Genomic DNA, 144,179 nt, shown 5'->3' with positions numbered 1-144,179 from the left:
AAGTCTCCATTGACAGTTCTGAGCACTAACACAAAGAGAGCTTTTTCCCCCAGCACAAGGCTTTGTAAGACTTTGCTAGATTGAAAAGAAAAACAACACATGGTGACAACAACCTTTGGGCAAAGGAAGAGCCAAGGATGAAGCTGTTGCATCCATAAGGGTCAGAGATGGTGCAGGATGATGCTGTGGGAGCACCAATGGTGCTGTGAGCTGTGCAGCCACCTCTCACTTCTGCAGCACGGAGGACATAGATCAGCTCAGGCTTTTTGTCTCTAACCAAGCTGACACCAGCCACCAGCCCCCCAGGTTAGAGACCCAGGGCCATTTCAAACACTAAAGCATCTGGCCATTGTAAAACAGAAATTCTCCTTGGAAACACTCAAAGCAAAAACTTCACTCTTTCCAGTAACAGCCTACACTTATTTTGCCTTGTACCTCACCCTGTATTTAGATGTATAAAAATCATCTTATTCTATACCAGTCCAGTGCTGACTATAAATTATGCTGATGATGATTATGAATTCTTCGTGTTATTTTCAAAGTAGGAAAGATTCACAAGGTGGGAGAGTCCCTCCGATAATCCTTTTACTTTAATCAACCAAGCTTGTAAACTTATTATAAAGAAAACAATCAGAAAACCAGTATCAAATTTGTCTGACAAGGTTATCTTGCCCTCCTTTAATATTTTACTAGTTATGAAGTAGAATTTAAAATAAAGATGCCTTCAAGGTACCTTCACCCCTAGCAGATGGCAGAAGTCGCAAGGCAAAAGCCGTAATTGAAAAATCAATAGCAGTCTCATCATTTACTGCCTCCCACATCAGTGCTGAAAAGAAAAAGAGGAGTGTCCATTTGCTGGTGTCAAGGGTACCTGTTTTCCAGTTTGATGCTCCTTGCCCATGGCCTCTGCGGAAGATGCCCACATCCCACTGGAGTTGTTTTGGAAATCTCCAAGCTGCTCAGTTGTTTCCAGGAGCGAAGCCAGAGGAAGATATGTCACTTTCCCTGCTAATAAGTCCACAATCGCTTTTCTTTAATGCCTTTGGAGCTGATTCATGAAGAAGGGCACTTACGCTGGGACTGTGCCTTTTGCATCCCCCTGACAAGCGACCAGGCTCAGCCCAGAATTTCCGTAACACTGAGTACATGTAGAAAACCTGAGTTCCAAGAAATGCTCCACCTGTATATGGGTTAAACTAATTTTAATTACATGCTTTCACACTAATTTTCTCCCCCAGATTCCCAGATTCACGCAGGATCAGCAGGACATGCTGCAGGGCTGGTTCGTGATCCGCACATTTAGAAGCAGCTGTATTCATAAACCATAAGGATAAGGTCAGGCCTGCATCCTCCAGGCCTGCTTCCTAAAGTATTAAATCCTTAGCAGCAACATGGAAAGCTAAGGAATGGGTAGCATCTTGCCAAGCTTTTCAGCAAGGCCTGAGACCAGCTGGCCTGGCTCAAAAAAGATGCAAAATTACCCAAAGCACTGGCTGCCTTTGGCTGCAGCGTGGCCCCCAGCCACAGGCTCCTGCGTTTCTGCTTTTTGCAACCAAGTCCCACCCGCTGGCAGGTCTCTGGCACATTGCACAGCAAGCTGGAGGGGTGGGGAACCAGCTGCAGAAAAGGGGTACCAGCAAACAAAGAGGATCATGTGGAAGGTAACAGGGCAAATGGTGCCGGGGTACAGGCCGCGTTCACTCAGGAGCAATTCTGGAAACATCCTACAGAGTAGATAAATGCCAGGGAAGAGCATTTTCCTTTAATGGCCCCTTCATTTCTCTTTTATTGCATCTGAAGTATGCAATAAAAGGAGAAACATTTGAAGCCATAAACAGCCACAAAGACAAAGCCTGGCATCTCCTGAAATACTGTGCAGGCTTGGACCCATGCAATTTCAGGAGGGAGCAGGGTGTTGGTACAAAAGAATAGTATCGATGGGCCCATGCTGGGGGAAACCTCATCCTCCCCCAAGATGTCCATCTGAATGAAAATCCCACGCTGTCTACTCCTCATCACTTGTTCTGCTCCAGGACACTTGCTCACAGGCTCCATGGTCATCACTGGGGACCACGATGTTACCTGGGGAAGTGGAGCTGGTGCATAGACACAGGGGTGCCTGCAGTGGGACAGCCCCGCGGCAGCACCGTGTGTTGCAAGTCCCAGAGGTGTGCCAGGACAAGGTCTGTGCCACGGCACCACAGGATAAGGAATCAAAACAGCAAAATTCCACCCCCATGAACAGTAATAATACAGTAATGTCAGAGCATCCCTAACTGAACTGCACCTCAGTGGAAAAATCTTGGCCCTATATCTGAAATATCAAGGAAAATTGTTCTTTTTTTTTTTTTTTTTTAGAAACTAATAAGGTACCAAAAGCCCAGACTGTGTGGGATGCTACAGAGCCCATCTAGAGGGTTAGGATACCTGTTCCAAGCAAAACGTGGAGCAGAGCTGCAGGATGGGAGCACTCTGTGCTGCGGATACTACAGCACAGCATCACTAAGGCTCAGTGGGACCAGAAATCTCCAAAAGTGAAAGGTTTCAGATGAGACTCAGTTTCAGAAAGAGTCCATGCTGAGCTCACTAGCTACTCGCAGGAACCTCATTTATAGGAAAGACATGATAAGCAATGTCTCTGCCTATACACATGGGACACTGCTGCGTGTAAGGCATACCTGTTCTCTCCAGCTCAAGCAGATACACCTTCTGGACAGATCATACACACTGCAGAACTATGACAGGCTTTTGATTTGGGGAAATGAAAGCCTAGCTCTGCTGTGCTAATGAGCAGTCATTATTTGAAGATGCTAGTGTCAAAGTCAAGGGAGAGAGATCCTGGAACAGGATGAAAACAGAAAGGGGTGTCAGGGAGAAGCACGATTGCCTTCTCTTTGGAAGGAGGGTGCTCTCACCCACAGGCTGTGACGGTATATCCTGAAAAGCAGCCAAAGTGAAAGAAGTTACCAGAGAAAGTATGAGGAAGCGGCTGAGCTGGAGATGGAGCAGCTATGACCCAGTGTTTCCACTTCCCTGGCTCAGCTCTGTCTTGAGCATTGAGGATGCTCGCCAGCTCCAGGAAGGGGGAGCAGCTGCAGCTGACTTGACTGAGTACAACAATTTGATTGGGGTGGCCCTGGTGCTGTGAAGTTTGAGCTTCTCTCTCCTTTCAGCTGCACTGTCTCCTCATCTGGTCTGTGTAGGGTCTTGCTGCCACATTTTCCCCTTCCGGCAGCACTTTCAGCAACAGGAAGATATCTGTTACCCAAAACTCCTCCTCCCTCCTACCCTTTACACCAGGGGCTAGGGAAATCACAAGAAAATCAATCTGCAGCAAGCCAAAATGGAACTGAAATCCCTGGTGAGAGGTGGGGGCTCAGTGCCAGGTGCTCAGGTGGGATAGCCTCCAGCTCTTGCCCAAGCAAAGCAGGCAAGGAAGGGAAGGCATGAGCAGATCATCCCTGCCTGGGGGGGGCACAGGGGCAGCAGGAGGGGTGTAAGAGCATAGAGGGGGCTGAGGAAGAGGTGGGCACCTACACCAGGGGTGGCTGTGGAGAGAGCAGGTCACTCACTGGGGCTTTCTGGGAGAGCCCATCCAGCTGGACTATTCAGTCCTACAGATTTTTGTTGCTAAAAGAGCTTCATAAATCCAAGAATAAAGCAAACAACATAATTAGCAAGCAAATTACACATTGCAACATGATGAATCGTGAATAGGGGAGAGGTAACTCGTTGAGAACTATCTGCAAAAAAGTCTCCCATTGGAGCAGGCTACATAAACAATTTCTCAGAAACTTATTACATCTGCATGAGTCAGAACAGGCTTGAAAGCAGGAAAAAAGGTAAAAGTTCACCGAATCCTAATTAGCAACAAACATTTGATCAGCCTCAAAACTAGGATCATAACTACAGTGATATAAACAATGCTGGGTTTCCTATAAAGTGTGTAGAAAGATGTTAAGTAACATCTACTGCTGTTTTTAATTTAGCTGGATGCTGTAAAATAATGCCAAAGTAGAAAAAAAAAAAAAACAAACACAAAACCCAAACATCCCAGAAGACCAATTTCCAGTACCCAAGTGCCAGTAACCAAGGACTTGAAAGAGTTTAAAAATAATGTAGACATGCATTATGCTATTGGTTGTCCAGCCAGCAACACCTAATTGAACTAAAATTATTCACTCTGCATATCTAATTAGAAGGCACAATCTCAAGGCTGTGATACAATCAGTCACTCAATGTCAGGCTTTTCTATGACACACAGCTGATGACATTGACTTGTGCATGGCACGGAGGAAACGCCAGTGCTGGAATCGCAGCTTTCATTTCCAGCAGATATTACTGTTTATGATAGCCTTGATCTTTTTGTCATAAATTTAGAGATCCTACTGCTGTGCACAGATATCACACACTAAATCTATCAGAAAACATTACCCAGTATAACTCTTGGCAACACCAACTCCGCTATGTCGACCAGCCAAAACAGGGCTCTAAATGAGGAGAACAACTTGGATCATATGTTTTGCTAATTATGCACAAGAAGAAGACGTAAACAAGCTCCATTAAGATTATTATGCATGAGTTCATGTTTTTGCACAATTCACAAATTACCTATAACTGCTCTTCTCAGATAAATAATGTTGGAACAATAAAGCTGACATTTTGTGCCAAAGACTATGACTTCATTGTGGCTTTCAGAGAAATTATCCTTAGATTTACGGTCTTATTAACCCATGACCCTGAAAAATGTCTGATGAGACTTGTTTATCAACCTAGTCTGGTGGCTAAAAACAGTCCTTTTCTTGATCCAGATGACTCAGTGCAGAAGCAATATGGCTCTGAACTGAATCCTTAACAAAGTGGTCTGAAAAAAACAGCCCCAAGTGTGTACAAGCATGGATGTCCCTGTTTTGCCTAGGAGAAAAGCTGTCTCAGGAGGATGAACATGTAGGATATCTTTCCTTTTCTGATTAAAATCAATCTTATACACAATGGGAATGCTGAAAAAGACAAAACTTCTAGAAAGCATTTGTCTAACAGTATTTCCGGATCACACCAAGCTCGTGATGCTCCTGCAGAGCAATGCATGGAGAGTCTGTGGGTCAGGACAAAGACACAGGGCTCCTGCAAACAGCATCTTCACATCCTGGACAAACACAGCTCCAGATGCATAAAGCCATGGCCTCTCCCTGGGGCTTAGATCACAATAAGCATGCTGCTTTGCAATAGCTTTTCCTTTTTAAAGCCCTCCACCCTCAGCATTTCTGGCTTCACACATAAGTGCATGCTTCTTTGGGGGTTTCTGTTGAAAAATGTTGGGAAGCGACTGCACTCAATTTTTCAGTGACTTTGTATTTTTTAACAGTGCATAATCAGATCAGGGCAGACTTGTGACTTTTTTAATTAAACATATTATTATTTTGATACTATTTTCTTTTGGGTTGATAGAGAACAGGAATGCCTTTCTAAACACATTACTCTGCAAATTGCTTTAATTTGTACCTACTAAGCACTGTCCCACTGTTCGACACTAGAAAGAATAAATTTGATGTGAAGAGATTGCCTGTTTTGCTCCAGTATCTCCTGTCAGAGATAGAAGGAGGAAAGTATCTCCCTGAGATGAGAGTAACACAGGCAAGTGCACCATTTCAGCTGGCACTGCAGACAGCTTTGTTGGAGGAGAGCAGTTGTCAGCAGGCTTCTTCCCATGACCGGGCTTGTACACGTGCAGGAAGCCTTAACAAACATTTGTTAGATTTGTAAATCCCTAAATGACTTTCATGTGTCTCTAAAATAGTTTTGAAGCACTGCCAGGTTCACCAACCTTGCGTCATTTCCAAAATGATACTGAGAGCCTTTGCTTAAGTTGGTAGTGGGGTAAGAACACCTTGTCCCAGCTGCACTCATCACACCTGAAGGACTTTAAAAAGATAATGTGAGGATTTCTGCAGAAATCTCATCCATCTTCCAAACCCGACCATCACAAGGGACACAACTGCTGTAATACTGAGTGCCCAGTGGACTGGAAGGCAGAGCAAAAGTCCAGATGGACCCAAGAACACCTGGGTGTTAACCCAAAAATAACCCACCCCTCCATGAGCTGTCGCTACCATCAAGTCAGAACAAGCACGTGCTCTACGGATGTGTTCAGGCATTCAACTTTCAGATTCAGCTTGCTCAGGGGCTCCTGCTCTATGTAAAACTGCACCCAGACCCTGAACATAATGTTTTCTAGTGGCATCTGTGTTCTCCTTGACTATGACATTCATAGCATTTAACTACAGGTATTTTAGAAATATATTAAATGTCTCCTATATTATGTAAGGCAGATTAGAGTTCTGTTCCATTTAATCTTGCTCATCCATCATTTATTTAACTTTGCACATTGTCATTCAAAGCAAGTATTTTAAAATCAAGGCTCCATTAAACCTATTCAATTATCTGTTGTTCTGGGTAACTGTTATCACGGGGTGCAATAGCTTTTAATAACTGAAATAGAACACTATGAAAATAAAAATATGATTGTTAACCTTGGAGCATCCCCAGGTCCTCATTTTAAAGCAGCTCAGGCATTAATCCTACAGCTTATAAATAAATGATTATTAAAAAAAAGACTAGAAAAAGTTGTAGAAACAGACAACTAAGTGATGTCTTCCATCATTGATTTTGCTTTTTTAAGCAGGTAGGTCTTTTTTCCATGCAGCACACAGGATGGCTTTGATGTTTTATGTAATGCTGTCGCTCACTGAAAGGCAACTTGGAGTTCAGCATAAAATTCAGACTGCACGGAGAGTGCAGCTCCTGCACTCCTATTTATGAAATGTTTTATATTTAAAAGTATTAATATTGCTTGAAAACTATGATCAGAAGAGACACAATTGTGGTGACTCAGTCTTAATCACTTTGTAATTAGATGTGGGTTTGGTAACTTCAAAGTAAGGGGAAATATTGGTCTATTTCCATACTATTCTTACTGTACGTCATGCTTGTAAAAACTTCAAAGTGTTTGAAAAAACAGTCTGATTTCATACATAATTAGTTATGGAACCAATACTTCCAAACAGAAGCCTAAGACAATAGCAACCCACTTTCTAGCATTTGGCAAGGAACAAAACAAGGCAGAGACAACAGCAAGAATTAACTGATACCAGAAGTCACATCCCTGCTTTCCAGAGTGGGAAAGCTTGGGATCAGACAAACCACGTGGGCTGTGTGTCTTTAGACTTTTCGTTGCTCCAGGAAGTTAGCAAGGAAATTTTATGAACTGAAACATGTGAAATGGTCAGAGGTAGGTGGCTAGATCTAGAAACATGTTTGAAACATGGAGGTGCAGAAAAGTAACATGCTCTAAGGGAAGATGCTCTCAGTCCAGCTCTCCAGAGGCCAAGGGTACTTGGTACAGCATCACACAAACTAGCTAATAACAAGGCAAAATTGCAAGACTGACTGTGAAATTTCATGATGCTTAGAAACAGTCATTAGCTTTATCCGGGCAGAAGCATTAACCCAGGCCTTCTTGTTATCCTTCCTTTTCTTAACGCTGGCCAATCACCCAAATAGCCCAAACCACTCTTCCATGGACAGCAGGCTCGCACAGCACTGCCTACCATCACCCCAGCAGTTCTCTGGTGCAAGAGTCAATGCAAACTGCTATTAAAGCATATTTTTTCCTGTGGTTCCTCCATCACAGTGCAGAGAACCAAAATATTTGGAAAAACGTACATATGAGATTACATGAATTACAGGCAATATGAACAAGAGACATATGGAGTATTGACTAACCTTCTTGTTCAAAGTAATTATTGCAGGCTACAGCGAGGAAGCTGCAGTCTCCCAAATAAATGCAATGATATCTCACTGGCCTCCAGCCAGATCAGCCTGCAAGAATCTTTTCAATCACACGATCCTATAAAAACCAATTTTGTTTCATGATGGTGATAAATCTGTCCTCTGACTAACCTTATTTGCTTGCTTGTTTTGAGAAGGCCTAGATCAGACTGCTTCAGATTTATGCACATATTTTTGGTATTTTGTTAATCACTCTATTGCTTTATCGATGTTTCCACATTGGACAATTACCTCCATTTGAAGAACACTTGCTAATTGTCAATACTTGGGAGGCTGGGCATTTGTGATAAATCTAATTAGGGGGACAGCATTTCTGTTGTTCTATCAGAATATAATAATCAGCTGTAATATAACAGGATAAAAACAAGTAGAAAACAGAATAAAAAACACCATGTGTTTTCATCCATGGGAAATCATGCTAGACCAATAGCACATCATTCCTTGTAAGAAACTCACCTTGCTGGACTGGAGAAACAAACTTGTCCCCATCTATTCAGAGCATGGCAGTCAGTGAAATCTCCCTGTGTGAGTTACTGCTGGGTGGTGGAACCATTGGAATTAGCAGGATCCAGCCCTGTGGGGATTGCCAGTAGGCTGCGCTAAAATGTGACTTCTCAGAGCAAGGACATTATCAGTGTGACAATCCTGTTCATGGTGGCCGTTAAGGACCCTGGTCCATGAAGCAGCTGTAATGTTCAAGGGATATGCCAGGCTCACGTTCAAGGCAATAGCAGTCTTACAGAGGAAGAGGTAACACCAAACCCGTGTAAAACTACACTGTACTACCAGGCTTTTCTTTTCTTTTTTTTAAACCTTGAAACGGTCAGTCTGAGAGTCAGAGAAAAGGTCGTGATATCAGAGGGACTAATACAGCTAAAGAGCAGAATGCGCTGCAGAGAGACACGGCTCGCCTCTGCTCTGCATCGGGCTGGTAATTACTGCCCCAGGCCCCTGGGAAGGGAAGCAATAAGAAACATGTTTCATCTCCTGAAGAATCAAGATCTGAAAAAAAAAAAAAACCAACCCACGTAATCAACGGTGCAATTTGCTTCTAATCCAGAAACTTTCGAGGTCTGCTGCTGTGAAATAGCTTATAATGAAGCAATTTCTACCACCATGCTGAAGAGGAGAGACATATGGGCCAGGAACAAATCGAAAGCCACTCCACCCAGAATCATCCCTCTTGAAGAGCCATCAGTATTGCTACTGAAGTGTCTTCAGTGCATGTGACTGAGCATTTATTACCCACGCTGATGCTGTGCTAACCAGCCCTGCACAGGTTGGTATATCGCTGGCTCACCTCTCCTGTCTGTGCTGCGCTGAGCTGGGGGGTCCAGATGGCATTTGAGCTCCTCTGTGCAAGGAGATGGTGCAGGACACAGAGTATGAGATGCTCCCATCTGCCTCCCAGAAAGACTTTATGTCTAAATAATCAAGCAGTGGAGAAAATTAACGCTAGCTGCTGAAGCCTATGTCTTCAAGGCCTCTGCCCCATAGGGAGCTCCAGCAAATGGTCAGCTGGTGCAAAGGGTTTAGTCCACACAGGAGTGACAGCAACTCCTGCACCAAGCCAGGAGGCCTTGCAGTGACCTGCCTGTTGTCACCAAACCCTTGGAAGTTTGCTGGATTTCCTCAGCTCAGCTGGGACCGTCAGGGCACAGGGGCAAGCAGGAGCAGCAGCACAGCCAGCTGCCAGGATGGGCACCCGGGACTGAGGCTGCCAGTCCTGCCCCAGCACTGGGGAGGCTTGGCTGGGGCAGCTTCCTGACCACAGCATCCTGCTGAGGCAAGCTTAGTATTCACACTAATGAGCTACTAACTACATCAACAAACTGCATTAATTTTAATGCTCTCCCATTTATGCCAGAGTCATTATGCTTTCACACTCCATTTACCTGACAGCATCCGCTTATTATTAAAGCAGTAGCATCTCCGTACCCCCATGAGCCCTGGGTTGGAGGACCAAAGCTCAGGCAGGAGCTCACTAAGACCCAGTTGCAACACGGGGGATACAGTGGAGGCTGGACAGGCACCCTGCTCACTGCCAGATTTCCCCAGGGCAGGATCAGTGCTTGGCTGAGGGGAGGTGACATGTTTCCATCCAAAACCCTCCCAATCCCTCTGCAACTGCAAGGCGGCTGATGGACCTGAGCAGGATCCCAAGTGGCAGTGTGCTGAGGCTGGGCACAGAGGCAGCCCTGGGCTCTTCCATGGGCAGACACAGTCGCCCAGCCCCTCTCATCAAAGCACATGTCTGGTAGAGGTCATCTGCTCATCAAAAACTGCTGTTTTCACAGGAAAAAAAAAAAACAGGTGGCATTTTTCACTCTTTCCCATTGAATTTTTAAACTGAAAATACCACGATTTTCAAAGAAGACCAAAAAGAAAAAAAAATATTACAAGAAAGTGCATAAACAGAAATTAGTAGAAGTGTTTCCACAGGATTTTTAAGCATAAAAAAGCTTTTATAAATATCTATGGAAAAATTACTGCTATTTTGGATCAGCTGTAGAGTCAGCATCAAGCAACAGATTTTGCTGAGCATCCGCTCCTCTAGAAATACTTCCCAGGATAGAAAGCAAAAGTCCCGGACTTCTCAGCACACTCAATTTTCTAATTTGGTCAAGGAAATCTACCCACCAAACGAATCCCTTCATGTTTTAGAGGGAGCAGCCCCAAGGAAGGCCAGCAGGACTGCAGACACTTTGGTCATCAGTCAGCCCTTCCAGAGTCTGCACTACAGTGTACGTACAATACAGTGTACATGACCTGATCAGGGTCTGCCAGAGCCTTTCCCTTGCCAAATACACATTTTTAACCATTTTAATGCTGATCGTCGCTGCAGCCCCTAAGCGGTAATAAGGGGCTGAAACACCAGCAGAGCATAGAGGCAGTGATGAAGCTGTTCGCAAGGTGTTGGGGAGCACTGAACCCTCCCCAAGAGCCCTGGTGGGAATTGAGCTCCTCCTTGGAACAAGCAACAGGAGTCAAACAGAGTGGGAGAAGCTTGGCGAACTTCTTTCAGCTGCCCAGGGGTGTTCAGCATCACAGGCAGCTATGCTGAACTGCAGCTATCCTTAAAGAAAATCCAGCATAGAGCAGGGAGAACAAGACCCTTGAGAGAGGGTGGAACAAACTGTATGGCCACGGCTGTTGACTAATGAACAGTGGCTTGTTATCTAACTAATGATCAATTAGTGTTAAAGGACAAGGCCTGTCCCATTCCATGAGCCAGTGACAGCAGCATCTTCCTTCAGAACCTGCAACACCTGGGTGCACATGAAAAGGCCTTTCTTCACAGGATTTACTAGCAAAACCAGCAACCTCTCCTATGCAGACAGAATAATAATTTTAAATAGTGGAACTAACGTGATTTGACCACGTTTGGGTTTTTCCCCTCCCCTGGATAGAGCCCTTATATTATCTTCTATTTATTAACGTAAGCCCTTATTGTAACTGGGATTAACTTCCTGCTTTGCACTGCTGAGAACTGAACAGAGACAGGGGACATGAGTGCAGCACAGGGGACCCATCCGAAGGTACCCAGGGGTTTGTGCAAGCTGCAGGGACTGGAGGCATTACCAAAATGGCACTGCCAGTCACTGGGAGAAAAACTGCATCAGTAGTGTCCATGGATGTTGCTGGAGAGGTGCTGCCGGCTGCAGTTTTGGCCCCAGGTTGGTGCTGCGTCTTCTGGCAGAAGACAAGCGATGCTCCCCCAAGCGGGGCATGATGCACCGGGATCAGCTGGCATTTGTCCCAAGCAGATACTCCAGGCTCGTCATCGCCCACACATTCACCCATGTTTGCTGCCTGTACCACAGCTGAAAACAACTGCTGAACTGCTAAGAACCATCACCACATTGTCCACATGCAGATGTGAACACCAGGGAGAGAGCAGCTTCCCAAACCCCTGCAGATTTTGGGCATAAAAACATTCTTGGGGATAGACTACATCAGTATACAGAGACAAATCTCCCCATCTACTGATAAAGTTTCTTTCCTGACAACATGTAGTATGGCAGAGCAGCATTCACTCTTAGCAATTCCAGTTAAATCAATGGAAAAACCCAGAAGATAATTTAGTCCCAAGAGTTAGTTCATATTCAGCCAGACGGGATGAATGACAGTGTGGTTCCTCACTTGTTTGGTTGGTTTTAACAAATCTGGGCTTGTGTAATAGTCTACCACCTGGATTCTTACTAGAGTATTGATGCATTTTTGGTCCAACCCTAAACCTGCTCAAGACAGAAGGACCATTTTTACTGACTTGGGAAGGTGTTGGTCAGGGCTCACCTCCTGGAGGCTGTGCTGCCCCAGGCACAAGGTGCAGGGTAGGGGCTTTGGTGCTCGTCCGCACACCTGCCTGGACCAAAGCCAGCACCCACCAGTCCCAGGTATTGCTCTGCAGAGCAGGAGCTCCATTAAAAATAATCATTAATTAAGGATTACACAAGCATACTTATTTTTTTTGTGTTTGCCAAAATTAACTCTGTAAACTGTCAGTGTTGCAGCTGAGGTCTGCAAGGCAGGATATTTGTAAAGCTATTTTAAAGATTTTAAAAATTCTGAAAGTGAGTTAAAAGAAAATTTCCAGATGAAAACTTTAAAGCCAGTTCACCAGCTAAATAACGCAGGGAAAACAAACAATTAAAAATTAAGTTAGCAGGCCTTTAATACTACATTTATCAGACAAGCTAAATATAGCTGTTAAATATAGCAACATTTGACTAAACCACTGTTTTTAGCAGGCTTAAGTTTCAACAATTTGCTATTTAGCATCTACACAAACTCACTCAGTGCCTTGATTTTTTGAAACAAAGACAAATAGTAAATTTTTATCCATTTAAAGAAGCCCAAATCATGGTGGGCTAAACATAGAAAAGGAGAGCGATACTGGAGAACGATGTAAAACCTAATTAAAGACCTTTGGCTGCCGCAGAATTAAAAACCAATTAAAAACGTCTTTTTGCCTAGAAAAGTCCCAGAAGAAATTCCTAAATCTTAATTTGCTTCTGTCCTTATCTCCGTTGTGACAGGTCTCTAAAGCCTCCTCTGCCAAGTCAGGAAGATGAGAAAAGTGAGCAGCGGTGCACAGGGTCTGCCTCCCCCTCCGCAGGCAGAGCCGGCTGGACCACGATCTTTAATTATGGAGCACAATTGGATGCTCCATTAGAGAAAAAGCTTTTAAAACCCTATTTAAAATTTGATATGCAAGCCTCGATACCTTGCTGCTAAGTATAGCCCTCACAGACAATGAAGGATGATGTTCAGCCCAGGCCATGCCTCGAACCTACCTACTCCTGCCAGGAGTTTCAACTGCTCTCAGCTCAAGTAGTTCTGGGTACATCAAGGAGGGAAACTCATATTTTCAAGTTTATTCCAAAAAAATGACATAAGGATCAACGCACTTCTGTCCTGCTGCTTGGGAGTAGTGCCTCTGCACTTTGCCAGATACTTGATACCTTTTTGTTTTATTACTGCAGAGAATTATCAAGGCGGCAGGCTGGGAACACTCAGAAAGCCTTTTTACAGGTTTATATTTAATTTAAGAATTTAATTTAATTCCTTAGTAGCCTTTCCTTTTTGTTAAATTAGCACTTAATTCCTTTCTTGCTATTTGAATGAATTCATATCTGTGGTCAGCCAGAGAGGATGAAATTGGAAATTACAATTCTAGGGGTATCATGCTGCATATGAGTAATGAGAACTATGGGGTTTTTACATGGATTTTGACATTTATTAATTTTCTTTAATACCACTTTTTGTTCTGTATGACAATCTCATTACAACCTGGGGTTTGAGATTCACAACCATGGCAAGTGCAGAGACCAGAGGTAACCAGAGGGCTCAGCTCTGCTCCCAGTTCCACCACTGGGAAGATGCAGCCTGCCCACTCAGTGCCCGCTGTGCACAGCAGTTGTCCTCCTCAGCATCACCAACACAAGAATCAGAAATCCCAGCCCTTGAGATCCTCCAAAACATGATCTGGGAGCTGGTGCCATGCCAGAGCGGGAGCATCCAAGGGCACAGAGGGCACTGTGCCAGATGTGCCAGGGACCTGATGTGCCCTTGGAGTGATACAACAGCACCTTTTCTCCTGTGCATCCTCCCCTTTTGTTGAATGCTCCCTACTCCTGTTATTGCACTCCTTTCTCCTTCTCTTTTTCCGACTTCTAACATATTCTGTATTTTTCCTCCCACCAAAACAGACCCAGTCTTCCCTACCTCTGCTGGGCCAGGCAGCTGGGTCAGCTCTCCCCATGGCCTGCAGCTGGTGCCCCTGCTCACACCGTTGCTCTCATGAATGCTAGTCTCACCTGGAGAAGGGAAATAAAAATTTTCTTAGCAAAACCCTACAAGATGATGGATGACTGACCACTGCACTTTCCCCCTGGAGATCCCACAGGCATTGCTTGAGCTGGCAGCTTGATGGGATTTTCTTGTTTTAGTGTGTATCCATGAGCTTCCCACAGAGCAGACTGGGCAGTGCAGGTCCTTACATTATTTTTCCTGCTGAAGCCCCAGGCTCCATCCAAGTCACCAGCTGCAGAGAAGCAACCTGCACCTGTTCAGACACAAGGAAATATCACAGCGTTGGTATTTACCAGCAATTACATAAGGCAAGCTTTCACCTTGAGAACATATTGACATTATTTAAAACTTGTGCTCCCAGGGACTTTTCTCCCTTTGACCCCTTTGCTTGTGCACATCACGATGGCAGCTGCAGTGGGTTGTTGCCTGGCACATGCCATGACCATAGGGCTCCACTTTCTTCTCACTCCCAGCTCCAGAGCTCTGACTCCCCACGGACAGGGCTGGGAGCTCTCCCCTCCACCCTTTAGGACTGTAGCTTCCGAAATGACTTACGTATTTGGTCACTCAGCTCAAAACCCTCAAAAAGAGCTGCTTTCTCCCATATGGCTACAATCTGCCAGGCCACACTGCTGGAAACAGCCCCTTTTGCCCAGGTGCCTTCCTCACACCCAGGTTTCGCAGTGCAGGAAGGAGTCATCAGGGACTGCAACACCAGCACCTGCCAAAGCAATACCTGCACAGCCTCAGTGTGGAGTAAATGGCCCCCAGGTTTCCTGCAAACTGCCACCCAGAGAAGGGAAACCTCCCCCAGCAGAAGGGGACAGCTGCTGTAACATAGCAGGGTGCGGGGAAAATGAGCAGCAGTGCCCAAAGACCAGAAACACATGTATCCCATCTTGAGCAGCTAAAAATCTCTGCAGAGAACTGGGTACCGACCTGGGCTCTTCGCCTGCACGCAAGGAAGAGGTTTTTCTGCTCACGCAGATGTTCACAGTCCCTGTCATCGTCAGGGACACGCACAGAGGGCTCACTGTGCACAGGGACCTCACTGCACACGTGAGCTCAGCAACATGGAGCCACTGCTGGAGATGTTCACATGCCAGCAGGTGCAGGCTGGGGCCCCTCCACACACAGGCCAAGCAGCTGCAAATATTTACTGGGCAGGTGCTGCTGTCTCAGAGCCCAATTACTGAGTCAGAGGCAGTGATGTGTTGGCCATCAGCAACTCTCTTGCTCACTTATAGGTGATATACACCAAGATGAGTGAAGAGAGCTGGAAAACCTACCTGCCCCATGGGCCAGCTTTAATTGCACCATCTTACCCCAAGGACACAGGCCTCAGAGGGCAAAGATATTCCTTCACCCAAGACCAGCTGTGATCCTGAGCTCTCACCCTCTGGCATGCTGGGCAACATGTTCCAGGGCTTCGGTGGTCCTTTTGCTTCAGGTGGGTGCGCTTGGCATCACTTAGCATTTGCAACCAGACCTTGAGAATCATTTCCATGAACCAGGGCAATGAGTCATCTGATCAGTTTGTTTACCATGCCAGTGAGTTTTGCTGCTGCACTCCTTACATGAAAAAGGCAGCTTTAATTTGGGGAAGGCCGTTTTAATTCTGCTGGAGGAGAAAAGCCATCAGGAGTTCATTTAGTGCAGTTCAGCAGGAGCTCTGCATGTTGGCTCTCATGCCATCAGATGCTTAGTAAGAGGAAACTCCAATTGGGAATTGACCCATTTTGCAGTTACTGCTAAACCTCTGGGTTTAATTATTTTAAATAAGGTATTTTAATCCCCACTGCTGGTCTGTCCCAGAGATCTCAGCCTCAGAGCAGGTTCCTTTCTACAACAGCAACTTCGGGACCTTCTCTAAGGTAGGTTAGATCCAGAGTTCAAGGGACCCCAGGACATCAGACCCATCCAGGTATTCCAAGACCATCAGCCTCAAGGTCTCTTCTACACATAAAAATAGGCTTTGTTTTTTCCTCCCTCCATTGGTACAGCTAAACTTTATTTTCCTTTATGCCAAGCCTTTATTCCTGAACAGACTGCCCTGAGAGAAGGCTGGAGAGGGACTGTCTAGAGGTTTGTGTATTGTAAGGTCACAGCAGGCCCTCCCTGACGTAATTCACTAATAGCATGGCTAGACACACTAAATGACATAAAAGTCTAGAGTGGACAATTAAATATAATTTCAAAGTGATACTTATCCTACTTGGAAAAAGCACTGGATTTACAATGTCTAATCCTTCGCAAAATGTCTGTATATTAAATAGCAATATTTAATATGACCACGCATCCTCTTGGTGATCTTGTTAGTCTATCCCCTTGCTAAAAATACTCTTGGGAGTACTGGGAATACAGTAATTCCCATTAGCAAATCATGGTTAGTCTTATCTAATACAACAGCACAGACTAATATACATGGAGAATACATCAAAGAAACTAAATGATGGCTTTACGCCTTTCTGAGGGGTAAAAATAGTCAAAGCAATCAGTTATTTTCTTGTGAGGATATAACAGAAAAAACCTCAAACCACTACCTGCAAAAGCAAGCAATAATTTTGTGCATGTATAAATTAGACAATCACACCTCATTATGCTCAGGCCATGCATCGTACCCACAGCAATGTCCTTTCCTTCCCTTTATGGCACCTCTTGGAGGTCCTTGACACAAACAGTACCAGCCTCGCAGGGTTATGTGCCAGTTGGAAACACCACCTCACCAAAGTGCTCTACATCTACGCCAGGCTCATTTTGGTTTCTTATGTCATGGCTTTCCATCATCTCTTCATTACAAGAACTTGGCCTCTGAGTTACAGGCAGTTGCTTGTCGAATTTCTCCCAAGTGGGTGTTACTTTCCCATCATCCCTGCAGAAGTACTCCAGCCTGTGGGACGCAGCACGAGACCTGCGTTGCCCTTTCACACAAAGGCCTAATTTGAAAAAAGGGAAAAAAAAAAAAAAGGTAATTTTTACCGAAGCGTTAAAGCAAGAAAGTGGGAATTCTTAAGACTATACAAAGCACCTCCCACAAGTGTGCTTGGTCATGGGACTGGTTTGGGCTTAGATGTGGCACAAATCTGGATCTCCCTTTCTCCCTCCCTGCTCCTCAAAGTCAGTTCCCTTATTTATCAGCAACTAAGCTATTTGTTCAGATGACTTATAGACGAGAGAAAGCACCTAGTTACCTTACAAAATAGCATCAGAAAGACAAAAACAATCACACTAACATGTTTTATTTTTATTGTTGTAACAAATATTACCCATCAGTGAAGAGATGTAATGAAGCTTTTTGAAATACAGGACAACTCTCTGGGGGGGGTAAAAAAACACAAGTAATAATCCCAAAACCCCAGACTCACAGATTTTGTCTGGCAGTAGGACCCTCTTGGGATCTGGTTAGACAGCAAATACCACTGTGCATGCAAGAGCTTGTTTGCCTTCTTTGCTTCATTTAGCTTCTATATTGAGGATGTGAAGTGACCAAAATAATTCTCATGTTCTCCGGAAGGCATCCAGATTGGAGACCACCCACTCAAACAGCACGGCTGAGTGAGGAGCAGCCAGTAACAACAGAGGCAGCCCAAAACCGCTGGCAAGATGAGTGCTGAATCCAGCCCCTCTCACAAATGGAAACAGAGGCTGCGAGAGATGAGGATGTGCACCCCTGCAGCGAGCCTGGCTGCAGGCGAGATGCCACCTTGCCTGGAGGAAGCTGTGCCCCGGGAGGGTGTGGAAGCTCTTGGGTACCAGGCAGCCTTGCAAAAGGGCATACACAAGGCCTGACTGCTTCCCTGGCCTCCACCACCTTTAAGCTGCAAAACCCTAAGAACCTATCAAACAGGCTGGAAGGTAAGCAGTATTTTTACTAAAATTACTTTAAAAATCACTGTAGCTTTCATAAAACTCTCATTTTACCAGTAATTTTATCACATTTTGGTAAAAAAAAAGCTCCCTGACTGCTTGGTGACAGCTGTGAACAAAACTCATACCACCCTGTGCCTGGAGTAATGCAAGGAATATGCTCCAGGTTTTTTTTCTGAGCCTAAAATTACTTGAAATAGCTTTTCATCAAGACATGTAAATCTGATCTGTGACCCACACACAAACATCTCACCTTGTTTCACATCATTCAGCAGAGCTGGAAGGAAAATGGACCTTAAATGAACATAAAACATTGCATCTGATATTTAACACTGCATCTTTTTCAACTGAGGGAAACCAGTTCCCCTGTTACAGCCTTCCTGTTTATCACTTCATTCAGCTATGAACACACAATTATTGGTGATAGATATTCTAATAAGTAACCAAAATTACTATTAATTAGTAACCAAAGTTACTTTTACTGAGGAAGTAAACTGTAAAGCTTTCTTGTGTGCCTAAAGAATATACCTTCTCTTACATTGACTGCAATCATAATATCAGAGTCCTCCTATTATGCAAACCTGGTAAATGAAGCACAAAAATATCAGGCAATTTAAAAGGTCTGAATAGGACAAATGTTGCTGGCAAAATGGCTGGTAGGGCTCCACTGTTTCTAAGAACAAGTTGCCACTGTATTACTGCACCTCTTCCCAGTGTCTTAATGATGGAAAGCAAAGGTGGGAGCTTGTTGAGAAGTGGTAAAGCACTTCCTACAGGCAATGAGAAGGGATGAAACTGTCATATTTGCCACTGTAGTGTTCATTTTTACAACCAAATGTTGATATATAAACCATCATCCATCATCTATGATGGAACAAACACTAAAAATGGAAGAAAGAACATTTAGCTGCTATTTAGCTACTCAAGTTTTTTATTTAGTCATTCCCAGTTTTTTGCCTTTTTTTTAACAATTCATCCCACTCCACCTTGATAGCTTGTTTACAATTTGTTTCTAGCCACAGACAGCTGACAGATGTGATGTGATTAGCAAGACAAGACAGCCTAAATACAGAGCAGACAGCACAGCAGAAGACAGCAACAGGACTGCAAGATACTTTGCATGAATCCACATACCTGCCAGTCTTGAAGCTTTCACCTGAAAGTAGAGATGGGCATTAACCCCTGCAACTCCAGGCAAGGTTAGGTTTCAAAACTGACTGCATTTAGGAGCAGGCTCAGTTTCTATTGAATTATAGAGAAAAAGTAGGTGGCTTTCTGCAGCTCGACTCTTTCAGACAGGAACATTTTCAGCTCAGTTCCACTATTGTTGGCAGAGTTACTAAAATAATTATTGTAGTTCAGCTCATGCACTGGTGACCTTCTCCTTGATACCACCTCCACAGTACTATGGTAACAGGAGCCCGTGCAGCTGGCACTGTGGAGTGCCACAACTGCTCTGATCTGCAGGAGCAGAGGTGACTGTGGGGAAATACTCCCCTCCAATATTCTGAGCTGTCAGACATGAAGCCATCTGTGTGTTTTCCAAGCAAAGTGTTAGGGACCAGGAGGAAGAGGAAAAACAAAGAAATTGCTTAACAAACTCAAATGAGTATCTCTACTGTTAGTAAATTCAGATACCTGGGGTCTCCCTTGCTAGGACCTTGAAATCACATGCTTTGGCTTCTCAAAAAAAAAAAAAAAAACCAAACAAAAAAATCAACAAGTAACATGTCCAGAGAACAAGCCACTTTGCTCTCTTTTGACCAGGTGCTTCCAAAACATTACTCTCCAATTCTGAAAGGCACATGAGACTATGTGATATTCATACCTCAGCGTAATGCATCTGAGAACGTGCTGTCCGGGATCCACAGAGAACGAGGTCACAGGCCTGGTCGGCCTGCTTTACTTACTAGTCTGGTTGAGTATTTTTACTGAAGGCTGTCAAAACACATGAATAAAGTCCACAGTTAGCGAGTAGACACCAACAATTGAGCAAGGGGCATACCACCTTCTGCAAGAGCAGCACAGGTAGTTCAGTGGCTGATGGTTCACAGCACACAGCAGTGATGTGCAGCATTTTGGCAGAGGCATTAACCAACAGGGACGAGCATCACCTGGCTCAGAACGCAGCTGGTAGAGATGCCACCACACTTCGAGTGGTTACTCATCTGGAGGGTGGGGAAGCCCTCTCACCCCACATGTGGCAGTGCTATTTCAGCGTGGCAGAAGCTCAGCACCAGCCAAATGGGATACCTAGTCAGGCTGCAGCCACCTCCCACACTTGAGCAGGAATGGTTCAGAGTCAGGAGGGGCAGCCTGTACCATGTTAAACATTTAATCTGTACCACACCAGACTTCCAATCACTTACTCCTGCAACAAGCCCAGTTACTTGCAGCAATTCAAGAACTGTTTCCATAAAACAAACAGTGCTTCCGCAGAAGGTTCTCCTATGCCTTCCATGTGTGGTCAATACAGCTACTTAACAGCATAGTCTTTGCTGTTGACATCAGAAAAGTCTGAACCTGATGTTCAGGCAGATCACAAGATGTTAGGGCTTTTGAGAAAAGAAAATAGTATCAAGAAACAGTCGGAGAAAACAAGTCCTTCAAACCTTAAGATGATAACCAGCATCAGAAGAGTGTCATAAATTATTTGCTCCCATTTCATGCATAAGGGAACACAGGCTTTTCAGGTGGCTTTGAATAGAAACAGGAAAGAGAAAGGTCTTCCTTTAGCAAACAGAAGAATTGGGAAAATAAAGATGTATCACACCCTTCTACCACGACCCAGTCCCTGAACTCAGCTCATGGGCAGCCAGGGCCAAGGGTGCCCCTCCAAGACTCTGGCCCTGCTCTCCCCAGATCTCCATCCAGAACCTGCTTGCAGAACTCGGACAAACAGCAGCGCTCGTTACTGTGAAGCTGGAGAGCCCCACTGCTGGGAGGTCACGTATCACTGGAGGTTCATGATGCTCCTGATCTCAGGGCACTGGTTTTGCCCACCAGCTGCAACATTTGGGGCTTCCTCCAGCAGGTCCCTCCCTCACTCAGTGAACATTGTGCCAGTAAGGTTTAGCAATATAGAGGTTTCGCTTGCTTATTAGCTTTTGTATTTGCATCTTACACATCGAGCATTCCTCTGCTTAATTCTAACCCATTTCCAATGGCCAAGTAGCAAGATGAACACAGGGTTTAATGGCTTGAAACTGCAAAGTCAGCTCTGTGTGGGGCATGGGGAGAAGACTCAGAGCAGGGGCTTCTGTAAAAAGAAACTCCTGTAATCTTTAATTTGTTTGCCAATCAATAGGCTGATTTTATACTGCTCAAAATAGTAACTGCTATTTCCCTTTAGTCGGTGGACTCTTAATGAAGCTGGAATTTGTCCCAGCAACCATATGGCACACGTCATCTCTATCAAGTTATCTAAATTCCAGAAAGTCCACATTTATAAGTTTATAAATATGGAAGAGGAAGATGAAATGTGATTCCTTAAGTAGTACATTTTTTGGAGTAACCCTAAGCTGCAAGATGCAGCTGTTTACTGAATGGCATGGTTTCTCATGCCACATGGTGTTAACGGAAGACTAAAAAAAATTCATCTTAATTTAGAATAGACAGCAAAAATGAGAAGTGAGATGGAGAATGTAAGAGATCTTTTTAAGACTCCCAGATCTGATGCCTGGTCTAATGAAAATCTATGTTTACAAATAGGATGGGTTTTCTTTGGGGAGGAAGGAGGGGGAGAGCAAAGAGGGCTGCAGCTTTTTTCTCATCAGCATCCCTAAGTACAGGACATAGGCTTGGTGACACGAGGAGGTCTCAGTCATGTTCCTAACTACTTAGCCTCTGCATGCCCCAACCTGCCTGGAATCAGACACACAAAATGTTCAAGAAATATTTAAGGATTTTGCAGAAAATGGGGGAAAAACTCCTGACCCTTTCCAAAAATCAGTGTCTGAAAAGTGTTAAAACTGAGTGATCTCATCTAGACATGCTCTTACAGTGACCTCCACACGCAGTGATTGCAGCTCATTTGCCTTAAGATTTGGAGAGCCAAGATTCAAATTATGCCTCTGAACAATCAAGGATTAAAAAAACCCAAACAAACCAACTACAAACCTTCTTCCATTCTGTCAGATGAACAGATTTTCAGGGCTCTGCTGTCTGCACAGGAGCCACACTATGAGCCTTCTCATCCCTGCTGAGACAGGTACAGCCAGCTCCCTGCCTTCACAAACTCAGAGGGGCACAGCCAGCCCCTGTCTTCTTCACGAACTCCCTCCACTGACCTTCAGCTTCCCAGCACTGCGGGCTCCAGCACCAGGCGGGGCAGAGGCAGCTGCTCTCACTGTGGGGAACAGACCTGTCCCCCAGGCAGGTGCACAGAAATGGGATTTGAGGCTTGGGGCCTCGGTGCACATGGGCATGCATTGTTATTCCACGGCATATGACAAAAGTCACAGCCTGGGGAATAACGCAAAGATGTTTGATTTTTTCCTTTCCCAGCACTGTGTCACTGCAGGCCAAATGCAAACCTCCTGAGTTATTAAACAAGATAAATTTGGCAGGATTGTAAATCATAAAATTGTCCCAAATTGCAGAGGTGCTGACAGCATACACTATAATCTGCCTGGCATCTGATGTTTCCTTTTCTTTGCTGCTTCTCGCCACAGGACGAAACATCCCCTCCTTAAATCTCTACAGTGAAAAGCAGCAGCAGCAGCGCCAAAAAACCTGAATGATGAACCAAAACCTGGCATTTCATGTTGTGTCTGCCAGGTTCAAGTAAATGCAATATTGCTATAATAGTTAGATACAGAAAATTGCTTTAAAAATGGTTTTAAAATACCCCAAAAGCATATTCTCTAATATTCTATATAATTTTAAAACATTATTCAGAATCAACTGTAAAGAACACACCGTGACTCATGGGAACTAGGGCATCATTCATGGGATTACAGCAGAAAAGTGAGGCGTTTGTTACACATGAGCACTTGAGACATCCCATATATACACACAGTCAAATGTTAATAGTGTTGCATATCAACACAAGCAATCTGTCTCTGTTTCGGGGACAGACTGGGGGATTTACTTAATTGTCTTTATTTACAGAAAGAATCCATTCATTGTTAATACCCTGAACTCCAGACAAAACATGCCTATGGGACAGCAACTCTCCCTCCCCTTTCTAGAAACACAGGCTTTCAAATTGAGATGTTGACTTTTCTTTCTTAACTGCAATTAAGCTGCTGCTTTGATTTTCCATCCAAGTTCAGTTCTCCTGTCCCCGGTGCAGGTTCTTTAGTTACACAAGATTGTTCCTTTGAAGCTGGGAGAGCATCACTCCGAAGGAACCTTTGTGGGCAGAACTGGAGCCTTGCAGGCAGGCACTGAGGAAACCTCACAAGCCAGTGCTCTACCTACCTATTAGCAAGGAATACACACTCTCTGCAAAAGAGCTACATAGGTACTATTTGCAAAGCTATATCTGAAAGAATAAAATATTCAAAACTGAAGTTAACAAGCACAGGCCAAAATAATCTGCATTTAAATGTCAGATAAAGGTCAGGTCTTCAAAGCAAATTATTTTTTCAGATGTATCCTACTGTTAAGAAAAGGGGCAACGCCTCTTTCCCATACCTAGCGATGCAGCACAGGAGCCTGTGCCCATTAGCAGGAGTTATATGACTTTGTAATATTTAATGACAGCTGTCAAAGGTTTGGGTAAAAATATGGAAAGATACACTGTCAGGCACTGTGTAAGAAACATGGGGAGGGGACTTAGGTGATCAGTGGTGTGTTTATTTCAGTGCATAAAACACGTAAGGAAAATTATTTCCACACTTCTAAGAAAAGGTTACAAGCAATGAAAAACAAATGGAAAAGAAACCAAGCAATTTTTTTACAGTGATGTTGAACAAGAGAAATAAAGGCAAAACTGTTAATTCAACAGAGGCCAAGTATTTTGGAACAATCCTGGATATGGGGAACACATGTTAAAATGGACCAATTTTATTTTTTTGCTTCATTATTGATACTGTTCTGTGAGTTAATGGTTTAAAATCTGAAGCATTCCTACAGGTCTTTCTCCCACAGTGTTGTGCAGACAGATGAGAGTAAACAAGCTCGCTCTCTACTGGGATCTGGAAAGCATGACCAAACCCCGACCCCTCCTCCTGCAATTTCCATACGGGCACAGAAGGGCAGAATCAATGGCCAGGAAAGAAGTATTGCATGCCAAAGAGTTACTGTATTTGCCCCCTTCCAGAAGACTTGGCAGTCTGGTACACAACCCTCCTTGAAAAGAGGACAAAGGAGATTCTGGTGGTCTTTAGATGCCAGGGTAACTAAAATTTTAGGTCAGCCTTAATAGATTTCCCTCCTGCACATGGATTTTAGCTGGGTTTGGGAATATTTGCCTGCAGGGCAGCGAAGAGCTGGTGGGGAATTAGATGTCAAAGCCATGGTCCTCATTCCCCAGCTCCACATGATCTTTAGCAGGCCAGAGCCACAACATACTTTAGACAGAAGAATCAAAAGGTCAGATTTATTTTGGAACTCAATCAACAAGCAACGTGGAAACCAGGAGAGGTGCTTTCACACTTGTCCAGAGAAAACAGACTGCAGCCAACGCAGAATGTTGCGATCTAAGGGAGACACAGCGACAGGCCAGCCAAGAGTGCAAGCAGGTATGAACAACAGAGCCTGGGTTCACCTAAACCAACTACAAATTATTAAATAAGAATATATATATATATATCAGTCCAGACAGTCTGTGGGAGCTCAATGTCCAAATGAACCCCTGAACCATGCCAAACACTACAAAAATGCTTTTTTCTGCCTAGAACTGTAATTTTACTCAGCAAATTTACTAGCTTTGCATGTTTCCAGTCCCAAAGACATTTTCATCTGAGGTCTTTTCACACTGCAAACTGAATTAGTCTAAATGCTTAGGAAACAGCCCCAAATAGAAAACTTTTTAATGAATATGTGGATAGCCTGACAGCATGTAGCTAGCTTAGAAAGAACTGAACCTTTCACTCCCACTACAGACTCAGAGGGGCATTACTCATTACATGAATAAAAAGTGAAAAACCCAAATAGCAGCAATAAACATTCCCAAAGATGGGGGAAAAACCCCAGCATTCAAGATCCAAAATAATACACGGAGGAGGCAGTAATTCCCATTCCAGATCATCCCTTCTAGAATGTCAACCGTGCAGGGCTCCTGGTGTAGCACCACCCCCAGGTTATCTGGGCTGCATCTTCTACAAATCGCATGGTCACTAAATAAACTCTCAGAGGACTCCTGTGTATCACTAATGCTGGAATTCCTGACAAAAGCTAGCCATGTTGTTTTAGGGTCAGATATGTTGTGGAACAAATCCCACCACATTTTCCCCAGAATAGGTAATCAGAAGATCCAGCAGAGCTGGACATCAAAAGATAGAGCCTACGGACTGAGAAAAGTTCACTTAGTCGTCTGCAAAAGACTGTCAACAAGAACATGTGAACTGGTGCCAGTCAGTAAAGTCATCCTAATTCCCTAGCTTGTTTTCAAAATTGTGGTCACCTTTTCATAGTTGAATGGGTCCTGCAATACTCACGGGACCAAAACCTTTATCATTAAGCAAAGCATACATAACTCTGCATTTTAAGACTTTTTTTTTTATCACATCTGTATCAAAGAACTATCATTCACATTTCAACTAAAATAAAAAAGAAAAAAATACCTGATAAGCTACATACGCTGTGCAAGTAAAGAACACTTTCGCTGAGCATGGAAAGCATAAAGTGCTACATAAGAGAGCTTGACTCACCCTCCAGATCTCTGGGTAATCTATCACTACGCACAAACTAAAACACCATGTAAGGTGTAAGCCAAGAGGAAATGGGACACACATTACTCCTTCAACACACACACAATTTTTACTAGGTTAAAACTGCTTATATATTTCCAAATATGCACAAGCTGAATTATGATTACATTTCTCAAAGTATGTTACATACCAGAAATGGGCTATTTTCTCCCTTGACATGGGGACCATGCCACTAGAAAAGCTTCAGCTGTATCAATTCTGATTAGCAGAGCAGGTAACAAATAGGTCAGCTACAGAAGGAAGAATTAAAAAACTAGCAGCTGGCAGAGTCGGACACCAATGCAAAGATGAGGTAATTACCAGCTGGAGGATAATTTAAGAAGGAACAACAATTCTAGTAAGTAGAGTGAACTCTGCAAAAAAGTGCCCTGAACTTTCCAGATCAGGTAATCACCAAATCTTTGCCTATAAACTTCTCCAGACACTTGTACTGCACTTATTGCTGCAGCACCAAATTATCTTTGTATGTCCAATCAGCCCATCAGATTAAGACTGTAAGCCTTTGGGGACAATTTTATTTATTTGTATGCAAACTCCCCTAATCCAAGGTTTCCATTATTCTGCTAAATAATCAGGCTATTGGTTTGAGCTTTCTGACTAAAATATTACTCCTTGAAGATTCCCCCCCCTCAGAAACAGAATGGGCAATTTTAAAACAGCATTGGTATGAGAAAACAACTCATTGTTGTCCTGGGTTAAGACTCACAGTGATTCTTCAGCACAAGGGAACTCCAGAGCTGCAGGCCAGGCCATCAGCTGCCTTCTGCTGCTCCAGTTCTCACCCCTTCATGACAGCTCCATTATCCCAACAATGCCAAGACTACAAATGCCCCAAGATAGGTTGGGTCCTGCCATGAATCGCTTTCCCTGGGCCAAACTCTTAGACTTCATACAACTTTCTAAAGGAAGTGGAACCACAGAAAACTGGACATCTGCAAATGATCAGCTCTTACGTGAATAGGGCAAAAAAACTTCAAATAATTTGGGTTTTCCAAGGTTTTCTTCCCCATCATTCTTGTCCGGTTTCAAAACACAGCACAAGGGAAATGTCACCCCAGATGTCTTGAGTCAGAGTGCTGTGTTTCTTTGCAGGGATATCAGCCATGAAAAGTTCCACATAGAAGTGAGCACTTTTGGCATTTGCTGCTAATTGGGCACCAAAAAAAAAAAAGCAAAGTCCAAATGAATTCTGAGATTTCAGTGTGGGTCTGCCATCATTGGGAGAGGGCAGACAGCTGCCACATCTCTCCCTGATAGCACATTAATGTAGTCTTACATTCAGGTCAAATATCTACTAATTGCTTTTTATCCAGATGCTTTTCTAATTTAGATACAACTGCAAAAATGAAAGCATTCAAAATTTATGAAAAAAGAAGCGGCTGCTTATCAGGTGGACACTGCTGGCTCTAGATACTATGATGTGTTTACTCTTCATAAAAGCAGCCTTACTGAAAATGGAGATCGAGTATCTGCTGTATCTATATGTACAGCTGTGGATTCAGAGATGGAAAGGATTTGTTTTGCTATGGTTAAGAAAGATGTAACGAGCATCAAGTCATTTTACACTGCATTACAGAAGAAAACAGCTTGCAGGTTTTGGCAAATCTTTGATGTTTGCTTTTCAATCCTGGTGAGTAGATACTAACTGTCATTATGAACACTTTAATCCAGAGGGAGATACAAGAAAAAACCTCAAAGATTAATTTGATTGAAGCACTACATTTAATCCACTATGCTATGTCCAACACTGATGACAAAATGACATTCAAAAAGAATTCTTCCACTTTAAGCAGAATAGATAATGAGTCACTAAAAAAAAAATAAATACATTGTGGCCATACACCAACTCCTGGGCTATTCACAAGGCTCAGACACAAATCTTTGACATCCTAACTTACAACCATCTCACAAGGGTTAGAACCCACCCGAAGCTTCTTCTGAATGGAGAATACCAATGAAGATACCCACTTTTAAACAGAGCATCTCCTCATTCCCAGCATACAGACAGCAGCAGGATATTTACATTATCCAAAAGAAGTTGCAACTACTTCAACTACTTTTTAGTTTAATTAATGAAATAGAAATGTAATAACGGATTTCAGGGGATTTAAACTCAAGCAGGCTCTAAAATCTGGTCTTTGAGCTGGAAAAAAAGTTAGTAGCACGTGACACTTAAATGACTGACACATACTTAAATTACAGAGCAACATTCTCCTATCTGGTGCTTTGCACAGCATTAGAAATGTATTTTTAAGGTAATGAGTCAATTCATCTTGACTGGCTACTTTCCAAGAGTATCCACTGGTGCCACTATTAACACCTGTAACAACCTTGCACAGCTACACAGAATTAAGATTATTTTTTAAAGAGGAAGAATTGCTTTTGATTTTAACCAAAACAATTATAAAACCTAAAGCTTACACATACATTTTGGTAGTGATCATTACTAGTAAACTGCATAAAGAATAAATACCAGTACTTTCAAAATTGACACCATAGTAATACTGCTGCTTGATGCATCAAGCAGGGACAAAATACAAATAGCATACTCCCAAAAAAAGTCTATTAAGCTTTACATGGTTATTGGTAATAGGCAGCACAATAAAAGAAGCTAACTGATTTAAACAGTTTTCCCCAGATGATGCCCCTCTGACTGTTCATCAGCAAAACCACATGTAACATACGATGGGAAGTTCAGTACAAGCACGATGGTATCAGCCTTCTATAAGCACTCAGAGCTGCAATTTGTCAGCAGTGCACTGTACTTTGGAGCAGATAAAGATTTCTGTAAGTTTGCATGGCTGCACACATAAGCAGTAGTTCTCCAAGGGAAAAAAAAAATTAAGACAGTTTGTTCTTTCATCAGTCCTTAACAATAAAATGAACACGTCAGGCCAAAACAGTTTCTTAAAAGTAGGTCAAAAATACCCATTCATGATCACTTCTGCATTGGTTTCCTAGCAAATTAATCTACCTACACAGATATACATAATGTGTATCCTGGAAACAGTGAGGCAGAGGAAGAAAACCAAATACATTAATGAGGTAGCTTAGACTGAATAACTGCAGTTAAAAGTTTTATTGAACAAAAGAAGGTAAAATGTGGTAGTCCAAGTTCACTGAGCAAAAGCAGCTCTCTCGCTGAAGCTGCACTTTGTGCTAAATAACCTTATTAACTGAGACTATACAGAGGACACATTATGCAAGTTATCTCAACAGCAAAGGAGAAAAGGTAGATTAAATTTGATCTGATGGAATAATTTGGTCAAATTCAGTGGCTTAAGTTAATGTTTCTAGCCCTTATCTACCTATATTCAGTGCAGGCATATAACAGAATATACAACTGTACTGAATTCCCATGTGTTAATAGTGAGTGCTCCCATGCAAGCGGAAGCCAATTCCTGAAAAAACCCAAATTAAAAAATCCAAACGTTTAAATCTTTTGTTTGAAGCATCACTCAACCGACTCAGGAAAAACACTCAAAACACATTATAAAAAACTCCCGGCCTCTACAAGGTCCGCTTCCTGTATAGTGCTAGTATTTTAAAATTATTTTATTTCTCCCCTCTGCCTAAGAAACTTCATATGCTCTGAAAGCACCCACAAAGTCAGGTGGGTAAACAGATTTTTCAAAAATACTCTGTGAAAATAGGGAGGTAGCTCAGGCCCCTTGGCAACCTTCTGTCATAGTTCACATTGATGTAGTCTACCTCCCCTTGTAATTGACAGTCAAAAATGAAAGGAAAAAGGATTTCAACTATGAAATTTAGTGAAAGAATGTGTTCAATACAAAGTCTTCAAATTTGACTCATTGGGCTCCCAAATGTAAGCTATAAGGTACCTCACACCCAATACACAACAGTAATAACGTACCTAGTTCATACATTTTATAGACAATATCTTCTCATTTGTTAAACATTTGGCTCGGGTGAGTACATCTTTTTTTTGTTAACCACTTGACAAACATTCTAGGCCAAACAAACAGCACAAATAATGTCAAAGTCTTTTTTTTTTTTTTCCAGTAATTGTACGAAATGCTGTAGGCTAAGCCTAACAGAAACTACTGAAGAAAAATAATAGACTCCATGATGCAGTGCAAAGGTGTTACTACAACATCATAAGTCAAGGGATGTTTCTAAGGTGCTGAAAGAGGAGATTCTCTAGACGGCGACCCTGTATTGTCCTCCGGTGGGAAAACAGTAAGAGTGCAGGCTCGAATGCCACCAAGTGATTCTGGAAGGTCAAATACTTTATGCCACTCATCTTTTTCTGGATCATATTTCTGAACAATTTCCACCATACACCGATTATTCCAAGAATATCCTCCAACAACATAGATTTTATTTTCAAAGACAGCAACCCCAACATCACTTTGCCCACGTAACATGGCAGCAATTGGAGTCCACTGGTCTAGAGTTGGTGAATAATATTCACAGCTTAGGACATCATCATAATCACTCGTTCCTCTAAAGTGATTTCCACCAATAACATATAGCTTGTCTCCTACAGTACACATGCAATGCAGACCTCTGACTGTTGTCATCGGAGCTTTCTGAGTCCATTTGTCTGTGTCAGGGTCAAAACACATAAGTTCTTTTTGGAAAGTATCATGGGTAATTCCCCCTAGAGAAATAAAACACATGTTAGAGCAGTGCTCACCCTAATAAGAAATAAACAGCAGAAACATACATTTTCATGAATGAATTCAGCCTTTCCTAAAAACTTTTCACATTAGCATAGATTACTACCACGTATGTGCTCCACTTCAAATGACATTTTTTATGTACCTTGTTCCTTTAAATGTGAATATGGAAAGAAGCCAAGTCTCATACAGGACTTCATTACTTAAGATGATACTGGCAGATTAAAAGAACAAAAAATTGTTACCTATGCTTCATTTTGGCAAAATTATTTCTTTGCTTACATTTGTTCAGTTTGCTAGCTTTGTTTCTCACAATCAAGAAAACAGGAATCCCCTTCCCTTTCAAATTTTGATACTACGCTATTGTGTTTTAAGTGGTTCTATCACATAGCAGCATCTTCTTCAGAAAACTTTTTTAATCAACTTGAACTGAAGAAGGACAGAGAGAGAACACAGATTTCAAAGATTCTTCTGTTAATAGATGCCTGTGGTGTTCTCTATGTTTACATTCTCCACGGTTCCCTACAAAAGCAGTTGGAGAGGCTTCAGGGGAAATCACAGGATGATTTCCCATCAGTGGATGAATGTCCCACCTTTCTGCAAGGTCACTAGGCAGGTCAGAAAGCAGTCACACCAATTTCAGACACTGTAGGCTTAGTAGCTATAGTTTAAGATCATAACGCAACTATATTCGAGGTGCTAGAATACATGCGGAGAACACACTGCTACTAAACAACCTCCTGCTGAGCTAACCATTCAACACTGAATTGTCACGCTTGGCTTATTAGCAGACAGATGGCATGATGTTGACAGGAGTTATGCAAGAAAGTACTTAATTCTTCAGTTGGACAGTAAGAATTAAATACAGAAAAAACAGGAGGACTGTCCAGCCCTGACACTTAATGACAGCCATAGTAGTGGCAGTACTTGGGATTCTGTCAGAGAGAAGAGGCTTTAATGACAAAGGAACCAATCTTCACATTTTTCAACCACAAAAGCATCTAGACTCATGGGAGGAGGAAAAGAAGAATCTGTGTGGAAATACACAGCATCTGTATGAAAAAACACAGTAGGGAGCATATACATGTGCTGTCTGCAGTAAAACAAGCAAAATGGGCAAAAAAGTACAAATAGCAGCACAATGATCAGAAGCTAGCTTAATGGACTTGCTCATAGAAAAGTAAACTGTATTTTATGGTAAATTTTAAAACAAATCCCTCCTAGTCTACTCACACAGGCCTCCCCAATTCAAAATACCCTGAGGATCAATCTGCTCCAGTGCATTTCCCCACCAGTTCTTTACAGCTAAGCAACCTTGTCCCACCTCCCGCCCTGAAAGTCAGCTTAGTTCTTAGAGGATATCCCTTAAAATCACAGTAGAACATACACAGGTCTGTGATCTCTGTGGAGATCACTCACAGAAACTGAATCTTCTTTCGAAATTGAGCAGATACCAGATTTTCAGAAATCTTATTGCCCCCAGTTTGGAAAAAAATGGAACGAAACTATGACCTCGGTGACATATGGGACTGAGCGTATTACAAATGAAAGACCAGTGAAAGTACAGAAATAATTAATATATTGTGTTTAACATGAACACCGATCCCTTTCCACTAGCTTAATGAAGGCAGACATTCTTTAAAGTATTAAAGTTTCCAGTGCTTTCCAAAATGTATCAGAGGGGATGTGTTTAACAGTTATTGCTATATAAATGTTTATATGTGCTGTTGCCACCAAAAAAAAAAAATCTGTTCTGACAGTTAAAGTGAGTAACTGTTCTGGAGTTCAGAACTGTCTTTTATTATGTAAATTATTAATGTAAATTATATAAAATCATTTTCTCAGACTCTGCAGTATATATGCTATTTGAATGGCTTCATATGAATTTGTATCACTGCTTATACCTTGGCAAACCCATTGCAACCAGAGACTAATTTTTATTATCTCCCTCTGAAATAGGAAAAATTAGATAAGAAATTGTTTCATAGAGATATGATCAATGAATTATTTACCTGAAATATACATCAATCCCCCATACACAGTTCCAGCATGACCATAGTGGGGTTCATTCATCTTTGCGACATAGCTCCATTCATTCATTCTGGGATTGTAACATTCCACAGTGGCTGTTTAAAACAAATGAGAATATAAAAGTGTTGAAGCTAGCATGGCAGTCTGGTTTTGAGTACAGTCACAGTGGCAGTAATATATTCATAAACAGAGGAAGTATCAATGAGAAACATTGTTCAGCTGAGAAAGTGACAAGGGAATTATTGAGCATTATGTCTACAGACAATACAGAAAAACCTCAAGTGCCATCCCAGAGGAACAAAAAGGAAGAAAAAACCTTCCTGCATTCTTGCCTTCCACCTGTCTCATTCCCATTCCTGCTTGGCACACAACCTGCCCCAGCTCACGAACCCTGCCCAATGTACAGCTGTAGGACATCAGAGAAAATGACAAAAGCTGGATGAATTCAGCTTTTCTACCCTTTCCTCTTGTACAAGTACCTTCAGTGTCTGCTGTAGAGAGACAGGGTATAAACTTAAAACCTGTCTCAAAGATGATCAATGTATCTGGCTACCAAAACATTTTTCTCAGACCCATGTCCTCAGCAACGTCCCACCTATGCAGAAAACCAGGCTAGATTTTCTTGGTATTCTGCACTGAAATGGTCCTATGCCCTCAAAAAGGGGCAGCAATTGTTCACTAATTTTCTGTTATCTTGCAATCTTTTAAGTACTTGCACAGCAACATACAGCACAGCATATGCAAGTCACTAATTCAAACAGTTTACAAAAGCCAAGCTTTAAAAAAATACAAGATGAAACATCACTGAATCTCAAATGGAGAGAAGCAGCACCTGCGTCGATACACCGCTCCACTTGTGTACTTTTATTTGTGAATTCTAATGTTAAAATGATCAAAGGATTTATCAAATCAGAAATTGCAGAGGTTAGTACTAAGGTTAAAAAGAAACCCAGAGCCCAGATGTCCCTGCAGAAAACATTTCTGAAAAGGAATCCTCTCTTCGAAGTGGGATGGAAGAGACATGGGTTTGCAGGAAAAGGGGTACGCAGTAAGCACAGAGAATAAAAATAGAAAACAGATTTAATAATGGATCTGAGCAAGCTGTAGAGATTGGCAGCTTGAATAGTACGATATGACCAGAGGGGCAAGAGATCCTGAAAAACCTTGTAATATAGTGACCTTATGATGCACAAAGCAATTATCAATAACTGTGTTATCTTAAAGACAAATTAAATCTCATTTTAAGTAATTAAAGTTAAGAATCAGATTCTAATGCTTGTTATACAATGCTTTGTCTCTGAAGAGAGATGTTTATGAATGATGCGTACAAAATTAAACTGTTTTTGAAAGTGGTATTTTACTTGCTCTAGAACAAGCTTTTTATTCAATCCAGGGTAGAAAATCTGAGCCAACTCTATGGGATCAGCAATGGTGACACAGTTCATCATTACACATCAACTGAAAGTTAAAAATTTAGAAGTTGAGAAACTTGACATTTTAAAGACAGAAACTAGTTAGTGCTTGTATAAGCCTGCAGAACTAGCAGTACTGGCCAGGCTAGTAAAGTGTATCAATCACTAACTCTCATACAGTGATTATAAGGTACCTCACCCTAAACTCTAAATCTGTCTTTAAAAAGAAAAAAAAAAATCCTTCGGAGCATTTTGGAAGAGTAAGGTATATCTATGGTCTCAGACTACCTTCAAAAGATCCCTAGTGTCAAGCAAAAAATTAGCAAAGAGTGCATTACAGTGACCTTCTGAATTATCTTTTAGCTGCTGTAAAACACACAACCTCCTTATTGTTGCAAAACAGGATGGTATTTCATAATTCCATGCAATTAGTATCTCAAATAGACACACTCAAAATAGAAGCTTCCAGTGTCAGGAATACTGTTTGACCACCAGTTCAGCATCATGTAAGGTTAAAATAAAATAATAATTTATTAAAAAAAGAAAATCTATATTGCACATGAGAATCACTAAACTGTTAGAGCACACTGGATTATCTTTATCTTTTCCCTACCCAGGAGCTGAAACTTAAGTTTACAAAAAACAGAAAAAAGCTGGTCCAGAACATTCAGTTCAAGATATAAGGCAAAATCCACTAAATTCCTATTTCTTTCAAAACAAATTATACATGTTGATTCATAAATATGAAATTATTAATTTCACATTCTTGAAACTGTTTAAAAATAGTAATGACAGCCTGAAATGCTTCTGGCTTTGTAAGAGTGCCTTGCACACATACTCCCAGTTATGCCAGCCACCTCAAGGCTTTGCAAGATGGACAAAAAATAAAAAACTGCTGCAAAGTAACTACAGTTAAACATCTTTACACACCACTGTTAATATGCCAAATTTGTGATTTAAATAAACTACCCAATATGGGTAAGTTCCCAAGTTTATTCTAGGAGAACAATCCTTCACTAAACACTTTCCTACAATCCAGCCTTCTTGTTACTGCAATCTCCTCCCTCAGCCATTTAAAATGAGCCTCGAGCTGCCTTTCACATTACACACATGTACAGGTAGGTAAAAGCCCACATAAAGAAAAGTCTGAAAAGGCATTCAAGCATCCTTCTACAATGAAAATTTTGGTATTTCTTCTATCTGACATCCTGCAGACTTTGTATATCCATCAAGGACTTACACAGTCATAAAGCCAGTGAATGCTGGAGACAGCCTCTTGCCCAAATAAAGGTATAGGCACAAAGAACTGATTCCACAAATTACACCTAAAATTAAATCTATGAGTTGTATTTCTGTGTACTGTCATCTTGACACCATGTGCAGTATTTGTCTAATCCCCAAATAAACCTGTGCTCGCTCTTGTATAAATGTATTCATCCATTCCAATATTCTTTTCTAAAAAAGAAAGCTCCTTTCTACTCTGCTCTATTTAGCAATCAGAAGAAAACAAAGATGTGCAGAAATTTCAAGAACAGAGAAAAACAGATTTGACATGCGAGTAATTATAGCTGTCCCAGTTCTACCCTGACAGCAGACCCTTCCGACCTGCTGTTTACTGCTATGCTGCACGGAAATCATCATTCTACTTGCTTTCACAAAAACGAAGGCATCCTCTTCACCACAGTGCTTCCACTCCTTGCTAGGGAACTTAAATTTCTAATACACTATAAGGACAGGAAGAGCAGAGTATGTACAAAGCAATCGCAAAGCCAGCAGCAACCAGATTAAGATGACATTCAACACTGGACAACTGTTTACCTCACTCTGCACTACGGAGTACATTTAAGAGAGAAACCATAGCCAAAAGATCACTTTAGCAAGAGAAGATAAAACATCACTATCACACATTGTGAGGGCATTAGTTATCTGAGAAAGGATGATGTCAAGTCCAAGATCCCTCACCTTCTGATGTGGCTTCAAAATTCTCTCGAACATTACCAGTACTGTCTGACAGTATTTCAGAGAAACCATCCCAACTCAAACCTCAAATCTACCATGCTCTAAAACAAAGGTAATCACTTCCCCGCTGAAAAAACCCTACTGCTCTGTTTGGTTGTTCTGCATAACTGTTTTCCTGTTACCTTGCAAGATCATTCCATTTCTCTCTTTTCACAAGATCTCCCTCTGCACTGAAAAGGAAAAAATATTGAAAATTCCAGCTACTGAAAGTGTCCGTCAATATAAGAGAGGCATCAGGATGCCTCATTTGGAGATGATGCATCAACTCCAGACAGAGCACAGTTCACAAAACACTCAAAAGAATTGCTACTGTACTGAACCTAAGTATATATCCTATATAGCATGAGATTGATGGATTCATTCTCCCAACAGCATGAACAATTCAAATCAGGCGTTATTTATGTTTAACAGTGGAACTTGTGATCTGTTCATTACCATAATCCAGGGAAGACAGGCCTCATTTTAATAGAATTAAGCAATCTCAAAAAGACACAAAGCTTTGGCAGTCCCAAGGGATGCTCAGTCTGCACTCATTTTATAGTGCCATCTGTGATGCTATTTGAGGAGTATACAGATATTTACCACTTCTCTGTCAGTAGCTTCTAATGTGTCTTGAGGTTTATTACAGCAGCACTTGGCAACTGTGTGTGATGGATGTCCCAAAACATGGGATCTTAATTTTGTTATAGTATTTCTATAACACAGCTTGATTATGCACAACTCAAAACTGACTTGGTTAAATTAAACAGAGCCCTGAGTAATTCTGTCCCTAGCACAGCAAGGAGCCACTTCAAAGTAAGTTCCTATGCAAGAGGTCCTTTGGTTCACACTTTGGTTTGATATTCACAGTATTACACAGACAGCAAAGAGCCCAACTGGGTAATGATGCTTATTTTTCTTCTTATCCAAAATTCAAAATATATATATTATATAGACTAACAAGAGAAGTTTTTACATAAACAAGAAGTTGTTTGAATTGAGGGTTAAGCACAGAGAGGGCACCTGGAAAATAAATGCCTTCCTACTCATTGGGCAGGGGGCCAGAAGAATACTTAACTGTCCTGCCCTGGACTAGGAGTCTTCTCTTTCTGTCTTTATTGCAGCATGATGATGAAGGTGTCAATGAATCTGTGGTTTAGCTGCAACCCAACATCCCCTAAAGTGCTTAGGAAAAGCCCATATATAAAAATCTCAAACTCCACTCAAGCCTATCAACATCAGAGCTTGAAATATCTGGAAAGTACCTAAATGCACAAGCCTTCTAATACCTAAAGGCACAGCTTCTGCCATCAGCATCAAGCGCCACAACTGAACTTCTTTAAAAAGAGCTATAAAAAGCTAGTTGTCTGAGAAAACTCTGCACAACAGCACAGCTGGAGATTGCCGATGAACTCTGCTTCATGAGTATCTCTGAACTGCACCTGGTTTTCCCTTTGTCTCCTTTTCCAAAAAGTCTTGTCTTGTCTTTTGCACACCTGCCTTCTCCAGGCTGGTCTCCTCCTCATGCCAGAGTGCTGTTGCCTCTGCCTTCTGGGAATATCTTTGGCAGGTGCCTGCTTTGACATTTAAGAACCACCAACCAGAATTATGCACAATCCCTTCTAGGAGTGGTACATGGTTCTACACAAGCCTTGAATTGTCACAGGGTTGAAAAATCTGTATTCTAATTCCAAAGATACATTTACCACATACATGCAAATTCACTCGTCCATACCAATGAACCAAACTTTTCTCAGTGGCATGCACTGTTAAAACAGCAGCTGTTTATTACTGCTAAAAGCACATACTACTGAGGTAGAAAGTGGTATTTACAAAGATCTCAGATGATTAAACATTTGAAAACTGTTTTGGAAAGGCTTGATAGAGCACCTCAGAAGAGTATAATTTTTATTCCAGTGAATGTCAGGAGAAAAAAAATAAAAGAAGATAATTTTAATAACTTTAATCCTTTGGTCCTTTTCTCTAAGAGCTGGTCTTCTGGAAAGCTGAATTCAGGTTTGGGGAATTTTTCCTCTCCAACAACTGATTGAAATTAGTTTGAACCCAAAGGCAACTTCTTTAATACTTGTCCAACACACATTTGACCTGCTCTTCTATGAAAACCTTGAGAGTTTTTCTCATCTGAAGAGAATGGGAAGTTTAAGCAGGATTTCATCTTTCAGCTGTCAAGGTTTATGAAAGAAACATGAAAATGAAAAGTGACTTGCCTTGCAATTAACAAGAAACCAAACTGAAGCCCCAAATCAAAGCATTAGACAGCTACAATATTTCGCATTTATAGAGTGCTCTTTCCGCAGAATGATCCAATGACATTTTTCAGGTCCACGTGGAAATCATTGCAGCATTTTAATGATATCTTTACAGAGAATTTTAGACAGGTAATAGATTTTGTATTTTAATTAAGGCTGCAGAATTGTTGAGGTCAGTAGAATGATACTGCCTGCATCTAATTTAAGAAAAACACTGCACTTAAAAAGCCTGCTGTACACACAGGTTGCACTGGCTTAGTGACAGTATTATTACATATTGATTTTGTTAGACTTGCAACTTTTTCACTGACATTCTTATAACCCTACTCTGTTTAGATGGTACAGTACATAAGGACAGCAATCTGATTATCGGCTATTAATTCACACCATTAGGAAAGCTCAATGAAGGTCAGGTTTTCTGATACTCAAAGATCAATTCACATTAGTTCGTACAATCTGTCTTTTGCAGGGTATTAAGCTTGCTTAGTATGTATTGTCAGGTAGATAAAGTGACATGTAAGAAAAACTCTGAAAACCTCTGGATCTGCATCAGAAAATGGCTAAGGAAAACAAGTTATTGCAAAACAGTTTCCCCATGTTGTTTGGAAACAGGTGGCATTTTTAAATATCTCATGTCATGAAATACTAGAATGAATTTTAAACTTCTAGCAAAACCAGTCCAGATTTGTGCAGTGGAAGCAATGTGCCACGTTTCCTAAGAAAGTATATGTGAATGATGAAGATGCATTAATAAAGTGTCACAGATGCTGCAGCACAAATTACAAATTACTGTTTCAATTAAACATGTTTCTCACTGTACCTAAAGATATCAGTGCATCTCTAAAAAGCAAATCTTAGCAGCAAGAGCTACTGCCACAAAGACTTGACAAGACACCATTAAGTATTGGGCTGAAAGCAGCAAACAAAATAATGAAATATTATATCTAAACCAGATGCAACATTATGCTAAAATTCCAAGCATAACAACATTTCAATTTTAAAGCACAGACAAATTTACAATTGAGTGTACACTTCTAGATTCAACTGCAAATGCCAACCAATATGTCTTTGGAAAATGCAGTGGATTAATACAGGCTATCCTCTACAATCTTTTGTTGAATGAAAAGTTGCCATGTATTTGTTCTTTGTTTCCAACCATCTTATGTCCCTGAAATTGATTTTTTTTATTTCTTTTTGAAGTAAAATGAATCATCATTTGCAAGGGAGAAAAAAGGAGGCAGCAGCACAGAGTCATTCATATAAATAAGTTAACTGTGTAGTCACAAGATCACAGGCAAAATCTAACATTTTTAGTAATTCGAAAGACCAGAATATCGTAACATCTGGATCTCACTGATCTGTGAGGGAAACAAATCACTCAGTTATTAGACTACCGTTTAAGAAAAACTACTAGCATTTCAAAATGATTATTCCAGAAAATTTGCATCTTTTAAAATGCAACCTTCATTGAACAGGGAGTTTCAGTTAGAAAATCATGTATCCCTTAAGAGTGAAAAGAGTGGGTTTGGTTTCTCAGCTTAAGTAATGATTTTTTTTATATAGTTGTGTGATTTTTTTATATAGTTGTGTTTATATACATACACACAGTTACTTCATGTCTGATGATAAAGGTGAAGACATCAGATATTATGCATCAATACACAAGATCTATGTGTTTGGCAATTTTTTGTGGAAGCCTTTTAACTGCTAATACTATCCAGACAAATTTCTCTATGTATTTGCAGTACTTCCAGAAAGAAGCTGCATACCCACAACTCTAGCTTGTTTCCTCTCCACCCATTCACAGGGCGGCGCAATATTTCAAGGCCTAAAGAGCAAGGCAAGAAGCCACGCTTCAGGAGAAACACTCACCTAGCTCACCCGCTGCATTTCGACCACCGACTGCATACAAATGTCCTTTGAGGGCACTTAGGTGGAAGAAGGTGCGCTTCTCATTTAAAGATGCGACTTGCATCCACTTGTTGTAGCGAGGATCAAACCTAAAGACCGTGTCAACTGCCGTCTTTCCCTTCGTGTCGTAATTGCTCTGGCCCCCAACTACGTAAAGAAAGTTTCCAATCACGGCGATGCCGTGCTGGTACCTTGGTGCATCCATGGGAGCTAAGGATTTCCATTCATGAGCTTTTTCGTCATACATCCGTAACTCCTTGCTGACAACCAGCTGCTGCCTCAGCACTCCCCCCAACGTCACCAAGTGAGTACTGTCCGACCGAATGGCAGTTCTCTCCGACTGCATAACCGGCTGCATGTATGGCATCATTTGGTAATTGCTGGCTTCCAAAAGCAAGTTTACACAGGTATTGTCAGTTCTCATGAAGTCCACTGTTTGAACATAGTTAATAAGATCCTGGGGCGTCATCAGCGGAAACCTGATGTTCTTCATTAGCTTTGCAGCATACTCCATCCGAGGCTCCTCGTACCGTAGCCAGCGACAAGCCGCCTTGAAGAGTTCAAGTTCAGTGCAGTGCTTAAGGCTATTACTTGAAAGCACAAAGGCAAGACGTTCAAAGGGGAGTTTCACAAATTCACCAGTACTTAATAATGCAGGGAAGTTCTTCAGAATGAAATTATTAACATATTTATCCACTTCTGTGAGATTGTACGTGTTGGCAATTCGCCCAACCTCAACACAGTTTTCCAATGAAACCTATTAAGTAAACAGAAAGAGGAATCAACACACTTTCTTAATTTGGTGTTTACATAATGCAGAATTTAATGAATATTACAGAACCAGCAATATTTCATCATTTTACAAGGCTCAAGGTGATTTACGTGAGCAAATAAATATTCAAGGCGATGTATATATTCATGACTGCAAGGGGAGACCCAATGTATTCCTTATTTTGAAGAAATGAGACAAGTAACAAGCAGATGGCATATATTAATTATGTCAAAAACATTATAGAATGATGATACATAGCAATTATACAACACTTCATCTTTGAAAAGTTCTGCAAACATTTTTGTAAGAGACACGTGGAAAGTACAGTTAAGGAGAGGTGATCAGCCCAAGGTTACAGAGAATAATGTCAACGTAGGTCTCACCATTAGACATCTTCTAACATTATTAAAATTGTATTGTCATAATGCAGCCAAAGAGAATGGCACAGCTACCTCTCCACTGGCACAAATTAGACAATTTACAGTGTTCACTCCCATGAATACATTCCTTAGAAACAAACAAAATTGGATCTTTAGTAAATCAAGGTGGTGCGCTTACGGAATATGTTCAAAATTAAGTACATGTCAAAAATAAGACAAGGACAGTGTATTATGTAGTATATCGTTGTGTTTTTTTTTTTTTTTAAATAACGAACTAAGGAGGATTACCCCTAGAAATACCCAGCCCATTAAATGCTTCAGCAGCATGGTTCATACCTTAATTTAATTCAATACTTAAATGACCGTATCTTGGTAACCATCTCTTTTACACTGTTGCTGCATCTACCTTTCTTAAATCCTTGGCTCCTAAATTTCTGAGGTCACTTGGGATCCAAGGCAGAGAGAGGAAGAGCGATGGGAGGGACAGGACATAACTTAAAGTGGGTCTCCAGTGGACCCAGCCAATTCATTTCAGCAAGCTCTATGGTATATGCGCAAAACAAATCAGTTTTCAAACGCTTCTTGCTGAGAATTGCAGCCTTTTTGATTCCAATCATTATTCTAATCCAAGCTTCATTTACACATGATTTCTAGTTTCTATGCATGTCAGTCCCACTCAGTGTCAACAAATTCCACAACTTTGTGATTCTCATTACATTTGTAATGTCAAAAGAATTTAAGCTTCCAAATCTCATGGTTATTTTTAAAAAGATTATAAAGATTGAGGACTATGACCTGATTGCAGCCTAAGAATTCAAAAACCTTCAAATGACCTTCTGGTCATGAGAGAGATTAAAAGATTTTAATACTGTATAACTCAATCTGATCACTGCCCTTTAATACTAGACAACTCAAAAGTCTAAGGAGTATGGGAATAGGAGATTTTTTTAATTCACTATAAACTGATCTAACTTGCCCTAGAGTTAAGATCTGCAGTCATCAAAAGTCTTCATTCACACCTCCTGAAACACCTTGATACAGTCAAATGTTCCAAATCTTATTCTTCATCTCCAGGAACACTAATCCTCTAATGAGGTTCTATCTAGAAGATGAATGTGTGGCAAACTGTCAGAAGTTCTGGCATAAAAAAAATCCGTTAAATATACATGAAAATTAATTTTGTATTAGGAGTCAGACCACATAGTTCTATAGGTCTATTGCTAGCTGATGTGATTATATTTTGATACAAACCTTCTCTGATACTTAAGAAACATTTTTTCTTCTTTTGACTGTTGAGTCAGTATCAAACTAATTTCTGTACATTTCCTTTTAAGGATTTTAAATTTACACAAATGAACTGCATAATACAAGTAACAGCGTACCTTAAATTAAGTAAATGAAACAGGACATTCTTACTTCTAAAATTTCTTTCAAGCTGTATAATAAAAATAAAACAATGGAAAAATCACCCCTTAAACAGCTGGCAGTATACCACAAATCTTAACTCCTGCTATACAGTTACTGTATTTAAAACCTACTTTGGAATACATTTACTGGCATCAAACTACAGAGATGCAGCAATTTCTCCACATAAAGATAAGCAGACAGAAAGATATTATTGTGTACAGAAAAGGCATACTTAAAAGTCAAAAGATCAAAGTAAAAAATGTATAGATTACGTACCATTGGTACGTGGTGTTCAGTATTTAGTATTTAGACCTATTGCAGAATAATGCCAGTTATCAAGTACCCAGCATGCGTCCAGCTGATACATTGTCATAACTATGTTACACTGTAAATCTATGCAATTGAATATATTCTTGGAATACTTACATTTGAAAACTTTATTGACACTTTACACACTGTTAGTGACTGATGAATATGACATCAGAAGTTTCCAGTCACCCTCTAGTTCTCAGAAAATTTACCTTTTACTTCCTTAATTAATCTACTGGAATTGTACTGCACTCAGGATTTTTTTTTTATACTATGATTGTAAGTACTCCCCATTATTCTTATGAAATGGTGCACTTTGGCTCACTAACAAATTCCACCCCTCACCTCAAATCAGGGTACTATATTAAATGTTTTCTTAAAAGTTACTTTCCTTGGCAAAAGTACTATTACCCATTTTACTGTGCTCTAAGACAACAATCAAAGTACCAGGCTAAATTATATTGCAAAGATTTCACAGTCATAAAAATATATACTCTAGAGATTCTTAAGTCCTGAGACAAAAAGTAATCCTTCAACAGAATGAAATGCAATAGTCAACTCCACTTTAATATTAAAAATTAGACAGTGTTACAAGTACAATAATGCTATTTAAACACTTAAGCACTTAAGTTACTCAAGTGCTGACTTTCAAAAATAACAGTTTGACTTATGCTATGGTACTTATGAGAGTTGTGGAAACCGTTCTCTATGAAGTCAGTCCATCAGGAGTTCATCAACAGAAGGGACTGCTACATCTGGAAATCCCACTGAAGCTAATAGGAGGAATGGAAATATCAGACAAAAATGAGACTGGCTGTATGGTGAATCCAGTAACTAGTAGAGGTACACACAACCGGCTAAAAGCCATAACTGGTCAAGCAGCTAAGCAACTTCTTAAGAAGTCAAGAATTTTAAATAAACCCTATTTTACTTGGGCTTTGACTTCTGCACAGAGCTGCTCATTCACATTACTTATTGTAATTGCTCATTACAAAGCAAAGTTGTAGACAATACTAAAAAGCTTTTCAAAAATGGTCGGTCAAGCACAACACAGTATTATTACAACCTGAAAAACCAAATACAAAAGCCAAAGTACTTTCTCAAGAAAGCAGTTGACTTAATTCTTTGAACTTCTGAAGCAATCATTTCCCAAGTTCTGGTAAAAACTTAATTGACTATAAAATACTAGAAAACTGGACACAGAACAAAATGATTGCAAGTATGAGAATGCTGGAGAACAACTCAGGAGAAATAACATGCACAGAAAATCAAGTCCTCAAGCTCAATACCAGAAAATATTTAGGCACCTAACTTTCTTTTGCTTTAATGACTGTTATGACATGGAAGCACTTAACATGGTGTTTCAAAGAGTCTAAGTTTAAAAGAGCTTACGTTCCCCTGAAATCCTCAATTTTTCTGTGGGCTCCCATATATAGAAGTCCAGAAATAACAGCACAGAAATTTGACCAAGTCATAAAACAAAAATCAGTCATACCCGCACATTAGAAAAGGTGGATTTCTGGTGGCTGGCAGAGCTGGCCCCAGCGTTAGATCCCACACTCCCACAAAACGGAGACCCATCTTGCTCCATCCGCAGTTAACCAAGGTCTTGTGATGAGACAGACTTCCAAATATTGAGACCTCAATATTTGATAATTTGCTAGTTGTTATGAAAATGTAAAGTGCAATTATAGAAGGAATAAAATTTTCTTATGCAGCTATATGAAAGGTACAGCCAAGACATTAATTTTCAGTGTTTTGGAACGTTTTCTTTAATCACAGTATAACATCCTCTTCCCCATTACAGTGCGATTTTCCCAAGTGCTGTAATTTACTTGGATAGGTTTCTCATCTTTCTCAATTTTGTACACTGCTGCTACTTTTGCAAAACCAGCATTGGGTGTTCTCTAGCACTTGCTACTCTGAAAACATTTCCATGGCATTTTTATTAATTTTAATTACATTATGGCTCATTTAAATGTGAACCTGGGAGTAGACCTAGTGTATCACATAGCTATAAATATTTAAAACCAATACTAAAACTAAGACTAAAAATATCTCAGGAATTATTCCAGTGTTTCTCTGGGAGTCTGTTCAGCTGCAGAACAAAGATTATCAGAGTAATGGGCTACTTGACAGGAGGGGTGTAAATGCAAAACAAATAAAAGAACACTTACATGACAGCTACAACATACACCATTCTTTTAAGATCTCACTATTTTTTTTACACAAAATAAGCTGTTATCTCAAGCTTATGTTTTTTGTAAATATTTCCAATACCTTCTTATGAAGTAATACAATTACATTATGCTTTACATAAACTGACTTCCATAATCTCTTTAATAATGGACTCCCTAAACAATTCAAATACAATTAAGTATTTGTCTGGGAATGGTTACATCAGCTTTCAGATGCTGCTCTCAGCCAATTTCAACAGAAATAAGCTCAAGACTTGCTCAGAAAACTCATTTAAATTACAGAAATGCTCCTTCAATAATGGAGTGAAACTAGTATAATGGGGAGTAATCTTTGTAAGGCTAAGATATGGTAATTAAAGCAAAAAACCCAACCCATTTGCCCACCAACTTTTGTTCCTGCTCCAACAAATTCAGAAGTAAGGTCATTCAAAAATTCTTTATACAAGGATGTTGAGAACATAACTAGGCTAACAGCAAAACTTAATTTTGTACTTCCTCTACAGTTACACAATGAATGAGATTATGTTCCCTTAGACACCAGTATAAATGCAAGCATTTCAGAAAAGAGAATCAATAAAATTAAGAAAATTAATACATCTTCCTGATTCTTTCAAAAAGTAGTATCAAACAAGACGATTCTTGCTTGAACCAAAACAGTGACTGAGTCAACACTGTCAACGAAGGAACCTTCAGAAAACAAGAACTTAAGCATTTTAAACAATGAAAAAAATTCTTCCAAATAACACAATTTAAGATGAAAGAAGCTGTTTCCCAAAGAAAGCAAAATAAGCAAACAGCTGCCCTACCCAGAAAATAGAAAGGGCAACACCATGTCCCTGGGGCTCATCTCCCATCAGAGGGAGGCGGCCCCAAATCCCTGATTCAAAAGAACAACACCTTATTCCAAGTCGGTATTCATAGTAACATCAACCCCAGAGAGGCAGACTGCATCGTTTTGAAGGTAAAAACACCCCTGAGCAACATAAAATGGGTTGTGTAGGATTTAAGTGTGCTAAGATTAATGAAGCATTATCACAAGATTTTCAGAGAACTGGCCAATTAGAGAATATGCCAAAATTAAAAGCAGAACAGTAGCATTATAGAGCCTAAATGCATCTAACACTTTTCTTCTGAAACAGATTGCTGCTATTAGCAGCTCAGAGTCCTCTTGTTTGCATAAATCCCAGTACATGTCTTCACTGGGGAAGTCACATTTCTGAGCGTGTATTCTGAAGAGCAATGGGAATCCCTGCTTCTTTATTTCTCATTACAGACTATCAGAAAGCTGAATTCCAAATAATACTATAATTCATGTAGAACACACCAGTTTCCCTGTTACAGGCAAAGTGAGATTTCTAGTTTGGGATATAAGCAATTAACATTAACGTCAGAAAACCTCCAGGTAACTTCAAAATAATGCCAGTGTCTCTCTAGGTAGAACTGCTTTGACAGCACAGCTCTTATAGCTCTCCCGTTCGGCAGCCCCACAAAGTAGCTGCTCCTTGTTGTTGGCAAGACAAAGAATTATATTAATACAAGACAGCAGGGCAAGAACTAGGAAAAGTATTGATGCATCCTATGCTGGCATTGCTTATATACTGTGTTTAAGTTAGAAAACAGGTAACGGTACCCGTATTCTGAGATTGCACTGTTTTAACTATAGAAATAAAGTGAACATAACTGAAACATACAGTCTACTTACTGCATGCATTTTGTAACACTAGAATGAGTGCAGTCATACAATGAGACCCTGAAACCTCTGATATCTCAGATTTAAGCAAAGGATGTCCAAAAAATAAAATGCCTGAAACACACCCAAACTGATCAAATGTGTACGTGAGCTCTGCTTAATAAACAATAAGATTAAACAGAGGAGTATAAATTCAATGCTTTTAACAAGAGGTTGAAGCCAGATAAATGGGAGAGTTTTCATGTCACATCTCTTCCCTTACATGCCTTTTCCCACCCGTGAAGACAGAACCTAGCAAAAGGCTTACACAAGAAGCCAGTTACCATTTGACAAGCTGAATCTTTAACAGCTTTCCTGGTTTTGCAAAAAAACAAGTTTGTTTTTAATACAGAGAAAACTGCAAAACTGCTTGACATTCAACTTGAAGGGAGTGTGGCATTCGTCTCCAAAGCACAGCCTCAAAACAAAACAGGACACCAAGTCTGAAACAGGGAAGGAAAGGAGGAGAAAAAAAGGTTATCGCCAAAGTTCCCCCTTCCCCAAGAGCAGGCTCAGGACCTGAGATAAATAAAAATCAGCAGGGCAACCCTAGACGATAAATCAACTGTACTACATTGGAACTACAGTACACTGCCTTGCAGGGCAAACTTTTTTTTGGTTCCAAATGCACAAAAGCAACAGTGCTACATAAGTATTATTGTTTTAATTAACCATTATTGGTTAATTAACCATTATTGGTAGAAGAGGAGAGGGTTGCTACTGTGAGGGCTGTCCCCTCCTTACAAAAGCACTTATTTTGGTGATTGTGAAAAAACATTTCCTAGCAGGCATTCAAAGTCATTTTTAGTTGTGCAAACTATGGCAATCTACATAAAATCATTGTAGCTGCTCTTCTCATATAACCAACATTTCTGTAACACCCCTACTAGTAATCCCTTCAGAGAATGTATTATTCTGAAGGACTGTGACCAAGTTCACTGGTTTATAAAGACGTAATGGTCTCTGATGATCACTACAATTGTGGGCTTCATTCCTCAAAACAAAAAGGTTTTAGACAGTGACAGACAGCAACAGGAGCTCGCTCTTCTATTATTTTTTCAGTTTAACTCACCAAGTAGCTTTCTTATGGAAGGATACAGACCGTAAGGGCATGAACTAAGAAATCTAGTAAGGAATCTAGGAACTATGAATATCATTAGTGCTATCATCACTGCAATACACTTCAGAATTAGAAGAATTTTAATGTGGGATAACATTTATATCAAACTCACGCTGTACATAATACTCAGAAGAAAAAAGAAACCTACAAAGCAAACTTGTTCTCTGTGAATCTGAATTATAAATAATGACAAGTTTTAGAAGTAACTTTGACCATTACATAGTCATTGTTCTTATACCAAAAAAAAAAAAAATCATATCAAGGCCTTAATCATTGTAAATGTGAAACAAGTAGAAAGTCTTACCCCAGAGATAAGAAACACTTTACAGAAGTCCAAAACAGGTAAAATCTGCAAAAAACTGGCAGCTTCCAGAGTGTCCTGAAGGTTGTCCATGTTAAGGGAAAGTTTTGCAGTATAAATGAAATCAATGATCTTCTTTAGGCCTATTTTGTTCACACCATGAAGCTTAATGCACATTAAATCCTGTTCCTTCATTCCTCCTAAAAAAGACATGTAGGTAAGTTTATATGATCATTTTTACTGGGTTGAAATAATTTCATAAACTTATACAAAATTAAAATATAATTTTAAAGTCTAATTTAAAAACCCATATGCAACAGCAGAGAGAGTTGTTTGCAGTCCTGGGCTGATTCACACACAACACTGAACGTGTCTGAGCGTCCGAATGATGGCAATTTGGAGATAGCAGTATGCATTACTTTAACAAAAACACCACCTGTGAACATAGCCTTGAAGTAATCACTTGCAGAAGCCATCATTGCTCTGTGAACAGGAAACACTTCGTCACCATCTCCTGGAACAAGCGTCACATCACAAAGCAAACCTTCCACTCGCAGTTGGTCAAAACCCTGCAAGAAGAGCATAACGTGAAGCATCCATTTGATTTGGGAGTAGAGTAGGAATCTCTTTCATTTCCCTTATGTAAATACTTACTTTTATGTACATATGTACTGTAGTTCAAAAAAGTCACTAAGAAATAATTTGTCATCTTACAACCATTATCTCTAATATATTCAATGATAATTACTCATTGGAAAACAAGCAGAATAATTATTTTTGTCCAGAAACGGCTGAAGAACGCAAAGTACCCTGGACCTTAGAAAATAGCTTTATTCCACTAATTAAATTACTTTCAAGTAGGGACTGACACCTTTTTTTTTGGACCTACTCTTTCTGGATACATACATGTTCTAGATATATTTCTGTTCTGTACCAGTTTAAGTGCTTTGTAAGCTGAAAGGAAATCTGTCACCGGGTTCCATGATTATCAAATTTATTACCAAAGTTTACATGGCAAAAGCTCCAAAATAAGCTCACATTATGTATCTGATCTTTTCTGAATTACTTATAATGGCTAAATGTAATAAAAAAGAAAGTCATCTACAACAGCACCCTAGAGTAAGATTTTCCTCTAAAGGGATGCCTGGCTGGGGATACTGGAGGATGGGTGGAATACTCGCCTCCTTCACACACTGCAGAACAGAAGCTCAAACATAAAACCAGGCATGTCTGGCATTTTCTAGTACTAACAAGAACGTAAATATTTCTTTATAGATTTAACACTTAGAGAAGTCTTGGCATCAGCCAATATCATTTAAAATTTAAGATATCTTAAAGCAAGGCTGTATTTTTAGAACCGCAAAGGTAAGTAGAAATTAATATTCAAATGTGTCACTCAGAAAAGAACATAGTGCAAATTTAAAAATGAGCTATTAGCCCCAATAAATCAGAAGCCAACACACAGGATTATATAAAACTAATGTATTTCAATGACTCAACTTGCCTATAGTTCCTACAAATAAGGCTCTACAACTACCAGTTCTCCATTTGCTCAAATTTTGAAGAAAAAAATTGAATGCGGAAGAAATAAGCTGAACACTTTGCCTAGTGTTCAAACAAGGGAGAGCTATGCACAGGCACCCAAGCCTTAGAAACTAAAACAAAAGAATCACTAGCTTCTCTGAATTTAAAAAAAAAAAAAAAAAAACGACAAAAAAACCCCAACAAAAAAACACCCATCACATTTTTGTCCTGAAACTTAAGCAATTTATTTAGGCAGAAAATCAAAAAAATAAGTGGCAGTTCTCCAAGGAGTCATGTCATACAACAGTCATCTGCACTCCTGAGAAAGACTGCATTGGAAAACAGTAAGAGCTATGCAAGCTTGACTCTGTATGGCATGTAAAAGCTCCAGCAGAAACGAGAAGATAAAATGACTTTACTTTTAAATTCTTAAGGCTTCAGAGAGTATAACATTTTTATTCATTAGAGAAATGTTCTACCATATGGTAGTGCCATATAGTCAGACCCCAGCACAAGGCCTTACACCAAACCTGTCACGGTTCTGTCACCTTAGGGATGTGAAGGAGCATGGAGCTCCCCTCATCACAACCCTAAGGCAGCTTTCACACAGAGCTGGTACAAGTGTTTGCCTAACATAACTACATTATTATATTCAAGTGAGCTTCTTTGATACAGCTGTCACTTCACAGTTTAAGTGATATTACCTCTTAGAAATTGAGAGAGGACAGGGATACAACCTGAAGAAAAGGCCAGGGTTTTTTTCCAAGCTGTTGCTAAAAGCCAAACCTTTAACTTGCAGGAAAAGAAATTACAAACCATGCTTGCTTGTGGGCATTGTCAGCACGGCACACTAACATGCATTTTTTTCGAGGCTTTTCAGGAATTACTAGTCTGATAAAGTCTACTGAGTGGAGACATTGTTTAGAGCAGCTAAAATTCTCAGTACAGATCAACCATGACACAAAAATTTTTAATTACCTGTAATACCACAGAACTGTGAGTATTGCTGGTGAAAAATCTTGTGGTCCCTGTCTTAGAAGACTGTAGATGGGCAGAGATGCCCATATCGCTGCTACCAAGAGATACTTTCATATGAGGATCCTCCTCTTCCACCAGAGATCTAAGAAGATTAGAATAAAGAAACCTTAAGACCAAACTCATTTTCTTTCAGTGCTCTTGTGTATTAAACCGAGAGTCTTCTGGGATGAAACATAACAGCATAGAGGCTATAGGTTCAAAATCAGCAGATGACAAGAGCAGTCCTTAGTGGTCCCCTTCAGCTAATGTAAGAGATTGAAGTGTTAATAGTCCCTAAAACAGCGTAACTTAAAAAAAAAAAAAATTCAGCTAATTAATTTTTCCTTTTCCTTTCACCCCCACCTCCCCAAGTAAGACACTTCCACATTATCTTATTTCTAAATGTGCTTTCAGAATTGTAGGATGCTTGCAGGGGTTTCATCCAGTTTTCAAAATCAACTATCTTACCAAATTGCCAAGGAAAAGCTGAGAGACTGAAACTCATAAGTGTAATATTAAAGTTCAGTAGTTTAATTCTTATGGCTTCCACTATCTTGCTCAAGTATGAACTAATAATAGAAAATATACATAGTGGGGTTTCAAGCTGTAACTATAAGCTACCTTTATAAACACACAACTAGAACAACCCCTTTAGGACATGATATGCAGTATTTTGCAACTGCAGGCAAACACTTCATAATCTTAACTTAAGATTTGTTAGTGTGAAGTCAATACTTATGTTTGTGATTCCAAACAATTACTGTCCAAATCTAGATAGGAAGGGCTAATTTTAGGTAGAATTGTTAAAGTATTATTAGCCTTCCATTTTAATCTTGAGATGTAAATTAGGTTTACATAAAGAGATATGCATATGAGATTCCAACTACCCTAACCTGTAATTATTATAAAATGTAAATAAATTTCATCTCCAGAAATATTAACAATAACTAGTTCCTGTAATTTCCATGATCTAATGTGCTACCTACTAGCATGCATAGCACTATAATGCATATATATGCAATATTAATTAGCAAACATAATTGAACTGTTAATTCATAGGTGAGGACATCTTCATTATTAATAAAGACCCCATGTTTCACAAAAAGATTCGTAGCCATTTGACGTAATTGCTGCAAATCTCAGACACAGGAAGTTTTCCAAATTTTAAACATGCAGGTAAAAACATTGGCCTCCAAGCTAGTTTCAGAAATTACTTTAAGTAACCAGAATGTGCTTAAATTCCACCACCCCACCCTCCCCCAGTTTTGACTGCAATCACTATGTAAGGACAAATTTGGAGTTTGCGGATGAAAAATAATTTTCATAAAATTCTTGTCCAAAAAAAAAGTTTTGTTTCTTTTTTAAAAAAAGTATTTGCCCCCACCTTCTTTGGTACATAGACTATGTAGAGCAGTTTCTGAAACTCACACATTACTCTGACAGCACTGAGGTGCTTTGTTCAAACCCATGGGTACAGAAGGTCAGCTATGGAAACATATTCAAAACAAATTCACCATTCAACAGCATACACGGGTTTGAAACCATGAGATTTTATGCACACAGACATAACAACAGATTGTAGGAACAAGGGTATATCTCAATATCTTCGGCTTCTAAGGTAGCAACCCAATACTCAGACATCTGAAAAAATTAAATGTGGATGTTCTACAGCATGCAAGAATTGAGTCATTTTTGAACCAGAATTCTCTCTAGTTCATAAAACAAATCCAGAGCGTAATTTAAATAAAGTTTTACAGGGTGTACATTTGAAAAGTGCTCTCCAAACTATCTTTGGCATCCAACAATGTAGCACAGGAGCAAAGTAGTTGCTAGCTCATGACCCAAAACATTTTTATTCACCTTCTTCTAGGGTGTTTTAGGTTTGGGTTTATTTAGTGCATTTTAGTTTTAATACAAACACATCAAGGAAAGTCTAACACAATTTCAAAGGACAGCCAGTCTCTAAATTTGTACACGTCTTTCTAAGAACAAATGTAAAATAATGTGGGTAGAACTTGTAAGCATGAGTGGAAAGGAACTGCAGACTCAACTAGTATGAATCTGGCTATTTGCTCTTGAAAGGCCTTCCTGAAATGTCAGATCAGATAGCCATTTTACGAAGAGGCTTTTAAATTACTTTTTCTAAACTCAGAAGAAAATAGAAGATGTAAACATCAGTTAAAATCATTAGGAAAAGAAACATACAAGTAAACCAACTTTCTTGGCTGTTTGGAGTGGGCTTTTTACCATGTTTGCCACATACACCATGCTACTTATTTCTCTACAGTCAGCATACTTCGTAAGTTTTACAAATGAAGGCAAAGACCTTGACCGTGATTCATTTATTCCATGAATGGCAGTGATACTGTAAGCATTTTTCTGAACAGGCCGTCTTACAGACAACTTCCCAAGCTTTGTCCTCTATAGCACAGGATACCTTGATACAACTGCACAGCCAATACAGAGGCTACAATATATTTCAAAATACTTGCAATACTTAAAAGTAGGCATTCAACATGCCAGGTGTGGCTATAAGCAGTTACTTCCCCTACCTGATTTTCAATACATAATGGACAGTTGTCCAATACCTATATCACAAATATAAGCTCAACAGCTCACAACTTGCTGCTCTTCTGCAGAAAAGATTTTCACTATTTCTCCTCCACATTTGCCATTACGTATGTACAGGAACTTGCATATGGGAATCAGACATTAAAAATGCCAACCTTCCACACTACAAAAATCCACAAGAAAATAAATGTTACTGTTCTAGTCTCAAACAATAACTTGGCCACGTATGACTCCACGAGAATAAACATAAAGATAACCAGATTATATTATTCCTATACTGGTTTTTTCTTTATATCTAAGCAACAATATGGTTGTGTTTGGGGGGTTGTTTTTTTGGTTGGTTTGTGTTTTTTGTTGGTTTTGGTGGTTTGGGGTTTTTTTGGGGTTTTTTTTTTTTTTTTTACACTTTTGTTTTAAACACAACACCTTTTTTTACCTACAGCTTAATAGTGTAGGAAGGCAGAGTACCTCTCCCATCATGCAGAAAGTGACATTCAGGAGCTGTTTTGGCAGAAGTTACAATGCAAGTCAGCAATGAGACCTGGCAACTGCACACTGATCCCCTGAATCCCAGCCTTGTAGCATTCACCAAGAGGGAAAGAGCACTCCTGGAGCAACCAGAAGTTATGAATTTGTCATTGGCTTTGCACCAGTTTCAGCATTTATCTTCACGTAACAAGAGAAAGCCATCTTTCTAAGACAAAGTGAAAATGCAACAGCTTCTACACACTGTGTTTATAGCATTACACAAAGAAACAGCAAAACCCAAGCACTATATCATATACAACGAGAGTGATTTAAAACTACTCTGCAAAGAAATTTTAAACTATTCAGAATATAATTTTTATCTGGGGGGGGTGTAAAGTGAATATTCAGAAATAACTCTGCCATTCACACCCAGAACAGACGGGTAACATGCTTTATATCCAACCAAATTCCCAGCAAAAACACAGTACATACATCTGTCTTGTTTGGACACTTACCAAAGGCATTATTTACATTCATTAACATAGGTCTGGTGAGCACTATAATTAATTAGATAATAATGAATGTAAACATATCGATTTTTTTTTTTTTACTTTAAGTACAGTACATCACAATTAAGCATACTACCAAAGAAGAAAGCTAATTCATTTTCTAATTAATTTTACTGTTCTGATCAATAGAAATCATTAAACAAGAAGTGCAGAAGTAGCATTTTTAAGCAGAGTTAAAAACAAAAGTTGGAGGAGACGGCTAAAACTACAATAATATGTAGCGATAATTCACAAGCTGCTCTAAGGATATTAACACCACTTTCAATGCATACACTTGGTCTGGAGGGGGTTGAACATTATAGTGTTAATAACAAGGGAATGCTGGAGTTTAACGTGAAATGAATATTAACATTGCAATAGCAAGGCAGAGGAGCTGCCTGACTCTTTCTGCAGCCTCTGGGAAGCAGTGGCTCGCAGTTCAGAGAAAGGCACCGGAGGTTAATTAGTTGCTATTACAAAATAAGCTGTCAGTCAGAATTTTCTTTCTAACCTTATGTTGATTCTTTCAAGTACAGCATATTTTTTTCCCTGCTATAAACGTGCTTTTCTCATGACTCCAAGTTAATCCTCCAAGTACTTCCAAGTGGTATTTTTATAGTGATGAAATATGGAGTGTGCATTACATGGAGATTAATGATATATCTTTATTTACTAACTTCCTGACAATTTTCAAGGAAGATACATTTCTTGGCTTGTTACCGTTATAAAAAAAGATGTAAGTTTTCTTTCTGTAGATGACTGCCCACTAGATTCTCTTCCATTTGTTTTCTCTCTAAAGGTATTCTTTTAAATCTTGTTCACCTACTAAAAGGTACCTGAACACCCTCTTTAACAATCTGTGCAATTAGCAATTACTTTAGAACTAGAAAGACCACTGTAAGCCAAATGTTGAGCTATAAAAAAAAATAATACAACAATAGTTCAAGAGTCTTGCAGAGCTAGCAGAAAGCTACACTGACTTTTCCGGGTTTGGTTTTGGGGATTTTAGTTTGTTTGGGTTTTAAGCGTTTTTTCATATCACAGGCAGAGGAGAACCATAGCTAAGCACCACCCTAGTGGAGAAAATAGAGTTCAGATTGGAACAATTCAGTAGTATTATTTACTATTTCATGGATTTGAAAGATACAAGTTCAGTAGCTTTTAAATATTAACAGGTATATAACCCCCTAAATCTTGTCAGAACACAGGACAAAATATGGTGGGGTAGCAACAAGAATGGTTAACTTCTGTTAATGAAAAAAAGATTGGAAAACATCTCAATGGGTCTTCATGAGTTTCTAGGGTTAATTGCTAGCCCCGGCACATAAAGAAGTAGCACAAGTAAATATCTTGACTGGCTCAAACATTAAGGAGCTTAGTATTCCAGGAGAATACTAAAAAAGTAATTTGAAAACACACAGACTGACCAAAGTATTTACAGGACTTCTGTCCACTACTGCTCCCAATTCTGTCTCAAATCTCTACAGATTACTTGCAGTGAATTATGGAAACTCTGAACTGACTTTAAAGGCGAAACTGAAATACGCATACAGCAGGAGAACCACTAACCCTGTGACCAGGATGGGATGCAAGACCCTGCAGTTTGACCCAGAATCTGAACATTACTCAATCCTTAGCTGAAGGCTTGTTGACAAACACAGGTGCCCACATAGAATCACAGAATGGTTTGCATTGAAAGGAACCTTAAAGATCATGTAGTTCCACCCCCCTTCCACTAGACCAGGTTGCTCCAAGCCCTGTCCAACCTGGCCTTGAACACTTCCAGGGAGGGAGCAGCCACAAATTCTCTCAGCAACCTGTTCCGATATCTCACCATCTCTAGCATAATTGCTATTTGTATGTTCCTTCAAAATATGCTTTAAGCACTGGAACTTTCCAGTAAACACTGACAAATACTTTTTAACTGGCTGGAGTTACAACATGATTCACAGAGGCGAACTGCTTTCTAAAGCACTTAACAAATATTAACCTGTTAAAACAGTTCAGAGGCATCCAGGTGACCCATGATAAGCAAAGATCTGAAGAAACTATGACAAGTTTTACTCTCAACTAGAACATTCAAATTATGGAGCTGCCATTTTGTACAGAGCTCAGTGGCAGGAATGAACTAAAACAATACTCTGTTATGATGTTTTCTTCAGAAGTAGTTGAACTCACTCTGGTGCAACAGAAACAAGGCAACTATGAATATTATTGGGGATTTGTTCATTTATATCAGTAAACCATTGATCTGTTTGAAACTGTCAGAGCATAGTGTGCAGTCTTTGAAAACTAAGTAAGGAGATCAGCCTACAGCTACAGATATTTTAGAGTGCATGTTCTCTGATTTATTTAAAACCCACAGTCTTTACATAACTCAGTAAAAGCCTGCCAAAGCCATATTGGCCAGACAGTGAATTCTTAATTTGGTGAAGCTCAATAGCTTGTTTTTGAAAGGATTATAACCTTATTTTCTCTGTCAAATTACTGTCCAATGAACCATGACTGGAAGTGTTCTGGTCACTGGTAAATGGCATCTTCAGCAATCACTCCTGGCATGTGCCGGTGCTCTGGTATTTATGAGCAAACAAAGAACCAGACTTCAATTTTATATTAAGATATTCTTACTACAAGATAAACCTTTACTATTTTATGATCTATCAAAAAAATCTGGTATATTACAGGGCCATTCTATACTTGCGGCTATGCACGTATTTTGCTGATGAACCTCTTAATGAAAAGGCCAGTGAAATACAGTGAAACTTTCATTTACACTTAGATATCGAGTAATTCTTTACTTTGTATGCATAATCTGCCAACAAGTATTTTAGTATGCCTAGTCTGCCAAAAAATAATTTAAGTATTGACTAACTTACTGTCTTCCTATTATGAACAGATGTTCCAGCTTCGTGAGTAATGAATTTAGGAATTCCCCAACAAATTACATGGCCACCTAGGAGCTCAATAAGCATAACTGATATGGCAGCACTGTATGAAAGAAAATCTTATAATGCTTCTATTAAGAAATTCAAATATTAATATCATGCAGATGAACAAATTACACAATCATGGTATTTCACATTTCTTCCATTCTGTATCTCTACCCATACAATTTCAGAAAATCCTTTTTTCTGGCAAAGAGTTACTTTTCCACATGTCCTCCCCTAAAATAACATCTCATCTTTTTATTACTATTTTCTAGCAGGAGTTTCTAACAACTCCTTTGTGGTATCCATAACCCAGTAAAACTAGACAGTTTTAGAATTTGTTAATTTTTTATTACAAAAATACAACAAAAGTTTCTATAGGAAATGCAACTTTACATTTTAAAATAGACATATGACTCCAGCTAGAAGAAAAAACAAACGCAAAAGGTCATTTTTGTTCCAACAGGTTGACAGAGAAAGTTAAGGTAACTCCTCTTAACTAACCAACATGTTCAGCAAACTTCAGTTCTTGCTTTGAGGGCATACAGGTACTGACAGAGGCTGCTGCTAAAGATCTGAAAGCACGATGAACACGAGAACAGCACTGGAAGACAGGACCTAAATCACTTGTGTATACCACAAAGGTGATACGCACAAGGAATCATGCCTTTTTTTCCTTTATTATGGCCGATAGCCCCATGCTATCAGCTTCAGATGTCACTGTTTTTACCAAACAGTTTAAAGGCTGTATTTTTAACACATGAACTAGAGGCCGGTAACATAACTAGAAACACTTTGCATTTAGCAAGTTTGCAAACCTTTACCTCAAGTGAATTAACACCACATTTTAACTGCTCACCTTGGGCAATGCTCTGATGTTTATATTTTAATATCTCACTTTTTACACCTGACCTTGTTTATAGATTAGAAAGACAGCAGTAACAGCAGAACATCTAAACATTTGTTTAGTAACTCGATACTGAGCTCTTCTAAATCTCTACTTCAGGAGAAAAGCATAAAATAAACCTTACTGTTTCTTAAGTTATAAAACAAATGGGTGTTCTTATATCCATTTTTCACCTTTCTACTAAATTAAGAGTGTTCTCTAGAAGCAGAGCAAACCAGTGAGAAGTAGCATTTTGCTTTCACAAGGCTCTGGCCAAGGGCAGCAAGAGATGAAGATACAAGCCTTCCAAGTCCCCAAAATCAGAGAAGGACAAATATCGTTTCTGTACACATGCTGATGGGCAGCAAGCAGAGGCAGGTAGCTTGCCAGCTTTAACTGCTGTTCGGACACAGTTACAGCATGAGATGCTCATTGCAATGACCAGCTTAAGAAGGTGACTAAAGGGGAAATAAGTCCCGAAGCAATGTAGCCTGAGCACCTCTGCAAGCACAATCACCAATGGTAGCAAGGCCATGAGATGAACAACATATACAAACTGACTCAAAGGACAGGGACACCGAACATTGTTCAACCATGGGCAGGCTCAAGGTAACCTACTTAAGCTACTCCAGAAGCAAAGTTTTGGAGACTAAAGGCTTAACATTTATGCACTAATGTTTGGGGTTTTTTTTAATCCAGTCAAGTCTCATTGGACTTCAACACACAATCACCATCTTGACAAAAAGTTTCTGACCAGGCAAGTCCATGATGTCAACAGAATGATGACTACTACTAGAAACACTCAAATGATTGAACACACAATCACTGTTCCAAAGGCCAATGGATCTGAGTGGAAAGGACAACACAGATGTGAGGATATTCCCAGCATCACTTGAACCTTTTTGTTATCACTTCCTAGCAAGACCACACTATGACCAAAGCCAGAACAAAATTAGGTCCCACAAAGCCAGCAGAAGAGGACTGAGCAACACCATCAACCATTTCCATAGGATTTCCCAAGGATACACAGACAGAAAACATGCTCCTCAAAATTCCTTCTTAAACAACTAAACTATCAGAGGTCTCAAGCTGTTTGCAGCTTAATTACAGCCCGCTGGTTAATTCAAATTTGTTTTCCACAGAAACAAAGCAATATTTGGCTCAGTCATTGCTATAAAGCTTTTGTTCCTAACAGTATTTAGTCTCTCTGGGAGCCTTAGTATCACATCCACATTTATCTATTTGACAAAGGGTTTACATTCATTGAGCCATTTGTAGCTTAAATTTGCAGACTGAGATTGTTTAATGATGCTAAATTAGAAACGGTTCTCTAATGACTTTTTGCCAAAGTTGGTGTTCGTCTATTGATTCCTACTATTAAAAACAGAAAAAGCAAAGCAAATACACATGCTTTGTATCCCTTCTACAGAAGCAGAACTACTTTATTTCCTTGACACTCAAAAAGGTACAATACAACAGTCACTCAGAGGTTTCACAGTTTAGGCTGGACTGGCACTGTACATCCTATTCTCTGACCTTTGTATTTGGTCTTCAGCGTTCAAAAGGCAAGTCATAATTTTTGCTAGGCAGCTTAGTACTTCCTATGCATTACAGAGCACTTAAGAAAAATATTTTGCACGCACCAGCAGATTACAGTTCTACCTGATGTGTCTTTAAAGTTACTTTTCATACATATAGAAATTGTTAAGTTTGCAGAATGATTCCTTAAAGACAAAAATCTATATATGTCTCAGGTGACACCTGCACATTCAAGATTTGGTCATAGAACGTATATCCCACTGTATTCCTGTAACAGATTTAGGAACCTCCTATCCTCTCCAAAGTGTTGGCTTTTTTTTTTTTTCCCTTATGTAGCATACAGAATAATTTTGATAGCTTAAAAGCCAGCAAAGGAAGGAACAAGATTCTGACTTTAGGGTTTGGTAATTAACTCCTGCTCTTTCTGCTGCCTAGGTCTTGTTCTACCATTCCTCTTGCTTTGTCACTTCTCACAGTTGTTTTAGCATTCCTTTATTACAGTCTCCTGCGGAGAATGTAGGGGGGGCATTAATTACTTTAAATAATTTTCCCCCTACGTAATAAAGAGTTTAAGCATGTCAGGCAACAGGTGTGGGTGATTTGTCCATCCCATGAAAAAAATACATTTTTGCAACTTAGATATTGCAACAATCTCAGTCACTGCTGGACAAAATATTACAGCAATAATATAGATGTGCACTTCTACTTTAATGTTATAGCTACACATTATTACACTACAATTCCCACTATTACCATTTAGAACAAGTGACTATTATTTTAAAACACCAATATTCACCAAGTAGTTTATGAAAATCCATAGGTATCCCCATCCAAGCTTCAACAGAAAATACTGCATAACGCTAGAAAAGCCAGTGGGTAGAAAGTGATTGCACAACAAGATTTTTCCACAATAACAAGGAAATAATGGCAAAAAAAGACAAACTGGCAGAATTGACATTCTGACAGAATAGGCTGAGTAACGTATTCAAGACAATTCAATAAAGATGCTTTAGCATGTCACAACATAATGTCAATACTGCAATATCATGCTACATAAGGAGGAGAATGTAATTTTGAGGACCTGTAAACCACAGCATCAGCTATAAAGGTCTACCTAGAAAAAACACTAGCACTGAGAAACTTCATGACAGCCAGGTTTCGATTTTTTTCCTTGTTTTTGCCAGTTTATTACTGCAATGAAATGTCACATTTTAAACAGAATAAGCTACTGAAATGCCTATTATTTAAAATGCAAAAGTAAGATCAACAAGAACATATGAGAACTCTATACACAAAATTGCTGGGATTAAAAGCAGTCTTCTACTTATAATACATAAACCCCTTCTATTCCCCACCCACACAATTCATCTGTTTGCATGGATGGTCAGATTACTTTAAAAAACATCGGGGGTGACCTGCACATTAACTTTCAACATGTTGAAATTTTAAATATCTAGGAAGTAATTACTTAAAATGGAAATGTTGCCAAAGACAGGCAAGTCTGTTTTGGTGTGAATACCATGCAGTCTGTCAAATGCTCAAGAGCCCAACAAAAGGCTTTATTTACTAGAAATGACCAATGAAGACAGTAGAGACACATAGGGTGGTATCACAGAGGAGAACTAATACAGATGGTCTGATGAATTAAGCATACACACCTTTTCCCATTGAAGTATGTATCACTGTATAGCATAAATTCAAAGAGCTCATTGTAGAGCAAATCAGAGATTTGAAATAAGACACAAAAGCATTAACTACGTAACCTATATAAGCAGCTAAAACTAATGCTAATTACTCCAGAGTATTAACAATTTATTCTACTTTTCTGCACAGTAACTGATTTCCATTACCACAAAGCATTTCCTATCGGACAAATTTCGCAACTACATGACTCAGGATATACAGAGTGTGTTGCAAACCCTTTGATAGCAATACATTTGGAATATCACATTTATTTCTCCTAACATTAGTCAGTTATTTATGAACACACATGCAAAAGATAGTTTCATTTAAAGTTTCAACACACTATTCCATGTAAAACGATAGAAGGCACTACATTTACAAGCAGATTATTCTGCATCAAGAATTTTTTAAATTTTATTTCTTTTTAAACATGGCATGTTGGAGACTAAAAACATTTAACTGAACATTTAACTTTACAGAAACAGCTAACTCTCACATGACATAGGCTTATAGAATAATCCTTTATCATAGTATTTTTGAAAATAGTATTTTTGCATCATTGAATACTTTGCAGATGTCCACCATAGTACTTTAATCTCCAGAGTTTCCACAAACATTTCATCTGTTCATGCTAATGGAAGACGTGCACAACTTTGGAAAAAAATATAAATGATATTGCTAGTGTGAATAAGAAAGAATTCTCTTAGTTCTTAATGTACGAGACGACATGACCCGTGAACAATCATTGGGACGTATATTCCTTTACACTTCAAAGCTGTTCTATACAACCAAATTCTGGACTGTTCTCACCCTCGCTGAAGCAGTGCTTCAATTCTTCTGCATATGTCAGTCACTGGGGTTTTTTTTGTTTTTAACATGTGGCTGTCAATACACATGCCAAAAAATATCACTTTTCCAAGGCAGTATTATTCACTTTGTCCTCTCCTCTGATGCACTTGCTGAAACTGCTCACCTGCCCACATAATGTATTAAGTCACCTAGGTCTGTCCCCACATAGTCAACATAATCGCAAATATTAATATGATTTCACTAGCACAGCATAAACTTGCTGTAACAGCTTTTATACTCATTTTGACAAAAGGAATCCATATTCTAAACCCCAACACCATAAGTGTCATGAAAGAAAATGTAAAGCAGCTTGACAAAGGCATATGCATGCACACATATCTGCACATTCCTAACTCGTGCACTAAGCCAGGCTGCGTTACACCTACATATATTGATCACACGTCAGTGCTCCAATTCTAACACTACCTAGTTTTCCCTGGGCAATGTCACTGGACCTCTCCATCAACCAGTTCCAAGAGAAGCCAGAAGATGTCTGCATTCCCCTTCAGAGGGACCCTTCACCTTCCATATAACATGAAAAATTACCTCTTGAAGACAGGATACCCTGAAAATATCCCTAAAAAATAACTGGTGGTAAACAAAACCACTAGCCAAGAGGCAGCAATTCACTGCTGCTCCTTCCCATTGCCAGGAAAGCAGTACCACACCCAGCAAAACTAGCAGACTTCCCTTAACAGAACCCCATCCTCACCTACAAAGCCATCAGCTCAACTTCAGGAGGTCCTTTACTTCCTATATTACCCGGCCACAAGTTTCCCACAGCAGAGAATGCTCTGGGACAAGCTCTTTGTACTCATTCCCCACCTTGGGAACTGCCACAAACTTTTCAAGCAGAGAGTGCAGCTAAACCGCCCCAGCTGAGCAGCTTGCAGTCAAGTTAACTGTTTTACAGTGGTACTTTGTACGTAGATGCCTGCTTCATCCAAGAAGCCAAACATGCTCGTAATCGCCAGTCTCGGCATTTTAATACAAGGAAACAAAGTAGACTTCAGGTATTGGGTAGACAGACAAAAAAACCCACTAATAAAATCTATGTGTCCTGACAACAGTTTAACCTCTGGATAAGTTGCTTCTGAATCACAGGCAGGATGAAGCTTTTAAAGTTAAGGTCAACTTTACTTGAAAAACCTGAAAAACCGGAATTTCAGGTACAAAAAATATTTCACCTTTAAGACCTCTCTACATTCCAAATTATACTACAAACCTATTTTATAAGATTAAGATGTCAAGTATTAAAGGGATTAAAAGCTCAATTACACCCTTGTATAGTCTAGATCCAAAATACCAGCTACGGAAGTGTTCATCTGTGAATTAAAGTTTTATGGTCATTTATTTTACATCACTATATGTTCCATTTCACACGCCACTTATTACTGAATCTTTTACTCAAAACATAAACCTTTTGCCAGCAGAGTACTACTTATGAAAGAAAACTTCTAAATATGAATGTGAAAAACATCAGATTGTAAAACATCAGCAAATTTACTGTAATCTCTGCAATGAAGATAATGAATACCATCACCTATTTTACTGGTCAACCTAAATTACAAGACTGTTTTTATCAGTTGATACACACTGCCTAATCAAATAGGTGCCATTTTGTAATGTTTCTCATTCTTTATAATAAAGTATATGAATAATTTAACCTTACATTTAAGAGTCCTGCTAATGTCAGGACTGTGTGCCAGTGAAGAAACATCTCCATAAACACCGGGACACACTGAGTCATAAAAAGATGATTAAGGCTGCTGATCACATATTTCTCATGCTCTAGATAAGCTTAGCATCATATAGTTAAGCACGATCACTAAACCTGTTCACATATATTCAACACACTGAGATAATCACCTACATGATCCCCATCATAAAAGCCAGAGCATACACAGAGCTAGATTAGCCATTTAAAGGCAACACACAAAAGAAATGCTCAGTTTCAGCAGCAGATAGATCAGACTAGCCTGCTTCTGATTTTTCTTGCATTTAATAAGTACTACAGTTTAAAAAACAAAAGCATAACATACAATGCTAAAGCTTCCCTGAAATAGGTTCAAAAGCCTCACAACTCTTTTTTTATCATGACACACTCTTTGTATTTAGTCATATTTTTAAAAACTCAGAATAAATAGCAATTTATTGGAAATAGCTTATCTTCTAGTAACCTTAAGCACATTTGATGCATCCAGTGAGTGAAAAAGATGAAGCACTTCCATGAAAATTAACCTTAAATTGGAGCATGCACAGCACAGGTTCTACACAGCCAGGTTAGCTCCTTAAACCCCAGCCTTTCTGACTGAGAACAATAGTGACCACGCATACAGTGTTGTATTGTTTCAGCTCCACTGCTTCTCAAGGCAATTCTCAGCAACAACCAAAAAAGACGACATTTAGAGGACCTGTAAATACCTATTTCTTACAGCATGTCCTCCCTACAGTAGCTGAAGCAAAAACCTATCTGCAAGAAGACAGTACAAGCTTAAAAGTACTAATATTGTGGGTATTAGGCTGGAATACTACTGAAAAGTAATAGTCTTTATAGTAATTTTCAGATAGGGAAGTCATCTACATTGCTACTTGTGCATTTTAAAGCAACTCTTACTCATTTTGAAAGAGCTGCTTCCTTAAATAAAGGCAGAAGCAATTCAGTACCCTATGCTCAGTTTTATTTCACAGAAGGAAAAAAGCCACCTGTATATGCTAACACAGAACTCACACCAACAAAAGGTGAACAAAAGCTCCATCAAGATTTGGCAAGACAAAGGCTTAATACTTCCATGTGTATTAAAATACTCTTTTATGTGAAGCTACTTTACATGGACATACTGCATAACTATATAAGTATTCAGATATGAACGATTTATATTTTTATGTTTTAAGTTTTTACTGTAACTTTGTAAAAAGACATTCAATCTGTATTAAGGCTAAGACTTAAGAATAAAACAAGACCAAAGCAGGACGATTTCTCTTATATGAGAAGTTACACGAACAAAAGTGCAGTACAATACAGCAGGTGATTTCATATTTAATTTCCAAGTGTAATAGTCAGGGGGAGGAAATGTTAGCATATACATTAAAAAGAAAACCTGCCTCAAAGCTTAACTTGTCAATTCAAGAGCATCTCTACAAATTAACAGTAACACAAACTTTTCAAATGAACATATACAGTATTATTACGAATATGGCTTATTCTGTACAATTTCTCTACGTTTCAACAAAGAGGGAAAGACTCGACACAACATCCATCATGAAACATCCAGGATAAAATCTGGGGGGTCTACATAGAAAACAAGGTAAAATTCTGAGTGCCAATGTCATTTCATATATAACAGGGTATTTTGCCACAGGGTAGTCTCACAAAAGCAATCCCACCTTATTATCCTCATTTCTCTCACTTACATGTATGCTGGAGAAAGTGGCGATGACCTGGATGTTTTAAGCACAGGAACTGGGAATTTCCAGATAGCAGGAGAGCTCGTTTTCCATTTCAATGGCATGTTGTCACCACGGTACTACAATAACAGTAAACAGCGTTTCCATAACAGACTACCAACTAGGACTTCCATTCCACACACTACTGACACAGCAGTGGCTGCTGCTAAGAACGAGGAAATGATTCTGCCAATGCCCTTAAACCGATGCTTCCAATCTGTAAAACAGGGCTGCAAGGCATCTCCTTTTAAATCCTGCTGTCCCCTAAAGCAATATGATGATTCTATCCTTCTAACTCAACAATAGTGCCACCTCGTTAGGGAAGCGCTGACTGCAGTATATGTTTAAAAAAAAAAAGAGACTGCACTGTGCACACCAGCACAATGCAGCTTTATTTAATAAAAGCAGCTAATTTTTAAAGAACTGTTTCTGATGCTATTGTTCTACCTTAACAGGGACACTGCAGCACTGTACTATATTCTCTTCCTATTAACCTCATTTCTGACCAATGGAAGCAGAAAAAAAATGGGTTTCATATGAAAGTGAAACAACATACCTACTCAGAATACACTTGTCATCCTCTGAACATTCTTCTTTTGAGCTGCAACAATACAAATGGGATATAAATCTCAGCATAGCCTTAGGCCACGGCTAATAAAGATCAGTGACTAAATTCAGCAGCCTGTTTTCCTCCTGTGCAAGCTCTGACCAAACAATACAAGAATGCCATTATGGAAAAAGCCCATTGCAAAAATCAGTCCTTCTAATCCATAGCTAGGAAGACAAAATAAAGCACAAATCACTGCAGGTTTCTGCATGCTCTTCTAATAGCTTCTGGTTCAGGATGCTCTCATTTTCCTATTCTCATTTCCAGGGAGGATGAGCAAAATCTCATGCATTTTACAACATGCTATGGGAACACAAATATCACTCTGTCTTCTGCAGTAGAGAAGCAGAGAGTAGCACGCTGTTAATAGCAGTCTTTGTAGGGACGCTATCAACAATCTAATTCTCAACGCCCCCCCCAGCAGCTCACAAATTGCCTGAAGAACTGACGAAGCAGACGGTCACGCAGGTGTCCATCAGGGACCACTCTGCAACTCTGTGCTCTGCTTGGTGACCTCCTGGGGCTGATGACAGTGGGAAGCATAGAAGGCAAGCTATTAAAAAGGGAAAGGAGAATTTAAAAGCATATTGTGCGTAAGCACAGCAGGTTCCTAGGGAAAAGAAGGTAGAGCTTCAACTATATTGACTCCCTCACAGGAAAATTTAAAAAAAAAAAAAAAAAAAAAATCACTTTTAATGTATTGCCACAGTAGACCAAATCAACACTAAGATGCTTAATCTAGAGAATTCAGAAGTCTTTGTACTGCATGACAATTTTTCTGTTCATCAGGACAGCTTAATCCTATCACAAAAAAGCCAACACCCTAACACTCTACTCAGCAATATAGAACCAGGAACAGAATTTCTATAAATTTAAACATTTTAATAACATTTAATAACACTCTGATAGGTTTTTCATAATGGTGAAACCTACATTGTTAAGTTTATTTTGGGGATGAAATCACTGGGGAATAACTGCTGCTTATGATCATTATTATTGAAAATGTTTGCCCAAAATAGTTTTGGGCATTTGAAGCTGTTACCATAACCACAGGCAAGGAACTAAAATAACCCAGGATGATCAGAGCCAAGGACTAATTCAAAACCAGATACACCTATCTGACAAACAATTGAGGAGCTCTCTCCCACTTCTTTGACAAAGTTCTAAATTACACATGAGCAGCATTAACACAGGCAACAAATTTCACAAAAACTGCTACTTGAATGCTGAACAGACATTTGCTGTGTAGGACAACAGTGTTTATATGCTATAAATATTAAGAAACACTAGCCCTGCAGAGAGCAAGTATGCAGTTTTAGCATAAAGAAGCCTTACTTTTATTAAAAGAACTCATGCATTTACATGCCAACAGCCATGCTTGTCTGCACGCACTGTAAATATTGCGTGCAACAGCCTCATACATAAACATAACACCAGACTACGAGATCAGGCCTTAACTTTTAGGCCTTCAGTGCAGAGAAGTTGAAAGAGATGTTAGATAGCAGCTATTGTAACCACAAAGAAAACTATCACAATTTTGAATTCATACACTCAATTTTGCTTTTGCATTTGCCATCATACAGAAACTGTCTTAAAATAATAAGCAAATGCTGTTACTCCCTTCCTCATGTTGAGTGCACAGCCAGTGCAACCAACGGGTAACTGCATTTAAATTCTATATCTCCCTGCTCTGCCAACCCCAAGGAGCTGATTACTCATTTTCTTTACTAACGGCAGCATTATTAATATAAAAAAATAAAAGGCTAAGGACAATCAGTGGGTCACTTTACAAAAAGTAATTCTTGAATACCCTTTTGACCAGTAAAATAAAAGCCAACTCAAGCCACACAGTCATTCCAAGCGTTGACTGGTATTTAAATCAGTCAACACACACACAGACATCAGTTACTGCTCAGTTCTGACTCCAACAAGATCATTCACCCTAGTCCTCAAATACCTACTTCTCCTTTGGGTGCTTCTGTGCCCATTTATTTTTCCATTTAATTTACAAGTAACCTAATTAAAACCATTACAGAATGAACAATAACAGTAAATATTTTTTTAAAGCATATAAGCCCCAAGCACTGCCCAACTTAATCTCATCCTACTGTCCAGCACACGCAACTTGATCAAACGGCCAATGTACAAAATGCAGAACTGAAGGAAGTAGCAGAGCCAGGTACTCTAAAAATAGGCAAATGCTTTTCACTTGCAAAAGAACTGCCACGTGAGAAATGAATCACCTATCTGCACGTAAGGAAAAAGAAAATAAATCAAATACCATTTTCTTCCTGACATCACAAATCGATTGTGTTTTACCAGGGAAAAGACTATCTAAATGTATTCTGTGCTTTATATAAACTATTCCTAAGACAACAGAAAATCCAGTATATTATTCTGTTATTTTAATTAAGACTTCAAAATAACAGTTTAGTTATACATTTAAAAATATGGGAAAAATAGTTGGATCTCCTGGAGTGCACTGCACCCACTGAATATACTACATTTTCTGTTCTCATAATACATTGCCTTGCCACTCATCCCCAAATTAACTGGTATTGAGGGCCAACCGTTACAGCCCAGTATGCTTACATTTCTAGTCAGCATGTATACATGCTGGCATGTATACTTCCAACAAAGTTTTGAAACCGTATCTGCATTTCCCATAAGACTTCCCATCATGGCTGTTCAAAGCAGGAAGTCACAGGCAGAAAGATGTATCAGAACCCAGTGGCAACGTAAAACTATACTAGTGTGAAAATATTTATTCTTAGTCTTGGAATGCCAGATGAATTTTTGCAGAAAAACTAAGCAGAGTAAACGTTAACTTCTAGACACGCCGCTGGATTTCCATCAGTTTGCACAGATTGAGTTTAACTTTTTCAGTCCTTAAACTGTTCAAAACAAAACCGAAAAATATTTCTCAGTCAAATGATTTGCTGCGGTTAAAAGATTTGCTGTCACGCTCTAACAAGCTGCTTACCTCTCTCTTTCATTCCTCTACTAAGTATCAGAGGAACCAAAAGCACTAGGTGGAAATAGGGTTAAGCTATATGGAAACTTTCTCAAGTCTTGCAAACCCTTTCTAGCGTGACCTGAAAAGTCTTCTGCACTTCCAGAGCCCCAGGCTTTTTTTAGCTTTACAGAAAGAAAAATGTTCAAAGTTACAGTGACAGTGTGATTTACATCTCCCATTTTCATCTAGAAATGTAAACAGAAAGGTCTAAATATCCATGTCACAGATACCTTTTCTAATATTAGATTATCTCCTACTGATAAAGTGTTTGTTCATATAAGATGTCTGACTCAGCAACACAGAAAAATAGGTTAAAATGGTGGTGTTAAGACCAGTGAACATCTTCAGACTTTTGAGATTCTTTTCCCCAACACCTATGTTCTAAAAATTCATTGATACAAAGCCATGTTTCCATTTTAAAACAGATATATGTTGTCATATAAAACCTGTTTTATGATATTAGCTCTAGCAAAGCTCGCTCCAAACTGAATGCAGAAACTCAGTTTCACACTGGAAGGAACTGCTCTGATCTGCTGCCTATCTTACAATTACCATCCCGCTGAGCTCATGCATACTACTACACAAGACCATTTTGATACAGAAGAGAAAAACAGAAACCCCCAAATCCAGTAAAATATTCAAAGCCACGGAGCTCAAATGCAATAATCATTTCAATATCAAATCATTTCAGCATTTTAAATATGGCTGTAAAGGCATAAATCTAGAAACTGAATAGGAGCAAATAAGGATGCATAACATTTCTTTTCAGGATCCCTAAAACATTGACAGTGTGATCGTTTAATTGGTTTCCTTATTCAGCTCTTTCCCTTCACATGGATGTTCCTCATACCTTCATGCCCTTACCTCTGGCTTTTCAATCTATCAAACTACAGCTGTTCCAATTACTGTAAGAGAATAATTAAAAGATGGTGTTGACAGTACTGCCCTATATACACGAGTCAGTTAATACAATTCCTTTGAACATATATCATGAAAATACTCATACCAAAATTCATATGAAGGGAAAGCAAATCTCTGCCTAAAGAATCCAAAGGAAACCAGTGCAATTATGTTTGCAGTCCCCTCACAGCAACACTGTAACATTCCCCAAATATTGATGTACAGAAAAAAATTGGCAATATGCACCTGGCAATATTTTTATCGAAACTACAACTTTTCTAGAAACCTCAAAGATCTATCTTACGAAGAAACACTTTCAATTGAATTTTTAAGTAAATTAAGATAGAAGCTTTAAAATAGCTGAAGACAGTTCTAAGAATTACACATGTACTTTGACTTACTATCTGCTATGTTGTGGAAATTTTTTTTTTTTAATAACTGGGGGGAAAAAGCCCTCAGACACCAAATTTAAGTTACAACATCTTTTGGAAGCAATTGCACTGTAGACATCAAGATGCACACAGACTCATAAATGGAATGGAGTTGCTATCAAATATATTTAATTCTTTTAAATTGGGCTGACTGCTCAAGGAACAAGGAATAATCATAAATTGTAAAGCATAAAGAAGTGAGATAAACTAGGTTTGTAGCCAACCCCTCCTGCTGTCAAAATGCTGTAAGCAGTACAGGTTCTTGTCTCTGTAGCAATATGTGTAAGGCCATTTCTAAAACAGGAAAAAAAAAATCCTCAAATCTTTAAACATTAAGTTAAGCAGTCAGGGCATGTACCACATGTTTAATAAGAAGTACTGCAGTTTGCCATCCACCCACTCAGCATTTTTTCCTGTATAAATGAGGAAATTGCTGCAGTAACATTTTAGGATGCATCATTTCAGTGAAAAGTATTTTTATACATAAATATACATATGCATTCTATATATAATGTGTTCATATATATAGGATGTGTATATATGTAGACAAGCTATATATACACATACTTTTTTTATATATATATGTGACAAATATATGTATTGCCCTGCATCTGACACAACTACTTCCCCTTCCTTCCCAGACACCTCAGTTAGGAAAGACTTCAGTTCTCACATGATTTTGAGACTACCAAAAAGTACATTCTTCAGCAAACCAAAGAGCCAGCAGCTGGCTGGCTGACGGAGAAGTAACCATGATGAGTAATGAGCTTCTCCATTTCATACATTCTTCAAAAACTCACAACCCCGGCCCTTGTATCATTCATTAACAAGAAAAACCTTGATAGTCTAAGTATGAAATTTCTGAAGTTATTCAGCACAGTAAACAGTTAAAAAACCCCACATCATTTCTTATCAGGTCACAATCAAATACTTTTAAAGCAATTTAAAAAACATAACTTAGGTTAAATTTTAAGTCAGCTTCCCACAAACTCACAGGAAAAAGGAGACACGCAAGAAATGAACAAACCTAATCCCTGTATTATTCACACTTTAAATATTTAGGAAGGTTAATTTATTAAAATATTAAATTCAGTTTTGGGTATATTTTGTAACTACACAGAGTCCCAGAAATATCTCAAATCTATTCCTAAATGTATGTTTCTGGCCATGCAAGTAGTTTTCATTTTATGTCACTTATGGATGCCCTGCATTTTCTTGTGTGTATTATTGAAGGGGGCTTTGCTCTAAAATTGAATTAAGATTTCTAGCAAAAACACCCCCACACTTCCAAAAGACAAGATGCACTGTTAAATTAATGACAAGCTACAGGTTATAACAGGCAAAAAAATAAAAATTCAGCTTTGCTTGGGCAAACCACCCTTACATAAAAGGCATTAGGTAAAATAAGGTCTTAAAACACTCAGTAGGAGACAAAACCAAAAGGAGTTAATGAAGGTTTCCAACTTGCGATGTAAGTCCATGTACTCTGCTGACAACATACCACTAAGAAGAAATGCTTTTGAATTAAACCAATTTATTCAGAGAACTGTGCTCATCTTCCCCAGGTGATTATATATAATAAATCACTATAGAAATCTGAACACACAGTCACAGCAGCCAGACTGACCCTGCTGAAAATAACTGGTCTGAAGCAACAGTTATTTTTTATTAAGGCAAACTGAACTACAAAGAATTTATTTCTAAACAACTTCTCCATGGCTGTTATGGTCTGTTGGCTGCACAATTTAAGTATGCCTAAACACATTTACACATCTGACTCATACGATGCAAATATATTAAACAATTTACTAATTAAAAGGCTAGGATTGAGCACCAGCCACTAACAACTTCAGTATTTCTTGCACCACAGACAGCAAACTGCAAATTACAGTAGTCATGTGTTGACTGAAGTATTTTGAAAATATTCTTAAAATAAAAGCTTGTAGGCTTTTTCTTTCATTCTTCTATTATTTACATGGAATCTTTTAGTCATTTCGCACTCCCTAAACCTTACTGCTTTTATTCACCAGAGTTAGTTTTTGTGGTCCTGCACACCTACGCAAAGCAGTCCCTACTGAAAAGAGCAGGCATGAGGAGGCAAGAATAAAGCACATTGATTACTGCTCCTATTGTGTGTTTCTGTAATGACTCAACTTCTTTAAAAGACAACAAGATTAACTTTTTCTGAGCACAGGAATTCCCACTGCATTGTCATCTCTGATGGATCCAGTCTGCTAACTCAGAAGCCACAACATCTCCAATGTGGGCAGTCTGACATCTTTATCTGAAGGCCAGAGTCCCTTGGGGAAGACTGACAGAGAGCAAGACTGAAAAGTTTTCAAGAAAGATGCTGATGGTTCAAGTCCGGGTTGTCAGAAACTGCTGTGTGCAACCTGGGAGCCAACAAACAGCAGGAATGTGTCTTCTAGGAGAAGACTTGAAGCTGCTGCACCATGCTGTCCAGCCGCTGGCTGGATTCCTTTGAGTCACAAAAATATGACACTTATATCCAATCAATTATTTGCCATCAGATAGTCTTAAGCATGTTAGATACCAATTTTTAAGTTCAAGTTGCTATTTCATGAAGTTCAGCTTGCCTTCACACACGAATGCATATGAAAAGTTTATGCAGTTAAGCAAAAAGTGCAGTTATAAATTTATCACTAATATTAGTATTTCCCCCATTCAGTGTAAAAAAAAAAAGTACAATTTCTCTACACTAGAAAAGGAGTTTCAAGTCCACAAATCATTCCAACTAAATGCCATGAGAACAGGTGGAATTAGTACTGAAACTGGAACAGCTGAATGGGCCACATGGGACAAAGGGAGTCTTGTACTAAACCCCCATACTTTAAATTTCTTCCTTTTTTTTTTTGCCTTTAACCCAGGGGCAATAAGGAATCAACTCCTCCCGTTTGACAAAGGTAGGTATAGTCCAAAGACTCCATCACAAAAGACACATGGGGGAGTACCCTGGTTTGTTTGCTCAGGGTCCTCCCTCAGCAAATCAAGCCGGTGATAATGTCCCCACTACCTGTTACCAAAAGGAAAGCAAAACCAAGTAGCCAGGTCTCTTGTTTTGACGCTCTTCCATTCCCAACAGCAGCAGTGAATATCGGCAAAAATGGATAGTTTCCACAGGTTCCATCACTTGGGAGTGGGCCAGGAGCAAAGACACTCAAGATGCACGTTTGCAGCTGAAGGAGGATTTAAACCTCAGTGATATCTGTAACCATCCTTGCAGTCCTAAATGCATGGTACAGCTTTAATTGCAGGATTTCTGCCGAGTTAGATACTACCTCTTCAGAAGACATCTAGTCATCTTCTATAGCAAAAAGAGGTCTTCTATAAATTCCCACTGTTGGTTGGTGTTAACCAGAGGACTCAAGAGGCACAACCCTTAATGTTCAGCTGAATGGGGTGTAGGGAGGGTGTACAATCAGTAAGTATGTTCATGCCACAGAATTAACACAATCTTAGTGGTTATTAACATTTAAAAAAAAAAAAACTTTCAAAATGTATACCTTACATTTAGATTTTTCCAGAGGCATGATCAGAAAAATGACACTTCACATTAAACAGTTCCATTTTTCTGTAATACACCATTATATTCTATTTTTAATTCACCAAATGTCAAAATTCCCACATAATTATAGAAAGAAAATTACAAACTGCTTTCTTCTCTAGCATCTATGAGAATATAAATTTAAAGAAAACTGTATGTTTCCTAGGCAAAGTTTCAAAGACACATTACTTATTTCATTCAAGTTTGTTATGGTGGGCGAACATACAAGCTATGAATTCATTTCCAAAAGCAGATTTAAAGTGACAGTTTTAAGATATTCACTTAGCACACTGGAACAACTTCGCAGTTACAACATCTCTATTTAGTGACAACATAACTATCCAGATAATTTAGGATCAAATAAGGATATAAATAAATTGCCTAAAATAATTGTACATAGCAAGAAAAGTCTAAGCACAAGCTGGTTTTAGAAAGGCCCGCAGAAAAATGTTAATCTTATTTAGATTTTTAAAAACTGTGAAATATTTAAATCAAATAGTTTAAAGTCTCCTGTTTACAAACCTTTATTTCATAAAACTTCAAACATCTGACTCCTAATAAAAATTGAAGTTCAGTGCTTTCAGAAATGTCCACGTAGCAGCTTCTACAGGTCCCACTGCTGAGCCATTTTACCAGCACCACACCACACACTCTAGGCAGTTTTATACAGCTTTATAGTGTTGTACATGTGACTACATCACTTCACTCTGGCAATCTGTCCTTCAGAAACATAGAACTGAAAAAAAAAAAAGATAAAATCAGCAAAGCTCTGAGGAGAGGACTGCACAGAGGTGGGTCAAAGGGCTCAGCCCAGGTGACAGCTACCAACAGCAGCGCTGCACCACTTCCCTTCTACCCGCCCTCGCAGCAGTTAAGTCAGCAAAAAATAGAGTAACAATTCTGCAAATAACACTAGACTTCTACACAAAACAGTCACATCGCTCTCATCTGTGCTGCTCTAGTGAATCGCAGCAGGCTCAGGAGAAACCACATTACAGTAAAAAAAAAATCAATAGATAAATAGAGGTCCTTGGGGTGAAATGGCATTGCACAGCTGTGACACGAAAAAAAAACTGTACGAAAGTCAGCTACAGAAATATCTATTTCAGCACCTTCTGCAGCTGCAGTCATCTACTCTTCTACAGCTGAAAATATCTTTTTGATGCATACATATACAACACCAAACAACTGTGATAACTGAGTTGGGACAAGCCTTTTTCTGAAGTAGTTTAAAATAAAACAGTTGTAATTCAGGTGTTTGCCTGCCAGAGGGAGCTAAAGGAAAGAAAAAAATTCCGTATGTCTCAGCAGTGCAAAAGTTTTGGTTTTGTTCTACACGAATTAATTTAACTATTTGGACAAAAACAAGGTTTTAATGCAAAAATCAACCCCAGAGGTGTCTTGACACAGGGGACCCCTGCACCAATACCCCCATTACCAAAACCTTGTCAATTGTGCCCAATGCACTCACTCTACAAATAACTTCCCCTGGATCTCTGAATGGAAACAATACCTGCTTTTAAGGTATATTTAAGTACCTTTTAATCCACACCACAGTGGAGATGACTGTGCCAGAGACAGACTTCTCAAAGAAAGAAAGCATCATGTGAAATGTTACCTAATTCCTTATTACACCAACTTGCCACTAAATGCATGGCAACACTGCACAGACCGCTTCCAGTTTGCCAGAACAAAATACACATTATGCTGAAAACAGATTTTCGTTTAAATGCTTATTGGTCTTTTTTGCATTCCACTTATTGCTTCTAACACTTAACGTTGGTACACCTATAAATCTGCATGTGGTTAGAGTTGCTAGAGCATAAAACTGTAAGTTACCACATTAATAATTTCTTCTTGCATAGCACCAGCTAACCTGAAGAGCTTAAAACAGGCAGGAATTGGGCTCATTTTGCAAACTGGTAAAGCAAAATATCTAAACAATGTGTTCATGGGAAACCAGGATTGTGTAAAACACTTCAGAAAAGAATTCCACTGCACACAAGGTGGACAACCCCTTCTTTCCATCCTGCACTTCAGTTAAACTACTTCCAATTTCAACAACTTTAGTTATAAAAGCAAGCATGAATCCCACCAGAGTTTTCACATTTTGTAAGACAGCAAAACACATATGCCATTAAATACCTCCCTTAAATATTAAGTGCTAAACTGATCCATCTTTCCTTAGATCAATCTTTGACCAACAGCTTTAAAATAAGCTTAGTAGTATCCTGTGTATTTCTTGCAATCAAAACACCTTTAGGAAAATCAGTTATGCCACCTTCTGGTATTCACAAGAACTGCTCTACAAGACAAATACTCATTTTCATAAATTCCATTTTAAATGGGAAAAAGACAGCATAATCAGAAAAGCCACTTCACGTAAGACACTGATGTAAAATATTACTTTTTAAGCTCCCATTGATTCATACAACATCAGTAACTTGTACTAGCTTGTGTCCAGCCTTAAAGTTCCTAAGCCTGTACTACCTGCTGACAAACACACAGGATCATTCCCCAACATTACCTGGTTTGAGATACAAGCTATTCTGCTCCTTGCCCCATCTCATCAGCTGAAAAGGCAGAGAGTGAAAACAATGAACAAACTTGCGAAATGGCTTCTGTACAAGGAACAACTTGTAGATTAAACTTAACAGCATTGAAGGCAGATAGGCACGAAGAAATACATTAAGTCTGTAGTGTCACAAAAAGCACGGTAAAGGTGTACCGGGCGTCATTATTCACCAGCTCTCCAACACAATAAAGAGAAAGCTTCAAATGAAACTAGCAGATGTCTGGTGACAAAAACCAGAGGAAACTTCTTCACATAACATGCTTCAGCTATCACACCATCAGCTTTTCAGTAACCACTTCTTCTCACGACAGATTCACAGAAGCAACTGTGAAAAGTAATAAAAAAAGTGGTTTGTACCAATAGGCACAGTAGGTGACTCAGAGTCACATGCAAGGCCAGCAATCAAACTTCCTCACCCTACCTCCTGCTACCAAAGCATCATTAATACTGTAATAGGACAAATGTATGGATATGTAAGAAAAAATATAAACACCCTTCCTTCTGTATTACACCTGGATCTATGCAAAATATTCTGTACTGGTAAGCACACAAGGAAGGATGAATTTAAGCTACGACTTCGTTTCAAGAAATTATTGATCATTTCCAACCTAAGCCTTCAATATAAAACGATTTCTAGATGTCAAATTTCCACCAACAATTTCTCAAGCAGAAAAAGCAGTGCATCTTCAGTGAAAGAAGAAAGAAGGCCTAGAATTAGGTATGAAAGAACATTAATAAATTATGTGGGTAACTGACTTCAAGTGCGTGAACTCTGATGCACCACTGTTGCTCACAAGACAAACATCTAGCAATTCTCCAACATTAGACAATCTTTGATCCACAAATTAGATATTTCTGGCTATAATTTTCCAGTCACTTTGAATTTAAAATGTTATTAGGGAGTTTGGTGTAAATATCAGACAAATCCAAGACCATGCTCGGATACATACACAGAAGCAGAAGAAACAACATAAGACAGCTGAAATACAGGGACATCTATAAGCATCTCTACTTGCTCATCACACCTTCCCCACAAGCCTTTGCATATTCTTTCAGCTATATATATTCAGCTCTTTGCAGTATGTATCCCATTGTATAATCATTTTCTGGATCTCTAAACAAAGCAAAACTTGTGTTAAGCAAAGCTTTGCTCTAACGTGTTCTTACACACGTGTTCTATACACACATCATGGAAAGTACAAAACATTACTGTCATCACAGACAACACCAGAAGTCATGCTGCAACACCACTTTATTTGCCTGAAAGATTTTCCAAGAACCTCAGAAATAACTAACATAACACCGAAGTTGCACAGAAGAACTTCAGAAGAATCATGATAGTAACTCAGACCACACGTAACGTGCCTGTAGCCACCTGAACAAAGTCTTGCTGCATATTGCACAAAGTGTTGCCTGGAAAATGCGATGCTATAATCCCACCTAATGAAGTGTTATAAAACAATCAAACTTTTTTTTAAAAAAAAAAAGGGAGTCAAGCACTGACATCAGTCATGCCTGAACTGTTCCTGCCTGCCCATGTATTTACAGACATTTGTAACTGCCACTGAACAGATTTTTACAGTTTAGCAAAACATTTCTTCACTCACTTGGAACACAGATTCTAAATTTCAAACCTTAAACTGAAAACAGTGTTGGTGTCTAGCAATTCAAAGGCAATCTCAAATAAACTCAGTACTTTCATGACACTAAAATCCTTGAAAGCTGAAGCTTTTGAGGCCTTTGAATAGCATATACTGGAAACATGAAAAGGAGGTAAGAATAATTCTGGGGGCACCTGGGAAATCTGTGCTGAGACAGTCAAGCATTACTCCAAATCCAAAAGCACAGGATACAGCAGTCAGATTAGGAAGGGAGGAAGGCAGGGCAATAAGCCAGGTATTTATTCAATAGGGTCAGTATTGAACTTTTAAGCAAAATGCAGTCGGTAGCTTGAGATAAGATGAACATTTGCCACAAGTCTCTGTAAACACCGAAATAAAAACTGTCCAGTGAATAATAGACCTATGCATGGAAACCAAGTTATAGCAACTATTGGACCACAGGAGTTTGACATAAACAGTATTACAGAAGAGTGGTTTCTTTAGTGCTTCTCATCAAACTTCTGCAAACTTATGTTCTGGCTCATATCCTAAATCAAGCAACAACATGCACAAAAATACCTCTTTGATTCTTTCACTGAACTAGAAACATAAGCAGATTACCAACACCTTGCTGCACAAAAAGCAGCTGCTGGGAAGAAATTTTTTTTTTTTTAAAACATGATAAAATTTTGCTGAGTCCTGAAATGGGCTTTCAGGGATCTGGGAGCAGGGGGAACAATAGCAATACTCAATTTAAGCACAAAATACTAATTTATTAAAAAGAAAAGACCTCTTTGAAGACTACCAGAGATGTTAAATAATTACGTTTAATAAACAGTTAAGAAGTTGTTCAGGATTCTCAGCCATCATAGCAAGCACCTCGATGTAAAATAACTAAATCTAGTACTTGCAGATAAGCAGTCTATTATTATCTTTTATCAACACCCTAGAACAATGCACAAGGCACAGTGTGACTAAGCTTTTACTTCATCACTGTAATCTGATGAAAGCATACAGAATCCAAAGGGCAAAAGTAAAATTAAGTAAAATTGAGCATTAGTTTTCCCTTGCTGAATGCACATAATAAAATCTTTTTAACAGCAGATTCCTGTAATGTGATTCGGTTCATTTACCCTCCTTCTCCCTCCCTTTGCTCCCAAGTTCTGCATTGCAAATGGTCTTATAACCCAGTACGTTAACTGTCCAGAGAACAAGGCCATTCCTGTTCTAAAACAACACTCCTCATTACTCCTAAACCATGCATAGCAGAGAGATGGCTAGTCCAACTTCAGATCAAGCCAGCATGCATCACGTAATTACTCCTCATCAGCCAAGGTCTTTGTCACACCCCACTGAACAGCAGCAATGAAAAGGATTTCCGGTTTACAATGACAGACCAGTGATGTCCTGGCAAAGCCCCTGAAGCAAAACCCAAGACAGACTACTATGTATTTTACTATATGGGCCCAGCTCTAATTATCTGAAAACAGAACTGAACAGAGTCACATTGGTGGGCTAATTACCGGGGAGACAGAACAAGAGAGGAGGAAACCTCACTGCGAGAGCAAAAAGGAACCCAGACAACAGCCAAAGATGCTGCTTTAGCCAGGAGAAAACAGCTTTATAAGGCCTGCAAACTCCTCTGCTTCAGTTCTCATGTTCTGCTTTACTCCCACACCGCTCTGACTCACTCAAGGCACGTCGCTCCACATTTAAGCAACTGCAAACATGGCTTTGCTATCCTTGTCCAGCTGAGGTACTGAGGAACTTGCTGACTTGTTGATACATGACCTCTATGCTTTTTGGGACAACAGAAGTAAATTGAGAGCATCTGAAGACTTAACACATTCACTTCAAATTAAGTTTCCTTTCAGATCCTTGGCTGATACACCTCCACTCACCTGGTTGTCAGCTTTGATTCTACTAGCCTGTAACTGGTGAGCTGGAACAGAAGAATGAAACTAGAAGTCTGGAATGTGCAACAGGGCAGTTGCATGCTGAAAACATTTGGACTTCAACATGATGAACTTGGATGTGATAACACAGCTTGGGAAGATGGAAGGAGATTAGCAAAATGTTCAGGTTTCAGGCATGTCATGGGAAGGTCAGGAATAAATATACACATAATATTGTAACAAGGCAGAATAGTAGTTGTTACAGCTGCAAGTTTTCTGTGACAACACATCTGCATTTTAATAGTGCACTTATTTTCAGTTCTTAAGTTTCCTATAACCCACAGGAATCATACTGATACCTGGATTTCAGATTTCAGTGTGCGTCTGTTTATAGGATTGGTAGTCATCAGGCTATAGAAGAACATAATGGCAAACTGAGCTTGTTTCCCCTCAGTCTTCGCTGGTCCTGCAGGATGCTTCAAGACCACGTGAAAACTTAATAGTTGCTCCAACTTTCACTGTCCGGGGCAGGGCACTAATGCAAATAACCTGGCACTTCCTATTTTTACAAGATATTCTTAACAACATTAGCAAGCTTGAAGTGCAGCTCATTAAAACAAATCAGTTTAAGATGCAAAACCTACTGGTCTCCCCATACAGTGAACACCCAAGCAAGATTGGATATCCTGTTTTTCCAGCATAGTCTCCACCACTGTGCAATTATTTTCTAAGAAATGCCTTATTTTGCATCCAAGTGAACTAAAACCTGAATCACAGACACATCCCAGACGTCCAAAGACCATGGCATCATCAGAAGAAATGTATGACCAAGCTGCACACAGGAACATACAAACAGAACACCTCTGGCATTAAAAAAAATAGAATATACAAGTGGGGTTTGGATTGGTTAGGTTTTATAATGCAAGTTTTTTTGGTGTTCAGGTGTTTTTTTCCTCTTCAAGTAAGGCACAAGTATTATGCACACCCTTCAGTTGGGGGGGGGGGGGGGATTTTTGTTTGTTTGTTTTCAAATGTAGGAAGTACCAACTAACTATTTAGCACCCACAAAGAAAGGTATACTTCCCTTTTCAAAATTAGGTGACTTCTTTCTTATCAGCAAAATGAAATAAAATCAGATGCACCAACAGAAAAGTTTTGTTTTCTTCCCTTTCCCTTTATGAATAAAGAACAGTGTAATTCCTCCATATTTGACTATACCACAGGACATGGATTACAGCTGAAAGTTAGCACCAGAAAGTATGTTCTGGGAGTATGGAATTTAAAGATAGTATTGTTGCTTTTCAAGATGACAACTTATTTCAAAAGTGTTTATTTAGATGATCAGCTGCTGGCTAAAGCAGATTAAACTGCCTATTAAAATGATTCATTTTTGAAACAGCAGGAGTGATTTAAGTGTTTGAATGTTCTATGCATTATCGATTTAAGAATTATGCCAGTAAGTACCCAAAAGTGATATGCCCAGTTTAACTATAGGGTCACTGCACAAATTCATTATGTGCAGAAAAACAAATCCCATTCTCCCTTAAAGGGAGAACGCTATACATGTTCCCCAAGTAGCTTATTTTAGATTTAGGACTCTAAAGCGCCTTATAAGCATAAAGTCACTTTGAATAAAGGCTCCCTTTTTTAACTTGATGCACTCAAACACCAAACTGAGCAGGGAAACAATTACTCATAACACTACACCCACCACTTGCCATCAAGAGAACAGTTATAACCAATACATATCCACCCAAGCGACAGAAGACAGAGATATAAAAATAAAAGGGAAAATGACAATCAGCACGATTTCATTGCACTAACAGCATGTCACCAGTTGGAGAACTTTCCAGAGCTGTACCTTTTCAGCAAAAACTGCTCATGCAGTATTGAACCAGTACAAACCATCCAGATTTTCCAAGCAGCTAGGTTTGCAAACTTACCCATTCCATTAAAAGCAGTAGCCTTGCTTCCTTCAGAGAGAAAATAAACTTTTAGATCCAAACCTGTTTGTTGCCCACATCAAGATCAAGTTGTAAACATTTCATGTGTCAAAAGCACTGTTATTACAAACAATACACTAAAAGTACGTTTGGACAGATGTTAGGATCCAGAAACCATGTACAGAGGAAGTTTAATTGCAACTAACCCAGAAATGCACCGAAACCAAAACCGGAAACAAGCTTTAAATATGCAAGAGGGTGTTAATACTTTGAACCACCATTCCTTTCTTCATGCAAAAAAAATTTTTAACAGAGGTAAACGTTACCAATTTATTCATCAAGCCTGCACATAAATTGGTAGTCATACAAGATCAACTTTTGGTTTATCATCAAATACTCCGTCATCACAAAGAAAACATTACTTTTACCTAGTCAATATTGAAAAAAAACTCCAGAGATTTTATTTAAGTCAACACTAAGGCTGGGAGTTTTTACTTTATTAAACCTTAAGTCATTTGGAGTAGTTGGTTAAAAGAAGTTAATTTAGAAAGCTAAAAGCATTTATTGGAGAAAGACTTTTTACTGAAGAGGTTAATTCTTCCACTGAGGTTAAGAAATCATTTCCTCCTAAACAAGCACAAACACTGTCATACACACCATACTGAGACCAGATGTGACCAACACAAGTGTCCAATAAATAAGATAAGAAACTTCTCATCTCCTCAAAAAAATCCACTGGATTTTTTCCAATTCTTTATTTTCTAACTTTAGCTCTTACATGAATATATTCAAAAGGCTTCATATGAAAATGCCAACGTTCACATTTCAAATGAAAACATACTACTTCTAAAATATTCAAGTGCGCATGCCTAAGAACAAAGGATGTAAGTGAATTCATGGACCTAATGAGAAGGAGAGAAAATACATGTAACATCACTGCTACAGAGAGAGGCATGACTGCTAAATAAAATCAAGTACAACAGATTAATTAGAGGGAGATAGGATGGAGTAAAGAAGTACTGTTTGGGATTACTAGAGACTGGAAGCTTTTAAAGATGCAGAGAACACATACATAGCAACTCTGCTCTAGGGAAAGCTTTTATAATTTTTTCTTCAAGTTTTACAGCATTATTCATTGAACTGCCACTTTTTATGCTAAGCAGAAATGTGACTAAAAGGCTGTACGTATTCACTGAGTGACAACAGTATACAAGAATTTCACTCATATGGAAGTCTGAAAAGTGAAACCTGAGACTGAATGTGCTCAAGTCACCATAAATGCATCCAGCAGACAAAAGGCACTTGTGTGCCTGTTTTGAAAAAAAAAAAAAAAAAAAAAAACACACAAACCCCAAAACAGAAAGTCTGTTGCTTCTAATTCAAGATCAAACAACTAGTGAAAAATCCCCTCAGAAGCAGAGAGCAGCATACTGATAAACTGGATCATTCTTCAAGAATGATTTAGCCACTGCCAAAACATAACTTCAATAATTTAAACTCTTATCCCATGAAATATCTGTTTAGACTGAGACCAAAGTACACAAGATCAGTCAATGAAACTACAGAAACAGCTCCATTAGATTTCTTTAGACTAAACTTGCTAAGAAATAAAGTTGCTTAATGTCAATACAACCTTTGGAACAGAAATAATTGAACATTTATGCTTACAAAGAATGCTCAAAACAGTTTCTTTAAATATATTAACCTAGTTAAATTAAAGGTTTAAACGTCATTAACAATCAAAAATGAAGAATGTGGAAGTCTTTAATGGCATTAACAGAAAATTGATAGTCATGAACAATTCCATTTGATGCAGCAATATTTTCAACCACCTACAAGGGAAAACAAATCCTATCAGTGTTGTTTTCCTACTGAAACACCCTTATTCTTGCTGCTGTAGTTCATATAGCAGTGCAGAAAAGCACCCAACAGATCCCTGTCCCAATCTCAGAGAAAAAAAAATCAAATCAAAACTAACATTCTTGGCATGATGAAGCTCCTTTACAATAGAGTGCCAAACACTTGTGTACCAGCAGCTATTTCATTATAATCTTAAGGCATCTAAGCTTAAATGAAAAAGAAAAATAATCATCAAGTTCCTAATTAAACTACAAAAAGCATGAAAACGAACAAAGGCATAGAGTATATCTTCAAAGATTTTCTATAGAAAGATACTGCACTAGAACCATACTGATTTTTTTAGTTTCTTTGAAAAAATGAGATGAGTCACTTAATCGAATCAGACAAATCTACCATTACAGGTGTGTCGAGTACAGCACAAGATAAAACTGTAAACAATTTTATAGCTTCCTGAAATCAGGTTCAGTTAGTTAAAACATAACTGTTCTTTTATTAAGAACTTTATTTAAAGAAATAAGGAAATTCTTCCTTCTTCTAGAATTTCTTCCGGGACAAGGTGATCGTCTCTACTCTTGCCCTAAATTTGTGGGTTTGCTTTCTCAAAAAAGAATAAGCACAAAAAGATGAAGTAGCAGGTAGAGTGTAATCAAGAAAGACAGAATGGCTGATTTCAGTATATTTCAAGACAGAAATCCCTCTCCAGCCATATCGGGAATGATCTTAGCAGCACAAAGAAAGATTTGATAAGTAACTATCGCTGCCTTGTTGTTCCGTAATTGGTCTTTGCATACCTAAAAGCAGATGCAAGTGCAGCTGTATCAACTAAATCAGAAAAATCCACAGAAATCTTGGACTAGAAATCCACAGAAATCTTGGGCCATTAAGACTAAAGCTTTGTTTGGAAAAAAAAAAAAAAATCACATATTTGAGGAAAAACACATTATTTGAGGAACAACTTAGCTTACAACTCATTAACTAGCTCCTTTTGTTTCTTAAAGTCATTTGCTAACTAGCTCTTCCAGAATTCCTCAGTTTTCCATATGGGGAAAAAAGGCTTCCAGGTTGCCATCCTGAAAAAGCCCCACTGATACCTCTGCAGGAATTCAGACACTTGCAACATACCTGTCATGAAGCACTGCTGACACCTCCCCTCTGAGCACAGAATGATCCATGCCGCCCAGGTTAGTAACTCCCCTGTTGACCAAAGGATATAAAATGTAATACGTCATTTCAGATGAAAATAGCCACACCGAAGTGTGCTTAACATGGTAGAACACATGAAGTTGCCGCAAATAGCTGCCAAAGATATGTGGAGTCTATCTTTTGTTTTTGATAAGAAAATCAGGGGTTTTGTTTGAAGAAATAAAAATGAGTCACAAAGCCACAAAGCCAATGAGCCACATCCTAAAATCTATTCAGGCACGAACAGTATCTGCATGCTGACCATCTCCATACTACCTTCTGAGGTTTTTAAAGAAGTTTGTCAAGGCTATCAACAACAGAAGAAAGAAAACGGACTCGAGAATAAATTTCATCAACTGAAAAATCTGCCTTTATCCCAATCTTCCCCAAACCTAGTGCACACAAACTCTTTCGGCATGAATCTCTACTGCTCAGCTGTGTTGCCTGTATTTCTGCTACTCCCTTGACTACCATAAGCTTCAATTAGTCTTCTTTTGGCTTGCAAAGACAGGATCTAATCTAAGATGCTAATTTCTAATTAACTTGTCTTGTATTCATGTGTGCTTTATAAACGAAGGAGAACATCTAGGAGGAAATATAATCATAGTATTCCATTTCAAAGCAAGGTCCAAAGCTTCGGTGCACCAAAACTTCGCTGCTCTTCAACTGTTAGAAGTCTGAACAGAAATTATAGCAGACTTGGGCCTAATTTGAAGCACAAACAGTGAATTGAATGAGAAAATTGAATTGACCTCTTATTTAATTACTCATCTTTGTTCAACTTAGAGAAGAAAAGGTTGAGAAGGATCTCATCACAGGTTTCAAATACCTCAAATGTTGTTGTAGAGAAGACAGAGGTACTTGGTTTTGCTTTATTAAAAATCTTTCTTGAAAATGTGTTATGAACTGAAATACTTTCCAATCAATATTAAGTCACTTTCGTCACTACAAAGCATTCCAGACAATGAAAATATTCTGTATTTTAAAAAAATTAGAATCGCTTAACTTTACTAGTTGCTCTCTTTGCCAACAAAGCATCAAGAATGAAAATGAAATTCAGAAGTTGAACTAGTCTTCAGACATTTTAATACTATAAGCCCTTGGGTGAATGTGACAATATTTATATCAAATTCTTCTTTTCTACCCCCATACTTCAAGTCTTTGGACAGATCTACATTTATGCTTTTCATCTTGCCTGCAGTACTACATTATTAGGGATGTGCAATTCTGCCTGACTGGTAATTTGTTTGCTGGGGGGAGTAAAGAAAGAGTGTTTTGTTTTCAAGACCTCTTCCCTTGGCAAGAGACTGAAGATATAGGAAACACAAAGGGTGCCATTTCTCTAAAGAACTTACACATTCAGGCTAGCAAGAGCCTTAAACAAATGAGGTTACATCGATCAATTGCTTTTATCAATTTCTGTCATCAAATCAATTTCCATAAACTGCAAAAAAACCACCCCATCTTTCACAGTGTGTGCTGCCTGTCTAAAGAGTTAGTCTCAAATATACAACAATTTTCTCCAGAACTATTTCTCCAATATCTTCAAGATGCAACCTTTTCTCCCTTGTTATCTACTCAGGTAAAATCCATCTTTCATAAAATTGAATTATTCTGGTTTCTGACAAGCTCCACATCTCTTAAACCTCTGTAACTTCTGAAATGTCTTTGCCTTACATCTTCAGCCACTTTATTACAGCTTATCCATCCAATACTCCCACTTCTCTCACCAAATCAAGCATCAGAAGCTGCCTTTTAATGCCCTTCAGGGCTCAGCTTTGCTGTTCTAGCAACATTTATTCCCCTTAATTAGATCAACCTTTGCCAAACCATCCAACAAGCACCTCTGTTTTCTTTCATGTAACCCCTTATGCACAAAGGTGCCTTAAAAAAAAGCAGTGATAATTTCTCCCTCAAAATAACAACCAAGTCAGCAATGACACATGGCACTTGACCATCAGAGTGCTGATATGCTGATATACTGCAAGTATTTCTTCTTAGTCACTCAGTTTGATTTTTCCATAGATCCTCATCTGCACCTGCTCTCTCATTTTGCACTCCAAGTTACAAGCACCTTGGATGAAAGATATTTTGTTTTACCTTTGTATATACTAGCACTGCTTGTCAGGTAAGTATTCAAACAACATACTAAGGAAAGTTTCAGCAAACTAGATAGAGCTGTACTTTTCACAGCATTTTTACGTACCCACAAAAGCACAGCATCTTTAAATTCAAAAGAATAAAAGATCTAAACTTGTCAGTTTGTCATATGAAGTAAAAAATGAGAAATCTGCTACATAAGAAAGTTCATAAGTTTCTTCAATTTTTAAATTTTTTTTTTTTTTTTTTTTTAAACACAAGACTGCCTCCAGTAAGGGAGACTATCTGTGAGCCTTTGCAGCATGAACCAGGAGCTCGAGGTTGACTTAGTGCAGTTGACAAGACTGCAACGACAAGTGCCGTCCCTCAGGGATCGGTACTGGGGCCAGAGCTGTTTAACATTTTTGTTGGTGACATGGACAGTGGGATCGAGTGCACCCTCAGCAAGTTTGCCAACAGCACCAAGCTGTGTGGTGCGGTCGACATGCTGGAGGGAAGGGATGTGCCATCCAGAGGGACCTGGACAGGCTGGAGAGGCGGGCCTGTGCAAACCTCATGGAGTTCAACAAGGGCAAGTGCAAGGTCCTGTACATGGGTTGAGGCAATCCGAAGCACAAATACAGGCTGGGTGATGAGTGGATTGAGAGCAGCCCTGTGGAGGACTTGAGGGTGGCTGGTTGACAAGAAGCTCAACATTACTCAGCAATGTGCACTACCAGCACAGAAAGACAACTGTATCCTGGGCTGCATCAAAAGAGGAGTGTGGCCAGCAGGTCAAGGGAGGGGATTCTCCCCCTCTACTCCGCTCTCGCAAAACCCCACCTGCAGTGCTGTGTACAGCTCTTGGATCCCCAACATAAGAAGGACATGAATCTGTTGGAGCAAGTCCAGAGGAGGCCATGAAGATGATCAGAGGGCTTGAGCACGTCTCCTATGAGAACAGGTTGAGAGAGTTGGGGTTGTTCAGCCTGGAGAAGGCTCTGGGAGAGCTTATAGCAGCCACCCAGTACCTAAAGGGGGCTACAGGAAAGCTGGGGAGGGACTCTTTACAAGGTCATGTAGTGATAGGACAAGGGGTAATGGCTTTAAACTGAAAGAGGGTAGATTTAGATGAGATGTAAAGAAGAAATTCTTTACTGTGAGTCATGAGGCACTGGCACAGGCTGCCCAGAGAAGCTGTGGCTGCCCCCTCCCTGGCAGTGTTCAAGGCCAGGTTGGACGGGGCTTTCAGCAACCTGGTCTGGTGGAAGGTGTCCCTGCCCATGGCAGGGGGGGTGGAACTAGGTGATCTTTAAGGTCCCTTCCAACCCAAATCGTTCTATCATTCTATAATAGCACAGATAAACATTACAAGTGCAAGTAAGCAGCAACTGTTAAGGAAGCACTTTGCCTCTTGCAAACCCAGTACAAAAAGTTCACTATCTCTGATCAAAAGCCATCAAAACTAAACATGACAAGAGATGCAAGCTGATTGCTAAGCACTCTGCTAGCATGATAACAGCAGAGACTCAGGCCTTTCCATCAGAGGCTATTCTGATCCAGCTGCAAACACCCAGATGGAACATCTGTTGAGACAGGGTTGCTTAGGAGCAAGCATTAAAGAGGGCATCAGACAAGCACTTAAAAAGTATCCCCCATGGATTTTTCTCTTTAACTAAAAAGACTATGACAATGTTCCTTACTACATCTAAAAAAACCAAATCAACAAACTGTTTCTAAAGTTATTAATTTTTGGCTCCTTGAAGCAAAAGCAAGAGATCATAATTAAAAACAAAAGTTGTGTGAAACTGTACAAAGTCTAAAATTTAAGGAAGCTTTGATACTAAGAAACCAACACACTTAATATTACACAAAGGAGTTCATTAAAATTCTGCAGTAGGCATATGCTGGATCAGTTCAGACTTCCTGAAATGCCATTTATAAGCAATGTAGTTTCAGGTAAGCCACATACACTAAAAAGGAAGTGAGACTGTTTAATAGAACAGGATCCACTACATTGAACTCCATAATACAAATCCATATTTTAAAATCATTGCAAGTAATTCCTGTCTTATGTAAACCATTCTTCTGCAAAACTAGCTTCTACAGCACACGGAGCACTATTAAAAAAATGTGAACATCTGGCTTGTGAAAAATACACTCTAACCTGCAGGATGCAAGCTGGCAATGGAAACATTACCAACATGCAGAGTACAATGCTCCAAAAGATCTACTGCCATGCCCTCATCATCCTAAAACATGTCCCAAAACCATCCAGGATGCCTGCACCAAATCAGAATATACACACTGTTTCTGCATAGCTACAGCAACCTCTAACAAGACATTGCAGAGACAGCAAATAAACCTCTAGAGCTGTTACATGGGGAAAGAAAAACCTTTATGTAGTCTCAGTGCAATCAAACCTATAATCTCAAAATCATTCAGCAATTTCAACCTCTGCATAACATTTGCAGGAACACAATCATGCTTCTGTGCTCCTGAGCTAAAACGGGATTATTTCATTGCCTAAGTACACCAGCATCTGTGCCACAACAGATCTCGGCTCTCAAGTCAATCTGTGCTTTGGCAGTTATGGGCTTCCTAATTTGAACTTTAAGAGTGACAAGTCTGACAATGCCAGAGTCATTGTTAAATTTCAAAGGAAACGCAGAGTGGCATTTTATAAGAGTTATGTAACTTAAGTTTAAAACCAGACCTGTCTGCTAATACACTCGTTAAGTGACACACATAGGACAATACATACCTGGAGAACACTTTTACTGAAACCCTAATCCACTAGTTTGTGCCTGCCCCATCAGAGGTCCCTCGTCTCTTTGTACATCATTTCTAAAGTTTATCTATTTCAAATGAGCCTCTCTTTCCACACCAATGACCTTGAAGATGACAGTGCCTCTGACCTCTACCTTGTGTCTAAACTAACAACCACCTCAGCCTGCCTGCTACAGCTTTGTAGCCAACAGCCTCATCGAGAGCAGAGCCAGACAGCTCTTCCCTACCAATTCTTCACATCCAGTAGACCCCAGAGACATGTCTCTCCAGACTGTAGTGGAAGGGGCACCTCTTGCCACATCCACAATTTCAGGCTGCATTTCAGGTTTTGGACAGTAAGCTGGGAAGAACTAGGCTGGTGAGTGCCATGCACCTAACAAGTTACAGGTGGCAGAAGGGTTCTCCCTTGCCCCCTATCCTCCCATTCTTCAATGCTCTTATTTTACTGCCAGCAAAGTTAGCTTTCACCCGAAGATTTCCAAGGACAAAATAACTACCTTGTTACACAGCATGACATCTTTCCCACAAATGGGGCAGGGACCTGAAACTCACCCATTTCCAGAAGCAGCTGCATGTGACACCAGGCCAGGGCACTGTGCAAGGACAGTCTCAACCCACTACACTGAAAGTCAAGTAGCAGAATTTTTGCAATGCTGAGGTGCGTGTATCAAAACATTGTCTCAAATTAAATATTCTTTCGGAATTTTAAGTCAGCTGATCAACTGTTTCATGCCTGGATTTATACAACAAACCACATATTTATGGCAAGATAAATCAGAATATTATGAAGCTTATTAGCTGGCCCCAAAACATCTAATCAATTTGATGTACAAGTGTTCTTCAAATATTTGAGTCCTTACATATTTACCATATCTTCAGTGTTCTGTAAAGGACTTACATTTCACCTGCATTTTCCATCCCTCATAAAGCCTTTATCACCTATGGCTACAACTTCAGCATAAAGCCCATTCATCACCACCTATACTTAATAAACCCACAGTGGTGAAATAGACTCCACTGACAAAAGTTTGATTAGATAAGCATTCCATTTAAAAAAAAAAGCACACAGAAGCAATCCAGCAAATACAAGAAAAATCTGTACTATCTCCAAGAAGAACACAGGACTCGACATTTGTATCCCACTTTCTCTTCACTAGGAGTGAAAAAAGCCCTGGTAAGAAACCAGCTGCTGACTGTCAGTTATTTTAAGAGCATAAAGCTTTATGTGGTTACTAAGATCAGGGAAGGCCAACAGAACATATTAGTCCATTCATGAGGAAACTGAACAGCTTAGATACAACATGTCCCTTCAGTGTCCAACTTGTCACATACACCCCTAATCTACTGATTAATGAGGGCACAGCTCAAGTACCTATTACTATTGTACAAATTAGACTTACACAGACACAGGCAGATGTCAAGTAGAACAAGGCACCCTCATTCAGCTTGTCAGGAAAAAAATCAGCATAGGGAATGGGTGTGCATCTCTGTTTTGGTTGAAGTAGCTTATTTCTACAATTTTAAGTTAAATATTGTTCAGTATACTTAGGAATTAATATTTCTGAAGTACATGAATGTAAAAGTCAATAATACTAAATGAAAAAACTTTTATTGTATGTTCTCACTTTATGAGCAAAGCCACTTTTTAACTTAATGGACTAAGTTGCTGTATATATTTTAAGCCCTGTAAAGCTTGCTGCTTGAGCATTCAAATGGCAAAACATTTTTCCACCTTTAACCAGTAATACCGAACATTCATAACTGCACAGTAATAATAATGATAAAAACAACAGTAACAGGTAAATAGCAATTTTCAATATACATCCCACAAACTGTATATAACTGTATAAATGCCACGCACAGAAAGACATATTACAGCACAGAGGTTGAAGCCCAGGTTATGATCATGTGGAACTGGGAAAAGAAACCAGTTCCTGCAGCTCCATCCTACCACAAGGACTAAACTATTCAATTCACAAGCTATCCCATTATATCTTACACATACTCACCCTTGCAATAATCGCACAAGAACTAATGAAACCAGCAGACAGATATTACCTGTTATTGCAGCTACTAATGCTGACACAGAGGAGTCTTAATGTAGGCAAATCCAGAAACACTGTTCACAGTGGGTGTCATTGGCTGTAAGCCTTATCCTCTCTCTTAAGTATCAGAACACAACCTGACGCAGCCATATGCTGAAGACCAGGAAAAGCTGACTGCTATGCAACTAAAAGGTCCTTAACAGCAACCGTCTGTACAAATTAAACACTAGCCCCACAAGACTGTTGCCTATTTTTCAGAGCCTTTTCTGAAATTTACCACACTAAAATATAGTCAAGATCTGTAAACACACTCAAAAGAAAAGTGTATGCGTTATCAGTAACTGTGGCATCACTATGAAAATATTTTAAGGTATGTAGACTGATACTTGGAACATTTATACCTGAACATTTTTTTTTAACAAGAAATAAGAGATCAATCAAGTTCCAATTTTACTAAGACTTATTAAAAAAAGTGAAGTTATTTCTCAACTGCAAATTTTTCCAAGCTCTGTAGAGTGATACCTAGCTGGCAACTAAATACAACTGTACTTGTCTAACACACTGTACCTGTCTAAAGCACATCAAACTTATGCAAGCCTGTAGAGACCAGATGACCACGCAACTTCTACTTCCTTCGTTCACCCTTCTAGAAAGCTACAGCAAGAGTTTAAAGAACTTTTTTTTTTTTAAAGGGTAAAGATTTTTTAGTCATGAAAAAGCTCCTTTGTCCTAAGGAAGCAGCTTAGAAAGTTGAAACAGAAGAATCTGAACCAAACCAAGTCTTTGGTCACATCCTCTCACCTCATTACTAACAGCAATTTCTGTTGTTGAGTTTGCAGAATTTAAACAGGGACACTTAAGAAGAGGGTCATCCATGAAGCAAGCAGCCTAAGGAAGTAGCAGACCCCTGAGCCACTCCTACCTGATATACTGGGTCAGAAGCGGGACTGCCAAAAGATGACTGTCTTGGGGCAGACCAGAGCAGTTTGAGGAGCTGCAGAAGGAAGATCTCTGCCCACAAGATCTAATCCAGGGACTCTGCTTGAGCCCTGACCAGAATCTGAAAACAAGGAGAACAACGTGTGCCATAACCAAGGATTCAAATAATCCACTACTCTGGTTACTCACAAAAATGTGTCTCAATGTAATATTTTTATTAAAAGTATTATTAATTATTATTCTTAAAAGTTGTATTATTATTAAATAATATTCATATTATCACTGCTACTCAGCCAACTGTGTCAAAGTCTTCACAGACTTTGGCCACAAGAGAGTGATCTCAAGGTCACAGAGTACATCAATCAAATCAACACTATCTCCTGGGCAAGTCAGCTGGATCAGACAAAGGATTTCTCATGCTGCTTCATAAAGAATCCAGCACCTGGCCAGAAGACTTATAAAAGAAATCCTCCCGCAGCCTTCCTGAACTGGCAAGCAGAGCCTGGAAGAAGCCAGGGAAAGATGACTACAAGCCAGTATTATCTTGAAGCAGATTTTCTCTTGACTGAAAGCAAGACAGACTGCCAGCCACTATTTGCAGATGCCAAACCTTATCCCAGAAGGAAGAAATTAAGCATTAATAACAATTTTTTAAAAGCAGTTACTAAACTACAAATCACAAAACCCTATCTATGAAAATATGCAAAGGGCTCCAGGACAAGGGAAGCCTAAAGATCATTTTAAAATCTTTTCCTTACATCTAGGTAACACAAAAGGCAAATCCCATCTAAGAACCCAAACTGGTTCCTACCTATGAGTTTAAGCAATTACTAGTCTATTATAATAAAAGGGTATTTTTCAATGTAGGAACAGAATTTTCATGGTGTAGCATTAATACTACAAATGCAAAAATATTTAGAAATTAAGATGCCTGAGGTAACAGTTCTTCTAACGTGAGCTATTCAGTGACAAGAAAAGCGCTGAAGTTGTCCACAATGTTGTGACACCATTCTTCTAGATAATTATCATTAGAATAAAGCAGTAGCTCCAGAGTATCAAAGCTTATGGTTTAAAACAAAGCTCTCAAAACCACATTACTCATATTACACTTAAAACCAAAAAAAAAAAAGCACGAAGGCTATCATGGAAAATCCTAAAATAACATGCTGCTTTAATTCTCAACTGTTACTGGAAATTTGGCAAAAAAAAGGAAACACTGGGACTAATTGCCCCAAAAGAAAGAGCTGGCTGATGAGTCTACAGTGCTAGAAACAGCATATTTATGGAGTCCATCTGACAGATATCACTGCATCACCTAATTGTGCTCAGAAAAAGTGACCTTGTTTGCACAAAAGTAAATCTTTTAAATACTTATTTAGGTACAGTTATATTGTGTCATAGAGGTTCTTCCTTTCCTGTAATATTTTGGGAGCGTAGTTTAGCTGCATGCTCCCACAACATTGTGTGGTCCAGCAGACAGGAACTGAAAACTTTCAGAAAAGCTGCTACTGACTGCTACTGTTCCCATCTTCTTCACGGCAAATATATCAGACTTCCAATCAAAATTAGACAAGGACAATAAAGTGTTAATGACCTGTCACGTACAATAGGTAGCACCTGTAAGCTTAACAGAAGACCTTCTGTAAGTACCAAGTGAACCCTACTACAGGTTCCAATGTCAGGGGTTTTTACTGATGTCTAGATCACATTCAGCAGTCAACAGTAAAAGCCACTCTAGAAAAGTTAGATATCATGGTTAATCATTTATGAAACCATACATATTCTATTGCTCTGTCTTCCAGCTCTTTATTTCAATGATCAGCTTTGTCTTATGGTTTCCATGAAGGGCTCTATATTCACAGCTTTCCAGAACCAAATGAAACCGCTAGGCAAATGCCACAGCTATTCTAAGGAAAAAAAGAAAGATTCCCACATTAGCATTTTGGGCTTTTTCAAAAACACACATCAGTTACTCACAAAGTGTCTCTCCACATCATCTCTGATAAGCGGAAATATCTCCTCTGTTCTTCATGCACCTGTAGTCAAACAGAAAAGAATTGAAGCAGAGTTACAGACAAACATCCCAAAATAGCATCTGCCTCTCAGATCCCATGGATTTTCACAAAACAAAAATTCATTCTAAACATTCACACACAATATGACTTTTTCCCCATTTCACTAACTTTCTCCAGTAAAATTACAGAGATAAAGGAGCACAAAAGGAAGAAAATTGCTTCTTGTTTGCATGTATTGCACTGCTCTTTGCTGTGGAAACAAGGATGAATTATGAAAACTAATCAACTGAACCGAGAGAGCACATGCCCTAGATTTTTCAAATAATCTCTTGGTTTAACCCAGTTGTTCCTGAGCCTGCCTATCCCATGAACAATTTACTATAATGGAAGCTGTGACTCATTAAAGTCACCTTTTATTTTAAGAGAGAAACAGCTCGAATTATTTATGTGCAAGATGTAATCACATTAATTTGAACAGAAGAGGCCAAAATTTTAATGAGTTCCATTTTTAAGATCTAATATAGTTGATAAAAAACTCCTTGTTTAATTTTTTTTATGTCTCAAGAGTATATCTTACAGCCACTAACCAAAATGAAAGACTACAGACTATATTCAAGATTGTGAACTCATATTTCCACTTGAAGGGACAGTGAAACAGTTGTAACATTTCAATTTGCTGACATCATTTAGCAGCAAGCATTGCAAAATATAAAATATGCAATAGCCCTGAAAAAAGCCACTCTTCTGATTTTTGGTCTTTTATATTTTCAATCGATAAACATAAGTGAATGATAAAAAAATAGTAGCTGTATGAATTAAATATTTCTTTAAAGCAATTTACTATTAATTCACAGCCCAAAGCAGAAATTACTATTTCTTAATACTTTTAACATACAAAAGTAAATTAGTATTTTTAGATATGGTCATAAAACAGTAAATCTGTAACAGATTTGAAATAACAGGTCAGTTATATATAAAAAACAGAAAACAAACTTCTGCAAATCATCCTTTCCCCTTTAATTGCTCTGTACCATTACAAATAAAATTCTGACTTCAGAGAGTAGGTCACAAGCAATGCTAATTTAGGAGCCTGTCTAAAATTTTATTTTGTTAAAGCAGATTTAGACATTTAGTGGAAGGAAATCACACATGGTATTTACAAGCATGAATTGTAAGTTCAGTGTGTGCTTTGCAATACTTTAAACATGCCATAATGGAGGCAGCAAACAGAATTGCTTAACAGCATCTGGTTTGCCCACTCCCTTCCACTGATGCTAGAGCAGCTGGTAGAATAAGGTGGTTCTTAACTCCTGGTGTTGCTGCACCTCGGGACATCCTCTTGTTTCAAATAAACTTCAGGTTTTCCTCTCAAAGAAGTCTGCTGAGTAAACAGGATATGTTTTATCGGTCCTCCATCATAAAACATGTTCAAAGAGTACATGTACATGTGAACTGCTTTCCTACCATCATTCTCAGAAATAGTTATTTGCAAAGTCCTACGTGATGAGCAGTGTGGTTAATGTAATTAGGATGGATACTGCAGCCTCATTCCTTGTTTTACCATCCTGTGGGCCTTCCACAAGCTCCTCTGATGAGGCAAATACACTACATAACAATATGAAGGGATCAAAAGACAGGTGGTCCTTAACTTCTCAAAACTTTAAGTTTGGGATTAAATTAATGCTAAGAAATAAATTAAGTTGGCCTGCTCTTGGGCAAGCATACACTACAGATGGGTTTGCGTATATAGTTAAGCATCTTCTTTCCATACACCTGCTCATTGAGGTCAAAACCACATTCCTTTGATGTGGTCTTAATAGGGTTGCTTATCTGTATGTATCAACTACACTGTTCACTACAGCTTACTAAAAAATTGGGAAGAAAAACCTTTCAATTATTGATGACAAATAAAAATATTTTTTTTTAATCCTCCCATTTTACATAATTTCCCTAAACAGGTCACTCCAGGTCAACTTAGCCGCAAGTTTCTTAAAGTTTTTGAAGAAAAAAGTCTTAGTAGCATACAGTAAATTTTTGCTGTTCCTGACTAAACTAGACCTGAATTCCTGAAAAGATCAGTTTCAACTTCTTCCAGAGACTGTTTGACACATTAGACTGGCCAAACTGTTTATATACAGTCAGTACTACTTTTAATAACTTTAACCCTGCTGCCTGGCTTCAAATAAAAAGCTATTAAGAGTGACTTCAAAAATTAAATCCCTTCTATCTGTGTAACTCCTCCCTGAAGGTTTCTCTGGGATGAGGTTTTAGCAAAACAGCTTATGTTATCCGCTCACATTACTCTGCTTGTGAAAGGAAGCTGAGCCAATTATACTGCAAGGTGAAAGCTGAATTTTTCTTTTTATTACATTTGGGGCATTTTTTTTTTTAAACCACTGCTGATGGGACAAAAGAAACTACCTCTGCGGAGCTGCCTGGCTGGCTTGCAGTAGAAAACATGAGAAATGCTACAGGCATTTTTTTTTTTTCCTGTACACAGGAGAAAACTAAAGGTTATAAAAACAAATAGTATAGGATGGGCAAGCTGATGAACACAAGTTCTAAAACAACTGATGGATTTTCTTCCAATAAACTACAAAACTCAGTAAGTGTATGAGGAATACTTATCAAGTCTCAATACCAGAGAAATTCAGATCGTTCAAATTCCATGTTAAAAATAAAATTTTTCATACTCAGAAGAGTTTTAGTTAACTTCCAACTGTAACAAGAGAGCTGCTATAACTTTTCCATCCTCACCATTGACTTTACATGCTCAACACACAAATATGAAAAATTCACACCTCCACTTACAACTTTGCAGCTACTAACTACATCCACAGAAAGGACAAATCTCATCACCAGCACTAACTTGCTCCCCCTGCCAGGACCTGGGGGCTGAATTTCTCACTGGTGTGCAAGTTCCTCAGATCTCTGGTTTGTGGTGTTTGCTCTTGTTGCTGCTGTTATATTTTGCAGTCGTCATTTCAGATATGCAAAAGCAAGTACATATATTTATGAATAACAATTCATTTCCTTTATAACCTATTATATTTGCTTTAACCTTCAGGATGAATTTAGGAAAACAATTTAAAAGGGGTGTGGTTCAGACTCATGTAAAATTGATTAGCATTTCAGAGAGAAATTAAACTATTTCTAATTCCAACTCTATAAAATAAATAAAAACATTACATGTGTTGGTCATATGCCAGTGCACACAACTCACTTAGCAGACACCCTGTGAAAGTAACTTGTTTTATTTTTATGCCTGTATTTCATCTTTTATCAGAACACTCCAGATTTTTCAGAGTTGATAGACTATGCACATGGCTTACGTACGTTACTTGTATCAGTTAGTCAGGTCTTTAGGAACAACATCAAATAAGTGACACAAGCCATGTCAAAGACTGTACAATAAGGTGTGTGGGGCACAGTCTAGGAAGCCATTAAATGAACAAGCCCACTCATCCTCAGTGGCAAACATATGAGCATACAGCGAACATGAAAAATAGACTTGTCAGATCAGATGACAGACCTCAGCAAACACATTTCTACAGGAAGCAATTTGTTTTCAAATGATGCTCAGAAATCACAAAGCCGGATGATGCTGTGATTTAGCCTGACCTACAACATTAATGCAGTCCTTTCTCTAGCACAGTAGCCAATGAAAATTAAAACCATAACAAAACAGAACTGCTGAAAAACAGACTGTTGACTAAATCCACAGGGAGCAAGAGGCTAAATTCTAGCCTGGGAACATTAATGAAGGATACAGTTCCACATTACACTTAGTTCAACCTAACTACCACTTGCCTACCTTGTGCTGAACCTAACAAACCAAGCAGTTGCACAATTCAGCAGAAAATAGCTGTTGGAAGGCAAGCAGCACCCAGCGTAGCTACCACTCACTGCCTCCCATCAGACAAGCAAGGTGATCCCACTCACCTGGTGGCAGCCACACGTCCCCGGCACCCACTGAGCAACCGCGCAAAGAGCGGAAGGAAGCAGCATTGTTCCTTTTAGCGGCAGCTGATTAAATCTGACATTGAACTGTACTCTTCAAAGAACTGCTTTAACCTCTAAATAAGAAGTAATAATAAGAGAATCTCTCTCCAAATACAGAGAAGTATATGCCTAAAAATGAGTTCCTATCTTAAAAGTAGGATGTAGAATAGCTTGATGTAGGCAGTTTTCAGTGTGAACTTTGTAACGCGTTTCTAGACATTAGCATAGCTTCCCAGTTTTTATAACAGGCACCCGTGTTGCATTACCTGAGAGCAGCATTAGCACATATCAAATATCACCTGATAATCAATAATTAACAAGTAGAGTCATTACTATTTTCCACCTACAAACTAGTATTATATAAGTATTTAAACATTTTCAATAAAGATCAAGTCCATGCACAAAAGAAACCCCGTATCTTAGACTACAGAAGATACAACTGAAGCTACCAATTTGCTTCAGTCAGGTGAGATACTGCATTTTGAGAAACTCAGTGTCATGAAGGAAGCAAATAAACTGTTGAAATACAACTCTATGTAGCAGAACAGATCTTATCCTAACAGAAATTTAGTAATTGTATTAAGTTTTACACACCAAAAGCAATGCTACCATGCTCATTAACTGCAATTACATAATGTCCTTTGTTAATGTACTTTAAAAATGTTAAATAAAAATTTTATTCAACCTATTTTAAGTACACAAAATAAACCAAGCTTCAGCGTGTTCACACAAGCTTAGTAGTCTTCAGCAACATTTCACGTATAAAAATGAAGCTTCTCAGTATAGTATTTCAATCATATAGCAAGAGAAAACAGTTCTCTCAAGAAGATCGAACCATTAATACACTGCTTATAAATCACATCCAAGTAAAACACCTGCAGTTTAAAATGGCACCATAGGCAACGGGAAGATGCTATGCCATATTGGATGCCCTTATGTTATGCTCTCAAAATCAGGAGCTTCAGCAATCCAACTCCCTGAAATGAATGGACTTTTCTCTAATTAGGTTGAACCCTAACAAGACCAGCTCCACACACAGCAATCCCAGCCTGAGACAAGGGAGAAGGGGACAAGGAGGAGGCGGCAGCAGAAAACACACTGTAGTGACAGTGAGTTTAAGGCGCCAGCACAGGGAGGGGACAAGGAGGCAGCAGGGACCAGTGTCCCAAAACATAGGAAAGCACCGGTGAGACAAGCCAGCTCCCAGGCAGAGCCATGCAGACCTGACAGGTTAGTAACTCTCCTGGCTTCACATCAGCTTTGTTGCTTGGATAGCAGCTCCAGCTGCTCTGTCTCCTCTGCCCTTGGCCCAAACATCTGCACTACCTCTTCTTCATCCACAGCTGCAGCTCCAAGCATCCTTCAGAGCTGTGCGCAGCACCCAGATGGTCTGGCAGCGGCAGCTGCTTAAAATACTGTTGCCCTCCCACTGCTATCCCCACACTCACAATCCAGAGCAGGTCCCTAAAGATGACAATGCCCACACTTCTGTTTGTCCATGTCCAGACTACAAGCATTTTCCAAGCCACTCCTCTGTTAAAGTCAATGTGGGCTTCTGCCTCTGTGGTTACAACTGGAGGAAGGTTTTTAATCACTATCTCTCAAGAGCTCTGAAAGTACAGTTACAACTCTTACCCTACATGGATTGCTTTCATTTGTCAGGAGCTCCATTGTGGGGAGTGTATGTCACAGATTTAGAGGCAATCAACTAAATACTGCTCTAGAAAGGTTAATGAAAAGGCCAGTTCACATCAGACTGAAAATAAGTGATAACAATAGGAGGTGAAATCCTGTGGAGCTTCCTAGTAAAATAATGTACACTTCAGTAGACTGAAATGTTCCAGTCTTCAGAAGTGACTTTTGGATAGACAGCATACATTATCTGACAATAATAGCAAAAAAGCCCAGAACATTAAAGCCTACTTCCCCATTTCCTGCTATAAAAACCTTTAGGTACCCCTCTCCTATATCACACACCAGAATATCAGAGCCACCTCCTTCACTGAGAAATTAAACCCATGGTATTTCTTAAGCCACCATTCATTGTGTCACCATGTGACAAGCCACCTTGGAATCACTTTCCACTAAACTCTGAGCCTTCACACCTGCTGTTACTTTCCTCAGCCACATCCTTTACCTGCAGGCTTCATCTAAACCACATCCTTGGGAAAAAAAAAATCTACATATGCAAATAAAGGCCTGAGAAAAATGCTTCTATATCAAGTTAGTCAGCATGATGTCAAACACCAATCACTATCAGCAACCTTACTAATTTTGGAGTGCTGTTAATGGGTGAAGATGGAAGCTAAGGGAACACCGAGTTGCAGATGAACTTAAAGGCATTACTTTTCCTTTGTTTTCTAACAGCTATTTTGAACATACCTTAAAAAGACACAACCACTGAACTGATAATTCAGGGAACGCTAGGTCATAAGGCTAGCCAGAGCACAACATAGCACACACCACTCAGTGGCTTATCATAAGCCAAACAAATGACATGAGTGTTGAATAAGATGCATTTCACATGTTGGTAATTTAGCTTATTACTTAGTAGCATGTGGACATTTTCTAACACTATAGGATTAACAGCCAAGATGAGATTTGGATTTCTAATGCTACTTGTCCTAGAAATGGACATTAAGAACCTCCCAAACACAAGGACCTTGAACACCAGTACAACAGTCCATCTCTTTTGGCTCCAATAACCACCTCAAAAGAAGAGACAGAGAAGCCACACAACTTTTAGATAACTGATTGGCAGGGAACAAAAAACCCAAGACCATTCTAGATGTCCCAATTTGTCTCAAGAATCATTAAAATTCCTCTTAACTACACTGTACATGCATAATTATTTTGATATTACATACATTTGCTCTCAACTCCACAAGAAATCATAAGGTTTTGTCAGAGCAAACCTGCGAACAGGAAAGTTCCCTGCCTTACCTTTCAAACAGTGAAGCTTGTTAAATAGGACAGTTTAAAATGAATGAATGTGTTACTTCCAAGCAGCACAGCTTAAATTGTTGGCTCAGTCTACCCATGATCAGAAAAAGTAAGCTGAAGCTTTAGCTGCATTCTGCTAAGATGTCAAAACTATTTCATAATCTACAAATATATACATTTATCTCTTTCAGCTAAGCTGAAAGCAATCAGTCTTAACAGTATCTCCTTGTGTTACATACACTGTTTTGTACAAAGAACTAAACAGCTTCCTGTGTCTTTATCAATTGTTCTAATAAATGACTTAAGGCTACTAAGTAATTTATCCACAACAATTTAATAATTACAGTATTTTCATCAAAGGAGAGTTCTAAGATTTTCAAGATATTAACAGTGCCTAACATTTCAAGCATATCAACCAGCTTTTGAAAGCCCTGGGTAAAACGCTGCTCCTATGGAAGAATTAAACATGACATGGTCAGAGTTCTACAAAAGAAAATGAAATATTTTTCATTTGAACATTTGCATGTTAAACATTTAAACTGCTGTGAAGAATTTAGATACAAGAGTTTCCAAGAGCTGTTCATTTCCAATTGACTATATCCAAATCATGATATTTAACAATACAAAAGCCTTCTAATTTCTGTCCCAGTGAAGGCTGACAAATAGCATCAATAGCGTCTGCTGAAAATTTACACTTTACAAGCATGCTACTCACCCACACAGTCTCTCATAAGTCATCTATTTTGTACTGGGAAAATTCATCAGAATAATTTTCAATGCATCAATTTAAGGATGCCTACTGCAACATCTGGAAAAAGCTATATAAATAATACAGAGCATGTACATACACAAATATTTATGTATCCTTCAAATTAGAAAGTTTCAGGCTACCAACAACACAAAAGTATCTGAGTATTTTGATCAACACAAGAATATCTTTAAAGGTGCCTGCTTTCTCGGATGCATAAACCATTTAATCAACATCTATTAAATGCTAAGTTTCATATAAGGAAAACACAACACATGAGCCAGATATGAAAGGTCAGACTGAAGACCTATTTAGCCCAGCTACCTGTCTAACAGCAGCCAATTCAGGAGTGATGCCAGTAACACGACACTGCACTCCGGCAGCGTTCCTCAGCCAGCATTTTAGTGCCTTCCCACAAACTGCATTCAGAACATAGTCTTTACCACTCGGCAATTCACTTTTTTCCTTCCACTAATTTGTCTAATCACATTTCAAAATAATTTGTGTTTAAGATACCCCATGACAATAGTCTTGATACAATCATACACTAGATAACAATGGAGTCTCACAGTATAATTTCACATTGCAGGAAAGCATTCTGCAGCTACCACCTCAATCATTTCATAACGCACCACCCCTAGTAGCCTTCCCACCTCCAGTGTCATACTGGCTGCAGACTTCCCCAGAGGCATTTCCCAAAGAGTGCTTCCCTACTGAGCCACCCCTCTGAATTACTGTACTGTCTCTTTAACTGCACAAAAAGCTGGCAGCACATCCATATTGAACTACACAGTGTGTTGCCTAGTTATGTTAATTGAACAGGAACAGTTTCACTGGGGTTTAGCCATTAAAAAAAAATAATTATTTGCATACACAAAGCATCTCAACTTTCTTACTGTTCATGGCAGGATCCCAGGGCTATGTTTCGCCATTCCCAAGTAGTCCAGGTTAATTTTGACATCTAGAACAAGGTTCAGGAAGAGAAAAAAAATTGTCACACACGTTTGCACACTATTATTCACTGTAGATGTTATTTTAAAGAACTGCAGGGTACAGCATCTCCAACAGAGTTAACTATTGGCTTCTGCAGCTCTTTTAGCTCTATCTCCACTGTGAATGGAAAATTGGATAGCCCCACTTCTTGCCTGGAGCGAAAGTTCACATCACTCACTACAAATCTGCAGCATCCTAGTCTTTTTCCATGTATACAGAGCATTTTATACTGCAAGACCACAGCTTCAAATAAAAATCAATTTCAACAATAGTGCAGAAGAAAAAGAACCAGAGCTAATTTTTGCTTTTAAACTAGTCAGACAGTCTCTCTGTATATCTCAGAAGTAGAGCCACCATTTTATGTAAATCACTAAACGCATACAAGTCACAGGAGGTACAGAAGTCCTAACATAAGTAACACCTTGCATCATGATACTAAGTCGAGCATGCTTTTCATAAATTCACCCCACAGTTGCTATCACAGCAGGAAATTATCTGGCTGGGCTGGCAAAAAGAACACCGGTCATAATGGGGTTGAAATACCACAAAGTCGCAGCAAAAAGTTTCACAGCCCTTTGGAAGTCACCTTACTGGCCAGAATGAACAACTGAAGAGCAGGAGTTGGAGACACTGCTTTTCTTTTTAATCCTGTAACGATAGCAATCCCAAGTGAAAAGGAAAAAAGCAGCAAGTTCCCCCAAAATGCAAAGAGCAATTAACAGTATTGTCATTTGCAATGGCAGTCTTTTTTTTTTTATTCATTCTAGCATAAAGCGGAGTAAGGAAACGTCGGCAACAACACTGCCAGCTCTTGCTTCCTCTGCATTTCCTCTCAGAAAGGAAGAAAAATTAAACATTACACTTGGCAACTCGTATTCTCACATTCAGTTAGCACCAATAAGTGAGGGTCACTTCTACAATTCAATGAAGGAATACTTTTTTCAATTACAAGCCCTTAGTGACCTGAAGTTATTCATCCAGTTAAAACAATGAAACAATACTGGCAACAAAATCACATAGGAAACCGCAAGTTAACCAATAGTAACAGATAAGAAATGAAACACTAGGAGACATTCAAACTTCTTAACCAAAACAAAGGAGTTACCTGAAGATTAGAGAGGTTATTGCAGTCTTATTTCATGAAGCTTGGCTTTTTTTGATATTCCTCCTTAAAATGGTTCAAATTATTTTGCTTTTTACAGATGCGTATCTATGTATGCCAGCCATCAGCAAGACGCATGTTCCAGAATTACAAGAATATTAACGTGTCAGTGATGACACAGACAAGTCATCAGGAAGCCTCTTATGACATTTTGGTGAAGAAAGCCAGAAAAACAGTAAGTTAGAAAGTAGTTTGTGGGGACAAGAAGCCCTCTAAAACTGGGAGTAGGATCCAGGCTTCCCACCATCCCCTATCAGAGCATTTTGCATAACCTGCATCTCTGCAAAGCCGTGTCAGGCTACTCCAGTGACACACACAAGCATTACAGTGGAGAGCTTCATGAAAGACTCTCAGTAATGGAAACCTCAAACAATGTCAGACTTGTTAGACACATCTGGGATGGCACTGAAACAATAAAGTCAATACAAAGATAGCGTTTTTCCTCCAACCCACTCATTTTTTCCTCCTCCATTTTCTTTTTCCACCATTATTTATTCTTGACTCCATGTTTGGGACTGTAAAGCGTTGCCACGCAACCTCTTCTCTTGTACATTCACATTTCCAGCCCAACTCCCTCCTACCATTAATTTTATTAATGAATAAACAATCTGAACTAGTAATGGGAGCTGGTTATAACCACAGGTTGGACTTTTCTGTACGTGCATGAGGAAGACAGGACACTGCTGCAGAGCAGCCCCACGCCACGTCCCACAGCACCCACCAGCCTGGCAGCAATGGCAGAACAAGGATAGCACTACAGCCAGCCCCTGCATCCCCATAAACCATGTCTAAATTTAACCACTACTTCTTTCACTCCACACCAGCAGATCACAACGGCCTAACCACAAAACACAATCCTTCCCTATAAGGACAATGAACTGGGATTCTCCCACTTCACTTGTAATCGCAGGATTACTTGCAGGGGAGAAGCTGCATTTCTGTCAAGCAGCCTTTTAGCTTGTGAACCTCTGCCCTGGGTTTGGATCTCCTCTAGATACAGCTGTGCCATGGAAGAACTCAGCACCCTCAGCTGCTTGTCCCTGCTCTCTGCCAGAAGGCTACCAACTGAGCTGCTCTTAAGTACTTTCTAACCTATTTACTCAGGATCAACTGATACAAAGAGTGATTATTTAGGCTGTTTAAACCACCCCGGCTTATTTTGGTTGGCACTCTGCAAAAGAGCTCACATAATTGTCTCAGCTGTCAGAGGTACAGGTTTACAGCCCCCTCACTGAAATACTTACTCCTTCTACAAACCAGGAATGATGGCCAACAGCAAAACCAGACAAGAAACCCCTGTTGGCATCCCAAAAGAAACTAGGGCTCTTGGCACACTTATCACACAAGTGTGAGGGCAAGTTTTGCTTTCATGTGCTCAGCCCTTTCCAGGCAAGTAATTTCCCCTAGCTCTCAGAGAAGATACAACTTGCAGAGCTCCTCGAGCCGAGTCAGCCACGTGAGCACTGACAGCAACACTGCGTGTAAGCCTCTGCCCTTGAAGAAAGGCAAGAGATGCTGGTAAAATCTATCAAGTTGCCTCAGGGCTACAAGTTTTGAAAGCGAAAAATGCTAAAATGTTAAATGCTGAAAAAGCTAAAGGTAGACTACACGCATGCTAAGATGTTGCCTACCATGTTTTGTTATTCTGTTACCCCACCCACCACACACAAACCCCATGAAAATAACAGGTGAAAGAAAGTATAGCAGCGTAACAAGTTTTGGGAACAGAAACTGCCTATTTGGTCTGTGCACGCAAAGCACCATCACACCAAGATCTTGGTCTATTACTGTGGCTCTTAAATAGTACCATCAATTTTAGAGGGGGAAAAAAAAATTATGACAATAGACTAGATAGGATAGTATTAACATAAGTTAAACGTACTCATTAAAGGCTATACAGTATAGTTTCTTACTAATGATTAAAATTTTCTTTTAAAAATAAAGTATGAAATCCTGAAATTTAATATCAGCTAAAAATAGCAAACTCTCTAGAAGTGCATGCCATCAGGTATATAGATCAGCAAGACCATTTGATTAATAAAGAAAAAAAATAAAATTAAGGAATTGTGATAGGGAAAAAAAGGTCTAAACACAAACAACCTCTGAGTCTCTTGCTAAAAGAAGATGCTAGGGGAGTTGTATTGTGGCCCATTTAGAGCCCCACTACAAACTCCACCATGTATTCAGCCTTACATTAAGATAAGCTACTAAACCATTCCCAGAAAAGATTAGCCAACTTGCAAAGACACGGGCCAGGCTGTCTCATAGCAAGTGATACCACCACCATCACTAAGGCAACTAGTTGAGTTACTGACACTTCCATCAACTCCAAGATAGCCAATAACATAATCATTCCATTACTGCTCTCCTTTAAATAACAAAACTCCCTGTTTGGACATTAAGGACAAAATTTTCACACTCAGGTGTGGTACCAAGTCTCACCTGGATTACAAAACTCCCCACATTAGCCCTTCTACCATTAAAGATGTCAGTGTTTTATATTGCCCAAGTCCAATGAAGAACAGAGACAGCGAATGCTTATGCATTTACCGTTACTCCTCCGTGACAAATGTAAGCAGCCACAAGAGACTGGTCTGATTTGCATAGCCACTGAGGGAGCAACTCAGTGTAAGGCAACTCGAGCAATCTAGTAAATTCAGATTCAATATTATCAAATTATCTAGGTTGATTCTTTGATTCTTTTGTAGCTCAAGTGTTTAATTCATGATTTCCAATTTGAAGGTATAAGCTTGTGAAGGCTTTAGTTTATATATCTCACACCTGATGGAAATATTTAATTCCACTGTATAAAAATAAGCTTAGAACAGCAAACACAAGAGCCCAGCTTAAATTTCTAGATATAACAACATCACTGCTAAATTACAAATTCAACATTAAAGAGAACAAAACTGGTTACATTCTGTTCCTGTTAAAAGCTTCCAACATAAACAGGCAATAAAATATAGCTGTTAAGTGACAGCAATACAACCACATATGTATTTTGTAACTTCTAGTTGCTAATACTTAAAGTTACTTGCTAGCAGTGAGCAGAAGGATGATCAGGGAGGGAGGCTGGGGGGGATAAACTATTAATACAAGTCTTCTATGACTCTGGCCCCGTGGTGGATAATCAGCTTCTAAAAAAATACATATATACAGAATACATGCCAACGACTGTAGGATTCTAGTGCCACTCATGGCTTTCTTTAAATAACAGATGTGCTACTCACTTCCTCTGTTCTATTCAAAATCTGTGGGCAGCCATAAACTTGCCCAGAACCATGACTGTTTCATAACACTGAAGCTACTTAAGAGTCAGGCACTGAGAAACCAAAGTTGACATGGCAAAAGAGCAGCCCACTTCTCCCTCTTGACTTCCTTCAGAAGCCAAATAACATCTGTGACCAGGATGCATGCCAGTGCTTTGATTCCTCCAGAGCAGAGACAAAAGCTTTCCCCCTACCTTACTGTAGTGCAGAATTCATGTTTTCATGTAAAGATTTTACTGAAAGCATGAACTTACGTGGATCATTCAGCTCCTACACAGGTGGAAAGCTAGTGGAAGAACAACAGTCCCAGGAATGTATCTTTAAAGGCATCTGGAAACATGACTAATCTCAAGTGAGAGCACTGTCCCAGTCCTGCAGCGCTGAGTTCGATGCTCCATTCCCAGCATGTGCTGGGAGAAGCAGTCCTGCTTTCCCTCCACTCACCTCCAGCCACATCATTCCTGTCTCCACCTGTGAGAGCAATAGCAAGGTGTAGCCACAGGGTGAGTTTGCAAACTGATAAAAACATTACTGAGTGGGTTAGTTTCCCATGAGATAAGCAGCATGAAAGAAGTAACACAAGCGTTAGCTCTGCCAAGGGAGCTCCAGCAGGAAATCAGGGCACAAGGCAGGACCACCCAGAGATGCATCGGTACCTGCAGCATCAAACTGCCTCCAAAGCCTCTAGCATCAGATCTTGTCCTCCAAGTGCAAATCTTCTGGTTAATGTTCAATCCATAACAGGTTTATGAATAAGTTTAAATTTTAAAAGAAATGTTTCGCATTTCTTACAGAATTATCTAAATACATAGAAAATGTTCTACAATAATGTATAACGCAAGCAGAGCTTCAACTTTAGAGAGCTGGGTTTTGTGCCAGCACAGCAAAAAGCTGCTGGATATTTCAGATCATCATCTTCACCTACTGATGGTTATTTCACATTAGCATTATCTGATAAGGTCAGTTATTCAAAAGAATCAAAGTTCCCACGATGCTAAATGAAACATGCGTGGAACACATTCAACTTGACACTAGAACAGACCACTCACATGGAAATCCCAAAAAATAATCAGGAAAAAGGAACTAGTTGAAATTCACATGTTTATCCTTGCTTTCTTCAACCTACACAATTCTCTAATATTTAATCATTATCACTTGTACATCTCATTCTGCTTTTTTTTTTGTGACATGGAACCTCACCTTCCTCATAAGAACAGTTTGCACATGACCAGATGGAGGTGTAATCAAGCTCAATTACAACGCATCAGTTTTCATTTGTCATATTGCTAAACGCTGGTCTGCAGTTTCTGAATGATACAGACTGATAAAACTGCCCTTTCAGTTTATTTTTCTCTCCAAGAATAAAGGAACAAAGTTCCTCCCTCACTTCCCTGCAAAGCTGAAAATTTACATTCATAACAGGACTAACACATTGAGATGGTGAGCACTGCAATACCTCTTCAAACATTTACTTTTAAGTCCTCAAAGTTAGGACAGGCACTAAAATCATTCCATCCCTGGTTTTAACCAGGAAGCCTGTGCAACACATTCCCACATGCTTTGCACCAACTGTTTTTCTACTATCAAGGTGGAACAGCCTGGACAGGACCTCCATCCTAAAGCAGCTCATACCTCCCACCTTAAGGCAAATGAAGAGACTTCCGAGAGGCAGGACAAACAAGTACATACACCAGTAGGCAGGAGCCAAAGGAAGGTGTCTGACATCATGCATAAATAGTCCTCCTGCTTTGACTACTGACATTCAGTTCCGCTTCTGGTCCCATCCACACCTGCACAAAAACACATCAGCAGTTTTGCCCTGTTGATAGCCTTCCACATGCACCACTGCCTGGGTACTCCTCCACAGCGGGGTCCCTCGGAAAGGAACAGCAGAACACATAACCTGACAGTTCAAACAGACATGGGGCACCTGGTAAGACTGATGCTCTTTAATATGGAAACAGAAAAAGGTTTTAAGTTTTTCCCAAAATTTAAGCAACTGCAAGTCAGGGCTCTGAGAACTTCTTTGAAAACAAAACTTCTGTTCACAATCTATTTTCATTTCTACTTTCACCTGTACACAAGCTTTCTCATATTATAAATATTTTGTACTAAAGAAACCAAGCAGAATAGCTTTAAAAATGGAGAGTCTGTTGGCATTGCCAAACAAATCTCACACATTTCACAACTATAGAACACACCACCAAGCAGCTGCATCAGTCACAAAGAAGTTAAAACAAAAGCCCCAAGAAATCATATGACCAGTGTCATTAGTATTTACAACAAAGCACTGTTTCCACAAAAGGAAGCAAAATGACGTATTTCCCACACCAAGTTTAAAGCAAAAACACTGACAACATAAATCAGTAGCTGGTGTATTCTTCAAAAAATTACTACACCTGATTCCCTTGAAAACAGCTTCTCAAAATAGGCATAGAAGACATCAAATTCACTACTGGACACTGAACATGGAAAATCTTTTGAATTTTCTTAGTGTTAGTCTTCTGAAACACACAGGTCAATTAAAAGAATCAGACTTCAATTTTGTCCCAGCTTGCAAGCTCCTCTTGGGTTCAAACAGATGCCACCTTACCTCATAATCCTAAAGATATCTTCAAGAAATCCACTTCTGACACACTCTTGTCATGAACACCAAGTCACACATTGCAATTCCCTGTATCTCCCATCTCAAGGCACTTACAGCTTAGTTCCCTTGCTGGATCCTTCTGACACAGGACACGGGCTATCCGCACTATATAGCAGAGATGTGCTTGCACCCCAAAACACTTACTGCTGTGTGAACCCCTTAGAGACAAAGTTCTATGAAAATAATTCAGATTAAACCAGCAAATTTACCAATTGCCCTGAATGACTACTGAAAGCACGCCTTTTCTTCCAGAGACTACTATCTAACATTGAAAAACTAGGAAGTAATTAAGCAAAGACACTTTGCCTAGGGATAGCAAATACATGAAGAAAAGTTTCTTCTACACTAGCATTTTTAATTTATCCATAAAGCTCTAACCTCTCAATTTTAAGAAACCTGTTGCATCACAAACAGTTAAAAAGAAAACCATAAAAATGTTTCCATCCAGTACTCTGACAATGCAATACAGCTGTGAGAATTAAAAAAAGCTCAGAGACCCTTGAAAGGAAAGCAGAACATATGTTGCCCCATCTATTTAAGCTTTTACCTCCCACTCACACTGACACCCATATACACAATGCCAGATCTATGATAAAGGCATCTATCCATCCCTGTGAACCTAGCCCAAGGCCATCCAAGTCAGCTTTCATAAGCTACTGAGTCATTAGAAAAGTTTTGTACTATTGATACAGTGAAACAGACAAACACGGAATACTCTGAGGCTGCTAGCTCCTAAAACAAATGCTTCATAATTGTTCCATTTTTGCCATAGTGCAGTTTCTCAGAAAGTTTTGCCAGCACAGATATATCAACTAAAAGAGTAAAGAAAAAAAAGCCATGTGCTAAGCCTCACAGCTACTTCAGCATGATAACAACCACGAAATAGCATTTTTTGACAGCTTTGCTTGTGGTGTTTGTGGAGGTGATATAGTAGTGACAGAAGAAACACTCCTAGCAGAACACATTGCAAATTAATTTGGAGTCTCTACCAAGATGTTTCTTTGTATTGTGAACGAATTGCCCCTTTCTAATAGAACATATAGCCCCTGAGGTAACATCATTGGAACTTTTAATTCAGACAGCAGAGGTTATGCCTTTAAATCCAGACATCCTGGCCTTGATCACCACTGTCAAAGAAACATATACAAGTACCATGTTACACCGAGATACACTCAACATAAGATAGTTGGTTGATTTTTAAGAAGTTTCAACATTTTTCTCAGCTTGTAGCAAAAGAAAAAAAACACATTTAAGGTTACTACAATTCAGGGGGGAGAAAGCAAGGTTTTACTTTGTACACTCAATCTCACCGTGCTTCTAGCCAGTTCACGTGCCAGCACAGGAGCCCTTTCTGCAGCAGCTGTATTTCACTTCCCCTCTGAGCCCCCTTAGAGCTTAATGAAGGATTCATCATCAATCCCACACACTGTCTCTGTAGCGATATCAGCTGGACATACTCCCTTCTCTGCTTCACCCCGCTCAGCCCCGATTTGAGTGAGCCAAATCCTCACAGGCTGTTTAAGATGATCCCAGAGCTCATCATCTCCCCAGACATGCCCTGCTATCATTTGCAGGACTGCACTGCAAACTGGATCAGGGAGTCTGTGCGTGACCCCTTTTTTTTCTGGCTGGGTAAGTTAGCTGATCTGCTTCATGCCTGGCATCACCAGAAGTTGCACCAGTGATACCACAAGTCACAGAAGTCCCCAAGCCACTATTACTGCCACAGATTAGGTACAGTTGAACTACAGCCTCAGATGACTTCCAGTTTAGTCAATCTTTTACAGAAGAGGAGAAGACACTCTTTAAAATAATGTAAAAAATGCTAGCTGGGGTAAAGTCACTTTAATTCATTTTTGACACCTGGTGTCAAGCCAAGGCTCACTAGAAACAGTCTTGCTTCTCTGAAGCAGAGCAGCATGCTAATTTTTGCTGGCAGCTCACTACAATTTTTTTGAACTTCAGAAGCAGAAGAAAACGTTTAAAAGCTCAATTTTGAAAATCACAGAATCACAGTGCATTCAGGATAGGATTTAATCCTAGTTACTACGCAAACTTTTTTTACTATCAACACTCTGCAGCGTATTCTAGTATTAAACGGGATTGCAGAACAGGCTTTACGATGAAATCAGAGAAGTGGGGAGAGTGCCCTGAAGGTTCGTCATTAGCATTATCTCTATGTGTAGCTCACTGGGGAAAGAATAAGGAAGACTCCTCTGTGGCATTCTATTCAAATGTATGAGCCATATTTAAATGGGTAAGGAACATATTTCTGCTGCAGACTTCACAGCAGGTCCAAGTCAGCATCAGTTTCGTTAACAGTCAGAACATCCAAGCTAAAAAGCCCTTTGCCGTACAAAACCGAAACAGAAGTGCACCTTGTGTACCCTGAATTACGCAGAGGACCCGAGCAAAGACTCCAAGGGCTCTCAAGCTAATATCGCACTTTTCATACAGAGGCGAAAAGTCCTGAACAGTACCTAGTAAAAACAGAGCTTGGCCTAAATTTTATGCAGGAGGAACAGGGAGAAGAGGAAACCGTCAAGTTAATTATAACCTACAGGTACATCCCCATTTCTAATGGCTGCATCTCAGAACTAATCTCCAAAACTCCTTCCTGCACCCAGACCTCGACCAGCCTATTTAAAGACCAGGGAACAATAAACCCTGACGAGCAGAAAGGGTCGGGGGAAGGAAAAAAACGAATACAATGACTGCAAAACAATGCCTGGAAAAGGAGAGTTGAAGACACTTTTTCAGAAAGGCAGCAAGCACACCAGCCCCGTCCCGGAGCAAACCGCCAGCTGTGACCCCCAGCCGGGTCAGGCCCTGCTTTGTTCCTGCCATTCCTACCCCGGACCCCCGCCCTGCCAGACCCCCGTGCCTGTCCTCGCTAACCTCCTCCTCCCCAACCACCTGACACCCCCCGGAGACACCGCACACTTTTGCTCTCCCCTTGCACACGGAGCACCCCTCCTTCTTCCCCCTCGTCCCGACTGCAAAGAGGGCTCCCCCTCTTTTCCTCCCTCACAAACCGGGTCTCCCCCCATGGCAACACGCTGGCCCTCCCCTTGCACAGAGGTTACCCCACCCCCCCCAAGTGCAACCGGGGCACCCCCGAACCCTCCCGCACGCTGGGAGCCCGCCGTTGCAAGCAGCGCTGCCTCCTCTCTGCCCTCAGGGCAGCCCCCCCGGCAGAAAGGGAGCCCCGGCCCCGCCGCCCCGGCCCCGCACTGCTCACAGAGAGCGGCCCGGCTCCCTGCCCCGGCCGGCCCGCGACCCCCGGCTGCACAGGCCCCGCAGGACACAGGGCCCCCGGCCCCAGCGGGACCCCGAGCGGGGCAGAACCGGAGAGCGTCCCGGCGCACCCCCCTCACCTGCGGACTGCGGCTGCCCGCCCGGCCCCGGCCGCGGGCCCCGCTCCGGAGCGTTCCCAAAGTCCCGAGCGCGGCCCGGGAGCGCGGCCCCGCTGCCCGCGCCCGCCCGCCCGCCGCCGCCTGGCCCCGCCTCCCGGCACCGCGCGTCACCGCCCGCGCCAACATGGCGGGCAAGGGCTGTGCGCATGCGCCCAGAGACAGCGGCGGGGGCGGGGGGCGACGCGCGGCAGGTGGGGCCAGATGAGGGGGCGGGTCTGGGGCGGGGCGAAAGGAGCGCGGGGACAGGAAAGGGGCGTGGCCTCAGTGCCCGCGGGGCAGCGGCGAGATGGATGGATGGATGGATGGATGGATGGATGGATGGATGGATGGATGGATGGATGGATGGATGGATGGATGGATGGATGGATGGATGGATGGATGGATGGATGGATGGATGGATGAGCGGGCTGGGGTACACAGGGACAAGAGCTCTGCCAGCAGGGGCTGACTCCGGGAGCATGTCATATCAGGAGAGCTGCTGGAAGAGCGGGGAGGACAGCAAGAGGCAGCAACCGTCCTTGGTGACTTAGTGAAGGCGAGTGATAAATGTACAAAAACACCTAGGGAAATAGAAGGGGGAACATCTAAGGACTAGGGGACCTCTCCAGTAGGAAACAGGAGACTTGGTTACGTGGAATATGGCAAAGATTTGAGGTACTCAGTGACTTTTTTGCCTCAGTCTTCAGCAGCAAGGGCTCCAGCCACACCATCCAAGATGTGGAAGGCAAAGGAAGAACCACCCACTGTAAGAGAAGATCAGGTTCGAGACCACCTAAGGAACATGAAGGTCCACAAGTCCATGGGACCTGATGAGATGCATCTGCAGGTCCTGAGGGAACTGGCGGATGAAGTGGCAAAGCCACTATCCATGATATTTGAGAAGTTGTGGCACTCCAGTGAAGTTCCCACTGACTGGCAAACAAGAAACATAACCCCCGTTTTTAAAAAGGGAAAAAAAGAAGACCTGAGGAACTACAGGCCAGTCAGTCTCACCACTGTGCCTGGCAAGATCATGGAGTGGATCCTCCTGAAAACTAGGCTAGGGCACATGGAAATTAAGGAGGTGATTGGTGACAGCCAACATGGCTTCACTAAGGGCAAACTGTGCCTGACAAATTTGGTGGCCACCTATGATGGGGTTACAGTGCTGGTGGTTAAGAGGGAAGAGCAACTGACGTCATCTAGCTGGAATTGTGCAAAGCATTTGACATTGTCCCACATGACATCCTTGTCTCTAAATTGGAGAGACATGGATTTGACAGATGGACCACTCAGTGGGTAAGGAATTGGCTGGATGGTCACACTCAAAGAGTTGCAGTCAACGGCTCGATGTCCAAGTGGAGATCAATGACAAGTGCCATTCCTCATGGGTCGGTGTTGGGACCAGTGCTGTTTAACATCTTTGTTGACGACATGGACAACGGGATCAAGTACACCCTCAGCAAGGTGGCTGATGACACCAAGCTGTGTGGTACGGTCGACACACTGGAGGGAAGGGATGTGCCATCCAGAGGGACCTGGACAGGCTGGAGAAGTGGGCCTGTGCAAACCTCATGGAGTTCAACAAAGCCAAGTGCAAGGTCCTGCACATGGGTCAGTGCAATCCCAAGCACAAATACAGGCTGGACGATGAGTGGACTGAGAGTAGCCCTGTGAAGAAGGACTTGGGGGTATTAGTGGATGGAAAACTGACTATGAGCCAGCAATGTGCACTCGCAACCCAGAAAACCAACTGTGTCCTGGGCTGCATCAAGAGAAGCGTGGCCAGCAGGTCAAGGGAGGGGATTGTCCCCCTCTACTCTGCTCTCATGCGACCCCCCCCTGCAATGCTGTGTCCAGCTCTGGGGCCCCCAACATAAAAAGGACATGGACCTGCTCGAGCGGGTCCAGGGGGGGGCCACGAAGATGATCATGGGGCAGGAGTACCTCTCCTATGAGGATAGGCTGAGAGAGTTGGGGCTGTTCAGCCTGAAGAAGAGAAGGCTCTGGAGAGACTTTAGAGCGGCCACCCAGTACCTAAAGGGGACTACAGGAAAGCTGGGGAGGGACTCTTTACAAGGTCATGTAGTGATAGGACAAGGGGTAATGGCTTTAAACTGAAAGAGGGTAGATTTAGATGAGATGTAAAGAAGAAATTCTTTACTGTGAGTCATGAGGCACTGGCACAGGTTGCCCAGAGAAGCTGTGGCTGCCCCCTCCCTGGCAGTGTTCAAGGCCAGGTTGGACGGGGCTTTGAGCAACCTGGGCTAGTGGAAGGTGTCCCTGCCCATGGCAGGGGGGTTGGAACTAGATGGTCTTTAAGGTCCCTTCCAACCCAAACCATTCTATAATTCGAGGATCTTCTTGTGCTCTCCAGGGGATTAATTTGGGACCAGCATTATTAGCAAGTGAAAGGCCAACCCCAAGTGGCTCTCCTGACTATAACATTTGTTATTGGAAAACTCAGAATTGCTTCACCTGCTCCTGTAGCACTGCAGGATGGTAACCCTGAAGTTTCTTCACAGTCCTCTTCTCTCTTTCATGTGGCTGCAGTTTTTATTTGGAAACTGTTGTTCTTCTGCTGTTTGCCTGTATTGTTTCCTGTAAACACACCTTTAATTACTGAACCCCAAACATTCAGCAAATTTTTGACTGTAGGTAATCCCAGGGCAAATAATGCCTTAGTTAAACCCAGTCAACCCTAATGAAGTTACAGGAATTTCAGCAATGCGATTCAGGGCAGAACTTGATGCAAAACTAATTATGAAGTCATAGGTAGCCTTTCAGTGAAGGCTGCAACCAACTTCTCATAGCAGCTCTGTAACTTCAGCTTGGTAGAAGTCCTTGTCTTGAAAGATGTCAGCTTTAACCCTAAAGGAAAGTTTAAACAACATTTGAGACCATACAACCCCATTTGAGAGTTGTGTACCTCCAACACTGCGTGCTTTTAAAGTTGTCTTTTATCTGGAAATTGGCTTATCAAAGCCAGTGCATAATCTATCTCAGAGTGAAAGAGATTCTGGTTAAGCAACTCTCTAACAGATTTTGCTATGGGCAGTTTCAGGTTCACTTCTGCTCTCTTCACATCATTAACTGAAGCAAATTCAGCTACTGAGAACTAACTCATAACTACACTCAAGCTGACAAGAAATTCAGTATCTCATTTGCAGAAGAAAGAATTTTTTGTGTATATTTTTCCTACATCTGTCCTTGAAAATGACCTCTTGCATGAGCCAGCACCAATCTCAACTTATCTTTACAAAACTTTGCAAGGAACACATCTGCTGAGAAGAGACATGGACATAGTGACACACTAGATATATCACAAATGTTCCCAAACAGAATAACTCCAGTCTTGGAATGTGCTCACACACAATGTTATACAAAAGGCTGGTTGTAATAGTGAGAATTTTATCTTTTTGCTTATTTCTTTCCATTAGAAAGAAAGTTAAATTTGCCATTTCAATAGACTTTAGCTATAAAACATGTACCTCTCTAGATATAATGCTCTTGCAGCTCTTTTTGCTCCCAGGGCAAGGTAACGTCTCCAATGCACATTTAACATCAGCTCTTGTCCAAGTTTCAAACCCACAATTCTAACCACACAGAAACCTTCTGACCCTCTTTGCTTACTTACATGGCAGAAAGTATTTTTTTTACAGCCCAGGTTCCATCTCATTTCACAGTTGAATATGCCCACCTTTTCTGCTAAGGACTTGGCAGACTAATCTAGTGTTAATAGCACTCCAGTGTTCTTCTAACAGTTCCACCCTGAAAACCAGGCAAGTTTTCTACAAAGCTTTGATGTTTCTGTTCTGTTTTTCTCTGCAAGAAATCCACATTAAATTTGCTGTAGACTCTCTGTCAGACATCTCAAAGTATAAACACAAGACAAATAAAAAAAATTACTAATATAAAGCTATTTACAAAGTAAGTTTTTATACATAACTTAACCGCAAGACTGTAATCACAAACATTTCCTATTAAAGTCTACTTATAGCATAGTTCCTTTCAAAACATCATTCTAAGTGTTTATGCTCATAAATCTGACATCTGATAACTATACTGAAGACAGTTTGCTGTGGCAATTTATGTTTTCGGCATTTAACAGCAGTATAAAGAATGAAAAAAAATTACCAGTTCAGACAGAGCATGTTTATATCCACCTCGCAATCATTTTGCATTGATATTACAGATTATAAAGAGAGAACAATATCCATTAGCAACAGTATTTCCTGTTCAGAAATTTTACAACTAGATTTTATCTAAAAAGAAAAGATAGCACATACCCACCAGCACCTGAGCTTGAAGCAATTCACTCTCAACATTTGCCATAAATTATAACAGAATCTATTACGAAGCCAAATGCAGAACTTGGGTAGAAGAGGAACTAAGCTCTATTAAGCTTCAATTGCTTGTGACGAGGTAGAATCACTATTTGCAGTTCTGCAGATAGTTAGTGGTGAACTTAATTTGAGCCTGTGAGGAGCTGCAGTGGGAATACCCATACACGTGTATTTAAGGCAGCATTTCTCCAGCTGCTTCAACTAGCATCGCCTGCCAAAGTGAACTGTACCATCCATGACCCCTTCTCCAAGTGCAATGCTGTAGACGGAGAAGCATCTATCTGCCTCCAGCTCTTGAAGCGAGCTCATCTGCTGCATGAGCACTTCTTATTTCCTCTTACCTTTTGCATTCTGCAGTTTAGAAAACAGTTCTTTCAGGATTTATACTTTGACTATACTGAAAATGTTCTGTGTTGGATAGATCTGTATATTCATGACACAATAAGAGCCTCACAAAATTAAAATCATTCTAAAATGAGAGGCGAGGTGCATATTTGTCAAGCAATAAAAGGGAAAATATTTTGTGATAAAAAATAATTCACTTTAAGTATTTTAATAGCCCTCAACTTTCCCCCTCATGCCCAGCTATAGACAGCTTGATTCCAGCCATAGACAGTAAATATCCAAAGTTCACCGACTACTCTTGTCCTCGCTAATGCACAACAAATCCTATGGAGCTGGTTTTTCCAAGTCGTTTTATTAACCTGGAGTAAAAAGTAACATCTGCTGGGTGCAGGAAGCCTGTTCATGGCTGTTCCCACAGGCTGGCATCCCATCCTGAAGGCCGGGATGTGCAAATGGAAGCTGCTCGGCAGCCGACCATCTGGAGCAGCTCCGTGAGTATTACTCCAACCTTCGAGAGGGAGAAAGGGATTTGAGCAGCAATATATCATGTTTGCTGAGGCTGGCGAAGCCTCATAAAAAATCTTTTCAGAGCGGAGCGTACCTACGTCCTATTCTTGCTGTTTTCCCATAGTGTGAATTGGAAATTTCCCCAAGGAGGTTACCCAAATAACAGTCCCTAGAGGGAGGTTCACTGTTCCAGCAGTGCTCTACCATGTCGTCCTACTCCATCTCTGCTTTCAGCAGCACCCAGGAGGCACCAGCCACTTTCCAAGAACACCAGCAAGGAAAGCCTTTCAAATTTCCCAGGTATTTCCTGCAAGGAAAGATAGCCTCGCGGCCTCTCTGCACAGAGGTGCAAGCACCAGACACCCTAGGTGCCCACAGTGGAAAATGGAAATGCCAGCTTCCAGCCTCATGCTTTAGGGCAGGAAAATAGTAGTATTTTCTTCACCATCTCAGCACTGGTAGGATCAGAGCCAGCTGAAGCTTACTGAGCCATGGCTGTGCCTGCCCAGACACCTGCGGGCAGCCCTCAAAAGAAAATGACACTAGACATATATTAAAGCTGGGTGAAAAAGATATTTGAAATGTTTTTCCTTGCAGAGTCAGTGCCTTTACATTACAAACCTACCAGATATCAGAGTTTTTCCCTGTGCTTGGAAGAGGAAGTAACTGCCTGGTATGTGCTGACAGGCAATAGCATTTTAAATTACAGTTATCATACCCTGCATGTGCAAGCCTTGATTTTCAACCTTCTTTCACCATCCACAGACATTTTCACAAATGTAAAAATGAGGGTGAAACACCAACCTAAAGACTAATTTTTGCTGGTACCACTTTTAATGTCTCATCTCTCTTTACCCTCTTAATGTCTCATCTCTCTTTGCCCTCCATACAGTCTCCCACCATGGAAATTATAATTATGGGGCAGCAGAGAATCACAGGCTGTTTTGACAACCTGCCCTTCTCTAACAGGCAAAACTGCAGCAGAACAGGGAAGAAATCAACATAAACATCATTGCTATTCTCAGAGAAACATTTCCAATGTAAATGGAGCATCTCACTGGAGAGACACAGTCAAAATATTAAAATATGTAGGAAAGGGGAATTATTTTGGCCACTGAGCATTAAAATTCATCATATGTGGGGAAAAAAAAAGCAGAAAACATTCAGGGTACAATTGATCCAAACCTTAGGAGTTCGGGAAGATAAATGAAATGTGAGAGGAGTGGAAGGAAAGATGGGGAAATCAGAGATGACTACTGCAGGGAGTACAGCGTGTAACTAACATTCAGGCAGAAAGGAGGCCATCCAGTCCAAGTGGAGGTTTAAGTGCCTCAGGAATTTGGAGTGGTTGCAAAATTTAACATAGCAACTACAAAGACAGTATCTGACCTAAATACGCCACTTACATCCTTACATTGTCCAGTGCTACAATAACCTTTATAGTTTGAGAACATGAAGGAGTAAAATAAAAGTAACACTGACATTTTAATCCTTTTTTTTTAACTCATAAGATTGCTGATTGAGTTATTCTTTTAAGAAATACCAATAGATCTTACCTGATGTATCATGCCAGCTTTGTATAAATGGGTGAAGCAAGGATCAGACAGTCCATCTCTCCCTTTCATTGCTGGAGGTCCATTGCCCAGGGTATAACTTATCATGGTGGGCACACAAATGTTTTACCCGCTTTGTCTTACAAATTCTTATATGATTGCAACATTTAAATTTGTAACAAGGACTTCCTCATCTTCAATTGACTAAATTGTTTTGGAAACCTTCCTTGGGAACATAACACTGACAAATAACAAGCCTTTACCAACTGCAGTATGCCAGTCCCAGCCCCAAGTCTTCCCTTACCTCAAAGGATTTCACTCAAAGAAAATAAATAGCTGTGGAACTTGTCATTTCCTGCAATGTCATTTTGGAGTTTAGCATGTTTTCCTACAGCTAATATTGGTGAAGAAGAATTTTAGATTTGGAGGAATAGCTATTTTAAAAATAGGTTTCTTTATGCTATAAAATATTATAATAAAATATCACTATCAAACACCCAGTGAGTGCTCCTCCTTAGTCATGGTAGAGAGCCATCAGGGGAGCTGGGAAAGGCTGCAGGTTGTGCCCGAGAACTTGGTGCAGGACTCAGTCAAGCCATTTCTTTGGTAATTCAGGTGTTCTTCCACAACAGCCTTCATCTATAAGTTGTACAGGAATTTTCTTGTAAAGTCTTTCCTTGCTTGCTGTCTTTGAGATATATATTTATAGAGGAGTGAGGCAACATAATATTTTAGTTGTACTATTTCTTTACATTACTCTTTTTCTTGACTTCTTATACATGTTTCGAGACAGTCCAGAGAGGGGTGGGAATTTAAAGATTTTCAGAAAGTCCAAAGTCTTAGTTATCTTGTGGTGTTTTAAGCTAGTTTTGTATCTTCATTGTCTCTTTTCCAGGGTTTGTTTTATTTTCTAGCTTTTACTATCTTGGAAAAAAAATAGCCAGACCTAATTCTTTTTCATTGTTAGACAGTAAGTGAAATAGTGCAAGTAAAAAATGCTTACAACAAATGTCAGAGGAAAAAAGCAAAATACAATACTCAGCTTCAGCTCTACACATTTCCAAAATGCACTACAACAGGGCTTTTAATATCACTCCCATCAATCTTTTTTTTTTTTTAATGTCTGTACAGCAGAATGTACCAACACTGAGCTTTGATGTGCCAGCATGGGGATGCTTTATGATTTATGAAATAATTATGTTCTCATTTACCATATACAAGTTCTAGCAGCCAACAGAAATGCTGGGTTGATCAATGTCTTCTGCAAGTCCTCACTGTTCTTCTAGTTTGGGCAATGACTGCAGCAATGCTTTTTGCACAGGATTACTAGTCACTGCAGATAACTACTTCCACCTTTGTAGACTGTATATTCTCCAGCCTAAACAATTTATCATTGCACACTTACATGCTTTTGTACCCCGCTGGCAAATGGTACTAAATCCTCTCATATGGCCGCAGGTCAGCTTCAAGAACATGACAGGAATTTTAAAAAAAATTTATTTTTTTTTTTTTAAACTTCAGTACTTTTGACTCCTAAAACTGGTGATACAGGTCTTTCTTATCACAAAGAGGAAACAGGGAGCTCAACACTCCTCATCTTGCCAGGAACATGGCAGGGTAAAGAATATCACTTTCATCTTCCTTCCTGTTCCCACAGGTGGGGATGGACAAGGAACAAATACCAGTGGAGGAAACTGCTGCAGCCAATACAGTTCAACCAGGAAAAGTGATCTGTGCCAGATGGAGGGCTTATGTATATAACTTCCCCTGGAGCAATAGGGAGAGCAGTGGCTTTTGATGAGGCGATATAGCATTGCAGTACAGCACTGCACTGCTCTTTCGCTCAAGGCACATGGCATTATCCATATGCTAGCTTGCTATCTGCGAATTTCTTTCCATATAAAAAAAAGCAACACACCTTTGTTTCCTTAGAATTAGCACTAAGGATAGAAACTTTGGAACTCTAACAACCCCTGTATGTCTTAATAAATTATCATTTATCACTACAATATCTAAACGAGATACCAACTTCTGTCATATATTGTTTTTACTACCATGAAAAAAGTATTATAAAACAGATTTTGTTTGCCTTTTGCAAACTCATGCTGATCTCTGGAGCACTGCTTATGTGAAAATCGTAAGATCTGACCGAAGTTGGTTATGACATAAGCTAGCTATGTCCTGGCAGAGCTGCCTCTTACCTCCCCTAACATCACAAAAGCAGTGCAAGCAACTGTATACTCTTGTTCTCCAAAGCATAAGGTGCTAAGTGGGCTTTCTGCAGCAATCAATAGTTCTTATATCCAAGCAATCCATCTTTAGGTTCACTCCCAATTAGAGATCACAATGAATATAAAATAAATTATTGATTGCTGTCAGGAAACACATTAACAACTCTGTCTCCAAGCAAGAACAGCTCAATGGTTCCAAGTGGAGCAAATTTAGTAACTGTCAGTGATGTGGAAGTACTCCATTCATCAGCTGAGCTCACCCAGTAGTAAAGAATCTTAGTACCCTCTGAGCTACTCCTAAACCCAGTCAGGGGAACAATTCAAGACCATCCAGTGGACATTTCCAAAAGTAATGCTTCAAAAAGATGTTTCTAGTTGACACAGATAAAATACAGTGCCTCATCATGATATTCCCAAAAGCAAGGGAGCACATGTCAAACTCACATGCTCGCCTGCCTTGAGGCAGATTTAGGCACATCTACTAAAGCTAAACAGCACTGCAGGAGCAACAGTGAAGGGTTTATTTGCTAAGTTATTTCTTCAGAGATAAACAAATCATCGTGAAATGTGCTTGCACCACTGAGATACTGCAGTGTGCACAGTATCAGCAGAATCTAATGAAACCAGCTATCTCATTACAGGGTATTTTACTGCAGAAGCTGTACGGGTGTAAATCCTCAGTTTTGAGTTGTGACTGCACTAAAAGTCTGTGCCCTTATCTTTCTGTCCAGCACAAGGATATTGACTGTGGAAGGAAAACAAAGAAGCCATTCAGTCCCATACTTTAGCAATAGGGGAACATTTCATCTACTTGCACGCTGAATTAATTGGTAAGACCAAGATCTGTAAGACCAGAGAGGACAGAGGCGAATTTTAGAGACTCGCATTGAGTAAATGGCACAAGGAAGGTAAAATTCACAAAGATACAACACAACACACATCGGAAGAGAAACAACCTGAGCTCCTTGCAAGGTTCACAGCCTAGCTCCTGAAAAGATTGACTGCTATGCAAGGTCTGCCCAGAGACGTCTGTTCTGACCACAGAGATATACCCTCTTTATGAGCTTTCTAACATCGTCTTCATTTAGGGAGGCACATTTGGGCATAAACAAAAGCAATCAGACCATAGTATCATAGTTTCGCTAGTTCTAGTCCATCTCCCATACAGTGTACTGCCATGTAGAGGCTGCATGAGCAAAAGCTCCTGCTCTGTACCTGTCCATAGGTCATCCCAAATTTTACGTATGAGAAAGAGGGGGCACAGCAAAGAGGGTCCATGCTGACAGAAACCTTGATCACCACAGGCCCTCCTCGCTGTGCCCCAGCAGCTGTAAAACCCCGCTTGTTTTGTTGCCGAGGGGGGGAGATATTATTTTAATTTTAAAATTTGATTCTCTGTGTTTTGGCAGAAGTTCTCAGCAGCATGCAATCCTCCCTTCAATGAGACAAAATGAATTAGCATAAAGTGGGGGTTGTAAATTACAGGTCCTCAGTATTGGCAGGGAAATTATAGGTGCTCGGCAGCACGATAAATACTGGAGGTGAACCCAGCCAATTGCTTTCGAAACTCCATATTTACTGCTGGCTCCAGCTGCAGGGTTGTGATGGCTGTAAACATCACTCTTGAATAATGAGACAGGGATCACATGGAACGTCTGTCCATAGGGTATAGAGGCAAACCTATACACAAAACAGTGAAATGCAGTATCGAAAGTAATACAAATATATAGGGTGTCTATGTCAGTGAAGCTGCACTTCATTTAGTTCAACACATCATTGAAAATAATTTCCATTAAACTACTTAGCAAGCATTTTCAAAATATCCTTGAAAGGCTCCTGGAAATAGTTGTGAGCACCTGATGAGTGAGCACAGCTAGTGCTCCTCTTTGTGCCATTAAAACCAGAGGTGCAGAAGTAAGCCCTGATTGCCTTTTCTCCAGCGTTTAGTTGTCTGGGCTCCATGACAGTGCTTTTTATGTGGCGATTGGAGCCTGCACAGCTGGGAATTCAGGGGGGTCTATGAAGCAGATACTCTTTATTCTTTCAGACATCCTGGATGTCTACTCTCTAGCAATCTCTTCAGCGCCAGGGAGGGATCCTTAGGGAAGCTCTATTCCAGGTGGTCAAGCAGAGAAGAGAAAAGAAAACTGGTTCTGTATTTCCCTTCAGGAGCAGAGGTTGCAACGTGCTCAGTCCATGGCCTGTGCCTTGCAGGCAACCCCGTCGAGTCCGTGCTTAAGGATGCAGTTAATGACCCTTTGCCTTTTCATGGCTGAGCATGATCCCTTGACATTGCAGGTGACCTCCCAAGGATGCTGACCGCCCTGTTGCGCCTAGGTGTATTTTAACAGGGTTAAATTTATCATTAACCTCTGCCTCCCCTCCTTGTCTTGGCACAGTTGTCACTATCTGGTGGAGGAGCTCTTGCTGTTCCTTTCCAACCGCATCCATTGTGTGGGCAGATGTGAACCCAGAGGGGCATCAGCTGCTGCTGTGTGCAGTTTCCAGCCTGCTGGGACGCTCAGAGCCATGCTGGGCCATGCAGGGCTGCCTGAAAATATTGATGACTTTATTCCTTTTTTTATTCAGGGTGGAATTTGGAGCATCTTTTTTAAATATCCCTTTTGTATTTTTTATATCCAACTCCATTTCCTGGCCAGCCTGTGCATCCCGGTGGGGTGATGTGACTCCTCTGTGACTCCACCTGGCAGAGAGTCAGTTTATTCCAAAATGAAATAAAGATTCTCATTAAATTAGAAAAATCATGCCAATTCTCAGAGCTGCTCTGAGCTGCTTAAACCTCTCTTCAGTCTCCTTGCATGAACCATTTGTATGTAGTGCCCCAGAGGCAGCTCCTAAAGGCCCTGGTCTTTTCAGGAGAAAAAAGGACATTGAGGTACTTCCAGTGATTTTTTTTTTCATCGACAGACCTACCGTTAAAACACACATTTCTGACAGCAGAAACTTTCACTGGTCCCAACATATTATTAGCAAGGAAGCCTGAAAAGAGAAATTACTACTCCTGTCTCACTGCATCCTTCATGCTTGCCCATGGTGTTGCTGATGCTCAGAAATGCACGCAGGTGTCCTGGATGCTGCCTGCTTTTTCTTATGCAGCTCCTGAGGGGTGGTAAGGAATTGCACTTTAATAGAGTGCATCTGAATTTTAATTGAATTGTAGCCTGCAGCTAGGTGGAAAGACATTAAAACCGAACTTCAGTGTTTCACTGTATGGTTGATGCTCCACCATACCTCTGAAATAATTGATCATCCCTCTATATATATTGTCTCTTTCTTTACCCATGGCTCTGCGAGCTACTTCCAGCAGCCTGGTACAACTTCCTGGGCAGGTCACAGAAATGTGGACCGTGTCCAAGTGACACCACTCAAAGCACTGCCTGATGTGCTGGACCGCACGTATTTTCTGTGTAAACTATATTTTAATGAGGACTGTTGTAAGGGCAAGGTTTTACAGATAATCCTTCAGTATAAAGAGGGATAGTGACTGCATAATCTGAATCTAAAAGAAAGACACCTCTCTAAGGAGGTTGTCTAAATGAACAGCAAAACCCCTTTAGGTGGGAGGTTTTAGGCACTTCAGCTCACTGCTTTTGTTTCAGAAGAGAAGGGTAGCTATGCCAAAAATGTGCCTTCTTTTTTTCCAGCTAAAGAATTCTAAGGAATCATCTCTCCCCCATCACTTCCCAGCTAGAAGCCTCCACCAGCGTTGAGCCCCTACTTAGCCAAAGCAGGACAGAAATCAGCATCACTTCAGGGGAAGGGATCTGGTCAGCAACAGTGGATGTGTGTCATCAGTCCCGCTGCAAAGTGTCAGCAGAAAAGATTTTTTCAAGGAGCCACATCCCCCCCACTCCCCTCCTGGTGCTGCAGATGGCAGGCAGTCTCCAGGCTGGCACATCCAAGGTAGCCGGGGAGCATGAACCACAGGCAGACGCATATACACACTGCAGGTGCAGAAAGCTCCTGCAGAAACCAAAGCAAAAAATAAATATTATATATGCTAAAAAGCATAATAAATAAATAGCACAGACACTTTCAAAAACATGAGTCATTGTGCACTTTGTAGCTCCCCAAATCAACCACTCTTTGAGTATGATTCAGTGGCAGCTGCAAATTTATTTGATTTGAATATATGTTGGACCACTTAATTCATCCTGCCTGGGTTTTACAGCATGTCTAGATCCTGGTGCTGCACAATACAAAGTAGGTGTCAGAAACCAAAAGGTATTAGATAGACTTATCCCCATGCCTGGAGTTTTTGGGCACGTATCACCCCAAAGACAAGTGTGGCCACTATACCTGGTCCCCAGAGCACCCCTGACAGCTTGCTGATGTGCTCGAGGTGCTGGCAGTGGTGAGTGTGGTGGTCAGTGGAGGCTCTGACCTCTCCTGAGCAGCAATTTAATATAACCTACTTCTACTGCAGCAACTTCTTCTCTTCTAAGCATGATTTAGTTCTCACTGCAAGTACTATTGTTCTCAGTTACTCTACATGTAACATGAACATGGAAAATGTGCAGAGGAGGGTTGTAAAAGCTGCTGGTTTAGTTGGAACTCAACAAAAGTACGAGAAAAACCACAATCAGAAACACAGAGCAGCTATAAAATGGACACACCCTTGCAAGAGTGGAGATCCAATAAATATTTGAATATACTGACCTCTGAAATCAAAATGCTAAAAATAGTCCCTAGCTTTTGTTTTTCAAAAGGAGAGTATCCTGTTTCCAGAGGAGATTTCTCTAATATTTGAGAGGAGAGGTTCACATCGCGCTTCCCAGCTGATATGAACCTGCTTCTCGCCAGGAGCAGCAGGAGACATTTGGATTTTGCAGAAGCTGCTTCCCACAAGGCATAATTGCAGTCTCTGCACCACGTCCATCCCCGCTCCATCCCTGTCCCTGTGAGCTTCAGTGGGAGGAGAAGGCCTCTCTCCTGCACTCCCAGTCACTTGCAAGGCCACTGAGGAGCTTTGCACCATGGCAGTGACAACTGGCTCACAGCTGGCTCCACTCCTTGAGGTGGTGAGGAGGGATTTAAGCCCTTCTGCCACTTCCAGCCAGTGGCATTGGAGTAGAAATTGCTCACCCTCCTGGACCAGTGTTTGAAGGCTGGCCCGAGCTCACTTCCCCACCTCTCTGGTGCTCAGGGGGCTTCTGCAAGCAGCGATGGCAGGACAAGGCTCAGACATGGTCCTGGCTCACCCAAGCTCTGTGCAGGGACCCCAGCACAGGGCATCTCCAAGGCCAGGGTGGGAATGCTGTGAAGGGAAACAGGGAACAGCCAGGAGAGCCCCAGCTCCTTCCTGGGAGCCCCAAGATAAAACGGGCATAATTTTATAAATCTTTAATAATGGTAGAGCAGCATTTTATTGCAGCAATTAATATTGAGCATAGCAAATGCACAAAGCAAAAATGCAAAGACACTGGTCACTGCAGGACAAATGGGGGCATTTGTGTTAATTATCCCAAAGGGCTCCCAGCACCTGCTCCATTCGGTGGGAGCAGAGGACAAGTGATGCTCCAGGTTCCCCCTACCCACAGGAGCCATTTCAGACTTTGGGAGGTCCCAGAAGACTGAGCTCTGCTGTCCTGGGGACCCGTGCCAGTGTCCTGCATGTTGCCTTTGGCCCTTGTGAGCATTTGCAAGCCACAGGAGTAACAGCTGACTCTCAAATTCAGCCAAGAAAATCATCCCCACAGAAGAGGTGTTACTACCTGCACTTGAGTGCTGGAGAACTGCAAAAGCCTGCTCACTGCAATACTGTATCTTACTGGAAAAGTCATAAAATAAATAAAAAGAGACCAAGTATCCTGATAGGGGAGAAAACATGGCTGGCTGGGGAAAGGAAATCTCTAGGAAGAGATAGACAAAATGTAGCTGAAAGAGGTCAACTGCTGACCTGTGACAGCTTCTGGAGGCTACTAAGCAATAAAATCTACAACATAAAACACTGAAGATCAGAAACAAGATGTTGAAATGCCAGGCAAGGAAATACACAGAGAGAAAATGCAGGTTGAATATGTGCACACAGAGATGATGCCCAGCACAGCACAGATCCCTGCCTCTACCAGTGAACATTCGAAGGGAGATGTGGGTCTGAGATGATCATCTGAGATGATTTCCACTGAATCATTGAGAAACTTCACAGACTACACTGAGGCCTCCATCATTCTTGCTGCTGCTACTACAAGTAGCCATGACCTGTAAAAGGACACTTAAAAATTATTTTTGCAAAAGCTTTTTACTTTCTATGCCACAGCTTCACTCTTTGGGGAAATGCTCTCAAATAGGAATTCTTTTCATTTCTTTAAAGAAAATTGAGATAAAGTGCATAGTCAAACAAGTAGGACAGACATGGCCAACAGAAGCAGGGAGAAGGCTACAGGGAGGTAAATGGAGGCAGAAACATGTGCAGTGTGTCAGGCTTGAGCTTGTGCTTTGAAATATGCCTTGGCCTCACTGAAACATGCTGCTGCTACCTCTGTCCAGCTCATCTCAGGCACGGCTACGCCAATGGCCATGGGCATTAACATGCTCCCTCGCTGCAGCCATCCAGCAGCTCTGAGCTGCATCCATGCTGGTTTTTTGCATTAATTTGAAGTGCTTCATGTGACTCTCATATCCTCACAACTCTCTGTTCAAAGCTTTTGCCCCACTTCAAGGAGGATGGGGCATTGCTGGGGCTGGACTCTGCCTGCTTCGAGCATCTGCCTGGGGCTCACAGGAACCTGAAGGGAAGAGTAGTCCCTTTTCATCCACCCATCAGCCTTGGATTGAGATTATTTGAACATAGACGTACCATCACAGAATGTAATTGTGTTTACAAGCATGAATGAATCTCATCAGTTTCAAGGGGTTTTTGCTTGCTTAACGCTCTGTACATATTGTCTCTGCTGTAGAAGAGACAAAGCTATTCCTCTGTTCTCAGTACCAGCTATTTATATCTTGTAATAACACTCCTCAGGATACAAGGAAAGGTATGAAACCAAGAGCGTAAAATTAGGAAAAAGACGCAATCTCCAGGCCTTTCTGCTCAGAAGCTGTCACAAACATTACTACCTTGCTTTTGTATTCTCTGCTGGATTTCTCCCCTGTAATTTCTCAGGTAGATGTTCTTGAATTCTATCTATTTAAGCTTAATTCAAAGCAAAAAGAGTCCATGTCTCTGGGGACATCAGTCCAACATTCATCACTAGACACGCTGACACCTCCGAGAGGCCAGTGACAATAAACCTTTTAAGAGACTCTAAATGCTGGGAAAATCAGAGGTAGCTATTGTCAGCACTGGTCAGTCAGATAACACCCCAACTCTGCCTTTGATTGCAGCTCTTGCTGTGTGGGGCCACTCTGGGTTGGACATGTCCAAGTCCCTGGGTGGGTGTGAAGCCACTTGCTGGGGAGAGATTCCCAAAGGAGCAAAGGGAAAACAGCCCCGTGGAAATCCAGCCACACCTAAAGCACTAGCCAGGTACTTATTATGCCTTTTTAAATGCTTCCTCTAACTTTAAAATCGCAGCTTGTCTTTTCAGGAGTTTGTTGAGATACTGCTTTGCTGCCCCTGGGATGTTTTTCCCTTAACTATTCCCTAAGGATAAACTGGCTTGACAAAAATAAGTTAGTGATTCTTTGGAAATCAGATGTGAATGCTATTCCCTTAAATCTCTGCTGACAATATAGTATTTGTAGCATATATATAGTTCCTTGTGCCAACTTGTATTCAGATGATTTTCTAGTTGTTTCCCCTGCTATTAAGTTCGTCTGCTAAAGTTTCACAAATGTAACATCAGAGGTCCCGCTCCTTCAAAAAACTTTCTGTGCTTAGAAGTGACTCATATAACCAGATGTGCCACAGCGTTACACGCATTCAGTGCTATTTTTATCCCTCTCTGTTTTCTTCAATGATTAAAGCTTTTATCGTGTAACCCATCACTGAAACAGCTGCTTGAGTTCGCCACCGCAGTTCAGTGCTCCATCCCACATTAATCTCTCCCTGGTTGCAGGGAGATGCTGCCCTAAATGCTCTGGGCAGGTGGGGCCATGCTTTGAGCACAGCCATGACGCCGTCTTCTCTGGGTTTTGTTTTGAGAGGTATCTCCTCTGGATCAGATGAGCTGCCTGGGATGTCCTTTCAGGTCTCCTTGGGCCTGAAGGAAGGCAGTTATGGCCAGGAGAACTATGGGGATGTTCCCAGACTGCCCTTGCTTTGTGCCTGCCTGACAGTTGTGGCCCCAACATCACTCACTAGCCAAACAGCTCTGCAGTTGCCAGCTGGGAAAGTGAACCTCAAGTCTTTCCCTTCCACTTTTTCTTACATTTCCTTAAGAACATATGCAAAGGATGATTGAAATTGTATATAGTTTCAGAAAAATTTTAATCACCTGATCAGAAAAATGTCAATTAAAAAAACCCAGCTATTGTGTAAGGTTTTTAGAAAAACACGTTAAAAAAAAAAAAAAAGGCTGTTAATATTTCAAACCTCAGTGCCTGTGACCAAGAAGGAAGGAGTGGAGCTGTGCCTGTGCGTGTCCCTGTGTGTTGCCCCGCGTCGACAAGGAGCACACCTGGGGCTGTCGCACCACTCCTGAACCCTCCTGCATATACGTGGCTTTTCCCATCGGCTCAGAGCTGCTGCCTCAGCACCCGGCTGCAGGAGGGGGGTGCTTTGGATCCAGATCACAAATATGCCATGTTCAACAAACATTTGACTAGAAACTAGAAACGCAGACAGCGTAATCAAGATATCCATCTGCTTCAGAAAAGGCTTCTGAGGAGTTAAGTTACACCCTTGCTACGTCATATATCCAATTATAATTCAGCTACCCCCCTTGGGAATTAGCATAGAAGCTAATCACTATGTAAACTGCAGAATGTGTGGGAAATTGTCTTTTATCAGCACCAGTGTTACCCCTGGGAGTGGGAAGGGTTCAGGCAGCAGTATGCAAGGTCCTCCTTTCAGCAATGCCGCCTGCTTCTCTTGGTTGCTGGGTGTTTCAGGGCTTGGGGAAAGCAGCTTGGCCCAGGGTTTTCCCCACCCCAAGCTCCATGGGGTGGACACTGCAGACCCCCGACATGGCTGTGGTCTAAGGCCAGGTCTGCTCGTTGCTGTGGGTGAGAAAAAAAGGTGTAAGGGCTGGTGACGGGTGTGTGAGGGCCTCTCTGGAGCCTTGCAGCCGGTGGCACGAGGATGTACATGGGGTCAAACCGGGAGGAAGACTCCAGCCCCCAGGGCTGACCCACTCCTGCCACACAGACCCAAAGGGCAGGTTCATTCACCTGAGCACTGCTGGGGTATCTGTAATCCCTACAGCGAGTGCTCGAACAAGCTGTTGCTCTGTAGATAAAGATGAGTCACTGCCCTCGAAAGCAGCATCTTCCAAACTACCAGGCAGGCAGGATTCTTTTTTTTTCAACAATGTCGATTTTTTTGCTTGATCTTAAAAGTTACAATCGAAAGAGCACAAAACGAATCTACACACATGTGAGAAGATGGTGCAACTTCACTCTGAGCAAACCCTGAAAAGCCACTGCATCTGCGCATTGCCAGCAGGAGTCAGCTCAGTATTTTGTAGTTGAACCTTCTTAGCAGATAACGTGGTATCTACTAATTCAGTGTTTTCCACTGGAACATTCTGGTTGTGCTGAAACACTTCTTTCCCACCAAGAAACTAAATATTTCATTTTGAGCCAGCTCTTCAAGGTCAGATGCCTGCCACGCTGCAGTATCAAATCAAAACCTTCTCCATCCTCCCACTGTCTGAAACACCATTGTGTTGAGAAAAGCATGGTCCTGACCCAGCCAGGGGCTCTGTCCCATGACGAGAATGCAGGCAGAAGGCCCTGAACTGCCTCTCCACAAGCGTGAGCAGGTATGTGACACACTGAGCAAACATCCAGCCATATCTATGGGGCAAGGATATACTTTCAGATTTGCTCATGGCTGAGGAGGTGCCTGGCATCCCAGGAGAAGTTGGGGGTTGAGTCCTTACGTGACGCTTCCCTGGGCATTGTAGCAGGGCAGGTAGTCCCACTGCAGTTTTGGTGTTTCTCAGTTTACTTTTTTTTTTTCCCCCTTTAATTTTCCATTTAACAAAGGCATGATACGTGCACAGTGACTTGATCTGGGGCACAATAATATATCAATCTGCTGGCCTCTCCACAGGCCCCTCCCCATCACTGCTGACCTTTGCTGAACAAAGAGCTGCCCGAGCATCATGGGGCTTGGCTGATGGACAGTGCAGCACAGGCTACAGTGGCAGTGGGGACAGATTGGTGTTGGCTCTCCAGGACTTTTGGAAGGACATTTGGCAGAGGGTACAGGTACATTTGTACACTGTTACGTTACAGAAAGTCTATGGGTCACATTCCTTGATTTCTGAAGTCACTCTGCAGAGTTGCCTTTGTCTTTTCTACAGCCAGGTATAATTTGTGGTTTCTTATTGTTAGTGTTGGCCCACAGCAAGTAAGTGGCAAAAGTCACATTAGCATTTTCCCACAATAGTCTCCTTGCGAGCCAGGACTATGGTGTTATCTGCATCGGAGCAGCAGCAGTCCCTGAGCCAGAGCCCTGATGTTCCCTTTGATAAGGACCGTGGTGCTGTACCAGGCGTGCCTGTGCTCGGCACGGCACAGCGCGTCACCACTGCACCGGGGAGCCCCGGGGTGGGCATCCAGGTACAGTTCAGTCCCAAAGTACTTCAGATTAGTGGGCACAATGCAAATATTGCCATAGTTCCACATTCCTGACTGGTTTTGTGTCAATGTACATCAGCATAAAAAACTGGATGAGTCCTCAGGTTGAAGCAATACGGTTATTCTTTAGATCTGATGAACTACAGTAGGCAGAAATATAGAAATCATTCCTGACTGAGGAGTAAATCAAATGCAAATGACTGAGATGACACTGGAAGTCTAAATTTCAATATGCTGAGGGCCAGATGCATCCAACAAGAGTACGAACATCATGTTTCCTAACAAGCTGCTCTTCCCACCACCCACGTGAGTTAAACACAGACTGAGCTACACTTTCCACTGCATCCATGAGACCATGGCTCTGCGATAGCCACCCCCTGTGAAATTCTCTTGGCCATCACCTACGCAGAGGTGAACAAGTCATTTCTGCATGTGAGTGTGCACAGTTCAATGTGCTGTGCAGGGGTTTTGCACGGGTGTTATGCCTCACTGAGCTTGCTTTATTCATTCCTTGACTAATGGGAAGTAATTTGAGCATTGTTGTAATCCCAGGGTTCAGCAGAGCTGCTGCCACAGACAGGATTGGATCTGGCCCGACCCTCATTTGCAGGAATAAGGACAGACTGTCACAGTTGCCATCAGGAGAAGTCTCTGCCTGCCTCTGTCCCTGCACCTCAAACATTTCCATCCTGTATAAATAATAAATGCAATAAGCCAGGCTTGAATTTTCCCCTTGAAGACTAGACGAAGCTCTGTTCAAATGAATTAAATCTGTGATGAACTTGAGGTTGATGAAAGTAAGCTATTTTTAGTACTAGCTAGAGGCACAAGCGAATGGCTGGCAAAGCATGGAGCATGTTTCCCTGCCCTGCCAGCACATCCAGCCGGGACCTGCACTGCCCAGGCACGAAGGATGCCACAAGCCTCAATGCTGTTATGCAGCCATGCTCAGCCTTGCCTGTTTTTATTTAGAGTGTGCTCTGCAGTGCTTATTTCACAAAAAGAAGCTTCTTCCAGCTCAGACCCCACCCGAGGTAGGTGGGTGCCTGTCTTGCTTCACCAGTGCCAGGGGTTAACATTGCTGTGTTAGCATTGGGGTACTGGTGTGTGCGCCCCCATAGTTTTGCCCCTGGAGAAACACTGCTTTTCTGCCTTGCAATAGCTCAGTTGAAAATCCCCCTGGTGCAGCTGGTCTGTGCTGTGAAGCAGCACACTGCCGACATCACCATGCACTGGAGAAGGAGGAGAAATCATGCGCCTTTGTCTCAGGGTCATCCTCGGTAGCATGAGCTAGAAATTGGCTTCTGCTGCACGTACTGTGCCTCGTACCATGATGGGGGGGCTGCTGGTACTGGAGCTCTGCAGAAGCAGCTTCTATTTCCTCCAAATGCTCTGAGGGCTGCTGACAATTTCAGCTTTACTTATTGTAATGTGTCCTTTACTGTGGTCATTTGTCTTGTTCTTTAAAGGCTACAGTCTGACATTTGGTCTTTGCTGGATTTCCCATTGCTTGTGAGCATAAAGGTTCTGTCTGCTTAAATAAAGTTTTATCCCAGATGCTATTTACAAGTTTCTCTTCCCTTCTCACCAAAATGTCAATATTTGCTTTTACTGCAAACTGGCAGGGCACCTCAGGGTTGTTGCTGAACAGCACTGCAAATTGCATGTGCTCAGCTGCCAGCCAGTGTTCCTGAGCCCCCAGAAGAGGTTTTCTGAGACCTCGTGCCCTGGGGAGCTGCCCCCCACACATCCAGCTGCAGCTCCTCTGGGAAGGCTCTGGCTTCTTTACTTCAAAGTTCATACTAGTTGTTACTCACTGGGCTTTTTATACACAGATATTATCTCTTAAAGTGTTTTCTTCTGTTTCTTGATGTATTTCTTCGTGCTGCATGCATGGAGCTTATCTGCCTTGGGACATACACTCGGTCCCAGAAAGGACAAGTCTTGCTTTATGGGCTTTGTAGAATTAGCTGCTCATTTTGCTGTTGTAAAAACAAATGAGGGGTTAAAATCTGCAAGGCAGGAATATCCTATCTTGTGTTTCCAAGCACCATGTGGGGCATGCACAGCCTGCACTGAAGGAACAGGACCGTATTGGAGGTGGTGGCCCTGACAGCCAGAGGGAGAAGTGAGGGTAAAGCAGGTCCCTGCCTGCAGCAGCTGCCAGATCCAGGCCAGCACAAGCAGAGATGGGTGCATGGCTTACCCTGACAAATGGCACAGTTGGAGCAGTGCTCTGTGAGCTTTCATCCATTCTGCTTATGCTGCAAGGTTTTACGTCTAAAAGCAGTGACAGCTGTGACACCTGAGAAACAATGGTAAAATGTCTTGCAGAGAAGCATTTGACGGAGAGAGATAAAAACCATAATGAATGTGATTTTCCACATGACACAGGTTATGTGGTCTCTTTGTGCACACCAGTCTCAATTACAATGTACAGAGGTCCTTTGGTCACAGGGAATTGCCTTAAACTCGGAGTTAATCCATTTACATGACTCCATCCTGCTGTAGGACACCAGACAGACTCTAGACGTCAGTGTTAAGGCTTTCTCCCATATACCCTGTGCTGAGGGCAGACAGTGGATTTACCACTGACAAGCATACCATGGGTGGGCCTCTGTTGAGTTCTGCAACATTATTTGGGAGATCTAGAGGCTGGCGTGTTGTTTGCAAGCAAGAGTGTTTGCTAGGATTTTAACTGCATTTGCAGTGTTTTCCTAACATTAATGACAGCAGTTGATAAAAATGTGGTTATTCACACAAGACATCACAGAGTGTTCCAAGGGTGTAGCCCACTCACCCTTAGCCCTGGCAATCCTTGCAGGATTTACTGCACTGCAGCAGTGCCCATTCTCCTGATGCCAACATCACCCTGCGAGGAGGGTGATGCCAGGGAGGAGCAGCCCTCCACAGCCTTGAAAACTGCCTTTCCAAATCAGGTATTCAGACAAAACTCCAGCAGCCTGCATGCCAAATGCTTGGGGGTCTGATGCTGCTTTGGCTCTAGAGGCAGAATGACTCTGCAGGGGATCTGGCAGCAAATATCCCCCCTGCCTGCAGCGTGACTCTTGCGTTCATGTACACATGGTCCCCCACAGCGGTGCCATCTGCACATGGCAGTGTCGTGGCACTGTGGAAACACTCAAACCCAGGTGGCAGGAGTGGGAGAGGAACCCATGGGTGCCATCCTCAGCACAGCACCCAGTGCCAGACCCCCTCCTGCCCCTGCTACCAAGGGGCTGCTCTGTCCCAGCACCAAGGAAGAGGGGTGCTCCATTTCCACTGCATCAAATTGCATTTCTGCCCCCACAGCATTAAGTTTTTCCAAGCCATTACTGCAGAAGCAGTGGTGCTTTTCTGTCACATCAGAATTACCTTTCACTCCTGCCTGAGGAAGGGTGTAGTGAAATTGCTCTGCTTTAAGATACTGTGAGGGCAGATAAGCACCAACCAGCAACCTAAGCAATACAGCAAGCTCTTTCCAACAGACCCTAGCCTGTGCTGAGAACTGGGCTTTGTGCAATGAATCAGTGTCCTTCCCAGAGATCTTACAAAACAAGATTTCCTTAATTCCACAGTATTCAGTATACAGACCTAAACTTGCACGAGTTAATCTATTTAAACTACTCTGTGATATATATATTCAAGAAAACAGAGGTACACTCATAAGAGTTAATCCAATTAAAATAGATTTTGCCTTTCAGTCTTTCTGAAATATCTGTGCAGGAGAGCCCATGGGCTTTCTGCATTTCTCAAAGAGACCAGCCAAGCCAAACCATGCATGGGGCACGGGCAGCCCTCAGCTTGCTTTACTGCAGACATGCTGCATCCAGTATTTCAACTGGTACCCAAGAACCAAACTGCTGGAAATGAGCTGGGAAAAGCTACCAGGGTCTTCCTTCTTGCAGGGAAGATCAAAAACAACCCAAGAGTTGCTGCAAAGACAAGCAAGTGGAAAGGTCCCAGGGAGTGAGCATGCTCAAGCTCAGCTCTCATGTGGAGGCAAAGAAACAGCTTTGAGTTAGTGCTTTTTGCCATCCCCTGGAGGGAGGACAGCTTTAGCTATCGGATACCAGAGGCAGGACATGGTCCCTTTCCTTGGAGCATCAAACCCATGCTGACCCAGGAGAACTAGTGGCCCCGAAGCCTCCAGCGGGGTTTGAAAGTGGGGCTCCACTGTGCAGCCCAGCTGAAGAAGGGCTGGCCAGGTTTGAAGGGCAGAGGCCCTGGTGTGGGTGCAGGGGCTTCATGCTCCCGCCCCAGCGCCCAGCACCCTGCCCACCCACCCCATGGGCAGGACCGTGTCCTCCGTGTGGCACCTTGCTGGGAGCTGCCTCTGAACCCCACAGCAGGCAGCTGCTGTCTGCGGCTTCAGTGCAGTGCACTGCTTTGAAGCAAAACCACGGTAATTTCAGCCAGACAAAACACGTTTCCCGTATTTTTGCATCTGTAGCCATGACCCTCTGCTTTTTTTCACCACAACGCAGATAACTTATTGCCTCTCCAAGATGCCCTTGCTCTGGGGAATCCCCCGCAGCCCGTTGCTCACCGGGAGTTTACGGGCTGCTGAAGAAACCCCAGGGCAGCGCACAGCCGGTTTGGCCGTTTGGCTGCCCGCGTTAAGCCCCGCTGCGCGGAGGGCTGCGGAGCCCGGCCGGCTGCCGGCTGCGCCTCGACGGGGACCCAGCGCCACCGTCTGGGACAAGCCCGGAGCCGCCCCGGCCCCGGCTGCCCCCCCGCCGCTGCCCTCCCTGGCTGACCCCCCTTCTCCGGCTGACCCCCGCCCCCCACCAAGTGGGCCTTTGCTTCCCTTTTCAGCATCCCTCATCTCTGCATTTTGGGGCTCAGCCCTATGCGAAGCGGCCAGCTGCCGGGGATGTGCCGCGCCGCCGGGAGATGGGCTCCGGCGCGGGATGGGCTCTGGCCAAGCCTTGGCTTCCCGGCAGCGCTGGCTCCCAGCCTGCCCCCGTGCCCTGCTGAAAACGCCCAGGTTTGCTGACGGCCTGGCCATGCCCAGAGCTGACCTGTTTGCTCAGCGGTCCCTGGGCTTTGCTTGTTACTGCCCCTCTCACGGCCACGTGCGCAGTGCTGGTCCAGCGACAGGCACAGGGGTGGTGAGGACCATCGTGCGTTTAATCACAACCACACTGTCCCCAAGACACTTCTGCTAGAGCAGAGCCAGGTCAGGCTGGCCGTGCGCTGGCACGTTGCTGCTGCAAAGCAGCCTGGCCCTTCTGGCACACATCAAGTATGCCAGCGTAGCCCACAAGCCCATCCGCTGGCCATCGCTCTTGGCCATTCTTTCCACTGCTGATGCTCTCGGGCAGAGCAACAGCCCGTCCTGACATGCACCTCGGCCCCAGTAAGGGGACACCATCAGCCAGTATACAGCATTTAGTCTGGAGTGTCTTTACTGACTGCTATGCAATCATGTGTGGTCAGCAAAATATTGTAGACACAGGTTATATTCTTTCTATGGAGTGAGACTGTGCCCGTGAACAAGTGCAAGATTTGTTTCCCAGTGTGACTTCTACCCCAGGAGCTGCACCAGCAATACAGGACCTTGCTTTGTGCCCTGATTTCCCAGTCTAGATAAGCAGGGCTCCATGAGAGCGGGATGCAGGCACTTTTCCATTAAAGGGCATTGCGAGCAGCTAGCATAAGCTGCTCCAGCGTAACTCAGAGCAGCCCTGCGACATGCATCCAGGCTCTGCACTGCAGGGTTCAGAGTTGGAGCTACTACACCCAGGCAGGGACTATAAGTTTGGGCTGGCTCTCCTGGCTCATGTGCTATGGCTCCACAAAGAGGTCCTGCTTCCCACAGCTGGGGGATTGACCCTTTGCACATCTGTGGTGCCTTTTCTGCTGTGGAAAGAGGATATTTATTGGTCATTGCAGAGCCAGCTGCTGTGATACCCCATGAAAGCCCAAGAGAAGCAATATCTGCAACCGCTACACACCTGGAATTAACCCCCATATTGCTGCACCTTTCCCTGTATTGCCTGCCTGGGGACCTGATGCCTCCAGTCTTTCCTCCTCTCACTCTTTGCTGGGACCAGCCCTCTCTCAAACCCCTCTGACCTTGGTCCCTATTGACCCCTTCCTCCTCTGGCCTCCTTCTCCCACATCCTCTGGCCCAAGACTGTCCAAGACCCCCACCCCACTCTGCCAGGTGATCACTAATACTCAGCACTGGATTTTTTCCTGCACCACATTCATCTGCCTCCCCCAGTTCTGCTCTGTTCTCAGGGATGCTCCTGACATCTCCAGGCCTTCTGCAGTGGCTGCTGGCAGTGCCGGTGCCAGCCCCTGCCAGGACCAGGTGCTCCACATGTCGTGGTCCTTTGGTCTAACTGCTGAAAATGCAGTGAGCACAAAGCACACAGGAGCTGGCACACATTTGGATCGGGCCAAATAGTTGCCATTTATCCAAAATACCTGTTAGAAAGAAGCTGTTAAAAAAAGGTGTATTTACAAAGATTCTTAAGTTTTCTGTTCTTTTAGGTGAAGATTCTTAACCCTTTTAAGGCTTTTTCTAAAAAATTCTATAATTTTATTCAGCTTGATCTCTTTTCATATAAAATAGCTTTTTGTTTGTTTGTTTTCTGATCAGCTCCAGCTCAAGGGAATCACCTCCAGGAGGAAGGACGCTGCTGCAGAGGAAACCTTGAAAGAGAAGAGAGACATCCTGTAGCACAGACCTATCCAAATGTTGTTCATACCAATAGATACTCTGAGAACAAATTACCATATAACTTTCATAACATGCCACAGATGTGAGTACTTTATATCTGCTTATAAAAGATTCCTCCTGTTATTTATTGACCCTTTCAGGATTAGCTGAGGAAGGAAACGGGAAATTGTACTTGCTGGCATGTCACAAAGGTGGCTGAGATGCTGAGGAGGAAATGAAAGGGAGGCAGCTAAGAACAGCACCTTCCAGACGAATCCCTCAGGGTGGTTTTGGCCCATGTGAGGAGTGAGGTAGCTATTGAAAGACTCAGCATTCCTCAGATGAAAGTTTAAAACCAAATCAGCACAATGGGGAGCATTTCTGCTCCTTCCTTCCATAGCCACCAGCCCTTGCCCAGCCATGAGCTCGGATGGAGGATCCCACTGCGGAACTGAAGATGGTGGCAGGCTCCCAGTTGCTTCAGACTGATGGTGATAAATGCACCATGCTGTCCCCAAAAGCCAGCAGTAATGTGGCCCTCACCCCTCCAGTGAAGCTCACTGCTGTCCTGCACACTGGGACAAGGAGGGTCAAGCATGCAGCCTTCCTGCTGGAGAGGGCATTTCCCTCACATACTAAATATAGCAGCAGACATAAGTAACCCTCTTGTTCTTCCCAGGATCGGCTGGGGCACAGGGAAGTCTGGAGGAGGCTTTTCCTTAGCCTCTGCTCCCAGCCGCTTCCCTCTCACCCCCAGCAGGTCCAGAGCCGGTGTGACGGGGAAGGCTGGCCTTCAACACCCCGTGGCTTCCTCCAAACACTTACCTGAGAGCATGCCTTGTCTCCAAGCTGGCTCTGTGCAGAGGACACGATGCACAGTCACAACAGGTATTTATGTGGGATTTCTTTCCCTTATAGACAATGACCATTTGCCAAAACTCTGGCCCTGAAATGCTGTATGACCCTTGGCAGGGCAGTGATCACTATGGGTGTGAGCTCCTAAATTGCTTACAGCAAGAAATAGAGAAGTGATTGCACAGCTTCAGAGGCTTTGCTGCGAGCAGTAGCAAGGCCAGTCCCACCAAATCAAGTACCACGGGATGTCTGGGATGAACACAGCACATCCACACAGGGTCCAGGCGTCCTTCCTGGGGTGCACCTCCAGCTCCAAGCCACCAGAGCCCAGGTCTGTAGCAGGAGCTGCTTCCCTCCAGCAGAAAGCTGGATCTAAAATAAGTTACATCTCCTTCATTGTTTCTTGGCTCCAGCCTTTAAAAGTTCAAACTGGTTTTGTTTTTCCTGGTGTTAGTCATGCACACAGATTGGGAGGCTAACCTGTAATTCTGGCTTTGCTGCTGCTATAAAACATTCACACTGTGCTCTTCTAAACCAGGAGCAGAAACCTTTAATTTAATTCCACTAGAGGAGTTTAATCTAGGACTATGACATTTCAATTACTTAGTAAAGCATATTTAACATTTAGCTGTACACATCCAAAATTAAACCGAGAGAAGGAAAAATGTTGTATATAACCAACTACAAGGATGCTATTTAAAGCTGGTAAAAGCTGTACATTTAGAACAAAGATCTAAACAAAGACCCTTTTTGCCTGTTAGGCTGCATGATTTAAGGAGCTCTGTTCAAAACAAAATTTCCATTTCTCCCTTGTTTTGAATTTTTGGCTGACAAGGAACAGAAAAGTCTAAAATATTGGAAATTTCCCCAAGATGGGGAAACCATTTCTGTGGGATGCTGGTCCTTGTCTGGAGTACGCAGATGTTCCTCATCCCCAGGGGTTCAGTGCAGCAATACAGGAAACGACTCGGGTTTGTTCCCATCGCTGCCGAGGGCCAGGTGTGCTGGTTTTCAGCCTAGCAGTCCATAAAATAATGGGATAAACAACACGCCGGTAGTTTTGCCTCTCACACAAAGAACATAGGCTCGTTGTTCCCTGCTTTGGCTTTGTCTGCTGGTATCTATAGGTCCTCTCTTAGTCTTCAGTGGGGCTGTGAGTTCCCTAGGGCAGGGTGTTACTCCTTGTCCCATGCTGGTGCAAATGTCAGTCCAGCAAGGTTGCTCATCTAGAGCTTGGCATTGCTGTGCTGCGGTATGTCCAGTGCTCAGTGGCTTGGCTTTCTTGAATAACTGCATCATTAAGAAAGAAATATCTTCAATTTTACATTCTTTAACATTGCTGTTTTCTGCATCCCCATAGATGGTTGTTTATTGCCCACTGCCAGAGAGGTTTTTGCTCCCCTATAAAGTAAGCACAATAAATCAGGCTCTTTTTAGCACAGCCTCAAGAATTCCCAGAGCAGTTTTAGCTCCCCCAGACCCACAGCATGACTCAAAGTGGCAAACAGAAAACCAGACTTTTTCAGTAAACTCCTGTTTCTACACAAAAGTTATTGCTGGATATGATTTGGCTTCATTTCCATGGTGGTCATCTCCAGCCTCTGGCTTATTCCCTCTGAGCAGGGCGTTGCAGGGGAAGCAGAGGGGCAGTCCTGGCCCTGGAGATCCCACAGAGCAGGTGTCAGGTGGGCTGGAGTGGTGGGTGAGCAGGGGAGAGTTGATGAACAGCAAAGGGATAAAGGAAGAAATCCTGCCAGGCTGCAACAGTTTGGAAGCAGCCCTGTGAAGGCAGCTGTTCAGGGGGGAAAGGAGCATTCTGGCTTGGGCTTACACACGCACACTGGTCCACCACGTGCAGGATGCAGGTGGCTTTCTGCACTTCCTAAATATTTCTGGGATTATTATTTTTTTTAATTAATGTAGGAAATTAAGGGAGGTAAGAATGAAAGTGTAGGTGTCAGCAAAGGAGGTGCTTTATTATTTCTCACCCAGAGCATAGCAGGGATCCAGAGATGCTGGATAAGCTACAACAATATCAACATTTGAGTTGTGGAGCTGCTTTTACAAATTACTACTGATGTCTCTATTAGCTTCCACAGCAGATAGCAACACCTGTAGAAGGAAAGAGATTCATCCCCACTGATAATGTATTCTCTGCTAGCAGCGGAGACTAAGTCAAATACCGTTAGCTTTGTCTAAGAATAAAACATATAGGTCACATAGTGCCCTTTTAAAGCTCAGATGTGATGGCTGTGCTAAACTCACTGCCCCTGAGATAGGCAGGCTGCTCTCCTGGCTGCCAGAGCATACAGTGATATTAATGTGGTCTTCAGCAGTCTCTAGAGGAAAAGTAAATACTGATTCTCATTAAATATGATAACATATAATAACATGATATTCATTTACTTAATGCTCATGCTATTAATAGCAGATATTGACCCAAATGTGGGAATAGCCTTATCCAATGTTCTATCATCTAACATTAATCCTTATCAGCTTTGTGGCTG

The 144,179-nt window shown here is 40.9% G+C and overlaps 1 protein-coding gene across 9 annotated transcripts; it reads right to left on the bottom strand.

Annotated features, from left to right (window-relative positions):
• Positions 1 to 23,811: 23,811 nt before the first annotated feature.
• KLHL13 (kelch like family member 13) lies at positions 23,812 to 114,521 on the bottom strand. Of its 9 annotated transcripts, XM_074882321.1 has the most exons (10): positions 114,435 to 114,517; positions 103,883 to 103,947; positions 95,256 to 95,314; positions 85,366 to 85,437; positions 50,894 to 51,035; positions 48,828 to 48,960; positions 48,395 to 48,591; positions 40,137 to 40,932; positions 32,566 to 32,679; positions 23,812 to 30,534 (listed from the first exon to the last, which is right to left on the bottom strand). In XM_074882321.1, the coding sequence occupies exons 3-10, from the start codon at positions 95,273 to 95,275 to the stop codon at positions 30,047 to 30,049; spliced, it is 1,962 nt and encodes a 653-aa protein (XP_074738422.1). In that variant the 5' UTR covers positions 95,276 to 95,314; positions 103,883 to 103,947; positions 114,435 to 114,517; the 3' UTR covers positions 23,812 to 30,046. The 9 variants fall into 9 exon arrangements, with proteins under 9 accessions (XP_074738422.1, XP_074738426.1, XP_074738425.1 ...); XM_074882325.1 differs by lacking the exon at positions 85,366 to 85,437 and having other exon boundaries at positions 114,435 to 114,501; XM_074882324.1 differs by lacking the exons at positions 85,366 to 85,437; positions 114,435 to 114,517 and adding an exon at positions 105,085 to 105,363.
• Positions 114,522 to 144,179: the final 29,658 nt, after the last annotated feature.

This window comes from Strix uralensis, chromosome 13 (genome assembly GCF_047716275.1).
Source record: "Strix uralensis isolate ZFMK-TIS-50842 chromosome 13, bStrUra1, whole genome shotgun sequence".
Classification (NCBI taxonomy): Eukaryota; Metazoa; Chordata; class Aves; order Strigiformes; family Strigidae; genus Strix; species Strix uralensis.
This window is presented reverse-complemented; position numbering and strand designations above follow the sequence as displayed.

What these genes read in the sequence shown, in the direction of transcription:
- KLHL13 (XM_074882320.1), bottom strand. Translation starts at nt 65,915, where the DNA reads ATGCCATTGAAATGGAAAACGAGCTCTCCTGCTATCTGGAAATTCCCA. An exon ending in CCACTTTCTCCAGCATACAT is followed by an intron (nt 51,036 to 65,817) that starts GTAAGTGAGAGA and finishes TAATCTTCTTAG; the next exon opens with ATCTCTGGTGGAAGAGGAGG. An exon ending in GGGATTGATGTATATTTCAG is followed by an intron (nt 30,535 to 32,565) that starts GTAAATAATTCA and finishes TTATTTCTCTAG; the next exon opens with GGGGAATTACCCATGATACT.